General features: G+C 37.5%; 3 protein-coding genes across 6 annotated transcripts; 2 read left to right on the top strand and 1 right to left on the bottom strand.

The window, feature by feature from the left end:
* The first annotated feature begins 43,697 nt into the window (after positions 1-43,697).
* On the top strand, positions 43,698-60,280 carry LOC126814955 (uncharacterized). 4 transcript variants are annotated; one of them, XM_050540426.2, is made up of 11 exons: positions 43,698-43,803; positions 45,435-45,731; positions 46,660-46,974; positions 47,930-48,083; positions 48,941-49,095; positions 49,435-49,596; positions 54,635-54,704; positions 55,143-55,405; positions 56,682-56,857; positions 58,634-58,760; positions 59,617-60,280. In XM_050540426.2, exons 2-11 carry the CDS (start codon positions 45,449-45,451, stop codon positions 59,853-59,855), a joined length of 1,944 nt encoding a protein of 647 aa, XP_050396383.2. In that variant the 5' UTR covers positions 43,698-43,803; positions 45,435-45,448; the 3' UTR covers positions 59,856-60,280. The 4 variants fall into 4 exon arrangements, with proteins under 4 accessions (XP_050396383.2, XP_050396386.2, XP_050396382.2 ...); XM_050540429.2 differs by having other exon boundaries at positions 43,771-43,836; positions 48,941-49,092; XM_050540425.2 differs by having other exon boundaries at positions 43,779-43,836.
* A 10,422-nt stretch (positions 60,281-70,702) lies between these two features.
* Positions 70,703-80,612, top strand: LOC126816786 (DNA topoisomerase 1). The gene is made up of 7 exons (XM_050543499.2): positions 70,703-70,830; positions 71,100-71,133; positions 75,890-76,764; positions 77,106-77,179; positions 77,805-78,002; positions 79,800-79,915; positions 80,350-80,612. Exons 1-7 carry the CDS (start codon positions 70,789-70,791, stop codon positions 80,610-80,612), a joined length of 1,602 nt encoding a protein of 533 aa, XP_050399456.2. The 5' UTR covers positions 70,703-70,788.
* Positions 80,613-97,464: 16,852 nt separating this feature from the next.
* On the bottom strand, positions 97,465-100,959 carry LOC126816787 (vacuolar-sorting protein SNF8-like). The gene has a single exon (XM_050543500.2). The coding sequence runs from the start codon at positions 100,820-100,822 to the stop codon at positions 100,085-100,087; it is 738 nt and encodes a 245-aa protein (XP_050399457.1). The 5' UTR covers positions 100,823-100,959; the 3' UTR covers positions 97,465-100,084.
* Between the last annotated feature and the right edge of the window lie 2,006 nt (positions 100,960-102,965).

Raw genomic sequence — 102,965 nt, 5'->3', positions numbered from 1 at the left:
CGTTGAGTGTCCATTTTGTCCGGCAGTTTCGGTCCGATTTGTACGAAATTCGAATTCAACCATTAATATGATGTAGCAGTTATATATTTGAACGGCTTTTAAAATCGGATAAAAAATGGTGATCTATAGAGGGGCCACATGCCAAAAGGCGATTTTTCGTGCAATCAGGGGCCATTATCCAGGAAAGTAACAGTGCGATATGCGCGAATATGGAAAGGACAGATAATATAGTTGCTCCACATTTTGTCATGTTATATCCCCGACACCCCGCCTTTGAAACTATAAGTGATCCAATTACTAACACATATTTGACTGAAATCACAAAAAATCGCAACAATTCCCCTAGAGGCTAGAGCACTAGCAATGGAATTAGTAGACTCTGAATTAGTAGACTCAAAATATATACAGAAGGATCGGAAGATTATACAAAGGTGGCAACTGGTTATGGCATATTCATACCCACACAAAAGCTGAACAGTGAACATCAGAAAAGGGCTACCAGAACATTGTTCTGTGTACACTGCAGAACTGATGGCTATTAAAAATGCATTATAATGGCTAGCTACGCAGACACACACAAAAAACCGTATTCCTGCCCGACTCCCTAAGTGTATCAAATCTATTGAATCGGGCTCCTCCAAAAGCGGGCAGACGACAGATAATTGGCCTCTCAGCTTATCTGAGATTGCATTGAGAAAATAGGTATGACAAAACGTGTAAATTTAAAGTGTGTATCATTTTAACTATTAAGTTGCATAAAGGACATATTTTCATTTATAAATACATGTATATTTATTTACGTATAATATAAGTTTTTCTTGTTACATGTGTTTGGTGTCATATAGCCCGGTTAAAGCTGCTGTGCCATACAACTCCATTTGCATTCAAGGGGGTTGGGTGGCCGAATGGTTAGCACGTGCGCTCTGTATCACAAGGCCTGTCATTGAGTCAACTGGCGTGGTATTGTACGTGACAAGGAGTAGGGTAGCCTGTCCAACCTCGTGGGTTTACTCCGGACCCTCCGGTTTCCTCACACTCCTAAAAACCCCTCCGCGCAAGCGAATTATTAAAATAAAATTAAACCATATGTTAGTGCCGAAATGACCTAGTTTGTGTCGAGTGGACGTTAAACCCCTTTCTGTCGCTCTCCCATGTGCATTTTCATTTTAAAAAATACATTTCAGCTTGACTAACGTCCCAATGAATGAACATGTCTGTATATTGGAACTGCATTTGATATTGTCATTTGCAACATCTAATATACTATTCAAAAAAAGTGGGGGATATTTGATTTTGGGGGCATAATACTAAAATATGCAAATGACTACGAAAAAAGTCACTATAGAACCTAACAGAAGAAACATTTCCAGTTACATGTGACGCCCAAACGCACCAATAGCTACCGCATGAAATGCAGGTGATGCTTGGGATCATCATGGGGGTCCAACCCAAGATTTGCACGACTCTGACTTTGAATGTCACAGTCATTGTGGCATTGAATTCCAGGGTGGAAACATCAGTTTAATTGTTTTAGTGACCAGAAAACAAATTTTGATATGCGTCGGCTTACCCAAAATGAAAGGTTACGTGCCCTTGGCATGCTACAGATAGGCACAACACAGGCGGTTGTGGCGCGGACGATGAATGTTTCTCAGTCTGTCATAAGCAGGCTATGGTCCAGATACCGTGATACACAATCTGTACAGGACAGACCACGCTCAGGTCGACCAAGGGCGACAACTCAAGCCCAGGATCGATTTATCCGTACCTTGGCCTTGAGAAATCGTGTCATCACAGCAAATCAGATCAGCGTTCGTCTTCAAACAGACACTGGTGTGAGAGTGAGTGGCCAGACGATTCGGAATCGACTGCATAGGGGTCACCTTCACGCCCGACGCCCTCGCGTGATCCCTAGTTTGAGAGATCATCACATTCAGGCAAGACTTCGTTGGTGTAGGGATCGTCAACACTGGGATAATCGACGCTGGAGCAATGTGATGTTTTCAGATGAGTCAAGGTTCACTGTTGATTTTTTGGACAGACGTAGGAGGGTGTGGCGTCGTCGAAACGAGCGCTTCCAAGACGTTAACGTCATCAGACATGATCGATTTGGGGGTGGTTCTGTTATGGTGTGGGGAGGCATCACTGTTGCTGGAAGAACGGCTTTACATGTTGTTGCAGGGCGTGTTACAGGCCAGTACTACCGGGACAACATCTTGGCAGTCCATGTTGTGCCGTTCGCACGACGTCATGGCCGCCGTTTCATCTTCCAGGATGACAACGCAAGATGTCACAGGGCCAGGATCGTTACAGGTTACCTCCAACAACAGAACATCACCACATTACCTTGGCCAGCACTGAGTCCCGACCTCTCCCCCATCGAGCATGTCTGGGACATGCTTGGACAAAGGTTACGTCAACGTCAACAACGTCCTGCCAATGTCCAAGAACTGGCTGCTGCGTTGCAACAGGAATGGGACAATCTGGACCAAAATGACCTTAGACGTCTCATTAGGATTATGCCACGTCGGATCAATGCTTGTTTGGCAAACAGAGGAGGATTTCCCCGTTACTGACTTGGTTGTGATGCTGTGGTAACTTTGCTGTTTGACCCCGGGTATCATTTTACCCTTATAATGGTCAGTCTGTGCCTTACTTGGTCTAACGATCATTTGGAATAAATCGATGAATGTGAACTTCATTTCATTTTGTCATTTGTTTCTTCGTCAGTTTCATTAGGTGACTTTAATAACACTTAAAAATCAAATATCCCCTACTTTTTTTGAATAGTATACATTATAAGCATCTATGGTTAAGTTGACATTATTGAAATGGCTTGTACACACAACGTATTTTTCTCAAAAAGCAGTTACCAAATCGTCACCTGAAACCGCGATCTATTATCAAATGTAAATAAATCAGTTGATAGAATCCTATGTATACTTAAATTTACTAAAAAACATAAAAAAAACAATGAATAAAACCATGATCTTTGAAAAAGCCAAAGAATAATATGATCGTATGCACGGTTAACATGAACCAGAAAACAACCCTAACTGTAAAACAGGGGAGGTATTGGAAAATGAAGACTAAAAATACAAGATTTGTGTCGATTATTTTCTGACTTAAAATTTTACTTTTACAAAAACGTAACTTAAACTCTAAGATGACAACTAAATATATTATGAAGACAGTTTTTAATTAGTTGTTCTGCAACCGGAACCGGTGTGTTTGATCCTCAAGACTTAGTAACATTACTAGACTCATATGTATACTACTTGCATTAGTGAGTACTAGTTTTGTAATATACTTATCCACATTAAGTAGTTCCTTTAATCTGCTCCAGTTTGGAAAATGTATTTGATGCTTTATATCTTAATTAGAATAATGTTGGTAAGAGTAATTGTCTACAGTTATTGCATATTAATTTGAACCAATTAGCCTCCAACTTATACACTACATTGAGCTCATTACAGGTGATGCTTCCTTCATCCTGTTTTCCTTTTAAGGCTTGAAATTATATAAAATTAACTACAATACACATCATACATGCTTTACATTTCACTTTCTTAGAAGGTTAACGGAATGATGGTTAACATGTTTGATACAAAATTAGTTAGTGCCATAGTAGTTATGAGCTATTCTGTTAGTCAAGTATATATATATTGGTTACTATACTATAATATGTACATTAGGTACATGCATATATTTCTTTATTGATAAAGTACATTCATATTTATTTATCACTGTTTGATTAAAATACATGACACTTGATGCATTCCTATATAAGTTGATCAGGAACATACATATTTGATATATTTATTATGCTATTATATTGATATGCTATTATATTGATAAAGTACATACATGTTTTTATATTTCTATACATACACATTTAAATGTTTCTATAGTGATAAAGTTCATACATATTAAAATATTATTATAATGATAAAATACATACATATTGGAAGGTACATACATATAAGCTATAAGGAGAATGAAAATGTATGTAAATAAGCAGTTCGGATAAAAATTCAAGCGAGGGTAACTGGCGAGTAACATGGTGAGTGGGTCCTAGCTAGCTAAGCCAAAAGAATGGGCACAGCAGCTTGTGGTGTCTTGCTATTACTATTAGTGTGAGGGAGCTCTGCAGAAGGAGTATTTAAGTAGATTCTTGAAAATGCAGCTTTCAAACTTACTTGAAATTTTTAGGTCCTAGCTTGCTAAGCCAAAGCATGGACACAGCCGATTGAGGGTCTTGCTATTGGTTTTAGGGACCTCTTCAGAAGGAAATGAAAAATAGAGTCTTGAGAAATTCAGCTTTCAGACTTACTTGAAATATTTGAGACAATCACATATACTATTCAAAAAAAGTAGGGGATATTTGATTTTGGGGGCATAATACTAAAATATGCAAATGACTACGAAAAAAGTCACTATAGAACCTAACAGAAGAAACATTTCCAGTTACATGTGACGCCCAAACGCACCAATGGCTACCGCATGGAATGCAGGTGATGCATGGGATCATCATGGGGGTCCAACCCAAGATTTGCACGACTCTGACTTTGAATGTTACAGTCATTGTGGCATTGAATTCCAGGGTGGAAACATCAGTTTAATTGTTTTAGTGACCAGAAAACAAATTTTGATATGCGTCGGCTTACCCAAAATGAAAGGTTACGTGCCCTTGGCATGCTACAGATCGGCACAACACAGGCGGTTGTGGCGCGGACGATGAATGTTTCTCAGTCTGTCATAAGCAGGCTATGGTCCAGATACCGTGATACACAATCTGTACAGGACAGACCACGCTCAGGTCGACCAAGGGCGACAACTCAAGCCCAGGATCGATTTATCCGTACCTTGGCCTTGAGAAATCGTGTCATCACAGCAAATCAGATCAGCGCTCGTCTTCAAACAGACACTGGTGTGAGAGTGAGTGGCCAGACGATTCGGAATCGACTGCATAGGGGTCACCTTCGCGCCCGACGTCCTCGCGTGATCCCTTGTTTTAGAGATCATCACATTCAGGCAAGACGTCGTTGGTGTAGGGATCGTCAACACTGGGATAATCGACGCTGGAGCAATGTGATGTTTTCAGATGAGTCAAGGTTCACTGTTGATTTTTTGGACAGACGTAGGAGGGTGTGGCGTCGTCGAAACGGGCGCTTCCAAGACGTTAACGTCATCAGACATGATCGATTTGGGGGTGGTTCTGTTATGGTGTGGGGAGGCATCACTGTTGCTGGAAGAACGGCTTTACATGTTGTTGCAGGGCGTTTTACAGGCCAGTACTACCGGGACAACATCTTGGCAGTCCATGTTGTGCCGTTCGCACGACGTCATGGCCGCCGTTTCATCTTCCAGGATGACAACGCAAGATGTCACAGGGCCAGGATCGTTACAGGTTACCTCCAACAACAGAACATCACCACATTACCTTGGCCAGCACTGAGTCCCGACCTCTCCCCCATCGAACATGTCTGGGACATGCTTGGACAGAGGTTACGTCAACGTCAACAACGTCCTGCCAATGTCCAAGAACTTGCTGCTGCGTTGCAACAGGAATGGGACAATCTGGACCAAAATGACCTTAGACGTCTCATTAGGAGTATGCCACGTCGGATCAATGCTTGTTTGGCAAACAGAGGAGGATTTACCCGTTACTGACTTGGTTGTGATGCTGTGGTAACTTTGCTGTTTGACCCCGGGTATCATTTTACCCTTATAATGGTCAGTCTGTGCCTTACTTAGTCTAACGATCATTTGGAATAAATCGATGAATGTGAACTTCATTTCATTTTGTCATTTGTTTCTTCGTCAGTTTCATTAGGTGACTTTAATAACACTTAAAAATCAAATATCCCCTACTTTTTTTGAATAGTATATAATACATTTAGTGATTGGCTGTTTATAGGTTTTCAGTGTTTTGTACAGACATGGCTCTGATAGAGTATGACAGTTAACAGTAGATCTTGTATGAGTTAGATATTTGATCAGTAACAGCCTTTCCAATCAATCAGGTTATAAATTTTTTACCAATTTGAAGACCATGCTTATGCAAGGTGTTATATGGTGGCAATTAATTTATGATACTGGTTAATTTCCCTTAAGGGGAGGAAAAACAAATCCCAGATTAATTCGTATAGATGGTATCAAACATACTCTCAGTGCAGGCTTTCAATTATCAAATTGTTTTAGTATCATGTCATTTGCTCATGCATATATATATATATATATATACTGAACGCCATGGAAAACGCATCACTTAGTTTTTCGTATAACAAAATGATCCTGTAAACATATCTTATTTATTTTGCTTCTTATTGTGCAATATTCAAATGGGAACACCTCAATAACAACACATTTGTACACTTATGGGTGTTTAATCTGTAATCAAGGGTACAAAATCAGAGGGGTCAAAACCAAAAGTACGACACAGTGGTCAGTTGCGCGTGTGTCCTCCGCGGGCCATCATCACGGTAGGCTACAGCATTAACGCGACCCCTGCAAATGTGTAGGGCCGTCCGGTGATGAAATATGAAGCCTCCCCACACCATTACACTTCCCCCACCCATCGATTCGTTTCGAAGACGGAGCAGTCTGCAAGACGTTCCCCAAGACGTCTCCACACACGTTGACGGCCATCAGCGTGATAAAGATGAAAGCGACTCTCATCACTGAAGAGCACACTTTGCCAGTCTACTCTTCTCCATGTCTGGTGTCCTTGAGCCCATATCAAACGCTGCTGACGGTGATGATCCCTGAGGATACCTCCAACATAAGGTCGTCGTGCACGGAGTCCTACTTCTCTTAGACGACGTCTTACGGTGTTGGCACTTACTGGTCCTTGTCTTCCGACGACTGCTGCACCTGTTCGAGTCGCTGGGCGGAATCTGTCACGCAGATGAGTGACCCGGATGTAGCGGTCTTGAGCCTGGGTTGTAACGCGTTGTGGACCAGGACGTTGACGGTCACGTGTTGATCCAGTAACTCGAACACGTTCCACCAACCTTACAATAGTGGACTGATAACAATTGAAGTGTCTGGCAATAGCAAGTGTAGACATGCCAGCCCGGGACATTCCCATGGCTTCATTCCGTTGATTTTCAGTAAGTCTCGGCATCTCTAGCTCGATTCCTTCACACGTCCAACAACAAATTACGACAGATTGAAGTTTCACAGTTCATGCTGCACGTGAATATTGGGTTTTTCATGTGCATCTCGTGCAATTTTTTTTTGTGCACGCGGGCCGATATTTTTTGCGTTTGGGAGCATTGTGTGAAACAATAGTTCATAGTATTGCATAATATTATACATACAAAACCACCTAGTAATAAAATATTTGGGAAAAAAAGTGATGAGTTTTCCATGGCGCTCAGTATATATATATATATATATATATATATATATATATATAAATATAAATAACAAACTGAAGATTGGTCTTCATATAAATATATATATCCAAAATTATTAGCACAACCGCAAAGCTGCACTACTTTGTTTCACGGTAAATTATGAAAAGATAAAAAAGGTATACCTGTGGAAGGGTCAGCAAGATTTGTAGCGCCAGAGTTCATGGTATTGTTTATGTGCTACAAGGTTATGATACTGGATAATAGACCTTAACAGTACCTACTCATGATTATATAGATATGCTTATATGCTACCGTTATTAGCATCTTGGTTTTATTTTGATTTATAGTATTAATAACGTATTTTATTAAAGGATACAATGGTTACTGGTGAGTAATTAGCTGGTAATGCCAAGTTCATACTCTCGAAGTTCACATGCTGTCGGTACATATCGAGGTAAGTCTATTAATCTTCTTAGGAGCAATATCTTGTCTTGGTCTTCTACATTAGCTGGGAATAGGCAGATGAAATGTTTACCATCAATAGTCCAGCATCCCTTAATATGTTTATCGTTGAAGGATTTCTTTTAAACATATATGCTCTGTGTTTTGTTAGGTCTTCATTTATGTAAATGTTTCCTGGAGCTTGTTTACCACCTTTTTGTTCATCATAATTTATTTTTGTTTTTGTAGGAGCTTAGCCTTACTATAATCTGGCGGGAAAAAATTGATGACATGGGACCTACTCTGTTACAGTTTTCAATATTGACAGATGTTATATCTGGAATGACATTTTCACCAGGTTTTTCTATTATCCCTCCAATCCTTATGCAATTTCTTCTTCCACAGTTCATCGCGTGCATTTTGCATACCGATAGTTCATTGGCCAATCACGCTATTTTACCGACATTTCGCCTAATAGTTTGGATGCAGCTATGGCGGGTGTGGCGCCAGGCAGGGTAAGCTTACTCTTCCGGACACCTGTTACCACTGTTTGTCGTGTAATTTGTACACGAGGAGCAATCCATTTGCTGATTACACTATTTTGCTTGAATAAACTATTTTGCCTATAACGTTTTTTAGGAATTCTGTCTTATGGTTTAGATTGTTCGTACTTGGTTTTATTTTATTGTTCCAAATCATCACATTTTTCTTTTATGTCATAGTGAAGCTGAAGTGTTGTGGCTGCAAGATCATCCTTTAGTTTGTTGATTTCATTTTTCAGGGGATCAACAATTATTGTTAGCTGTTGGCACAGAATGTCCTGTATAATAGCAGACAACATATTTTGAATTTGGGGAAGGGTAAAAGCCTGTACAATTTTGTCTGACAGCCCAGATATTGATTTTTCAAGACAATCGCTGATGATATTTTCATCGAATTCTGAGGCTGATTTCTTTGAGTCATGTCAGTATTGAAGGGCTCTGGCGGCGTGTGAGTACAGGGGAGGGTATCTATACTCTCTTCGTTATTGTGTTTGGGTGATGATTGTTTGCTGAAGAATGAGGAAAGGTCAACTTGCTTTGTCTTTTTAAGTAATTCTCATGTAGTTGTTTCAGTTGACATATATTCCTTTTGGAGGTGTAAAGGAGACTGACTATTCATTCTCCTGTTCCTGACTTTCTGGACAGCCGCTTGGGGTGATGGTGGATTTGTGTAAGGGATGTGGTCGGTCATTGTTGTTGACAGTATTGTAAAGAGTGATTATAAAAATATTCTTTTGTTTCTTACCAGAATGATTTAAGAAATCAGGCTGCAGTATAAACAGTATTTCCACTGCTCTCGTTGTTGACATAATTTCCGTTGAAGAGTGAAACTAGCCCAGTTCAAAATAAAATGAGGTCACAGCAATGATCTTGCAGACGTGAGCTAGTTCCCCTTGTGCCAGAATGGACTAGCCCGTCTGTGACGTTTAGTCATTTTCTGCACGTGCGTGGTAGTTTTTTATATAAAGGCCTGCGTTTGGTCCCTACCCCCTTTACTTCTACTTGGATTTTAAACGTGAATATCCGAGAGGATTACTCGGATTACTTAATTATTTAAATCGTTGACATAGTAGATTCGAAAGCGCGGGAAAGTACTAGCCGTCAACTTGGTAACGCATGGATTTTGAGTGCTTGGGGTTAGCTCTAGCTACATCGGTAGTGTAGTGCCCGAGGGAATATATATATATAATATATGTACCAAGTCCCACTTGGAGTTCTAAGGCGTCCGCATAAACAATAATCAAAGTTTTCCTTTTAAACATCTGTAGCTCAACTACCAGCGGGTAGTCTCGGTTATCCAGGCGGTCAACCGGAACCGGCAAAACCACAACACTCGTCCCCCTGTGAAAAATGAAGGGCACTACCTGTGCCAATGTTACACCATAATTTTTGACAAAAATATGCGATATTATATACATATTTACAGAAACGCCAATATTACAACCTTTCACTCACACATGCATACAGATAGCGGTATATTTTTTACACCGTAAGCATGCACACCCTTCCATACTAAAGACATGGCGGTTTAAACCGTTAAAGCAAGCTGACCTCTATCTCCCTCTCCCAGTCGCTCGCTGGGTCCCAATTTTCCCCAGTTTCCTCCCCGGGAAGGGGTATATCCCTCGCCACCAGATAGGCTGTAAAGGCACCCTGTTGCGTAGGGGTTAAATGATTTAGCATGAGGGCTAAACACCTCCAATAGGTGAGTGCTGCGGGCGAATTAAGAGGTAAGAGGGTAAAATTATGTCTTCTCGGTACCACCCAGCCCGATTGCTCGCATATTATCACCAAGGCAGGGAGGTGGCATCTTCTTACACGACAGCCATCAGGAAGCCACGCTTCTCTATTGATTTTGACCATCATACTATGGGGCGTCTCCCCTAACATACGACATAGGGTTTTAAGGGCTTCAATCGACTCCCCGCAACATCAGGGGTGCAATCCCACTCCTGGCTAAAGTATGGTGGCAAATGGTAGGCGAAAACGTGAAATTTTATTTTGCGATTCTTAATTGGGCAAACTATAATTGGGCAATTCTGATTTCGTCCTTGCAGCCTTGTCGTTCGGCGCATAGCCTGCGTCTCAGGAAAAAATGACCGTGCCCGCGGCAACCAACTTCGGGAGTGTTGTGTTAGTTGTATTTAAAGTCGTTGACCTCGGCGTCGGGATTGGCATCATTTCCTGTGGCATCAATTCCTGTGTTTGACGGATTGTAGGTTGTGACAAAGATTGTTGAGGCCCTGTCGGTCTGATGATATAGGCCACTGGTACCGGCGACTGCGGTTCAATAACCCCCAAATCCCCCAATGGAACCTGGTACAACTGTCGGACAACCCCCCGAGTCCCCTGGCCTGCTCTGCCCGTTAGTCCGGGGAAATAATTTCTGGAAGTCCGAGTGGAACGGATGGTCCAGTGTGTTACCGAAAATATTCTCCATCATTTACGCTAAAAAATAAAAAAGACAACGCAGTGCCTCCACCGTAAAAAAGCGGTAAAGACAGTAACTAATATTACTCCAATCACCCCCCCCCCCCTTTTGCTCCGCATCAGAACCGGAACGAAATATAACATTACCTAAACCCACCCCCTGTGCTCCGCATCAGAACCGGAACGAAATAATCATTTAGAACAATTGGGACAAATATATTCTTTATCCTCCCAATCGGAATCTAAGGCTATATTAACGCAATGATAATGAAACCAGTCGATACATTGGTCGCAGCAAATCATTGGTGTGCCATTATCCGGTTCCCTACAAATGCAATAAACTTCTGCATTTCCCGTAACAGTCGGTAGTGAAGCGTCGGAATCCGATCTGCGACGGAAATTAATAATCCAGTTTGACAAAGCTTAATACGGTCATGATTTAAAACCGACTCATTTTTACGGGTTTTAACTCTAATAAGGTATGGGGTGATAACTTGCGTAATAATCCCGGGCCCTTTCCAAGATGGAGACAGCTTCTTACTTTTACCCTTTTAGTAGCGGTATCTAGAATATAAACGACATCAGCTACTTCATATTTTCTAACATTTGAACGAAGATCGTAATCTCTCTTCATTCGTTCTTGGTTCGTTTTTAATCTTTCTCGCCCTAATCTATGCGTTTCAACCATAGCTTTTTCTAATTTTTCGACAAAGGAGTCTACATCACCGTCGTTTTCAACGGGTGAACGGAACATTAAGTCTGCAGGGTGATTTACTTCGCGACCTAGCATTAGTTTATTTGCCGTGAACCCAGTTTGTCGGTTCACACTTGACCTTAAGGCGCTTGTGAGTTGCGGTAGATATACGTTCCAGTCACTCTGACAACCATCAATATAATATTTCACTGCTTCAATTAACGTACGATTATAACGCTCAGCTTGTCCGTTAGATGTCGGGTGATAGGATGTCGTGCGAGTCTTATATATTCCTAACACCTCACACAGAGCAGTAAATAGTTTGCTCTCAAAATTCCTCCCCTGATCGGTAAAAACCTGAAATGGACAACCAAAACGCGAGACAAACTCGTTAACCGCAGATCGGGCGGTGATTTCAGCGGTTTGCGACGGCAGAGGAATACATTCAACCCATTTAGTAAATTGGTCAACCATCATTAAAATGTATTCATTTCCCTCTGGCGTAATGGGCAACGGACCTAAGGAATCCAAATGTACCCTTTCCATGGGTGACCCGGCATGGTGACGGATTAATTTAGCACGAGGTTTCGCCTGGGTATTCTTGTTAATGTTGCATATGGCACAAGAGGTGAATACCCTGGTGACCCGACAGCGGTATGTCATGACATAATCGACAAATATCAACTTTTAATTCCTCCGGAACCAACAGCTGTGTCTCTGATAAATTACTCGGTCTTTTAATTCGTATAATTCCCTTATCTAGAACAAGCAGATTTCGATTAATCCAGTAATGTTTTACAGCGGGACTCTGTAACATTAGTTGAGCCTGTTCTGGTTCAACCCCAGAGGTTAACCAAATCATAATTATCTCTAAATCCTCATCATTTGCCTGCGCAGTTTTAATGAGTTCGGGGGAATAACTACTTAATGAAATACCATCACCGTCTACGTCATCATTTTCAATCTCGTAAGCAGTCACAACATTTACCCGCGGTTCATTTGGATACCCTGTAACAGCCATGCTAACGGGTTCAAAAACAGACTCTTTTTCTAACAATAAATTACGCCCAATACCGGATTTAAACGGTAATGGTATGACGTCATCCACATTTGTAGCAAACTCTATCCAATTTTTATGGGCTCTTTCACAGTATCGACAGCCACCGCACGGTAAATCAGTCAACTGTACATCTATATTAAAATCATCGCACGGTTTATCCGGCAATTTCATTCAACTTAAGGCATCGGCATTTACGTGCAAACGGGCTTTCCGATGAACTACTGTCATATAATATTGCCCCAATTCCTCCAACCAACGTGCTAATTGTCCGTCGGATGCTTAAACCTTAACAACCAAGTGAAACTAGCGTGATCAGTTCTCGCTATAAAAGGTTTTCCAAGCAAATAATGTCTAAATTGTCGCGTGAAACGTATAATTGCTAAAAGTTCTTGTCGCGTCGTATAATAGCGACGTTGTTCTGGTGTCAAATAAAAACTACTATATGCAATGACCCGTTCTTTGCCGTCTTGTATTTGTGACAATTCCGCAGAAACAGCGTTCATGCTAGCATCACAATCGAGAATAAATGTACCATGTTCCATAGGCAAAGCCAGTACAGGAGTTGTCACAAGCAAATGTTTAAGTTTATCAAAAGCAAATTGTTGTTTCTCACCCCACATAAATTGTTTTTTTACCGGTAATAGAATATCTTGGTGAAGCTATTTCGGCAAATTGTTTTATAAACGTCCTATGACAGTTAGCAAAGCCTAGAAAAGATTTGACGTCCTCTGTGCAATTCGGAACCGTCCATTTTTCTACGGTTTTAGTTAGATTGTTACCCGCTTTGAGACACGTTCTGACTAACCATTCTACCTAAAAATTCAACCTCGTGCTGAAATATACTATTCAAAAAAAGTAGGGGATATTTGATTTTTAAGTGTTATTAAAGTCACCTAATGAAACTGACGACGAAACAAATGACGAAATGAAATGAAGTTCACATTCATCGATTTATTCCAAATGATCGTTAGACTAAGTAAGGCACAGACTGACCATTATAAGGGTAAAATGATACCCGGGGTCAAACAGCAAAGTTACCACAGCATCACAACCAAGTCAGTAACGGGTAAATCCTCCTCTGTTTGCCAAACAAGCATTGATCCGACGTGGGATACTCCTAATGAGACGTCTAAGGTCATTTTGGTCCAGATTGTCCCTTTCCTGTTGCAACGCAGCAGCAAGTTCTTGGACATTGGCAGGACGTTGTTGACGTTGACGTAACCTCTGTCCAAGCATGTCCCAGACATGCTCGATGGGGGAGAGGTCGGGACTCAGTGCTGGCCAAGGTGATGTTCTGTTGTTGGAGGTAACCTGTAACGATCCTGGCCCTGTGACATCTTGCGTTGTCATCCTGGAAGATGAAACGGCGGCCATGACGTCGTGCGAACGGCACAACATGGACTGCCAAGATGTTGTCCCGGTAGTACTGGCCTGTAACACGCCCTGCAACAACATGTAAAGCCGTTCTTCCAGCAACAGTGATGCCTCCCCACACCATAACAGAACCACCCCCAAATCGATCATGTCTGATGACGTTAACGTCTTGGAAGCGCCCGTTTCGACGACGCCACACCCTCCTACGTCTGTCCAAAAAATCAACAGTGAACCTTGATTCATCTGAAAACATCACATTGCTCCAGCGTCGATTATCCCAGTGTTGACGATCCCTACACCAACGACGTCTTGCCTGAATGTGATGATCTCTCAAACAAGGGATCACGCGAGGACGTCGGGCGCGAAGGTGACCCCTATGCAGTCGATTCCGAATCGTCTGGCCACTCACTCTCACACCAGTGTCTGTTTGAAGACGAGCGCTGATCTGATTTGCTGTGATGACACGATTTCTCAAGGCCAAGGTACGGATAAATCGATCCTGGGCTTGAGTTGTCGCCCTTGGTCGACCTGAGCGTGGTCTGTCCTGTACAGATTGTGTATCACGGTATCTGGACCATAGCCTGCTTATGACAGACTGAGAAACATTCATCGTCCGCGCCACAACCGCCTGTGTTGTGCCGATCTGTAGCATGCCAAGGGCACGTAACCTTTCATTTTGGGTAAGCCGACGCATATCAAAATTTGTTTTCTGGTCACTAAAACAATTAAACTGATGTTTCCACCCTGGAATTCAATGCCACAATGACTAACATTCAAAGTCAGAGTCGTGCAAATCTTGGGTTGGACCCCCATGATGATCCCAAGCATCACCTGCATTCCATGCGGTAGCTATTGGTGCGTCACATGTAACTGGAAATGTTTCTTCTGTTAGGTTCTATAGTGACTTTTTTCGTAGTCATTTGCATATTTTAGTATTATGCCCCCAAAATCAAATATCCCCTACTTTTTTTGAATAGTATAGTACACATTTCTTAGGTTTTAATTTCATACCATACTCTAGCTAATACCAATTTTAGATTGCCCAAATGGTCATCTACATTTTTGCCCATGACCATCGTATCGTCCAAAAAAGCTAATGCTATATCCCAGCTAAGCCCATTAAGTACTAATCCAATGCTCCTGGAATACCCGGAGACAGCTGCTCCCGTTAAGCCGAATGGTAGTTTAGTGAATTCAAATGTAATAAAGGTGGTTTTTTCCTATCCTCCTGTCTAAGGGGGATTTGCCAATAGGCAGAATTTGCATCAGGTTTTGAGAACCATTTATTGCCAGATAGAGCGTCCATACATTCATCCACCAAGGGTAAGGGGAATGCATCTTTAGTGGTAACCGCATTAAGTTTCCGGTAGTCTATGCACCATCGAACCGTACCATCTTTTTTACGTATTAATACCGGTGGTGAAGTCCAATCAGAATTTGACAGCTGAATGACTTTAGCTTCTAACATTTTTGTTAAATGTTCCTCTTCCTCCTTCGCAAAACAAATAGGGGTACGTCTTAAGCTCTGTTTAATTGGTGGGGCGTCATTTGTTTCAATTACATATTCCATAGCCGTAAAATTCCTTCTTGACTTCTTGATAATCGATTAATAACCGCATAAGTTTTAATTGCTCTGGTTCCGTTAATAATTTCTTAGAACGCTCAAATAAATCAACTAAATTCTCAAAACTTGCACAATCTGTCTCAGAGCCATCGTCTTGCAACGGATTAATAATATCTTGTTCCCTAAACTCAATAGCCTTAGCTATTTGTTCGTTCGTGTCAAGTATTACCCTTTCTTCAGACGGGTTTATTAAACAAATACGAGGAAATTCTGTCTCAATATGTGCTTGTATTGATCGGGCAATCAACAACTTCGGGTGTTTTAACGGTTCTATCAGATAATGGGATAAATTTTTATTTAAATTACACCGTACCCTAGCTACTGATAATGGTGGAATAACTATCCGTTTATCTACGGAAATATTGGCAATATCGGAGTACCCATCAATATCGCCATAAAATAAATTGAATACATCGTCGCCTATTTTCATTCTATCGTTTAACATATCGATATGCGCGCATAAAATCAAGTCCTAATAACATGTCATCTTCTATTGGAGCGACATACAACTGACTAAGTTTTATCTCGAAAGAACCGATTTTTAAGTTAGCCGGTCCTACAATAAACCCTGGAAAGTCTAATTGACGACCTGCCGTATGTAGGCGTACATCCCTAATTTTAGGTGGCTTTTCTGATAACTCATCGTATCGACGATCACAAAGTATGGTGACCTGACTACCGGTATCTAAAACGGTCAAAGTTGTCATGTTTTGAACTTTCACGTTAAGCTTATACATCGAATCGGAAGATACCCTACGGATAGACGACGAAGCCAATACGCACGTTTCCTCAATTTGCGCGGAATCGATTGAGTCGATTCTTGGAATGACACCGGTTGCAACGGTATCCAGGAACTTTTGATCACCCCCCCCCCCCCCGGGGTGGTAATATATTGCTCATCACCGACGGTAACGGTGGATTTAGAACCGGTCGAACGATTAACGGTTCCACTTTCGCTTACGCCCGTAGCTTCGCTCGACGTCTCGCTTTCAGAAAATAATATTGGCGATGGTAAATCATAACGGATCAAACGCTCGCCTACTCGCTCGATCCCTTGTAGTTTAAACACTGATTATCATCGCTGACAAAACTCACATGTTTCTGCTCTGCAGTAGTGGGATTTAGAGGCGTACTCTGTCTTGGAGTTAACAAACTTGGGCACTCTCGCTTGAAATGACCCAATTTACCACACTGAAAACACGAGGATTGTTCACGTAATGGCGACCTATTTGGCGACCTTGAGCGCGGTCTAAATCGTGACACACTCAAATTAAGTTTAGAGACATTATCTGTAAGTTCCGCCATTGTTTTTAAAACCGTCTCCATTGTACGGTCGGATTTGACGACCCTATCTTCCAAACTCTGAAGCCGGGAATCTATATTCACAGGCTTGGCTGAATTAATTTCTTTTGCAGTGGCATTGACAGACCTTACCCTCTGAGGTTCATATCCCCTAACTGGGCTGCGCGTATCTCTACGAGAATTTCGTCCGTAAATTGCAATATTATTATGATTGAACCACTTAATAGATTGGATTGCTGCATCCAAGGTTCTTGGGCGCATATTACAGGCGTACTGTCCCGCTTCTTTATCAATACAACCTTGACAAAATCTCAAGATAACTTGACTAGTGACATGTTCGTCGGAACATTCTCTAAAGGCCCGCGAAGCAACCGATAGAACACGGTCTGCCCAATCATTTATATTTTCCCCATTATTCTGACGTAAATTATAAAACTGAGCCATCGCAGATTCAGCTAATTCCTGATTGCCAAATCGTTTTTCCAATTTGCTTAAAAGTTCAAAAAATGACAATTCATTATACCTTTCTGCCATTACACAGTAATAGTCACTGGCCTTTCCTTCAAGACAAAAGCATAATTGATCCTTGCTTTCGGAATCGCCCCATTCCTGTAGCAAAGCGTAACGCGTAAACTTGTTAGAAAATGCCTGCCAACTTGTCATACCATCATAGGATAATGACTTGGGTGGGAATGAAACCCGTCGACGACGGTCATCTAAAGATGAATTTGTATAACTCCGGCCAGACCGGTTAAATTCAGAACGGTTTCCATGCGACGATATAGACTGGCGACGTTGATCGGTTCCCCCCATACCCGTAGGAAATCGGGTCGAAGTAGTATTATTACTACTCACCCCCCCCCCCCCTTCGGATGTTTACCGTCCGCCTCCTCCGTGCACAATGGTAAGAACACAGAGGCAGATAAGCTTAGTACCTCAGGAATCTGTTCCAATTCTTCCCTATCTATATTGCCCATAGCCTCTCGAGTGGCACATATTTTTTCAGCAGCTATCGGACTGACTCCGCTTTCACACAATTGTTCAAATGAACAATTATTTACATTAATTTTATAAGACATATTGTCCCTTTAAATACCTCTAAATCAATTAAATAGAAACTATTAAATAAAACTAATAATTACTATGTAATAACTTGCTTATTGTCTGGGAATAATCAATTGACGAAATTTCACTCAATATACCACGTGTAATAAGTCGGGTATAGACCGGCTATAGCTGCACGTGCGTTATGTAAACAAATTTACGAGAAGGTGTTAATGAGTTGTGTTTGGACCTGCGAGACACGCTCACAAACACAACCCTTCACACTTAGGTTCACAAAACAATAATAAAATAAACAATCTTTTATTTTAACCTATAATTATAAATAAAAATAATTTTAATATTACTTTCCTCTCCCGTTTTCTAACGAAAAAGATTAATTTTTATCCGGTACTACCATTTGTAGTGTCCAAGGGAATATATATATATAATATATGTACCAAGTCCCACTTGGAGTTCTAAGGCGTCCGCATAAACAATAATCAAAGTTTTCCTTTTAAACATCTGTAGCTCAACTGTACCCGCTGGTCGGCGAACCCGTGCTTATAACCAGCGGGTAGTCTCGGTTATCCAGGCGGTCAACCGGAACCGGAAAAACCACAACAGTAGTATTAGCCATATAGGAAACTCAACAAATAATTTAGATTACCTCACTTTGGATTAAGATATTTCACTCACTTTTATTAATAATCTGCAGGGATATTAAATATAATTAACTCAGGAATTTCCCGATACGCATTTCGCCGGAAGTAAACAAACAAAATGGCCGACTTTTGAGAAAATAGTCAAACTTTTAGGGAAGTTTTTACACAAAGTTTAATTCTTGACTTGATTAAGTTGAATTATTTTCTTAGATTACTTTTATAGTTAAGCCCCTATATCTTAGGTTAACCGAGAGTTATTTGTTAATTTTATGTTGGAAATAAACTTAGGTTACGTAAATCAACAATAATAATATTGTGGCAGAAAAATTAGAGTTTGGTACCGATTTTAAATGGCCTGTTAAATCAGAACCCTTTGATTATAGGGTAGCTTTTCTTGAGGAGGCAGAGGTATTTTTAGAGGATCCACGGTCATGTATGCAACCCCCTTTGTACCCGAGTCAGGATGTGTGAAGTAGGTAATCCCACCCTTACCCCAATACATTTGAAAGGGAGAGGAGGTTTGTAAGACCTGATAATAGATATCAACCAAGGGAAGATTCCTTTAACCCGTCAACTATTCCTCGCTCCTTAGTTTATAACGGGAAATCAGATGGATGTTGGGATACTTTTAGTGATAAGTTTATCCGTTTTGCCCTGTCCCAACCCTGGGAGTCTCATAGCTCTCGGTGTAAGGATTATCTATGTTATTGTTTAACGGATAAGGCAGCGGAATACTTTACAAGTATAACTCGGAGATTTCCTCGCATGAATTTTAAATCAACTTTAGAAATGATGCAAAAAGGCTTCGGAGGTCAAACTATTCCGGAGGCTGCTCAAGTTGAGTTTCAGACCGCAACTCAAGGTGTCAATGAGTCGATAAGTGATTGGAGTGATCGTGTACAACAGTTAGCATTACGAGCTTACTATGGTTTGTCGTCGGATGATTTTATAGCTAGGCAATCTGTTTTGAAATTGGTTTCGGGATGTAATAATCCAGAAGCGGGCAGATTTGTCGCTAACTTAAGATTAATTGATATTGAGGAAGCGTTTGAACGGTTGCAGTGGTTCACTCATGTCAACAGCGTAATTCCGTTAAAATCTAATTCAGATAGGAATAGGGGTAGTGGTTATCCCGGGGGAGATAGAGAGGTAGAATCCCTTAATGTGCCTGAGATTGGAAATTTTCCTCGAACAGATAGACATGATGACTATGATTCGGCTAAGTTTAACTCTCGTCAATCTCGATCCTCTTTCCCTCGACGATTATATAGAGACCCAAGATCCCCTCGGGTTAGTCGTACTTATTACTACCCTGAGTCACGATCACCCAGTCCCTCTCAAGTAGGATTTAGGGAGTTGCCTTAAGCAGATATGCAAACAGCAGTGGAATATAGTCCGGTATATCCCCATGGACGTAGAACTCGTGCTTCGCCGGTGCGCAATCAAGTTAAACCTCCCAGTTTAAATGTTAAGGCCACCCCTGAAAAACCTAAAGGGGAGTCTGAAATAGGTCAGATGAAGACGGAAATAATTCAACTTAAAGATATGATAGCCACTTTAATTTTGACTTTAAATAGGAGAAGGTCCTCCTCTTCATCTAATAGGACAAGTGTGACATGTTTCGGATGTGGACAGGTGGGACATTATAAGAGTGAATGTCAGTTGCGACCTCCCGATTCGCCATTACCTCCCTCAGCAATGAAACACTTAAGCTTTAAAGACAGTGATAATTTAAACGATCAAGGGACGAGGCAGTAGGCCTTTCCTCGATCCCTGTTGAACAAGGCCCAAACCTGGAACAAGCACCCCTACCTGAACCTGTAGACAAATGTCATGTTGACATTGCCCCTATATCCAAGGTTGGGAGGAGTGATAGTGTTTCTAATCCCGATGATGAAATTTCTGTTGCTAGATTACCCTCTGTTATTGCATATAGAGTCCCCTTAACAATAGAAAATTTAGTTACTGAGTCATGATCGACTGCAATTCTGAATGAGAAATCTTGGAACTTTGCATATTTATTCCTTCTATTATTAGTCAAAACAAACCCATCACCACAGCTAACTTTCGGGCAATATGTCTTTTCGGGCAGACGGGTAAAGTGAAAAACAAAATTATTATTTCATCTAGTTGTTAAAATAAAGTGCCCGAAGTCTAATAAAACACTAATTTTACTGATACCATGGAGTCACTTTACTTTGTGCAACATTTTTCGTTCATCGATTATTAATTTTGAATGCAGCTGAAGCAGTCTGTTTAGATGGTTGGAATTCAGATCAGAATCTAGTGGGATTTCGGTTACAAAACCGTTTGACAACTTTGGAGTTGCTTAACTCGTGGGCTAGAGAAGCAGAAAAACGCATTTCCGGAGGCTAATTTTTCAAAATTTTCTTCGGGAGGACGAAGCCCCATGGCCCGAGACGATTGAATGGTTGTTGTAATTCAGGTCAGCCACCAATGCTCTCCATGATTTTGTGTAACTCAAGCTGCACGTGCTGTTCACCAGGACAGGCCTATAAAAGGCACCCCCATACCTGTTTGAATCATTCAAACTACAACGTCAGCAACATGCCACGACTCACGACCGCTCAGATGAACCGGGCGCTTGGAAGACTCATGCTGGCCACACTGCCCAAGCCGTTGCCAATCACTTACAGGTCAATGTTCGGACCATCTACAGACTTCAGCAACGCTTTCGGGCCACCAACACCACGGATGATCACCCCCAAACTGGTAGACAAGACCGCCATGTTGTGCGATAGCACGTGCAGACTCTCTTCACACAGGCATCTGAGAAAGCACGTTAGACAGTGGGAACACACGGAAGATTCATCAGTACCGATACAGCGCGCCGACGTCTCACCATGGAGAACACCCAGTGCCATAGACCTTACCGTGAACCGATCCTCACACCTCGCCATCGATGTGAAAGTCCACAATTTGCCCAACAATACCAGAACTAGTAACACAGGCAATGGAGAACTGTTCTGTTCACAGATGAGAGTCGGTAGGCTATTTAATTGCGTATCAACTGCAAATGGCAGGACCAGAATATGGCGTCGACGTGTCCAGCGCTATTCTGACCAATTTGTCATGGAACGAGGCTCGTGGGGAGGTCCAAGCATAATGGTTTGGGGGTGGTATCGGCCTGAATAAGAGAGTGGGTCCTGTGGTGTTCCAAAATCTTGGTCCAGGGAGAGGAGGCGGCATCACAGCAGTGCGCTACATCGATCAATCTCTCAGATCCCCACGTCATACCATATTTGGCATGTCATCGAAACAACGTTTTCCAACATGACAACTCGATTGAATATCTTTGAGAGTATGGTTCCAGGTGCTGCCAATGCCGTTCAACAATCGTCTGGTCCACTCCATGTACAGACGCTGCGTTGTTATTGACACTCGCGGTGGACACACCAGATACTGATGTATAGACTGTGTACAGACTCTAAGCCTTCTCGTAATGTTTTGGAATTAATCACTAATGTGTCAACATACTGTTCACAAAAAATTACTTTGATCCATTTAGTAAGTCGTTTTCTAGAATGATTTGATTAAAGTGCCTCTCTGATTTGAAATCGTACTGATGTTTTTTTTTACTTTTTAGTTTAGAACATGAATGTTAGCATTCTTAACAGTGCTAGTTATACAGGAACATATTGGATTTCACCGGTCTGTGGGTAGCATTAAGGGTGATGTGCTTTCAAGTTTCATTTAGTTCCTTACAATTACTTTAAATGCAACCATTCTGAAGTTTTTCTGCTTATATACTGGCATTTCATCTCAGACTTTCCACGAAATAGACAATTATTGGCATTTTGGCCCCGATGTTAAATACGGCGGATAGTAGCATGTTTTAGTTTGTGTATCTCAAAATTTCATTGGTCAACCTAACACACAATCAGAAGCAAAGACATGATCAGCTGTTGTGTTGAATTCTATAGACTTGTTTAGAGATGTACAATGATTGGAATTAATGTTTTACTACTCTTCATTTTATTATCGCAATTTACACAAAATTCTGCTCTAGGAAAATTAAATTTCATGAATTCTGCTACCTGATGGCGAAACCCCCCTTGAGCCACCGGATTATTGTCAGTTGTCATGTTGCCTTCCCCACCCCATCCACTCAGAAGCTACTAATGAGTCTATTTAAGGGGGCTTGCTTGCCTCATGCGAAAGTTCGATCAGCTATCTACAGTTAGCGTCGTTTAAGATGAGTCACGAAGCTAATTCACCAATATTAATCAAGTACTTCAGTCGAACACAATAAGACCACTTTGAGAATTTTTGAAGTAATTCTTCTGCTCGCATATGTTTATTTGGTCTCTGCTTGCATGGATGATGCAAAAGAGATTAGGACCACATTACAAAATGGTATACTAATTTTAAATATGTCGGCAATTCAGGCATATATCTATTCTAGAAGTAAATAGTTTTTGTGTGCAGAATGGATTTGCCTATTGAAAGACCGACATTATGAAAAATATTGAGACCCGGGCCACCAATGAGAATCCGCACTACCAAGACGTAGGGTTGTCGTGTCGATTGCCATTCTCCCCCGTCAACCCTTACAAGTTACAAAATACTAATACCTTATTTTATGGGAACTAAACATCTGATGCCCCCCCCACTCCCCCAACACACACACCACCCCCATCTATCGCTAAATATAATAAAACACGATACAGGAATATAATGGGGTTTAAAAGTGTCATCAATATACAATTCTCCAGTTTATGCGGTAACTCTTTCTATGGTTAAGGGTCGAATGACTCTATTCTTTAGAATCTTAAAATAGTCGAGAATGGATATACAATCACACATTAATGTTATTTAAATGTATATAGTCATTTATATGAAATAGACGAGAATGGGGATACAAGCACATATTAATGGAATTTAAATGTATATAGTCATTTATATTAAATTTTTCGTCTGCGGTTTTGGGGAGAATGTTTCAGATTATTTGTCAAACTGCACCATCGACAATAACGTGTCCCTTCTTTGAGCGGCATTTAGCAATTGACATTTAGTAATTGTGTTCCATATTATGTTTTTGTAATAACGTGTCCGTTGGGATTTTATAGTGAATATAATAACAGGTAGTAATGTAATGACTTATTTAATATTTATAACTTATATTGTGTTTTTTAATGTGCTCAATCGTTAAATGTCACTCAAGGATAATATATTCAGAATTTTTCTCTCAATCGGGATTTACAATCATCCATTTATAAAAAGTGCGGATTTTTCATTGGCCCATTACATCTAATTCCGGACAAAATACCATGCTATTATATAAAAATATATCGTATTTGTACAACGCTTTGGTATGTGGGGGTGTTACTGTACATTGGGAGTGTTCTATTAATATGGGCGTCAACTAAAAGGATTCTACTTCAGGCGTTTCGGATATATCATGGCCTTTCCATACTGTTAGTGAACCATATCTGCCATTGCTAGACAACATCTTGTACACTCAAGTGCGTTTCTACCTTGATAACTCATTCTAGGTCCACTAAGGGGGGTCATCCTATAATGTGAATTGAGTATATGATGTCGATGGAGGTTCATCCTTGTCTTTAACATACTTATAGTTTTTCCAATGTACCGTCTATTACAGCCTGAACAAACAATCACATGTAATTATGACATAACTGGTTTTAAAGTTCACGGATTGCTTAATATGAAAGAGTGTGTTATCGGTGATTTGAATTGAGGAGCCCTTAATTATTATTTTACAGGTCTTGCAATTTATTTCCACATTCACTTACCACCGGTGTATCTGCACTACATTCAAATTTTGAAGATGTTAATAATTTAGCTAGATTTCGTGGCTGTTTAAGACTGTTAATAATCTTAGTTTTAGACCAAATTTTTGACATAACCTCACTATTCTTAAGGATGTTTAAATTATTATTTATCAAAGACTTTCCATATTCTTGTTAGTGGTTAAATGTTGTGACTAAAGCAACATTTAGATTTTCGCATGCTGGATGTGTTCTTGGTAGTCATAATTTTGTCTGGTCTAATCTTAAGGCCCGAATCGTTGCATCTTCTATTAGACCTAGAATATATTGTTGTTTCAATAAGAATGGTTTTCAATTCCTCTAGTCGCTTAACTTTGACAACCGGGTTCGAAACAATGGTACATACTCTTCTAGCTAAATTATATGGAATGTTCCGTTTGGTATGAGAAGGATGACAAGAGTGAAAGTTTAGATATTGGTGGGTATCTGTTTGTTTGTAATACAAATCTGTTTCAATCACCCCCTTTGGTAACAGATTAATTGTTACATCCAAAAAGTTTAATGATGTTGGGCTAAAATCTATAGTGAATGTGATATTGGTGTCCAACTCATTCAATAATTTATGTAATTTGGAGATAACTGTCATATCTGCTTTAAGTATTGTAACGCAGTCTTCCAGGATGAGAAACCACAGTGTTTTTATCATGTAACTGAATTCTCTGTCAAACTCAATAGCAACCCTCTCATACCAAATCTCTTCTAAATATCCTAAAGTTAAAGTTGCATAGGTGGGGCCAACTTTAGTAACAATAGCCCCCGGATCCATTCACGCTTTTTGAATTGTTTGTTTGCTTGTAGTTTCTGAGTATGATGTCTTGTCCATATATTTGTTTTTGTGTAAATTATGTATGGTGCAGTCACCCTGCACTTACTATTTAATCTGTGAATGATAATTATTGTCGAAATAAAAAATATTATTAGACACAACTAAGTCCAAAGCTTTCAGGATGAATGATTTGGTGAATAGTAAACTCAGGATACGTATCAATCCAATATCCAATCGCTTTCAATCCTAGATTTCTATCTGTGTTGTTGTAGATAAGTTATAAAGCCTCTTTCACATCTGTTTGATCCCCGTCTTGGTGAGCTAGTTCCTCGGGATCTCCCGAACTGCTTTCCCTTTGTTAGTTGTTGGGAACGGCTGATCGGTCTGTTGTTGTGAACGGCCGATCGGTCTGTAGTTGTGAACGGCTGATCGGTCTGTAGTTGTGAACGGCTGATCGGTCTGTCAAGGGATCTCCCGGCCTGCTTTCCCTTTGTTAGTAGTTGTGAACGGCCGATCGGTCTGTCAAGGGATCTCCCGGCCTGCTTTCCCTTTGTTAGTAGTTGTGAACGGCCGATCGGTCTGTCAAGGGATCTCCCGGCCTGCTTTCCCTTTGTTAGTTGTTGTGAACGGCCGATCGGTCTGTCAAGGGATCTCCCGGCCTGCTTTCCCTTTGTTAGTAGTTGTGAACGGCCGATCGGTCTGTCAAGGGATCTCCCGGCCTGCTTTCCCTTTGTTAGTAGTTGGGAACGGCTGATCGGTCTGTCAAGGGAAAGGAGTAAGCTTTAACATCCTACTTTTCTACACCAAACGGGCTACACCATGCAGTGTGTTATAAGGGACTGACTACACCATGCAGTGTGTTATAAGGGACTGACTACACCATGCAGTGTGTTATAAGGGACTGACTACACCATGCAGTGTGCTATAAGGGACTGACTACACCATGCAGTGTGTTATAAGGGACTGACTACACCATGCAGTGTGTTATAAGGGACTGACTACACCATGCAGTGTGTTATAAGGGACTGACTACACCATGCAGTGTGTTATAAGGGACTGACTACACCATGCAGTGTGTTATAAGGGACTGACTACACCATGCAGTGTGTTATAAGGGACTGACTACACCATGCAGTGTGTTATAAGGGACTGACAATGAATGGTGTGTAGTCGTTTGGATGGCATGACAAACCCTGTGTATTCGGTTGAATACGATTACCTTCTGGGGTGGGTCAAATTTGGTGAAATCCTTACTTTACAGTCTAAATTATTAGTTTTCTAGTGACTTCTCCGAGAAAAAAGAACTGTGACAAATTCCACTAAAAAGTGCAATTTACTGGGTTTTTTTACATATTTGTAGGGGTAATTATAAATTCTCCAAAATGGCAAAATAGGGAATGTAAGAAGAGAAAACCATGTTCATTATATGATAAAGGATGAGGATTGTACAACCTTGGGGTGTTTAATATTCTGGTAACTTGTACATATTGTGATGAGTTATTATGAAAGACAATTTAACTTGATATTTACCTTTTTATGTATATCTCACCAGACAATCAGATTAAGTAAAATATGTGTTTCTTCAAAATTATCAACCCACGTCCCTAGTCTATTTGGGTTCTTAGTTAAAATTCCTGTATACCCCAAAAATACAGTCTGAAAAGGTGCAGTAGAACCCAAACCCTTAAATGCGGATACATAAATGATGAATAGGGATAATGTAATTGTTTACATAATTGGCAAGTAAATTTGTGAAGACATAATGCATATAACCAAAGTTATGTTATGAATTGAAAATATACTGTAATGAATTGAAAACAATTAGGAAATGTTAATTGCCTAATAAAGTGTTACTTTAATATTTGTAACGATTAATATATTATGAGCTTGAATTGCCGGATATATATATACATAAATATGAAGTAGATTTAAGTAGCTATAATATGATTGACAATGGACATGTAATTCACGATTATAGATTTGTCTAATGGAATCGCTGTGTACCATTTATGAAAGTCACAATACTAGATTCATCCAATGGATCTCTGTCAAACTGACCCGCCCAAAATATCGCAATGGTTATATTTTGAAAATATAGATTGCATTTTGACAGTTTAGCCAAATTTACAGTTTCGTTATGGAGGAGTTAATTGCAATTACTATCATCAATTTATTGGTATTGGCTGTAAAAATCGGTAAGAAAACATCTATGTAATAATATAAATGATTTATGTATAGATCAATGAATTATACTAATATCTATAATGATTTAAATGTTATATGTATGGATTAATTAATTAATTATACTAGAAAACTTAATCATCTGTAACAAGTTTTATAAACTTTAATATTTTAAATAATATGTTTAATTGATAATCACGGATAAGTACTATCCTATCTGCTTTGATTGGCTTTTAGTAATTGAACATATTAACACAAGGTACAATTTTATGGATACACAGTTACTGAGTTTAATACTAAGCAACGTTTGGATGAGGATACTCTCGTCTTTATGAAGCAAATGATACAGAAATCATGACAGATTAAAACCTGTTATTAGACTATAAACCTTGACGAGGGAAACCGTAATTATATTCATTCAGTAAACTGAAAATCGAGCATTGTGAAATATATCTCCGGACTGTAAATAGATAAGTACTGAAAGTCAAGATATGTAAAATGTATAATTAGACTGTGAAACCCGGATAAGGACTGAACTAGAAATACAGTATTAGAATCAATGTATAAGTTGGTCATAAGCCCTTGGTATAAATAGTCCCCAAACACGGTTTACTTGGGCTTGATGCGTTTTATATTGATAGCCTCAAGCATTTTCCTGGTTTTCTTCAGGAGATGATTTACTGTAGGGGTTCTTGTTTGGTCCAACATGAAGATTGTATGATGTCCTTTGTTAATAATATCCCCTGCTACGGCTGAGGGATTGGTGGGAGCTAGCGACTTGTGCTCTTTTATTCGTACATCGAGTGGACCCTTCGTTTCACCTTCATACTTTTCGTTGCACGAGCAACTTATTTCGTAAATGCATCCTTTGTGCTGTGTGTGTGTGTGTGGGGGGGGGGGGGGGTACCAATAGCTTGCAGTAAATTCTGTATGCTTCTGCCACTTGAGAAGGTGACGTCTATGCCCACTTCTTGTTTCATCAATCTTCTGATCTGGTAAAAGAGTTTGCCTTGAAACAGGATGGTTATTCTGATGCCGGAGTGATCAGTATTTGGCGTTCCTGACTTGTGTTGGTTCTCTATGGTTGGGTGGGGTAACTGTTTATGTAAACGGTCTTTGAATGCTCTAATTCCGCTGATAAGGGACAAAAAAAATAATATAATTTGTTTTTTATAATTTTCACCCAAGACAATTTTAATTTTCACCCAAATCAAATTTAATATAATTTGTTTTTTATAATTTTCACCCAAGTCAATTTTAATATAATTCGTTTTTTATAATTTTCACCCAAGTCAATTTTAATTTCCACCCAAGTCAATTTTAATATAATTTGTTTTTTTATAATTTTCACCCAAGTCAATTTTAATATAATTTTTTTTTATATAATTTTCACCCAAGTCAATTTTAATATAATTTGATTTTTATAATTTTCACCCAAGTCAATTTTAATTTCCACCCAAGTCAATTTTAATTACCACCCAAGTCAATTTTAATATAATTTGTTTTTTATAATTTCCATCCAAGTCAATTTTAATTTTCACCCAAGTCATTTGTAATATAATTTCAATTCTGTTGAATTTCCACCCAGCGCGTGACGTCATCTCAATTAGCCTTGTTTCCAATGTAATGTATTATGTTTTATCTTATATGGTTCTCATACTGTAATTAGCATATTGCAATGTATTATGTTTTATCTTATATCAAATAGATATTTTTATACGCCCACATTTTCATATGGACGTATATTGTCGTCACCCCTGTCCGTCCGGACGTCCATCCATAATTTGTTTGTGGACACTATACAGGTCCCAAGTCTTATCCGATTTTGACGAGACTTGAAATATAGGTTTACCTCCAAAAGATCTAGGTTCCTTTCGATATTGGAATGTATCGGATTGAAACTTCATGAATTATGGTCCCTGATTGTACGAAAAGTCACTTGTTTTAGCGTGTGGACACTCTAGAGGTCACAATTATCATCTGTCTTCTTTCAATATTAGCGCTTATCGGATCTTAACTTTCTGAATTACGACCCTTATTTGTACGAAAAATCTCGTTTTTAGCTTGTGGTCCCTCTAGAGGTCACAATTTGTATCCTATTTAAAAAAAACGTTTGAATATATCACCGTTACGCCCTAATGATGATTGGGTTCGAATTTTCTGAAAATCTGATCGAAACTGCCGGACAAAATGGTCCCCCCTCGTACGCAAACTTTGAGAGAGAGAGACAGAGAGAGAGAGTTTAACGTCCACTCGACACAAACTAGGTCATTTCGGGACTAACATATGATTTAATTTTATTTCAAAAATTCGCTTGCGCATAGGTGTCTTTAGCAGTGGATGGAAACCGGAGAACCCGGAGAAACCCCACGAGGTTGGAGGCAAACATTGATGAAACTTAAAATATATATCCCAAATATCTCAGTCCATGTCGACATTCGCGCATTTCAGACCATAACTTCATGGATTATGGCCCCCGATTGTATGGAAAATAGCTTTTTTATTGCTTGTTCTCAATCCACCTCTTGCAAAATATGTGCGTATCTTGCCTGGCAACCGCTGGTTCTCATACTGTAATTAGCAGATTGCAATGTATTATGTTTTACCTTATATTAAAGAGATATTTTTCTCATTCTGTAATTACATGTATCAGATTGGCTTTTTTGCTCGATTTTAAGGCTCTTTTTCAACGATTTCCGAACGTTTACTTAGACGAAAATATCAGCCAAATAGCTCTTGGAATGGCTACAGATGCAAGGAAATGACGGATAATTTTCTTGGGGACCCCCCCCCCCTCGCAGCGGCGTGCCCCGTCTCCGAGGTCAGTGCCCTCATTTTGCGGCCCCCCTCTTTCAAAATTCCTAGATCCGCCCCTGATATCAAATATTTATTTTTCTCATATTTTTATTATCAGTTCTTGTTTAAATTATATATGACACCAGAAAAGCCATTACTAGTGTAATGAAGATTTTTGATATTATAACATGATGACTTTTTTTGGTGAACACAAGCAGGACTGTCAACGTATCAGAGCCAGAAATGAGGCCTGTAATTACATTTGATTTATACTTTATGGACTGAAATTATCACAAGATCTCTAAATTAAAGGGACGAAATCTTGGCTTTCATTAAATGTTCAGAATTAAAAAGGGGGGGGGGGGCGAATAGTTAACGTGTGTGCATTGCATCATAATTCAAGTGGCGTGGTTTCGATTTCCCGCTCGTACGTGGCAAGGAGTAGGGTTGTTCGTCCAGTTCTCAAGTTTCCTTTCATTACTACACACAAACTGACTATTGAAATGAATGAGTTATAGTCCTGAATTTGTGTCGAGTGGATGTTACGCACCAAAATATCGATTCAAGTATCTTGCGAGAACCTCCCTGGGGAAATAGGCCTATATTGGAAAGTGTAATAAACGTTTTGTTTGAAAATATCCAAAAATTAAACTGAAAGGAAACACCAAATCCAGTTGAAGTGCCCCAAGTCCAAGAAAAGAGACCCTCTGTGTCCTGTAAGAAAAGAGGCCCTTTGACTTCATGGCAAAGCTATCTGTGTTTGTGTCCCGTAAGAAAAGAGGCCCTTTGACATGGCAAAGCTCTCTGTGTTTGTTTCCAGTAGTAAGGTCAAGAGCCACGCGTGTTACCCATCATTCATTAGTGCACATAGGCCAAGTTGTTTATTGTTATCTCTTTCCAACAAACTGCGCTAAATTCTATGTCTGGATGTTCGGTAGTGTTGTCTATGATGGGTGCCTGCTTATATCAGTACCCAGGCCCCTAGTACATTGGCGAGCATGTAAAATAACTCTTGGCAGTTGAAATTTCATGTCGTGCCGCTGACAGAGGAAAATTTCCCTTCTGGCATACTGTATTCAGTAACCCAGTCGGAGTAGGACGTTAAACCCCTATTTCATTTTATTTCAATACGTATCACTGTCAAATCCCGACTAAGATTGTGTCCACCCCTGCGCGTTTATTTTCCCAATGGCGGGCGAAAATTAGTGTTTTGGAAACGAGGCTAACTGAGATGACATCACGCGCAGGGTGAAAATTCAACAGAATTGAAATTATATTACAAATGACTTGGGTGAAAATTAAAATTGACTTGGTTGGAAATTAAAATTGACTTGAGTGAAAATTATAAAAAACAAATTAAATTACAAATGACTTGGGTGAAAATTATAAAAAAACAAATTATATTATTTTTCATGTCCCTTATCAGCCACCATAGGTTAGAGTAGTGATGATGGATTTCTTAATTTGATGCGAATGATTTGATTTATAGTGAATATATATGTCAGTGTGAGTTGGTTTCCTATAAACAGTAGTGGAGAATTTGTTGTCAGATTTAGTCACTAAGAAATGGGAGACTGTCATTTGTTTCGATTTCCATTGTGAATTTTATCTTCTTTTGTCGACTGTTGAGATGTTGGGGTAGCGTATCTGTGTTGTCATTATGATTGCGGACCACAAATGCATCATCAACCTGGCAATACCAACAAAGGGGTTTGATGGGGGGAAGTCTGTAATGCACCAGTTTCAAAACTGGTCACGAATACTTCCGACAGTAGTGGCGATAGTAGGTTGCCTATAGGCAGGCCATGTAATCGTTGATAATATTCATCACCACATACAGTGACGTAACAATGATATTGTCAGTGGTTAGGTTGGTGTCCAGTGGGGTCTCGTAAGTCATTGATTTTCTCTTTAAGTATTTGGAGTGTCTGAGCTATGGGGATATTGGTGAGCAAGTCTACTACATCCTAGGAAATGAAATGAAGTTTTATTTCACGTCAGCTCCTTCCGGGCTATATTGCGCCATCATATGGTGAATTTAACAATTTAAAAGAATATCACAGACATTTATATATGTAAATAAAAACAAATAACACAGAAAATATAATTAAAAACAACTATTAAATCTTCTACATGTATAAATATTTAAAACTTAAAGCATAATAAAATATATACAATTAAAATTTATTATAAAAATTTATCATTTAGCTCCGGTTGAGCAAATAGCTGATGTACTGACTGGCAACGGTATATAGTTCTAATATACTTGAGATGATTGCACTCAATCAAGATGTGTTTTACTGTCAAAGGAACATGGCAGTGAACACATTCTGGTTGAGGCTCTCGCTTCAAAATGAATATGTGAGTTAAGGAATTATGACCAATGCGAGAGCTACACAAAACAACTTCATCCCTCCTTCTGGTTGTATAGGAGTTGGGCCAGTCTCCTAAGAAAGTCTTGATGTAATCACGTTTATTTGTGTCTGCAAGATTCCAAGACCGTTGCCAGCGGTCATATATAAAAAAGTTAATGGAATATTTAAAATCTGTGAATGTGTTACTCTCCCCTCAAATTAGCTGTGAATTTGATTACATGGGTTAGAGTTCTTTAAGATTTCAGGTCATTTGCATGTAGGGGTTCAGAACCTATAAAGACAATACAAAATAGATATATTTTAGTTTTTATTAATATTTAATCAACTGTAGCACTAAACCACTCAAAATGAACAGAGTGATAATTAGCCACAATGTAATTGATGAAGCGTAAAACAAAGACCTTGACATTAACTAAGATGGCAATTGGAGAAATCATTACAGTTGCATGATTAGCGAATATTAATACAGTTTCTGGATTCAATAATTAAATTAGTAGACACTGATAATTTTTTGAAGGGTCTTAAATAATACTCCTAATAGAATATTAGAGGCGGCTACAAATGGTAAACGATATTGCGATATGGGAAGAATTAAAGCAGACTTTGGAGCTAAGTCTGTACATCGCAGGAAAGAATGGAGCCGGATGATGGGACTGTGGCCAGTTTATGGCAAAAATCGCTGGAGTCGGCAAACGGGTTAAAAAAATTTGCTGTATTGTAATATACTGAATTTCGGGAACAAACCAATAAGTTCATTCATACATACATATATACATACATACATACATACATACACACTTCTCTTTATAATAATGTTTATCTGTAGATCAGGTTAATTGGTTTCCCATTAATAGTGTTAATACATTGATCTTTATAAACAATAAGATCCACCGCCCCCTTTTTTTTAAAAACCCTATAAGAGTTTCGGCTGTGTTCAGGGGCGTACATAAAGATTTTTTTTGGGGGGGCGGGGGGTGTTTAGCAAAACTGCAACCGAATGATACGAGTGACGCAGTCAGGAGCCGAGCACCACAGGTGCGGGTTTTGTAGTGGATCTAGAAACTGAGAATAGTGGGTGGGGATGGGGGAGGGGTGCAGGACCGCGCCTCAGGTCTCTTACTTGGTCTCTGAAATGCCATTTACTGGACTTTTGGGAAAGATTTTGCAGAATTCTGATGGTCAAAAAATACTTACAACTTGAATGAAATACGTATTTTTCTACTGAGATTAAATATGCAACAAGTAAAAATTCTTAAGTTCAATAGATCGCCTTAACAATTCATAATTTTCTACAAGTTTCTGAAACAAACTATGCTTCCGATAACCTGTTACCAACTGTTCGACTAGTATTATTCGTATGACAATCAAGAATGTAATTTGAAGTATCAGAATTTTCTGTGGCGCTTTCTTTTTCTGTTTTTGGCCACGAAATGGTGCAACGGTTTGGTAGTGTAGGGTATTCCGCTACAAATGTTGCTCAGGGCCTACAACCCGGTAATTTCTCTGCCACCAGTGATCTATTGACTGATCACAAGCCGTTAAAAGTAGAGCTCTTCAGAGGACAGCGAAAAAGTAGTTGTGCTATGTTCGACTCTCTCTCTTCAAACAAACGGAACAAAACTGTATAAAACTATGAAGTTTTATTATACATTATTGCATACATGTATATACAGGTAAGTTTTAATGGACTGTGAAAACTCTTTTACACTATTCATAAAGAGGCGAACTGTCCCAGTTCAAACCGTTCTGTAATGTATTCTGTTTCTGTGTAATAGCTTAAAGCTATAATGTTAATTAACTGCAAGTCTGTGTATGTTCATTAGATGCAAGCACCTAAAGGCTGTGCGCTGCAAATATGTATAAAATATTTTGAGTACAGAAAAACTAAAAAAAAAATGTTAAATCTTTAAAAAAAAAATGTTAAATCTCTAAAAAAAAAAAAATCGAATTTTGGCGAGAAATTGTGATTTTACTGCAAATTTCTCAATTTTCAGTTTTTATTTCATTTCTAACAGTAAGAAAAATATTTTAATGTCCAATTTTGGATTATTCAGCCTCAGAAAGCACAGACAAAGTGAACAGTATTGTAATTTCACCTGTCATAACCACTATTTTGACTTCATTTTTTCAGGAAATTGATGTAAAGGTCCAGACATCTTGCTTCAGCACAAGGATTGCAATAAAAATTTGTATGATGCCTCTGAGCTTTGAGATGTTGGAAACATTGAAATATTCCCAAATTTGTGAAAAATGTGTATTCTGTGACCCTTTTGTTAGAGAGGAGTGATCATAGACTAAATATTGCATTTTTTTTAATCATCAAGGCCTATTTTAAACCATAATTCATATTTATTGCATCTATTTTAGTTTCTTTGATTCCTTTGATAATGTTAGTTCTGCAACAGATTAGATTGATTCAATCTGTGGCATGTTCAGGGGGTAGGGATACATGTTTCAGTATAAATCTCTAATATTACAATCAATTAACTGATTTTCAATTTTTCTATTTGCATATTGTCCCCAGATTCTAAAAATATATTTCTTGCCAGTCTGGATATTTAAAAAAGTGGAAAATTATTGGTATTTTAAAAGATGCTACATGTAAATTTTGTACATTTTTCATGACAGTGGCAGTAAAAAGTTATTTTTTTGAAAAAAAATCCAAATTATGAGTGTTTTCTGTGTAGTTTGTTTGCAACTTGTCTAATTTTTTCACAGAACTCAAATACTGCCTCTAATAAGAAAGATTTTTAAATTTTAGCACAAAAGGCCCATGGACTGGAGATGCACCACTGTACATGAAGCAGCATGTATACTTAAAGGGCCATCATTTTTGCAGTTATTCTTTGATTTTGATTTCCTTTGACTGGCATGTTTTCAGAACACATGGGAAGCAAATAAAAAGGGCCTTTGGTGATACCTGAAGTTTCACCCCTTGTCTGTGTATAACAAGGCTGTGACTGCCATGCCTTAGTTTTTAAAATATGAATACTAAATTATCAGCAAATATGTATAAAATATTTTGAGTACAGAAAAACTAAAAAAAAAATGTTAAATCTTAAAAAAAAATATCGAATTTTGGCGAAAAATTGTGATTTTACTGCAAATTTCTCAATTTTCAGTTTTTATTTAATTTCTAACAGTAAGAAAAATATTTCATGACTACTCAAATGAGTCAAAATGTCTAAAAAAAAGCCCTTATTTTCATTGCAAATATAACTTAGATGGGATCTATAAGTTTGCCATGTTTAGAAATAGCTCCAGCTTTCCTACAGAAAATTGAAATTTGGTCACACTCAGTTAATAATGTACAAAATGTTCAAAACAGGGGTTGGCTCAATTTTGCCACAATTTTACCCAGAATAAGCCTTTTTTTCTTCTTAGAAACATTAAATTCTTGCATTTCCTTCATGTAGGGAGCAATATCCCAGTCTTTCTAGACATTTTTCACTCCAACATTCTGTTTAGAGAGGCTATAAATGCCCCACCCCACCCTTTTTTATTAATGTGTTTTGAGAGATTTAATTGCACCTGTGTGGACAATTAAATGATAGTAATTGGAATTTGTGGTTGAATTACAGCTAGGAATGTTATTTTGCACCAAGAAATGACTATTTTGTTCATTTCAAGGATTTCTAACCTTTTTTATTTAAAGTCAAACTTAGAACCATAAGACATGTCAGGCCAATGAGACCACACCCTGGTAAAAAAAACTGTTGTAGATCTGTAAATGTCAGCTTAATGTTCAATATTGTTTATCAAAATCTAGGATTTGTGGTGTTTTTTGCATTTATGTTGCTTGTAGAAGAATAAAATGTGGACGTATATTGCCGTCGCCCCTGTCTGTGTGTGTATTCCTTATACCCTAAGGATGATCCCTATTGTTTTTGGTGCATGCCCGACCCCCAGGGGCAGAGCCACGCCCTTTTTTTGTTTTTCTTTGTTTGTCATCTACAGGCCGCATTTCTTAACGTATCATATTGAAACTTATTCTTTGTACCCTAAGGAAAATCCCTATTGTTTGGGTTGCATGCCCAACCCCCAGGGGCAGAGCCAGGCCCATTTTCTTTTTGTGTGTCTGTGTGTCGCCTACAGGCCACAATTCTTAAGTTATCATCTTGAATCTTTACATACTTATTCCTTATACCCTAAAGATGATGCCTATTGTTTTTGGTGCATGCCCGATCCCCAGGGGCAGAGCAACGCCCATTTCTTGTATTTGTTTGTTTGTCGTCTACAGGCCGCATTTCTTAACGCATCATCTCGAAACTTTGCATACTTATTCTTTGTACCCTAAGGAACATCCCTATCGTTTGGGGTGCATGCCCAGCCCCCAGGTGCAGAGTCACGCCCATTTTCTTTTTGTGTGTCTGTGTGTCGCCTACAGGCCACAATTCTTAATCGATCGTCTTGAAAAATTTCATATGTATTCCTTATACCCCAAGGATGATCCCTATTGTTTTTTGGTGCATGCCCGATCCCAGGGGCAGAGCGACGCCCATTTCTTGTATTTGTTTGTTTGTCGTCTACAGGCCGCATTTCTTAACGCATCATCTCGAAACTTTGCATACTTATTCTTTGTACCCTAAAGAACATCCCTATCGTTTTGGGTGCATGCCCAACTCCCAGAGGCAGAGCCACGCCCATTTTCTTTTTGTGTGTCTGTGTGTCGCCTACAGGCCACAATTCTTAATCGATCATATGTATTCCTTATACCCTAAGGATGATCCCTATTGTTTTTGGTGCATGCCCGACCCCCGGTGGCAGAGCCACGCCCATTTCTTTTATTCATTGTTGTCATCTACAGACCGTATAAACTTAACATTGTCTTTTCGCAAAAGGACTACATCGACAAAATGCTGCCATACCAATAGTCTGTCTCTTCGGAAAGCTAAAATAAGAAAGAACAAGGCAGCATATATGATCAAAATGAATTGAAATGAAATGGAGTTTAACGCCCTACTTTTATGTTCCGAGCGGGGGAATGAAGACGGGAGTGCACCATACAGTGTTTCGTAAGGGAAGTTTTGGCTGACCAACAGCACTACGGCCTACTCTTATATCGGATTCCAAGTACCAGCGGATGTTTTACGTGCACTCCAATTTGTACACGGGACCCAGGTATTTCGTTCCACTCGAAAGAATATAAGATGTCCCTTGTCAGGCCCTCCGTCCTGAACCACTGACAAGAGGGTGGCACGCCGGAAAATCTGGATGAAATTTCTCGGCCAATGTAGGGATCAAACACCCGACTTGCAAGTTAGCGAGCCGATGTCTTATCCACCTAGTCACCGTGGCTCCCGAATGTCTTATCCGCCTAGTCACCGTGGCTCCCGAATATATGTAATCTATCCGTATTATAAAATTACAATACTGTAGATCATTATATTTCCATTCAATTTTGTAGACGTATAAAACAACATATCATTCGGGACAAAAAAAATCAAAACAAAACAATAATTCATATTTGGACAAAGAAAAAAGACAACCGAAAGTTGGGTTTAGTTCATACTCCTCGCAGTGTTTCGTTTGATTAAACCTAATCCCACTTAACACTGCTGCAATGGAAGCAAATTTCTGTTACAAATTATGACTGATCAATAGTCCAATTAACAACCAATAGTTAACTGCATGTTTATATCATTCGGCTTTAAACAGAGTTTCAAATATGTTTACATAACATTACGTCATGACTCACGAAATTCACAACGTCCAATTAACCGGTGACAAACCAGGCTATCAAAAGACTACAATGTAAACACTACTTTCGCCGTTTTAATACCTTAAATCACTGTCCAAAGTTTTCGGGAAGACCCCAGATTAAACGAAGGGCTGTCATGTTGCTGTACTTGGGATAGATTTGATTGAACCGCAAGAATAGACACACTCCCTCAAAAGCTCAAGTATCAGAAGCCAACCCAGCAATGGCCAGAGAGAGATTTCTTCCGACATTGCTTCAGGAATATGAGGGTAGTTATAATCCAAATAACTTGAAATTCAAATAAAAAATTGGCGTTTACAATGTCAGTTTGATGTCATATTTTCTAACTTCGTGGACAAAGGAAAAAAGTGTATTTCATCGGCCTGCAGAAAACTTAACTTAGTCTATTTTGAACTTGTATCAATTTTTTTCAAGAACAAACACATATTTCCGGTTGACGTATAAGTTCTTAATTTCAATACAATTCGACAGTAAACAAATGTAGGGTACACCTTCAATTTCAGAGTCATACGAATTATAGATTCTGTAAATTGAAAAATCGATCAGACCTACTTTAATTCGTATATAAAGATGACGCAATTGTCCTCGATCATTACATCACAAGTTATTTATTAGTTCTCTATTTACACGTGCACTGCGAAGTTCATAATTACGCCTGGATGAACGTCTTTCAAATTGCTCGATTATTAATTTCAGAGTGCCAAAGGATATTCTCCGATTAAAGACTACCACGCGAATACGGGCAGCACAAAAACACTTACATTGCAAGCCAAAGTATGTTGCTATAACATACAGTTTCCATGCTTTTATCAAAATGTTTTAACATTATCAACACACATCTTTCGGATTTATATCAGACAGGTATGAAACTATTAGCATGCATTTTCTTCTCAACCAGTTACAGAGAGTTACAGAGAGTTACACTGGTGCGGTTAAAACCTATCGCCCTATAAACATAAAATACCTGTTATGTGTTTGTCGTGTTCATTTTCAGCTATTAATTTGAATTAACATTAAAAACCGGTAAAATTAATTCCTTGGCGAAATAGACTACTCTTAATGGTAAACTTTTTTTCTACAATCGCGTAAAAACTCCTTATTATACAGGTAACATTGATGTTCTTTGTATATCTAACCCTGTTTATGATCTTATTATAGGCAATACACCTGATGTAAGACAGCCTTTCCATCCAGATCAAAATTGGGAAAGTGTTAAAACCATTAGCACAGGTTGTAGAAACTAGAGCCCAGGTACTATCTAAAAATAAAAAGTTTAAATCTCTTTAAGTGCCTTCAGCGTTAGAGGAGGTAACTGTTGATGAAATTAAGAATGAATAAATTAAAGATGAAACGTTGAAATCTATAAGAGATAAAGTGACTAATGGTGAAAAATTTGAAAGTGGTTCTAGAATATCTTGGTTTATATTAATCACGGGTTTAATTTACAGGTGTTTTATGTCCTCAGATGATGAACATGGAGAAACTTTGAAACAACTTGTCGTACCTACGTTTTACAGGTGTCAGGTTCTATATTTGGTGCTCATGGAGATGTTTCAAGATTTTGTAAATTTGTGAACGCACGTGCCCAAAAGGTAAAGTACTACATGTCTTTACTACATTATATTACCGGCGTTCTGGTTAAAGTGAGGGATTAGCCAATGAAACGGTCTGTTAGCGTGCGATGCACGGAACTGTGTCTAAACCACTAAGTAAGAATTTATTTTTAATGAAGACGGGCATACGCCATACAGTGTGCTATGAGGGAAATTTTGCCCGGACAGCGGCACTACGGTCTACTCTTATATCGAATTCCAACTGTCAAGGGATCTTTTACGTGCACGCCAATGTGTACACGGGACCTCGGTTTTTCGTCCCATCCGAACGACTAGACAGCTGTCCTTGTCAGGCCCTCCGTCCTGCATCACTGACAAGGCGGAACCACGCCGGAAAATCTGGATGAACTTTCTCGGCCAATGCAGGGATCGAACACCCGACCTCCAGGCTAGCGAGCCAGCGTCTTACCCACTTAGCCAAGTGATCCCCGAAAAGAATTTAATCACCCCAGAGAATCACAAGAAGAACAAGTATGAACACGGGATAAAATGCAGGATCCAGAGGCACAATCTTACCCTAACCCAAAATGACAGATTTGGAGACAGGCGTCAATAATGGACGGCCAGAAAGCCAGGAAAAAATCAGCAAAGATGTCCACAGCCAAGAGGGAAGAAGAAGAAGTGGGAGAATTAGATGCGCCTATCACTTTCGACCCATCATACAGCACAGCACACCCCGAAGAGGACCTTCGTAAGCCTGTCGTTAACACTGATTCAGACAGCCACTTTCAACATCCCAAAAATAATGGAAGACGTCAAGGGCCAGCCTATGAGACAAAAACTGAAAGGTGTGGACAACCAAGTCAGGTTTTTCAAAGACAAAGAAAGACTGTCCTATCCACAGTTTGTATACATCTACCACTGGTTGGAAGATGGCAGTGGAAAGGCTACAGGTAATTATCACGTACTTACCTTCATTTTACTAATATTAACGTTCAATTCCCATATTCTTGCCTTACCCGAAACCTCCAACTCTTGAAGAAATGAAATGAAATGGGGGTTAACGTCCAACTGCTCTGCTCTGTTCCGACTGATTTCAACAGACGTCAACTAAAGAGGCGATGCGGAACTCGATGATTGCAGGATAATACATCGGTCATTAAAAGGTACTACTTTATTATCTGTGTAGCTTACAAGAGACTCAGAGGAAAATTATCTTTCCATATAAATGGTGTCCATATGTGGAATAAGCTACCAAGAACAATCAGAGAAAGTTCAACTTTTGTTTAATTAAAATCGGAGTTAAAAACACATTTTTGTTTAAATATTATTACAAACTGTGATGTGACATTTGTTAAGCGCTCAGAAATATCACCGGATAAAATGAAGCGCTATAGAAGAAGAATGATAATAATAGTAAACCATCGTTTTTTGTTTAATTTATTTTTTTCAAGAATATAAAATAATACCTGAAATCGCCTAACTCTTCTCCTATCCTAGGTTAATAAAGACGGTCATACGCCATACGGGCATCCGGAAATTTTGTCCGAGCAGCGGCACAATGGCCTAGTCTTATGTCGAATTCCATCTGCTTAGCGATCAGTTTAAGTGCACTCCAATGTATACACGGGACCTGGGTTTTTCATACCATCCGAACGACTAAAAAGCTGTCTTGTCAGGCCTTCCGTCCTGCACCATTGACAAGGGGAAACCACACCGGGAAATTTTTCTTATGGAAAGCACGTCAGTTGACTCAATGACAGACCTTATGATACGGCGCGCACGTGCTAACCATTCGGCGACTCAACTCCCCTATTGTTATAAGGATGTCTGCTTATTGACATTATGGTTAATAAATACACGGGCATATTTAGAAATTTAAGGGAATTAGCACAATATCTGGGTTAGGGTTAGGGTTTTGATAGGTTTTGGTAGAGAAATGGGGTTTAATGCATTCAATCAATTAATACGTTTCAATTTCATTTTAATAATTCACTTGCCCGTCTGTGAGGGGAAACTGGTTGCATACTCCCTTCTTAAAGGGACTATTCCAATTTGAACCGAGCCTACAAAATAAAAGTCGGAGTACGTATGAAATTTAATACGCCAAGATATAGAGGAATGTTGTATTTACCTTGTCTCAAAATTTCAGCTCAAAATATTGAGTCGTTTGGGCGTGAACGTCAAAACTGCTTATCCGGACACGTAAACCTTTTGCGATTTCGGGTCAATTTTTCGACGGGTGACCTGATAATCGATTCCCATTCCTTTAGAGGTCTATACAATGAATGACCATGTGCTATACTTGATAACGAAAGGTGAATTTCACCGACACATTATTTTTATAAAATAAAAGTCTTGGTTTTATCCAGACACCGCATAATACAGCTTGGGACGCTGATTTCCATTTCCAGATGAAGATTGACGGGTTTAAGTTGTTCGAAAACGTATCACATATATTGGGTTAGGGGCTTTTATGGGTTTTTAACAAACAATTAAGCAGTTTTATTCTCCAAAATATTATCGGGATTGGCCCTTTAAAAGACAATTTGCGGTATGTCGGTTATTGAGCTGGGTGTACCCCATACTATAGTGAGTTAATATGGTAGGAGGTTTGTGTAATTATCATTCGAATACCAACATACAGGTATACACATAATATACTATACCTATCCCTCCTAGATTCAGGTATTTTTATGTTTAACACTATAATAGCCCCGGCATATAGTTGCAGATAATCTGCTCTTCTAGCTTCTATATTCAAACAGTTTCTAGATCTGTTTCACTCAAAGTTTCTTTATTTATACCAGGTGCTAGCTTGGCCAATTTCTTGGGGGGGGGGGGGGGTGATGTGAACCCTTTTCTCAAAACGCCTTCAAAAATTCTTTGCAAATGTTTACTTTACCGTGCCACCTTATTCGCGACATTTTAACAGATCGTGCAATTGACCTGCCGTCTCTAGCGTTTCGGACTAAGTGACGTAAGAGTGCAGTGTATGTCCTCGACACAGTCTGGCGGATTTCAGACTAAGACGAGGATTTTCAGGAATAATCTATGCCACACGAATGGGGAAATAAGCTCTCTCTTTCAGTCCTTGTCTGTCATGAAGAAAAAAATAGAAGCGGAGGTTTGATGAACCGGCGGGGGGGGGGGGGTATAAGCGAACTTTTGGTAATAAACAATTTCCTAAAAAAAAAGTGCGAGGGGGGGGGGGGGCGGGAGTGCTGCTTTTCGAGGGAGGAGTTTCAGACTGTGTCGAGGACCTTTTTAACATGTCAATTATTAAGTGGCTCATGAAATATAAAGTAAAACTACGGACCTTTGGTAAATGAAAATCGATAGAAAAGCAAGATCGGTATATTCCGGTGTTTTGCGGTTTATACCGGTAATTATTTCACCCTCTTTTATGGTATATTCCAATGACTTTCGGGTATCACCTGTAGTGCCACACAAATGGGGGATAGGCACTATTTCATTTCATGTTAAATAGAGTACTTTTTTATTCGGCTAAACATTGTGTTTTGTTAACCTCCGCTTTCCATGATGAGGGTCAAGGTCATAAAACGTACGCTGAGAGTAACGTTGGCAATCTGTTTCACAGAGAATTACGAGTCTCGTATAATATCTCTGTCATAGATGACTGCCTTAACACGTGCTGTCACAGCACGCGGTGTGAATCAATGGCTGAATGGCGCGTGCATTGTTCACATAAGACATAACTGCTTCGGAGAGAATGCTGCATTTTAGTCATTTTAATACCCATTTACACTAAATCGGAAATAATTTTTAACTACAAATACGTCAAACGCCTTTATTTATTTTTCCAATATATACAAAAAATGTTTTGGAATTTAATTTGTCGCAGGAAAAAAATTAATATTTCTAGCTCATTAAGCCGCATCAATGTCATCCTTATCAGTGATTGTCGCGGCCAAGCAAATATTCACTGCGGATCAGTGTGTAACGTTGGCTCAGTTCAGCTCAACATTGCTGCTTCTCTCTCCGCATGACATATTGTCTTGTTTACGATCTCTCCGCATGACGTAGTGTCTTGTTTGCGGTAGGTAACCTATTCACATATGTCCATAACTGTGTACGTATGGGTATTTTGTATCAGTTTAGAAAGCATAACGTATGCATGTAGTCGAGAGGGATAACGTGTCTGTATTGATACCTACAGTCTATATGCATAACGTCGTGTGTATAGTTTACACAGTAAGTGGCCTAATTTTAATACTGTGTGAAATAACTAGTCGAAAGATACTGTCCTGGACTATAAATAGATTGTTATTTATGTTCTCATACGAATATTTAGCTTTATTTAATCATATTATAACGTTGGCTTGCACAATAAATTGTGTGTATGTAAGTTACACGAAATAAGACTATATACACGGTATGGTGATTAAATCAATAAAGCCCGGGTAGATCTCCATATACAACTGTACATCCGGGCTGTCAGAACAAGAAAGTGTTGCCTATTAAATAACCGACATTCTGTCCGCGGTGTCGGTCAATCTACCCACCAGTGCAGATCATGACACCAGTGTTGCAAATTTGCGACGTTCCCTAATCTACTGGCAATGGAAATAAAACGAAATTAAATGTGGTTTAACGTCCTACTGTTCTGCTCCTATACTGGGCTAATGAAAACGGGCATACGCCATAATGTGTGCTATGAGGGAAATTTTGCCCCGGGCAGCGGCACTATCGCGTACTCTTATATCGAATTCCAACTGCCAAAGGGATCTTTTACGTGCATTCCCATGTATACACGGGACCTCGGTTTTTCGTCTCATCAGAAGGACTAGACAGTTGTCCTTGTCAGGCCCTCCGTTCTGCACCACTGACAAGGGGAAACCACGGCGGAAAATCTGGATGAACTTTCTCGGCCAATGCAGGGATCGAACATCCGACCTCCAGACTAGCGAGCCAGCGCCTTACCCACTTATCCACCGTGGCTCCTACTAGCAATGGATTGTGATTGGCATGTTCTACTACAACCGTTCCTAGTCAAACGTCTGTATTGAAGCAGTTCTCGACAGTGGTATATGGAGAAAGTCGTGGGTCCGGTATCAAACACGTGGTAGAACAAAAGACACAATTCACATAGTAAATATTCACAGCTTACAATACAAAATATTCCTCGTCACATCGAAAATGGTCGAAAATGAGCATCTCTGTAGTACGGTTATTGAAAAATGAATTGAGCATTATGGAAGATTAGGAAAGATTTTACAAGAGGTGCATCATCGGGTGTCGTTATCTATATAGGTTTGGTGTTGCCTGCAGGGACTAAGTCGTTGATTTGGATGCCACCACTACCTAGTGATGAGAAATGTGAATAGATCAGTTTATAAACTATAGGGTAAACAGTGATAATTTCAAATTAAACTAAAAACTTATAAAGTCCCACTGTACTATATTATTTCCCGCTGTATTATTTTGTATGGTATGGTGTTGTGATAAAGTCCCACTGCAATATTTTGATGTTTTGTATAGTTGACCCGTAGAGTCCCGCTGCAGTATTTTGATGTTTTGTATAGCTGACCTATAGAGTCCCGCTGCAATATTTTGATGTTTTGTATAGCTGACCTATAGAGTCCTACTGCAATATTTTGATGGTTTGATGTAGAGTCCCGCTGCATTATCTTGTATAGTGGTGTCTAGTATCTGCTGTTTATATTTCAGACCGTTCCATAGCCATGTTAGCCGTACATTCCCATGTTTCCTCCCCAAAAATTGGGAAATCTGATCTAATCCAAACCATCATGGAACCGAAGAACGAGGACAGGGTAACTACTGAGAAGGTCGACGAATCAGCACAATGGGCTGAAGGAAATAAACGCGGAGATGCTACTGGGCCAAACCCTTTGGCAGAAGAAAATGAAAAACTGAAAAAAGAAATTGAAAAACTAAAACAAGAAAATGAAATGCTAAAAAAAGTAAAGAGTAGAACAAACGAAGTTAAACCAGGTTCACTACCCGGTAAGATTGCTAATCATTACGTACTGGGACTTAAAGAGAGAGAAATGGGGTTTAACATCCACTCGACACAAACTAGGTCATTTCGGTACTAACATATGGTTTAATTTTATTTCAATAATTCGCTTGCGCGTAGGTGTTTTTAGCAGTGGGAGGAAACCGGAGGACACGGAGAAAACCCACGAGGTTGGACAGGCGACCCTACTCCTTGTCACATACAACCGGGGATTCGAAACCACGCCAATTGACCCAATGACAGGCCTTATGATACAGCGCGCACGTGCTAACCATTCGGCCATCCAACCCTCCTCTGAGACTTAAAACTATCGTTTTTGTTTTTAACAAACAAGTATACTGTCTTAAAAATAGCAGGAAAATAAAGTTTTGCAAACTGTTTCAAGGAATATCAGCGCATCCTAATGTTGGCGCTATGTGCTGCCACTTCAGAAACATGGGAATGGTAATTTTAAACATGGAATAGTTGCTTTAAAAAAACAAAAATATTCTGAATATTGACTTATTAACTGACCAACATTTTAAGACAAAACGTGTCGTGACGTGCGCCAGAATGTTTCAACATCTATAGTCAACCCAAATACTATTTAATTAACAATTAAATTAAAAACACTTATATGGATATACTACTTCTAAATTTAGTATATTCAAAAGTAGTATATCCATCCATTTAAGTGTTTTTAATTTGTGAAATCTACCTCTATATGTCTTACAAGGATTAAATTAACAAGTAGTATATAATCAATTTTTAAAAAATGATTGTGTTTCCTTACTTATAAACATCGGCGTACATTTTGAGCGTGGATCAAATCGTGGAAAATTTACTATTTTCAGGAAAACGAGACTTTTAATTCTTGTTCGATTTTCTCAGCAATATTGTTGAGAAATAGTATCGCTATTTTATTGTATGTTACAGGTATAATACCATTAACAAAGCGATGTGGTAGGATGGCCAAAGAAGACCGAAGGAAGTTTATTGACCACATGTCGTTTCTTATTGAAGAATTACACCCAAAAGATCTAATTGCCATGATGTTTTCAAAGTTTCTTATTAACGAAGACGAAGAAGAAATACTTAACATAATACTGGAGAATCAGGGCAGAAAAAGGTGTGCCGAAAAAATGCTAGTCATGTTATTGAGGTGTGGCAGATATGCGTACACAATTTTCCTGAAATGTTTAGAACTAACGGGTTATAGAAATGTTATCAAGAAACTAGAACCCAACTGTGGTGAGTATAGTATTCGCTTGTCTTTACATCGCACTTGTATTATCACAATAATACATGTATTCAGAAACCTCACCAGTGCATCCATGGAAGACCAAACGACTCTTTGTTCACTGTTCTAAATTATTAATTATTAATTCATCGTCCTTAATTCTTATGTCTTTATTTGTAGTGTATTTCTACATTTATACACTTAAATTACCAGTATATGAACAGATATCATGAAATTCTCGTTGAGATCCGAATTTTGACTTTAAAGGAGCTAAATCGCTAATATTTGGGACCTAGAAATTGACCCAAATGGGTCGCAACGCATATAATAATGTAATCTGATTGTATATAAACTGATTTACATTCAATTGTTTCCGTTTTGACTCTTAATCTCAAATCAGTTATGTCCAGCGAAATACGGCATGAGTCTCAACCGAATGTCAATTTCTAGCGTCTGGTTATTCCAGTCTATCGCGCATGCTCTCCAGATTATGGCGTCGCCGTTTGACATGAGTTGTGGAATATATCAAGCCTCGTTCTTTCTGGTCACTTGTTACAAATGACGCTGAAACGCCCTCCAATGGTAAAATGTTTATTTTGTCATAAATATTGGATATCAGAAGCCTACCTTTTCCCGGTAAGATCACAACATCAATGTTGAATTGAAGTGACAAATAATTCGTGTTTTCAACGTGAAACACTTTGGATGATATTGTGTTAGAGACTTAGCTCCTTTAAATACCAAGTGAAAATGTCAAATTGCGAAACCTCTCTTATAATTGTCCCTGGTTACCGAACCCAGGATGACGTGACATAGCTTATAATTATGTTGATTTCTCTATTCAGCCCCGCCCCCTCAGCCCCGCCCACTTACCACACCTAGGCTAATACCTTGCCTATTAAACATCTGGCATCTGTTACCTGGTCATAATGTACACATGCTGCACTTGTTGTCTTTATTTTGTAGAAATATTTGAGGGCAACATTAAATACCCTGGTCAACAGTATCATGAATTGATCACAAACGATCATCCAAATCGTGAAGCGTTTATCAGAAAGATAGAAGGGGAATTAGAAGAAATATACGATGAAACAGAATTAGTAGTTATTACAACATTGACGTAAGTAGTCATTTGTTATTTCTGGAAAATAAGATTACAGTATTCAGTTGATTTATTGTGACGCCTTACAATGACAATATGCGGACGTCCAATTGTCCGTTCTGAATGTCCGATTGAGACGGAATCAAATCCGTCACAGCTATGCAGGTCACGATAATGTGGTGCCAACAGTACAATGAACTAATCGCCACCTTCCCCTTCAGACCCTACTAAACAATGACAAGAACCGCCAAGAATATTGTTCGTCAGTAGTAAAGCAACAATGACAAGAACCGCCAAGAGCATTCTTCGTCAGTGGAAAAGCAACAATGACAAGAACCGCCAAGAACATTCTTCGTCCGTGGTATAGCAACAATGACAAGAACCGCCAAGAACATTCTTCGTCCGTGGTATAGCAACAATGACAAGAACCGCCAAGAACATTCTTCGTCCGTGGTATAGCAACAATGACAAGAACCGCCAAGAACATTCTTCGTCAGTGGTATAGCAACAATGACAAGAACCGCCAAGAACATTCTTCGTCCGTGGTATAGCATTCAATGATGTCATAAGACAGGGACAAAATTATAGATAATACAAATTGACGGTTCCTGTCGGTGACTGGTAAGATATTAAATAATGTATAATAGAAATTGACGGTTCCTGTCGGTGACTGTTAAGATATTAAATTGACAAAATTACGGGTAATTGAAACTTCAACAAAGCTACTTATTTCCATCAGGTTACTTCAAAAACTGTATGATATGAATTCAGTTTCGAAATAGAAGCTTCATACCTCTTAATTCCTTATCCATTATCTCGTTGAGCATACAGCGCTTCCATATCAGTTTGTTGAAATAGTTATTTATTTTTTACAGTAAGGGCTGTGTTCAGGTCACGTTCCATCTGATATCACTGGGTTCAAAGAGTGAAAATGAACTTCGTGAAATTCTAGAACAAAAGGTGAAGTCTGGATATATTGGTGAAAATAAAGTATCAACAGAGGGATTTTCATTTAAGAAAATTGAAGGTGGTATGTGTAAAATAACTAATGTTTTTGTTTCATATATTTGCAAATTACCCAAATTGGTTTCTAGTCATAGTCTTGTACTTTAAAGTTATTTATTGTTTATTGATAGCTTCATATTGTCATTGTTATTTAATTCTATCTATATTCCTTTAAAAAAATTCAACTGAAAACACATTTATTTAATCAGGCTTTTAACTGACTCTGTATACAATCATCTCCATAATCTTGTTTGTTAATTAATGATTACATTGTCACTTTATAAAGTGCCCCTGAACATGTCATATGAAAGGGCGCACTATAAATATGTTGTAATAATAATAATAATAATAATTTACATCAAAGGGAATGGCGAGGAAACGGTTACTGACAGAAGTGTGGTTCAAGATTCGCAACTCGTAACCCAGGAAAACTTTAATAAACTAAAAGAAAAGATTGATGAATTGGAGGGGTTTAATATGAGATTGCTACAACACATTGCTGAATTAGAAACAGAACTTGAAGAAGGTAGGTTAGAACAGAACAAAATATTACTGAAACAATTTTTGACTTTAGAAAACCTGTTATAGGTCAGAAGTTGAGGGGCGAGATATTTTACCCCACTAATTAACATACAAATGCCCCATGGCGATCCATCTTGAATATTTAAATTTACCCAGGAGTGCCAGGGTGGCATCATCCGGATTCTGAATCAACATATATTGAAGATACATAATCCATAACATAAACATTAGGCTGACTATATTTCCAGGTTTGTCGACCTATTATGGTCCATGATTATACGGAAAATAGCGTTTTGAGCTTCTGGACCCTGTAGAGGTCATAATTCTTTTTTATTTGAAAACCCGTTCAAATATATCACAGCTGCACCATATTTATGGTTGAGTCCGAATTTCGTGAAAATGACCACTGTCCATTACGCAACTACTGGAAATCATGTAATACCAAGCTTTATGACCAACGAGGGGGGGGGGGGGCAAATGTTATCTGATACTGATGAAACTTTTGGCAAGTACTTTGGGTCCTTAACACATATTTTATGTGTAATTGAACAAATAGTGTCGTCTCTGACAGGACCGGATATACCAGTATCGAACTCATCAAAGATATTTGATTCTTAACATATGGATCCAGCGGTGTTTGATGAGTTGTTGCGACGAGTGGGTCCCAAAATCAGCAAGGTGGTCCATCCTGAAATTGATGATAGTCTTCACATTCCTAGCCACTAGTGACTAGTATCCAACGCTGCAATATCAGTTCCTTGTGACCTACAAGGATTGCCGTCTATGTGTGCCCCACGACAGTCAAGTAGTTGATAAATTACATGGCAGACTGTCGGATATTAAAAGAATTAAAACTGAAGCATTCTCTTGAAGATGGCAGAATTGGTCTTCTTGATCCACATTATCTTGCATTAAGTTTGACGAGTGACCGGCGAAAATTTAATCATATAATTCATTCTGGTTGATTATATGGCTTTATGTGCCCTTTCGGTGGGCACTACGTGTGTGGCGTGTAATGCTGGATACATATTGATGTGTTAGACTCCGTCAGATAAGACTGCGTCATGTTAAACTTAACTTCCATTATATACTGAGCGCCATGGAAAACGCATCACTTAGTTTTTCGTATAACAAAATGATCCTGTAAACATATCTTATTTATTTTGCTTCTTATTGTGAACAATATTCAAATGGGAACACATCAATAACAACACATTTGTACACTTATGGATGTTTAATCTGTAATCAAGGGTACAAAGTCAGAGGGGTCAAAACCAAAAGTACGACACAGATGTCAGTAGCGCGTGTGTCCTCCACGGGCCATTATCACGGTAGGCTACAGCATTAACGCGACCCCTGCAAATGTGTAGGGCGGTTCGGTGATGAAATGTGAAGCCTCCCCACACCATTACACTTCCCCCACCCCATCGATTCGTTTCGAAGACGCAGCAGTCTGCAAGACGTTCCCCAAGACGTCACCACACACGTTGACGGCCATCAGCGTGATAAAGATGAAAACGACTCTCATCACTGAAGAGCACACTTTGCAGGCTACTCTTCTCCATGTCTGGTGTCCTTGAGCCCACGGAGTCCTACTTCTCTTAGACGACATCTTACGGTGTTGGCACTTACTGGTCCTTGTCTTCCGACGACTGCTGCACCTGTTCAAGTCGCTGGGCCGAATCTGTCACGCAGATGATTGACCCGGATGTAGCGGTATTGAGCCTGGGTTGTAACGCGTTGTGGACCAGGACGTTGAAGGTCACGTGTTGATCTAGTAACTCGAACACGTTCCACCAACCTTACAATAGTGGACTGATGACAATTGAATTGTCTGGCAATAGCACGTGTAGACATGCCAGCCCTGAACATTCCCATGGCTTCATTCCGTTGATTTTCAGTAAGTCTCGGCATCTCTAGCTCGATTCCTTCACACGTCCAACAACAAATTACGACAGATTGACGTTTCACAGTTCATGTACTGCACATTAATGGCGTTTTTGTGAGTCGATTAGATTAGGTTTTGATTTGCTAGTACGATTTGGTATGATTTCGATTTGATTAGCTATGGTCCACAAATGTGAAATTTGATAATTACGATTTGGTAAGATGGCTGCCATCACGGACACCGATCAGAAAAAAAAATTGTCTCTGCTAATTATTGATGACTTGTTAAAGACAAATGAAGGTTATCTACGCAAAAAAGGAAAATGGTTGCCTGAAGTGACAAACTGAAGTGACAAAACAGGTAAAAAGTGTCCTGAGAAAACCTAGGATCGAGGAATATATTGAAAAAACTGTAAATGAATAAAATTGCTTAGAGGTGATCTAACATTATTGTGGACTATAAGGTTAACATTAAACACGTCAAACGCGTTTTAAAAAAAACATTTTTTATGGAGAAAAACAACAATAAGCATTAAAAATTACTTACGACGTCGAACATTCCGCCATTTTGAAAAAGTCAAATCTAATCGCCTAAACACCTCCTGGGACGATTAGGTTGATTTGCCTAATCAGTTGAGTTAAATCGTCTCACAAATGTAACGATTAGCATAATCAACTTGGTTCACAAATGCGTATAATAGCTAATCGGTCTAATCTAATCGGTTCACAAAAACGCCTTAAGTTGAAAATATGCTTTTAAAGGGCTCACACACAATGCTGCACGTGAATATTGGGGTTTTCATGTGCATCTCGTGCAATTTTTTTTTTTTTGCACACGGGCCGATATTTTTTGCGTTTGGGAGCATTGTGTGAACCAATAGTTCATAGTATTGCATGGTATTATACATACAAAACCACCTAGTAATAAAATATTTGGGGAAAAAAAGTGATGCGTTTTCCATGGCGCTCAGTATAATTGCGTGTGTGGCGTGTAAAGTTGGACACACATTAGGCCTACTGGCTTTTGTATTAGACTGTCGTCATGTTAGACTTCCCTTTTAATTGGATCATCTTGGCATATTTATTCTTTATACCGTAAGGACGGCAACTATTGAGTTGGTGCATGCCCAAACCTAAGGGCGGTGACACGTCCACTTTTTTAAAAAATTAATATTTCGTCTGTAAATTTGGTCGAGTCGTACTACATTTTCATCCTGATGCAAATTAGACATATCATTTGATTATTTTTCAAAGACAGAGAGTTATATCGCGGGAAATGTACTTCAAATGCGATACCGATGTCTGGCTGTTCCATTTGCCTCCCAAGGCAACCCAAAACAAGCCAATACTACCAAATACTCATCAAATGCTACCCAGTATGATCAAATAACAACCTAGCTGTCAAATAACAGCACATTTGTATAATAACTACAACGAATATTCGATATTTTACAGAAAATTGAAATGTTTATACAGTTATCTCCCTTTACAACCGATAAATAGATTTTAGATTGATACTCTGTTTAATCATCTTCTTTGGATTTGCATTTAGTTTCCAAGACGACAAACTTAAAATAAGAAAAACAAGTATAACGGTATACTATATTTTATTCCCAAATCTGTCTCTTACCACGTGATAGTGACAAGGCGTGGGGTCGTCTGTCAAACAAGTTGGGTTTTCTCTGATCCCCCGGTTTCATTTCATTGTTAAACACCCCGTCGCGAACTATATGTTAGTCTCGAAATTACCTAGTTAGTGTCGATTATTCATTTAGGTGGTAATGACATCGCCGCAACATCGTTACCTGTGGATATACAACGAAGAATAATTAGAATTTGTTCAATATCGACAGCATTCGAAGAATTGGTGAAATTTTGACGAGAGGTTTTTTTTTTTAAAAAAAAGGCGCCTGGTTTGGAACCGGAATCATTTAAAAGACAAAGAAGACGCGTTAATAAGTCATTAAAAGACAGATATAAAGATAAATTCGTGGGCTTTCCTGACATATTATACCCAAATGATTTTTTACAGGACCGCGTGCACTCGTAGACAACGTGTTATACTAAAATCACCAGGATGAAAAATATAGAATAAGAAGACTGTTGAGAAGGCCACGAGTTCGTTAAATGAACATTTTAAAATCAACCTCTAAATTACTCTTTTATTTGGATGTTTGGCTGTTTATTTTATAAACTGATTTTATTCTTTTTTTATACTTTTATACTTCTTTTAAAACTCTTTTTATGTTATGTTATTCAGGTATATTGGTATGCTTTTAACGTGTAATATTCTATGAATACACATTCTTCATAGTAGTAGTGTTGCTCATTTCCAACGCTTTCATGAATTGAAATTTAAATTAAAACTATAACTTGAAATATAAAAGTATTAAAGTTTAACTGTAAATAATTGATGGTTTCTGTTAGAGTGTAACTGTAAATATAGAGTAAGTTATGTGTATTATGTTTATCATATGAAATACTGAGATATATAATTCAGTACAATTATTGGAAATATTATCACCTTTTCTCAGGAAAGTTCCCACTTGAGATAACCTGAAGGACAAAAACCTTCTGTCCAGGAAAGTTCTTGCTAGAGATCAATATTATACTACCATGAAACCCTTATAAAACGCGGCGTTTCCTCTTGAAATATTCAGTACAAATCCTATAAATATGATATAGTCTTCTATTACTGTGTACGATCAAAGGCTTATGACGCACATTGATGCACAGTGTTCAAAATCGAGGGGAAACATGACATGTGTCGAATATTTTAGAAAACTGCCGAGTTAACTGTTGAGGTAACTGCCGAGTTAACTGTTGTGGTAACTGTTTGGCTAACTGTGTATACATTATAGCTGTTTTAGTAACTGTGTATAAATATGCATTATAATTTCACCTATAACATATTTGGATTTGAATAGAAATCCAGATTTTAAAAAAAAATGTGCAATGATATCGAAGATTGAATATAATATAAAGTGGGTACTAACTGAAGTATGTAGACTACTTTGACTTTGAAATTAACAAAAATTAAAACACCGCATCAAAAATAAAATCACTGCATCCGTAGCCCCCACATCTTCCACCTGATGAATTAGTATATAATATGATCGTATTAATACAATATTTGATGGTGTTTTATATTTTAGGTGATGCTGTAGATGTCCAACCTGGCATACCTAATTATGATAAAACAGATGCTACAGGTTATAGCAGCAGGTATGAATGGATATTACCCTACAGGCTTATTGTTTTGTTAAATAGTTTCTTATTTCATAAATTGTCTCCTCAAAGAAGGTTATGAAACCATAGCACCGAAACTTCTATACGGGTTTATACACGTGTGGTGGTACGTGCAAGAGAGTCGCATTTCACACACAACAAAACCCACAAGACAAACTGGTGGACAAAACAAGTCACCCAGAGATGACAAGAAATAAACAACAAATAGCACATCAAGTGGGGTGGGGGGAGGGGGGCAGCAGCCGTTAGTGTTAGTGTCAACTACTACAATACTAAGTGCAATAGAATTTCACCACAAAGACGAACCGCGAGAAATAAACAACAAGGCTTAATTCAAGTAGACATCGTATTCCATTAGAACCATTCTCATAAAATAGATTTAATCATTTTATAATTTCCAATTTCTATAAATAGGCTAAGTGAAGCTACAGCTGCACCTGTACATGAGGAACCAATGATGTCGGTAGAAAACTTTGATACTGAAGAATATGATATGAATCATGTAAAGCGTGGAATGGCTATTATAATTAATAATAGATATTTTGAACACATGGTTGAACGAACAGGAACAGATAAAGATGTCAAATCATTGACTCGGATCTTTCAAAAACTTGGTTTTTATGTGGAATGTTTTCAAGATTTACCAAGGGCTCGAATGAAGAGTGTTTTAACAAGAGGTACGAACCTGACAATCTGATCCATAGTCGAGTGAGAGAGAGAGAGAGAGAGAGAGAGAGAGAGAGAGAGAGAGAGAGAGAGAGAGAGTGTGTTTAACGTCCACTCGACACAAACTAGGTCAAATTTTTTATTTCAATAATTCGCTTGTGTGTAGGAGTCTTTAGCAGTAGGAGGAAACCGAAGGACCCAGAGAAAACCCACTACGTTTGACAGGCGACCCTACTCCTTGTTACGTACAACCGGGGATTCGAAACCACGCCAGTTGACTCAACGACAGGCCTTATGATACAGTGCGCACGTGCTAACCCCCCTCGAGAGTATAGTTGGACTCACACGAGAAGGGGGGTTGGATGGCTGAATGGTTAGCGTGCGCGCGCTGTATCATAAATTCTGTCATTGAGTCGACTGGCGTGGTTTCGAATCCCCGGTTGTACGTGGCAAGGAGTAGGGTCGCCTGTCCAACCTCGTGGGTTTTCTCCAGGTCCTCCCGTTTCCTCCCACTGCTAAAGACCTCTACGCGCAAGCGAATTATTGAAATAAAATTAAACCATATGTTAGTCCCGAAATGACCTAGTTTGTGTCGAGTGGACGTTAAACCCCATTTCTCTCTCTCTCTCTCACACGAGAATGATATAATATACTGTCGTAAAAGTAAGGGGGTTGAACAGAATATCCATCCTACTGGCATCAGTTGAATCTAATAGAACTATAAAGAAATTGCTAGCTTCAAATAGAATTGATTAAACCTCTACTTATTAAAACTAGTACATGTACCACAAGGTCTTAAAAGGCTAACAGCTTTTATAATGAACACTGCAGTCATTTTGATGGTCACTGCTATAGGCAATCCTAATTCCAAATGTTCACGGACACTTCTAATGAGAATACTAAAACAACTAACCACATATCAAGATCCATTATGTAAGATTTAGATAAAGACCTGACCGTTCCTTGCTATAATAGTTCCCAAACAGATAATAAATATATTAACACTTTCATCCAAATTACATGTACTTTATTCTGAGTGAACTTATCACTGTTTGAGGATATACCATAGATTGTTCATTATCGTAGAAACGGTACTTGATAACCGAGTCGCAGTCTTGTTTTTCTAATGTATTACCATTTTTTTCAAATCTAGCGGATGTTTAATTCTATTTAAATCTCGACCAGCCGTTGATCTATAGAGAAGATTATAACCTTATTATGTTTATAAATGTCTAAATAATAATTTATTGGTGTATAAAGATTTATATGTCCATATTTTTCATATAGCTGCATCAGAAGACCATAGCGATTCAGATTGTTTCGTGTGTGCTATATTATCACATGGTGAAGAAGAAAGTGTATTTGGTATAGATGGCCCAATAGAAATAAAAGAATTGTTAGCTCCATTTAAAGGTGATAATTGTAGAAGTTTGACTGGTAAACCTAAAATATTCTTCATTGAGGTACTTTTTTTTTATATTTTATAGTTTTTGACGCCCACTTGAAAATGTGGTCGTATGTTGCCGTACGTATAATGTTTTCATATTTTGCCGCCGCCTCCGACGGCCATCCGTACGTCCGTCTGTATGTCCTCCCGCCGTCTACAATTTCTTGTGAACACTTTACAGACTACATTTATCATCTGATTGTTTTTAAATTGATATTATGTTGTTTATGTCAGTGAGAAGCCTATTTAATTTCAATAATTTCGTTTCGTTTTATTTCTTTTGGAGGTGACACTTGTTTCACTTTATTGCTCCTTGTGAACGCTCTAATGACCAAATATATCATCTGATTTGTATGAAATTTATATGCATCATTTATATTAGTGAAGCGCAGAATCCTATTGAATTTCGGCAATTTCCGTTAATTTCTTATGGAGTTGTAGTCTATCTTTGACTTTGTTGCACGTTGTAACCGCTGTAACGACGAAAGGTATCATCCCATCTGTATGAAATTTATACGCATCATTCAAATTAGTGACACGAGGAATCCTATTGAATTTCAGCAATTTCCCATAATTACTTCTAGAGTTATCAGCCTTGTTTAACCTTGTGAACCCTCGAATGATGAACGTTATCATCTGATCTGTACGAAATTTATATACATTATTTAAATTATTAAATCAAAAAAAAGAAAAATAGTCTAATTTCAACAATTTTTGTAAATTTTTTCCAGAGTTGGGGCCCATGTGTACCCCCAAACGAAAATTATTATCTGATCTGTATGAAATTATCTTCTAAATGGCCCATATTTCTTTCAAATAATTGCGACAACCGTTAAAGACCACCCGGACGATTTAGCTGCCTTGGGCGTATATTGCGTTGCTTGGTAACCTATCTTTTTTTTATTAACAATATTATGGCAAGTGCTCAGGTTAAATAAGAAACTTTAGATTTATCTCAATATAATCAGTGGATGAAACTGTTAGATTCTTTATGTAGAATCAATTATTCTTGTCCCAAGCCAAGATTCTAAATTGTTTAGATTTGTTTTGAAAGACATACTGATTTCCTGGTGTCAAGAGAAGTTGTAGATAAACGTGTTGAATCGCAATGTTTTACCATGATGAACTTGTCTGTGACCCAGACTTGTGTGCAGTGACCAATTCGCGTCTTGTTGTAATCCTCTACTATTTGCTGTGTTTAAATTACCCCTAAGCATCATCAAATACTTGCATTATTCAAGTCACTTTATGAAAAATTTGACAGCGGCACTCTAAAAGAGTCACGTAACCCTGATAAGATGTTTCGAACTGAAACCTTTAGACAAGGTATTTAGACCGTTGTTTTTGGTAAGTGGGTATCTGTATATGTTTAAACTTCCGGGCTTACTGATGGAGCCAATATTTAAATATAACTGAATTTGTCCTCAATAAATAAAAAGTTAAATTGGTGAACCAACCAACCTTCTTTATTATTTTGAAATAACAAATTCGAATGAACTATACACCCGGGCATGCAAATGAATAGTTATGACATCATAATACTTTTACCTGAGACAGTTACTGTCTTCGTGTGGACCCACAGTGTACGCCGTTGATGAATGAGGGAGGAGTGACAATTCAAAGTTAAGTGTCCACAAGAACAACAACAACAAAGTGAGTGAGGTGTAGATACCGGTATAGTCTCGGTGTAAAAAATATAATCATATATAGTACACAAGATTAGTTCACAATAGTTTCAGCTGCTCCATTAACATTACTTCAATTTGTAATTTAATATGATATTATTATTCAGGCTGGTTTTGGTTTTAAGTTAGATGATGGTGCAATAAGAAAAGATGGCGGTGTAGAAGTTCAAGATAAAAACACACAGATAATTCCTACTGAAGCTGACTTTTTAATTGTTAATGCTGCTGTACCAGGTCTGTTTCTTTCTAGTTTCTAGTTATTGATGTATTTGTTAGCTTTGTTGACTGTTAAATATTGAAAGATTAAACCCTGCATTTTTATAACACTGGTAGTTATTATAACCGAATAGACGTGATTAGATTTTAGAAGATAGAATTGCCAGGTAACATCAGGAAACTCACAGGGGCCTGTAAAATAGAATCTCTCTTTCAAAAATAATATTACGCTTAGACTTAGTATTAAGCCTAAATTCAGATTATTAAATGTAATGCAAATGAAATGAGCTGGGGTTTAACGTCCTACTGTTCTACACCGACTGGGCTAATGAAGACGGGCATACGCCATACAGTGTGCTATGAGGGAAATTTTGCCCGGACAGCGGCGCAGCAGCCTACTCTTATATCACATTCCAACTGCCATGGGATCTTTTACTTGCACGCCAATGTGTACCGGTGACCTCGGTTTTCCGTCCCTTCCGAACAACTAAACAGCTGTCCTTGTCAGTCCCACTCACAAGGGGAAACCACGCCGAAAAATCCTGATTAACTTACTTAGATTATCAAATTCAGGGGCAGATAACTCGTCCGATAAAAACTAAAGGCGGTATCCAGCATTTTACAAATTATGTCACTGTTTCTTTAATTATCTCCAATATCTTCTGAGTTTACCTGTACTCATTGCACTTTTAACTTGATCGAATTCCACCAGGTAAATCCGACAATTATTCCATGGTTAATTGGGGGAAAATCAAATTACCATCACATATGGACTCTCCCTATTTTGATAATGACGATGCTTTTATTATACCGTTAACAACATTTACAATATCAATATATTACTTATGTTATTATCATACATCTGTCTTTACAGGATTTTTGTCATGGAGAAATATTGGTACCGGTTCTTGGTTTGTACAAGCTTTATGTGAAGTCTTTCAAAAATATGGCACAAAGCTTGAACTTCTGTCTATGATGACGATGGTTAATAAAATGGTAGGTTACCATTTTGAATCGAAGATCAGGCAGGAGAATATTCCAAGAATAATACAAATGCCTTATATTGTATCAATGTTAACAAAAAATGTTTATTTTAGACCTAAAGCCCGTTAATATGTATGTACATTTCATTTTCCACTTTCACCTAATACGATATTCAAAATAATTACAGTCTAGCCTAATTACTGCTATAACCGAACTACTTTTCTTAAAACTGGATGGTTGCGATAGTAACCACCTACATGTAATATCTAGATTTTCAAGAAATACTGATTGAAGTTTTTTGTGGAACATATTTTTACTGTGATTTTTAGAGGGTTCTGCCTTCATCTGTGATATATTCTTTCAAATGTAATGGGCTCAATTTAATATTGCATGCATGTTGTATGAATAGTTGTTATTAGTAATTTTGTTGTAAATTTAAAATAATTAATCGATTTATTTCTGAAATAACACCAAGAAAGAACATAATTACTAATTATATCCAGTTATTTCTGTTTTATTTTTGTTTATTAAGAAAATTAAAATTTAATATCCTATGGACGTGGCTATTCGTGGATTGCTTTCAACAGTTTTATGGTTAGATTGAAGTACTGCGAATGGCTCAAGTATATCCGCCCTGAGCGGAAGTAAATAATCAACTATACCGAAGTCCAAAAGAAAGTATACACACTAAAAATATGACTAAGTTTTGTTTAAATCAAAAAAATGTGATAAAACTACACTGAACACGTCTCGTGCGTCCAAACTCAATATTTCTAAGCAAATAAACGGCAAACCAAATGAACATCGTACCCAAATACCGCATACAATGGAACACGACTTTGTTTGAAACAGGACGAAATGAACAGTGTATACTTTCTTTTGGACTTCAGTATACATCATACATAACAATGTCGGCCAGTGTCAACTGTAAACAGAAAATAAGACAAAATATATTATTCTACACGATTTACCCAATACTACCCAATACCACCCAACATTACTTAAATACCACCACATACTACCTAATTATGGTGAAACACTATCATAATACTTTAATTATATATAAAAAAATCGAATTTATTCGCCGAATTGGAAAAATTATGATAAACTGTATTATCAGTATCGGGTAGGTCAAGCGTCTAAAGTCAAACCAAATATGACCAAATATTTCCCAAGTCTATCCTAGGGCTGTACTATATTGCAAAAAAGGGACGATATCGATATTGGCATTTTTTTTCAACGATATAGTTAAATATCGCGATATTTAATAATATGTCACTTTGCTATTAAATAAATTAAATATATATGCATTAAAGCTGACTACAGTGTGAGTAAGAATTGTGGGTAAGAATTGCTTTATTCATACACTTTAAACTTTGCTTTTTTTTATAATATAGATTTATTAAAATATACAAAACAACATCCTTTTTTGATAAAAACGTTTCAATGCTTTTTGTACTGCTAGTACTAGCTAAGTTTTCCATAATTAAATTAAATACAACCGCTGATGTTTAAAAAGCGTCTGCTTGTGACCATGTGTAAGAAAATTCTCAAATATATCACGTGCAGCGGAAGTAAGTAGATGCAGTCTTCAAGTCTTGTATTGTAAGTTCAAACAGTTTACTATTATTATTGTATACAATGTTTTGTAATACTCTTCATATTTGGAGGATCAATAAAGATATATATATAAAATCATGACTTTAATCTGTTAGTGGCAAATATTATCATTAATAAAAGTTATTTGTTGCTTAGTCAGTGGTTACTGGTTAAAAGTTTGGGCTTGGTAACTTTGTTCCCCTAGTCATCTACAGGAGGTGGTGAACTATCCATAATTAATCGAACGGAGCTGCCTGTGCTGGTTTCTTCTCTAATTAGTCTGTTTTTATAAGGTTTTTCTATTTGATAGATAATTGGGCTATTAGATCATTTGGTTTTAACGTCTTGTCGTTCACTCTGTCTGGTATTCTTCTCTCTTCTTTCTCTATCTAATCGTTCTTTAACTTTAAAATAAGAACAACAATAATTAGGAGTAACAACAAAACACATACTTATGGAAAACAGCTACTAGTGTATTTAAGGCGACGTTTCGTAGAGTATTCTCTCAACGTTATCATACCTGCCTCATACCTGTTTTACTGTATTAGCTTGATAACGTTGAGAGAATACTCTACGAAACGTCGCCTTAAATACACTAGTAGCTGTTTTCCATAAGTATGTGTTTTGTTGTTACTCTATCCAGTTACTAAATGCCATTTAAAGAAAATAATAAGGAGATGAACTCTGAGGGGACTCACCATGGTGCATTTGGAGCCCTTAAACCATTAGATTGGTTGAGCGGCACTCAAACTCATTCGACGTTAATTTTAGAACATTCGAACAGAAATCAGAGCTTTTTTATATACTTTTTAAATAATTACTAACTCTAAAAATGATTAAATTCGAAATAAATTGAGTATTGTGTTTGAAAAACGTCCAAATACGCTTGTAATCGTGTAGATATTTATGTTTTGCGTCATTTTGAGGTGTGATTTCTACCTCACCAACAAACGCATCTGGTTGATACTGATTTTATATAGTCACGTGGTTGATACCGATTTTATAAACTCACGTGGGTGATACTGATTCTATAACTCACGTGATTGATACTGATTCTATAAACTCACGTGGGTGATACTGATTCTATAACTCACGTGATTGATATATAAGAAATGAAATGAAAATTTGTTAATCTTGGTTAATGCCCTGTTTCATCTTTTAATTGTACAATAAGCCAACTCTAATATATACGATTATGCACCTTTGTTACATCAATAGCTTGTTATAACTAATCATGCTCACTCACCTTGCATTCCATTGGATAGTTCGCACTGATGTTTGTATTTATATTCATATCTTTCTCATTTTTTATCTATTTGTATATATGCTTGATAACGACTTGTGAAACCTTGTTGAAACGTCGCAGTGAAATAAACCATAGTAATTGTTATCCATAAAAGTGTGTTTTTGATTTTGAAAATGAAATGGGGTTTAACGTCCTACTGTTTTGCTCCGAACTGGGATAATGAAGACGGGCATACGCCATACAGTGTGCTATGAGGGTAATTTTGCCCGGACAGCGGCACTACGGCCTACTCTTATATCGAATTCCAACTGTCAAGGGATCTTTTACGTGCACGCCAATGTGTACACGGGACCTCGGTTTTTCGTCTCATCCGAATGACTAGACAGCTGTCCTTGTCAGGCCCTCCTTCCTGCATCACTGACAAAGAGGAACCACGGGGATACTTCTCGTGATTATCAACAGTTTAAGGAATATAATCAATTGAACTTACGGTAATATCGTCGAACAATGTTTATAACTTCCTTTAATATATCTAGATCAGGATGAGATTCTTTGTTTTCTTTCTTACCATCGAATTTTGTCAACATGTTTTGTAGTGCTTGTATCTTTTTATTCAGGTCGTCTACATCGACATATGGTCGTTTAGTGATGTAAACATATTGTTTCTTGTTCTGGCCATCGCCTCCACCGTTAATATGGTCAACATAGCCACCGTTATTATGGTCAACATAGCCACCGTTATTATGGTCAACATAGCCACCATTATTATGGTCATCATAGCCACCATTATTATGGTCCACGTAGCCACCGTTATTATGGTCGTCGCCTCCATCGTTATGGTTGTTATCGTATCGACGGTTATTATGGTCAACATATTTTCCGTCATTATCGCTAGCTCGTCGGTTATAACGATAAATATAATCGTCTCTAGTTTGACCGTGGTCATATCCTCCTTGAAGTTCACGAGTATCAACTGCCAGTGGTCTTGCTGAATCCACCGTATGGTTAACGTATTGTCCTTTAATATGGTTAGCGTATTGCCCTTCAATATGGTTAGCATATTGTCCTTTAACACGGCTGTCGAATTGTCCTCGGTCGTGGTCATCGTACACTTCTTTGTTTTGTTTATATCGGAGAGTACCTGTAACCACTGCTTTGGCTAATATCACCAGATAGACAAAACGAATAGCAAGTCGCATTTTAAACAACTGTCTGGGAGAATTGAAAAGAATAAAATGACAGAGATATTGATATTTATCCTATCGTACAATAAAAAAAGGGTTTTATTTGATAAGTAAAACAACAACAGATGTTGATCATCAAAGCCTAATTTTAATATGATAATTTAATAATACTTGATTTGTTTTTATTAACATTAAAAGATACATCTTCACCAAAGTATTTATCGGGTGTTTATTTTCAATAAACGTATGGCAAATGTGGTATATATGAAAAATACAGACGCCCATTCATACTAGAAAAATACTGGATTACCCGAAAAACTCCGATGGGGCAAGCACGGGCGAAAAATGTTAGGATATCACTAACTGGCAACACTGGCAGCCCGACGGCTTATTGTATGCTAGCTTGACTGGGGGGGGGGGGGCATTTGTTATTTTTTGATCGAATGGTTGGGCGGTTTTGGGACCATTGAGGGTTGTAAACGTATAACATACTCTGCAAGTAAACGGCGGAAAAGAAGTTGGTAGAAAATAATTCACGAATTGTCTTAGGTCTCAGTATGTATGGTAAATGGACAGTAAGTAATGACAAGTAAACATTCTGAAAAATGGAGCCTCTCTCAATCAAGGTAGGTAACAAACATGGCTTCTAAAAACAGATTTCTTTTATAGCTTGGGGAATCTCCTAGCGAATACAAAGTTTTGTAAGGGATTTGAAGCAAGGGTTGATTGAATTTGTACCTATCAATCCGTATATAGCTGCAATATGAAAATAACGTTCTTTCCCACCTCTAGTCTAAAGCTATTTTAGAACCCTTACCGACTATTATACCTTTGTGTCAGATATGGCGAGAAACGATTCCTTTTGGCGAAAAAGAAAAACCTACAGTGAAAAATAGAAGGTAAGGATTCCATAATAGCCTTTGAACAGAGGTGGGGGGGGGTGGGTGGGGGGGTATGTTCATATTGCAGCTATATAGAGAAGGACAGGAACGGTCAGCGGGCAGGATCCGATCAAACGGTCTTAAAGTAACTACTCTAACCGTTCTTTTGTTGGTTTCTAACCTGTGACAGCTCGGCTAAATACCTTTACAGTGAAGTTGTACTAGCTTGACCACGCAACTGCAGCTGGTAGTCCAATGCCATCAGATCTATGTCACATCTAGGCTGTACAAAAAATACTTGAAAACTTTCGTATACATTTTTATAATTGAATGATGATCTAAATTATGTATATTTTGTTTATTTCTTGTCAATGTGTCGTTTATGTGAAAACGCTTTTTGCCAATTGTTTGTTAAAGGGACACAACTCCATATATGCGATGACGTGGTGCGGTGTCGTCAGATCATTTAACCAGGTGCACTTCGTTGTATTAGCTATAAACATTATATGGGTACAGATCTTTTGTGTTATTAAAATAATAACTAATGATAATAAACGCCTAAAATAACTAATGACAATACAACATCGAAAAAAAAAACCAAATCAAAAGAGAGAGAGAGAGAGAGAGAGAGAGAGAGAGAGAAATGGTGTTTAACGTCCACTCGACACAAACTTGGTCATTTCGGGACTAACATATGGTTTAATTTTATTTCATTAATTCGCTTGCGCGTAGGGGTCTTTAGCAGTGGGAGGAAACCGGACAACCCGGAGAAAACCCACGAGGCTGGACAGGCGACCCTGCTCGTTGTCACGTGCAACCGGGGAATCGAAACCACGCTAGTTGACTTAATGACAGACTTTATGATACAGCGCGCGCACGCCATCCAACCCCCCTCAAATCAAAAGAAGAAGAATGAGAAAAAAAACAACAAAAAAAGGACAATATGTCGCAAGAGCTAAATCTGCCTATTGCAGGTCTTTCTTAAGGCCTGAAATGTTATCTCAATTATTAATTAAACGTTAATTAACTTATCCAGACCATGATCAACTCTCGATGTCATCGGTAGCCTCTGGTGTTTACTGGATTAGGATCCGATTTGCTGCTCAACTTTTATTCATGATTGAATCATGAATTGGATAATCGGGACTGTTTTTATCGAACCGACTTTAGTAATGATGATCGAGGCTAGGCCGAAAATTCAATCGCTAAATTCTCGGTTCAGAGTGGATTAATTTGACTGAAATTTTCAGCAAATTCCTTTTACATTATCTAGTTGTTAACTTTTATAGTGAGAACTGCCAGCCAGCTCTTTATCTAATCCCCCATAATGTTTCTTTAATACCCAAGGTTCCCATGTGGTCACCCATCACACTACTGATCGGATTCGACGTTGATTAGACGATAACTGGTGATAGGCTGATAGCCCGGTTCTTACCTGGATATTTCTAAAAATAAATAAATAAAGGTGATATTAAACCTGAGAAAAAAAGTTGCTCAAAAACACGACAGGCCATTCACTTTTACCACCAAAATCTCACCAAAACAATTGCGGTTACCGATGTCACCTTTACACATTAGCCTTGCCGTAAAGGAATATCCGATCGTTAGAGAAAACGCCGCTTGTCCGCTGTCAAGGCAAAATTACTGACACTTTTAAAATACCTCTCAACAAAAGCGTTTTATATCTGAGGCGCTGGAGGCGCTGGAGGCGCGAGCCTCCTCGCGAAAAAAATCAAAGAAGTTGAAAAAATAGAACGGGAGAAAAATGCTAAAACCGATGAGAAAAATGAAAATGTACCCTAGTTAGGGAGGGCCCTAAAGGCAGACAAAAGCGCCCCTCTGGCCAAGGCCCCCGAGTCCGAGTCAATCGTTTTCTATACACTGTTACTGTCGAATCCACTACTGAATGGGAATGCAGTAATTGCATTGGCATGAAAATCATCAATCAAGAAATCACCTTTTCTGAAAACCTAAGCTATTCAGGAAAGAGATGGTTAGGCCGCCCAGTGTGGCCTGGCTTGGCGGAGCGATAATGCGTATCGTGTAACTGGAAGATGTAACGTCCTTGAACTTTCTTCAAATATTATTTGAAATCCACCACATTCCATTAATTATTATTTGATTGACCTCCCGATACGAACAAGTGATTTGTTTCGCATTCAGGCTTCAGACGAGAATCGAATTAGGCCCCGACCCTCATATTAAACCGGCCTGGAGGATGTGTCAGAATGCACCAAAATGTGGACGTTAAACCCCATTTCTCTCTCTCTCTCTCTCTCTCTTGACTATGGGATGGCGCAAATGTAAACGAATTAATATACGAACGCCATTTAATGATTTAATTTAAAAATGGAGAAGCAAGGCTGAGTCTCGATTAACAAGTAACAATGCTACGATAATAAGACAATCTATTTCAAAACTTCAAACTTGAATGTCATGAAATTTTAACTTAATATATTTTACTTAATTAATATGCCGAAGTTTTAACTCAACGTATATAACTTAATGCGACATTAGGTAAGATTAGATAAAGAGCTGACAGTTCTCACTATAATAGTTTAAAAATAGATAATGTAAAGGGAATATGTTGAAAATTTCAGTCAAATTACTGCACTCTGATTATCTATTTTTACCGTAAATGCACCAATCGCAAAATGTATGTAAATCTACTTTATATCGGAGGCATCTAGAGTTGGTAAGTTAATTAATCTCTAATTAATATTTAGGGCCTGTAATAAGCAGATTTATCTCTTTTATAATGCCTGGTTAATACGCTGAGATTCTAACTTAATATCAGTATGATGAAATTTTAACTTAAGGTATTTTGCTTAATACGTTGATGCAGGACGGAGGGGCTGACAAGGAAAGCTGTCTAGTCGTTCGGATGGGACGAAAAACCGAGGTCCCGTGTACACATTGGCGTGCACGTAAAAGATCCCTTGGCAGTTGGAATTCGATATAAGAGTAGGCCGTAGTGCCGCTGTCCGGGCAAAATTTCCCTCATAGCACACTGTATGGCGTATGCCCGTCTTCATTAGACCAGGTTAGGAGCAGAACAGTAGGACGTTAAACCCCATTTCATTTCATTTCTTAATAAGTTGAAATGTTTACAGCATATCTTGAAATATAAAATTAATAACTATGAAATCCAGAGACGAATGGAACAAGTCACCCCTCTCTGTCAACAACTGGCCCATTTTAAAAATGGACTAAAATGTTTTGGATAAGATAAAGTTTTGCCGCGCTGTCTCTCGAGTAGGTTGACCGGTATCATTGTCTTCGTAAAACTATCCTACCTTGTATTGTCTAGTGGCAACCATAGTGGAGCCATGATGGCTCAGTGGGTAGGACGTTGACTCGCTAACCTGGATGTTCGGGATTTCACGGCATGGTTCCTCCTGGGCCTAGCAAGGGACAGCGTAGAGTCGTTTGGATGATACGAAAAACCGAGGTCCTCTATACACATTGGTCTCTTGGCAGTTGGAATTCGATATAAGAGTAGGCCTTGGCGACACTTTCCGGGCACTTTTCGCTCATAGCACAGTGTATGGCGTACGCTCGTCTGCATTAACCCAGTCGGGGCTGAACAGTAGGATGTTAAACCCCATTTCTTTTCATCTCGTATTACCATAGAAATTATATAACAATTTCATGTTTTCTGGATACGGCATTTGCACTGAGAGGAGAATATTTGAAATAAATGTAATGATTTAAATATATTAACAAATTAAAATTATTTATATTATGAATTTTAAAGCTTATATAATCTTAATCAAAATTATATTGTAGTATTGTGAATATTTTTTTGATAGTTGAATTTACAAATGGATTTACCATGATTAGATTTCAAAGTGCGTTAATGACAATTATTTATTTGTGTAAATATATACGTATTTTATACTTTGTATCTATGGATCATTCGACCTAGTTACTGATTATTTAATTATGAAAGATAAACAGATGGCAGTTGTTACGATACTAAAATAAGTCTCGATTATCCACTTTTACGGTTAATCATCATGGGCCGTTGAAGCGGGGATAAGATTCAAATCTGTGGAAAATCGGTGCAATCCAACACAGGAATCTGACCTTCTATCCGTATATATATGCATACACCATGTTTTTTATATATTGTCTGGTACGACATGGTGTATGCATATATATACGGATAGAAGGTCAGATTCCTGTGAATCCAATGGCATCGAGAGTTGATTATGGTCTTGTCATGTTAATAAATGTCTAATTAATTTATATAACATGCCTAAAGAAAGATCTGCAATAGGCAGAAGAATTCATAATTAATACTACGTGTATACGGCACATTAAATTAGCCAAATATTTATAACTGTAGTGATGGTATTCGAGTTTAAACGCCGAAGAATATCCCGGCGCCAAAGACCACCACAACAGGCGCGAGCCCCCTCTTGTCCAGGCTCAATTTAGGCGGTCCGAAATGGTCGCAAATTGTATCTACAGCGTCTTATTATTTTTTTCAATTTTTAGGGTGAGGCCACCCACACCCTCTGTCGCAGGCTTAATACCTTCGACTTCGGCGAATCGTGACTACGGTACTTTAATTTTAAGATATGAGATATCGTGATACCCCCCTGCTGACATAGGCATAGGGGGCCAATCTCAATTTTTTTTTGATGTGGGGGGGGGGGGGCTGAGGCTATTTGTCACCCGAATTTTCAGAATGAATCAAACATGAACTACATGTAAAACAAATTTTCCACAAAGTTAAGTTGTGATGGTAGCTTTTTTTAATTAATTACACAGCAATGTAAATTTACAATATGCGTTAAGCCCAAAATAACTTAATGTTCCCCATTCTTTGATGTTTGTGCCCTAAAAATGGACGGTTTCCAGATATCCTGCTATCAGAGATTTGTCACGAAAAAGTATACATTTCAACAACTTAAATCTGTAACTATGGGTCTGGTTGATTTGTTTTAAGCCCATATATATATCCTGTCAATCCCCTTATCTCATCAATTGGCGGTTTTTGGGTGGTTTTTTTCAGAAACGACTTGGAATAATTAGAAAGTTTGTTATATAGGTAGGTGGCTGTTTTTCCATGGGTATGTGTTATAGTTTATTGCCCTATCCAGTTACTAAATGCCTTTTAAGGATTATTTCAAAACATTGTTCGATAATTGATAAAAATCATTTTTTGAAAAATTTTCACAAGTTGTTTTCCTTTATTTTGTTAATGTAGAATGGTAATGAACTACTCTTTTCATTTTCTTTGTTTTCTTTGTTTCGTTTGAATTTGATTTATCTGTTTAGTTTTTGATTGTTTAATTTTTGTTAATGAAGTTGATTCTTTTAAACTTCGTTTTTTATTTTTGAACTCTACTTGGTGTAGGTGTTCATCAGGTAATACCTCGACTGAGTTCAATATAGAGATTAGCCGGTTGATTTATTGGATATAAACCTTTGAATAATAGCGCCTAACAGGCAGCTGTGTTTAATTGTGTTTAATTGTGTTTAATTATGTTCTCCTGATTTTGATTGTTTCTGTGTGTTTGAAGTAAATGTTTGTGATATGTGCTTAGAAACACTTCATGTGTAATGAAGCGCTATATAAATCGAACAATAATAATAATAATAATATAAGAAATGGTCCATGCTGAAGGTGTGTGTGTGTGGGGGGGGGGGATTTTTTTTCAATAATGATCGAAATCGATTAATCTTAACACTAGAAATACAAAAAAAAAAAAAAAAAAAAAAAAAAAAAATGTATATATATATATACCCCTTTTTCTTTACGAGGTGAATATGCTTCTAAAAAAAAATGAAAAACTAAAAAAAGAACTTTAATTGCACCCGGCTTAAATATTTCAATGTTGATATCTATGTCTATCTTTGAAGAAAACCAAATTCACAGGCTATACCAGCTATTAAATGTGTCGATCTTAAGATGAAGTAGATTGTTGGGTTGAATGTGGGCCAGAAGCTAACTATATTTGACATTGTTTCAAATTGTTTATTGTTTACATGCTTCGTTTACAAGTTGATCACACGAGTTCAATGGATGTGTTGTAATTTGACGCATGCGCAGAGGGACAAAGTGGGACTTAGACGCACACGGCGATAGTTCTTCACTCCGCCATTTCTAGTCGGAATTTCATTTCAGAATAATTTCTCAAATGGAAGGACAAAACAGCGATCGCTCTGGTTCACCCGCAAAGGTTGGTAAAAATTATCTTTAGAAACTTTTGACGCCTTTAGTTTGGGCCTGCCGTGCCCATATCTATCTCCTCAGAGATGAAAATTGTACACCAGACAAAGCCCTCTCTGGCGACTAAGTCAAGATGGCCGCAAAAATTTTCTAAGTCGAACGCGAAATTGCTGAACACAGCATTTTTGGATTCGTTTTTCTTCGCCCTGGCTGAATTTAAACTATTGTTACCACAAGTACTGAATACCTGTGTTATATGGTTTTTATTTTTGATTTTAGATTGCGGATGAAGGCATTGGATCGGGAGATACCGGTAAGTAAAATCGAGCCGAGAGAGCATTTCAAATCGTGGACTTGTAAAAAAATATGGATGTGAAATTTTTTGAGTAGGATTGTACATTTTGTGTATGTTATGGTCCATATACGCCCGTTCGTTGTTGTTCATTTTGGGATCTAGCTAGGGTATATGTTATTTGTTTTTTTAATCGATAAACTTGTACTTGAAAAGTGTTATTTGTGGTTCTATGTGAAAAATAAGCTTGTTGTTTCTTCTCTGTGTATCTAGCGATTGGCCGCATGGTGGCGCTACTGGGAATATGTAACCCTTAATAAAGGACGTTTGGTTGTTAAATTCCCACGTGTTTTTCACGTTAACACCGTAATTTAAACGTCGAATTGAATGGAAATTAATAAACCTTTAAGCTGTCTTCATTCGAACCGATTCTAAGTTTTTTTATGTCCCATTTTTAGCAATAACATTTGAGTAGTTTGTCTGTATAAAGCTGGAATTCTTATCGGTGTATCGTCATGTTAAAGCGCGCACATTTGTACTTGGGTATTTGACCTCGAATGATTTGCATATTTAAATTCATAGGTCGATGACATGACGATAGAGTTTATTCCTCTGTATGGCATTGCAATCATAATTTTTAACGGATGAAGGGCTATTAAAATCAGTGTTATTTTTGATACAATGAATTAAACTTTGAATTGATTTTTTTAAATAAATTTATTGATGTAACTATCAAATAGTATCTAATGATTAAAATAGAATCAGGGTAGGCCATATCATACATTTTAGTACATATTATATATAGGCTATCCGGCCTTCAGAATAACTGAATGAGTGAAAAGGGAATTTCAGAATGAAGTAGGAATTTAATTTTTTATTTTTGAGTGGTGATCCCTTTACCACTGTGCATGTAACTTCGACAAGGGGTTCTGTTAAGGTGTCCGAATGTGCGTGTGATCTGCTTCGTGTGATCTGCGCTTTACATCAAAAGGTCTGTCACTGATTGAGTCAAGTGCCATGATTTTGATCTCACACTGGTACAGTGACTAACTTTGTGTGTATTTTCTTCGGGTCTTCGATCAGCTTTCTCATCCCTAAGCACAATTATATTATTGATAGAATAGTACTGTATAATAATCCTTATGACATGTAGAAATAGATTTCACAAATTATAACACTTATATGGGTATACTACTTCTGAATTTATCAACATGCTTCGTTTTGATACACGTACAGCTTCCCTTAAGGCCTACTCTTTTATAGAATTCCCACTGCCATGGAATAATTTACGTACACCCCAATGTGTTTACAGAACCTTGGTTTTTTGTACGATCCGAATGACCATGCTGTCCCCTTGTCAGGCATATACGTCCCGCACCACCAACAACTGGGAACCGCACCGAAAAATCTTTGTCCAACACAAAAAATCTGTTGAGTACCTGGCACCGAGTTGTCTTTTTTTTCTGTAATTTTATTGATAACATTACTACATGTTTCAAGACATGTTTCAGGTAGTACTTCAATGGTGGTGTGAACATTGACAGATGGAATTCGAAATAAGAATAGCACCGCTGTCCAGGCAAAATTTCCCTCATAGCACACTGCCCAGTCAGAGCAGAAAAGTAGGACGTTAAACCCTTTTCATTTCATTTATGTATACCATAACCAATGGTTCTGTCTATAAGTATATTTATTGTTTGGTATATTAAAACAATAAGGTAACAATATCATGAATAATCAATGAATAGACTTTTGTATTATAAAGAAAAAACATCTGTTTCAAATGATTTCAAGAGTCCATGCTTTTTTCCCCTGACTTGAATATTTTATTTTTCACCATGTGTGACAAATTAGTGAAGGCTAGATCAACCAGTACTAGGTCACCCTACTAAAATCTTAAAATTTAATATTAAATATAAGGTATGGTATCCATTACAGTCATTTATTTAAATTTGTTTTCGCTATTTAAAATGTTTCGAGTATAAACTCAGTTAAATGTACACATTATTTTAAATTGTAAATTGATTTAGATTTCATTTCGTATTCAGAAAATATGTTTTTATATGCAAACATTGAAATACTGTTGAATATATTGTTGGTCCGTCGTCCACACTTTCAGATGTATGTACGTTCTAGGTAGTTAAGCATGTTTTTTTCAAAATTTCCCTCGCAAAATCATTATTCATGAATTGGGGGGGGGGGGGGCGAGGAATTCATCCTTTGTCTCAAAATGTGCAATTATTAAAGATGAATTTTGTGAGATTTAGATACACAGCTTGCTATAATAGTTCAAAAACAGACAAAGAAAAAATTAATGTATTAAAAATTTCATTGATATTACTTTATTCCGAACGATGTTACATGCATGGGTGTTGAAAGAAGTAGTGCTGGGCCCTGTTTTACGAAATTGTAACCAAGATAAAATCCAAATTTTAGTAATTTTATTGGATAATATTGGGTTGATTAACCCAACCCTAACCCAAAATTGAAGTATCTACTAAAATTTGGATTTTATCTTTAGTTAAGATTTCATGAAACCGAGCCCAGATTGTTTGTTATTGTGTCAACAGAACCGGTAGTAGAAGTCGTAGTAGATCAATTTCAAGTTGCGTAAAAATACAGACATTTGCCCCCTACATCTGTGTGACTTCGAGCCTCTCAAAATACTCAATAGAAGGAAGTAAAAATGGTTTTTGAACAACCGTATTTTAAGCATTCTTCTGTTATTGATACTGTATTGTCTAATGAAGACTGGAAGTTGACGGCAGTCATTTCAATCTTTCACTTCGACAGGAAATAAAGAGAAAACTATCACTACGACAGCCAATATTTGATTGGCTGAATAGTTTATCGTTTTCTAGCCAATCCAAAGTCTTGTATAAAATGTGCTTTATTGCTTCCAGTAGGGTAAAATAGGGGGTGTCTCTGAATACCTACGTATAGAAGGCTTACTGCCATGAACTTAAAGATTATGAATGAAATAAGAGGAAATAAAAAAATGCCACGTGAAGCACATAATTGATGACATAGTGTAGGCTACAAACTATGACAGAATAATCAAAGTATCCTGACATCGGGTAAATTACGCAGCATCCGTCAATATTTGCGTTTATTTTGAAAAAAATTAAAACACAGATTTCTGCGTGACTGCAAATCTCTACTCGGTAGTCTCGTATTTCCAGTTTATTGTTGAATTTTTATATGTTACAGGGGTCCTAATTTATTTAAATATCTGCCATAGAATGGTATAGAGAGTTGGTTATTAGCTTGTCATGTTAATAAATGTATAATAATACAGTAAATTTCGCATAAGTTGGATCTAAATGGACTGACCAATTTTATCCGAGTTAATTAAGCGAAGATCCGAGTTTATTTCTAATCTTAGCTCGATTAGAAATAAACTGCAAGAGCCGGACATAGGCGTAGGAGCTCAAAGTAATTCAGGGGGGCATAAGAGAAAATTGCCCGAAATCAATACCGTTTTTTCAGGCATACATATCATAAGAGAGCTTCGGGCATATTTTCGGGCATGTAGTGGACAAGAAAAAGACGAGAAAATACTTTTCGGGCAGTGTGGATCTCATAGAAATAAATTAGTTATATTTTTTCTCTAAACGTTAATAGAAAAAAAGGGTCGTCGAATTTTTCATTGCTCGAAAATAAATTTTTGGGGGGCATCTGCCCCCCCCCCCCCCGGCTCCTACGCCTATGGAGCCGGATAATAATTGATTCAATGCACATTTCAAGCTTTTGTTCGTAGATAACTTCCGTTTTGTTGCCATCTTTGAAAAATGTCCTAAATTTTCCCGGAAAGTGTCTCGTACAGCAGACAGCGAGTTTTGAATTTTCCGGGAAAATTCTATTATTGCGTCGCGTCAAATAGTCTGATTTGAGTCAAAATGATAGGAGAAAGTATTTTGGGGCTCTGTGCAGGGAATAGCTAACTATGTTTTAGACCATCGAGATGAAACTGACTTGGTCAAATTCTGAACATACTGCCGATCCGACTTAGGTGAAGGAAAAAAGTCTGAATTAGATCAAATTTATCGGAGTTGACCGAAGATCCGACTTATGCAACGTTTACTGTAGTTTATATAACATGCCTAAAGAAAGATCTGCAATAGACAGATTTAGCTCTTACATAATGCTTCTTCAATATTTCACATTGAGGTGGCAGAAATCAGCCTCGATGTTGGCTTATTGTTAATCCATGTGTTTACATCGCTCCAGATTGTCAGTTCGTTTCGATGTTGATACTCAAATAAAAACATAAAATGTAAATCATATGAAGAGTCCAGGGGAAAACGATCCAAGTCACATGTTTGTCTTTTCGCATAAAAGGCAAAACAGACTTTTGGACGAGAATCCTTGACGCGAACAGAACAAAGTGTGGGTTTAATTACAACTTCGAAATAATGTTTAATACGAATCATAATTACCAGTACAATAACTGGCTTCCACTTTTCAGCCAAATTAAGGTCAAATAAAGGGTACGATGGACGTATTTGTCCGGGAGGCCATTTCAAAAGGGCCTTGGTTCGATGTGACTGCGAGCGTTTTTACCTGAAATTGATTGTTCCACAGAAAGCTTATACAATTTGCTACCAGATGGCACCATTAACTGGGGTCCGTTGAAAAAGTGACTTAGATCGTTCTTCCACAGGGCTCTTCATATCTAATTATTTTAAATTTGATTGAATATTTCCTAAATCGAGTTAACATAGATCTACGTACATGGTAACAAATGTTTGTATTTTATGATAATTACTGATTTCAGGGGATCTCAAGTCAAAAATTCAAGAAAATAAGTTAACGAACGGTTCAAATAAACCAGCCAATGGCGTGGCTAATCATGTAGAGGGCTCATCGTCACGTCGGGACAAGGAGAATAACTCCAGTTCTAAACATTCTTCATCCTCCAGCTCAAAACATAAAGATGGTAGTTCTCATAAACCTCGTGATGGTCACAGTAGCAGTAGTAAAGATGGCCACCGTTCCTCTAGCTCAAAACACAGTTCTTCAAGTTCCAAACACAGAGACAGCAGTAGTCATTCCAAGGATAAACACAGCTCTAGTGATAAGCACAGCTCTAGCGATAAACACAGCTCTAGCAATAAACACAGCTCTAGTTCTTCAAGTCATAAACACAGCTCATCAAGTTCCAGCGACAAACACAAACATAGTTCGTCTAGTGACAGACACAAGGACAGGTCGAAAGACGGCAGCAGTAAAAGCTCTGATAAACATAAAGACAAATCCTCCTCATCCTCATCTAAAGACAAACATCGTGACGATAAACATCGTAGCGATAAGGATAAAGACCGCCACAAGGAAAGCTCAAGTAAAGATAAATCGCGTTCAGATAGCGACCGGGAGAAAAATAAAATAAAAGAAGAAAAGAAAGATGGAACGCCCATTAAGATAAAGGAAGAAAGACGTGATCATTCACCCATGAAAGTCAAAGAAGAGAAACGTGATCATTCACCCGTGAAGATCAAAGAAGAAAAGCGTGATAAATCCCCCACTAAATTATCCTCTCCTAAAATAGCATCCCCCTTGTCCTCACCTAGAATGACGTCCCCTAAATCTGATTCGGAGAGACCAAAAAAGGTGAAACGTGAAATGTCTGATGATGAAGATGATGTACCACTGGTAAGATTCACAATTCTCAAATATTTTTCCTGATTTGGTAAATAAGCAGCCCCCATAGTTTCAGAATTCAGTGTGAATGAATTACAATTTGTTATTTATATAACGTATAGTTCTGTTTGTAAGTTTGGTCAGAGATAAGTCGACGGATTATAGGGGTTGTTCGATGGACGATTTGTTTAAGGTATGTACATTAGGTCTGTCATTGAGTCATCAGGTAACATGGTTTAATTACCTGATTATACCTGACAAGGTGTTGGGTGGGTTCTTTGTTTACCTCCCAGTATTTATTAAAATAAATATGAAGCATGTGTTTGTTTGTAATGATCTGTATTTTATTCCAGTCATCCAGGGTGAAAACAGAAACACCAAAACGTAAACTAGAAGAATCAAGTGATGATGAACCTCTGTCAGCCAGGTAAAATTCATACATTATCCCCCCCTCCACATCTATGCTGTCAGGCAGGTAAAATTGATATGCTTCCCCCACCTTTGACATGTCGTTTGCCCGTCAGAGGTGCAGGTTGGAGAATCTGAAAAACCGAGGTAACATGCTTGTAAAGACTCCATGGCAGTTGGAATTTGATTAAAAGTAGGCTGTAGTGTTGCAGTCTAAAAAAAATTTCACTCATAGCACAGGTACATGGCACACAGTCCAGAAAAAAATTCAGTCATAGCGTGGGGGGTTGGATGGCTGAATGGTTAGCGTGCGCGCGCTGTATCATAAAATCTGTCATTGAGTCGACTGGCGTGGTTTCGAATCCCCGCTTGTACGTGACAAGGAGTAGGGTCACCTGTCCAACCTCGTGGGTTTCCTCCGGGTCCTCCGGTTTCCTCCCACTGCTAAAGACCCCTACGCGCAAGCGAATTGTTGAAATAAAATTAAACCATATGTTAGTCCCGAAATGACATAGTTTGTGTCGAGTGGACGTTAAACCCCATTTCTCTCTCTCAGTCATAGCGTACTATGGGGTATGTCTGTTGTTATTTATTCTATATCCATCAACTGATTATATTTTTATTTTTATTTTTATTTTTTTTAGAATGGATAAAGTGAAGAAAGTTAAGAAAGAAGATAAACCTAGTAAAAAAAGGAAAACTGATGACGATGATTTTAAACCTGATAAAGTTAAAAAATCAAAAAAAGATAAGAAAGCTAACAGGACAAACACCACCACCACCACGCAATCTCCTAAAAAGAAAGCTAAAAAAGAAGTGGAAGAACAGGCCGTTTGGAAATGGTGAGTACGATAGAATGTGAGCCACGGTGGCTCAGTCAGTAATTGCTAATCTGAAGGTCTTGTGTTCGATCTTCCTTGTCAGTGGTGCAGGACGGAGGGCCTGACAAGGATAGGACAAAAAAAAAACCAAGGTCCTGTGTACACATTGACTTGCACATAAAAGATTCCTTGGTAGTTGGAATTTGATATAAGAGTTAAGGTTGTAACGATACGGAAAAAAAGTATCGCGATATATCATGATATTGTTAAAATAAATTATCGCAATATCATGGATTATCGTCTGGGGTAAATGATAATGGTTCAAAAATTCATTATCGTGTTAATTACTGATGTAAAATTGGATTAATGTATCTTAGTATGTTTGCTATTTAGAAATGTATGTGAGTTGTATTGATAAAGTGAGAGATATATCCTAGAGTAAGAATATTCATGCATTTATCGTGACTGCAATTCATTCTAATTCTATTCTAATCAGCTGGATTAGTACGCAAATGATAACAATAATACCATATGAAATGATGAGTTTGACGTATTTCCGCCAGTTGTTTTAATTTCTTTCTAACACACTTTACTCTTGGTCACGTCCTTGTCATTTGTTTTATTCCAAACCAAAATGTTCCAACACCACAGAAGATGTGTTCTTTTTCGTTGTCAGCAGTTGCAGTGTTGAACTATCACCGGGAACATTGGCATTTTCTATCTCGAATGCATCAGAAGCCATTTTATTTAAAGAATAAAGGAAATATTATCCAGGTGGCTTTTCTATGTACATTATCAATGTAATTTTCAACGGACTGGGTAATCAATGATAAACCACCACTTCGTTGCTATGGCGATGTATATTGTCGCGTGGGGGGTATATGGGACCAGCTATATCAAGCCGTAGCCTACACATGTATAATTATGATTAATACTTAATTATTATTCAGTGAAATATAGCCGACTTGAAACATGAGGCGGCCTATTGTCAGTCAGTGACAGTCTGTTGTGCAAAATGGACAAGATCTCGTTCGTATATATCGGCGCTTGTTGAAATTTGATTTCTTCTCCATTTTTCGAGTATTTTGAACTGATTTTACGTGAATTATGATATAAAATTAAAAAATTTATTTTAAAAAATTATCGCGATATTTTAAAAAATTATCGCAATATTTTAAAAAATTATCGCGATATTTTTTAAAATTATCGCGATATATCCTGATAAGGCAACATTTCTGATCTAATTATCGTGATATATCGCCATCCCCGGGGTATCACTGCAACCTTAATAAGAGTAGGCCGTAGCGCAGATATACAGGAAAAATTTTCCCTTATAGCACACTGTATGGCGTATGCTTGTCTTCATTAGCCCAGGAACTGAACAATAGGACGTTAAACCCCATTTCATTTGAGAAATAAAATACAGTCTCGAGAGTCGTGAGTTTTATTTACAGGAACTCGATAGGAAAAGTCCAGTTCTCTGGTCCCAGAAAAAGTTGTATTTTAGTTGCGGATAGTCATTTACATTATTTCGGACAGTATCAAATTTTGTGGGCAATAAAATAAAAGTTGAATTGATGAAAGGGATATCAGATCGTAAAATGGTTATATACTGGTTAGTATTGATATCATAAACATCTGTTATATTGTTTATAATCTTCTAGGTTTAGACCCTTTTATTACTCCCATTTAATCAAAACCAGGGGATTATCTATATTTTATATTTTAGTTTTATTTCATTGATTGAGTGTGAGAAGATTTTGGCTAGGATTAAAAATTTAAATCTTGTCCGTAAAATTGAAATGTTGATATTTTTAGGTGGGAAGAGGAGAAGAAAGATGATGGAGTTAAATGGAAAACTTTACAACATCAAGGTCCGGTTTTTGCCCCAGATTACGAACCTCTTCCATCGAGCGTCAAGTTTTATTATGATGGTATGTAAGGATTATATTCTGTGAAAGCTCTTCAACACAACTATGGTTATATTGAGACTAACATGTGGTTATATTGAGACTAACATGTGGTTATATAGAGACTAACATGTGGTTATATAGAGACTAACATGTGGTTATATAGAGACTAACATGTGGTTATATAGAGACTAACATGTGGTTATATTGAGACTAACATGTGGTTATATGGAGACTAACATGTGGTTATATGGAGACTAACATGTGGTTATATGGAGACTGACATGTGGTTATATGGAGACTGACATGTGGTTATATTGAGACTGACATGTGGTTATATTGAGACTGACATGTGGTTATATTGAGACTAACATGTGGTTATATTGAGACTAACATGTGGTTATATTGAGACTAACATGTGGTTATATTGAGACTAACATGTGGTTATTGTATTGTAGGTAAAGTGATGAAATTAACGCAAGACACAGAAGAAGTTGCAACGTTTTATGGTAAAATGTTAGATCACGATTATACATCAAAAGAAGTTTTTAATACAAACTTCTTCCGAGACTGGAGAAAGGTTATGACGAAAGAGGAACGAGAGAAGATAACAGATTTAAAAAAATGTAATTTTAATGAAATAAACGATTATTTTAAAGTGAAAACAGAAGAAAGAAAAGCAATGACCAAAGAACAAAAATTGGTGAGTTTAAATTTATAATTTGATGACCACTATATTTTACACAGGCTGGGCTAATGAAGACGGACATACACCATACAATGTGCTATTGGGGAAATGTTTCCCGGACAGCGGCGCTTCATCCTACTCTTTTATCGAATTCCAAGGGTTATTTTACATGAACTCCAACTTGATTATCCTAGCCAGGGCAGAACAGTAGGGTATTAAACCCTCCATTCATTTCATTTCATTTTTACTTGTCCAACCTTATAGGTCTCTATGTACATTCAAATTATTGAAATAAAATTCACCATATGTTATTCCCGAAATGATTTTGATAAACTCCATTTCTCTATCTGTCTCTTTCAGGAAAATAAACTTGCCAATGAAAAGATAACGAAGGAATATGGATTCTGTATGATTGACGGACATAAAGAAAAGATTGGTAATTTCCGTATTGAACCTCCAGGTTTATTCCGTGGACGGGGAGAACATCCTAAACAAGGCATGTTAAAGAGAAGAGTTTTATCCGAAGATATTATTATTAATTGTGGAAAGTAAGTTTGAGAATTATATGATTGAAATGGATGATATGGATTATTGTCTTTTTTTTATTAAGACAGAACATCAAATAATCACCGTGTAAATTAACGACTTGAGATAGACTTTATTATTGGTAATTATCAATCAATTAAAACCATTAATCAAAGGCATTACTAATTGATTAATTGTTTAAATCCAAGGTAATGGTCAATATGGGATAAATACTTTTAGAATTTTAACATTTTTTTCTGCTACTTCTCAGATTGCAACTTGCTCAACTGAGCATCTCCTTTAAAGCAGAAATTGCAAATTTTCTAAGAAAGTCAAAACGTAATTATTTCTATGTATTTTGCTCAATAGGTTGTCAACTCACTATTATACGATCATAGGTGTCATTCTCACACTTACAACTCATTTACACAGGAAATAATAACACAATTACCTCCCAATTACTTCACTTGTTTTCTATTCTCCACCATGGAGTAGCTTTTTTCAAACGTTTGAAAATGAAGAGGAAAATGATATTTTTGCCAACTTCTCAGCTGGTAATAGTGAATTATAGAATTAATAGGATTATTCTTTAACAAGGTAGGACTGTTTATGGATACCATCTATTTTCAGGCTTTATTTTAATAAATTTTAAAAATAAAACTTAAAAATTTGCAATTTCCGCTTTAAATGAAATTTTACATTTGGATGTCAACCAGCAAACGGCAATGTGTCTTTATTTAAGGAAACGAGATCGAATAGGTCTACTACTATTCAATCTCACGTCTTCTACCAAGGCTGGCTTAAGACTACTGTGTGACTTCTCTGGTTTATGCCTGTCTTCATTTGGTGCAACAAGTTAGGTAGTTAAACCCTGTTTCATTTCTTAATACTTTTATTCATTTGATTTCCAGAGATTCTGCTATTCCAGTTCCACCTCCAGGTCACAAGTGGAAGGAAGTCCGACACGATAATCAGGTTAGTCTTGACAAGTGTCCATGACAACAATTTCATTCTAATTGTCCATGACAACAGTTTTTATTAGAATTGTCCACGACAACCACTTCCTTGAATATTACTTGTTGTGAGAATTTTTTCTGTGTTTTTATTTTAGGTAACATGGTTAGCTAGCTGGAATGAAAATATCCAGGGACAAACCAAGTATATCATGTTAAACGCTGCCTCCAAGTTAAAGGTAAGAATTACAATATAGATTAGTAACTAATACACCAGTTGAAAAAAGATTTTACTCAAAATTTAAAGTAACTAAATCTCTAACTCAGTATCATCCCAAATCTTCGACATTGAAAACACAAATTATTTGTCAATCAACATTGATGTTGTGATCTTACCGAGAAAAGATTGCCTTCTGATATCCAATATTTAAGACAAAATAAACATTTTACAATTGGTACACGAATCATGTACCATTATGCTTTTCAGCGCTATTTGTAATAAGGTACTTGAAAAACTAGGCTAGGTATATTCCACAAGTCATGTCAAACGGTGACGCTATATACTTATCTGGAGAGCCTGCGCAATAAATACTATAGGCGTAGACTGGAATAACCAGACGCTAGAGATCGCCATTCAATTGAGACTTCTGGCGTATTTCGCCGAACCTAAATCATTTAAAATTACAGTAAAAACAGAAACGATTGAATGTAAATCGGTTTATATACATTCATATTACATTATTATATGCGTTGCGATCAATTTGTGTCAATTTCTAGGTCCCAAATATTGGCGATTTAGATCCTTTAAACCAGTTAAATGTTGTAAAAAATATTGCATTGACTACAATACTAGTTGTAATACCTAGACCTATACGGTGTAATAAGCCATCAAATATTTTATTTGCTATGTCGGTTGGGCGGCTCAAATGGTCAAAGATGTGGACTGTACATACATCATAAGGTCTGTCGATTCCAGGTTTCCTCACACGGCCAATTCAAGTTACTATCTCGAGTGTTTGGATTTTAAAAAACTAATTGTATTATTATTTCAGGGGGAGAAAGATTGGGCGAAATACGAAGTAGCCAGAAAACTCCATAAAACTGTGGATAAAATTCGTGCTAATTATCATGAGGATTTTAAATCTAAGGAGATGAGAATTCGACAAAGATCTGTGGCCTTGTATTTTATTGATAAGGTTAGTGATGTTTAACGATCGTGAACAGGTGTGGGATAGGATCATCCTGAACTGGTGAACGGTCATCTAGTACCGGTGAACAGGTGGAGGTGGGGGGGGGGGAATAGAATCATCTTCAACTGGAGGTGGGGGGGGGGGGGAATAGAATCATCTTCAACTGGTGAACAGGGGTGGGATAGGATCAACTTCAACTGGTGAACAGGGGTGGGATAGGATCATCTTCAACTGGTGAACATCTACAATCTTTCTGACAGCCTGGAACTTATGCTACCTCTGTGTTAAAACAAATAACTATTCCGTATCCAATTTTAGCAGTTTTCATAGCAAATAACCCTTGTCCATCATTATCTACACAAGTCCTTAATACCCAAAATATTCTGGGTTTACCGATTGTATTGATTTCCTGGCTTTTTAATATTCAATAGGTGAGTTTCACCAAACAAAAAAAAGTGGACTTACATGGTGATACAAGTCAAAAAAAAAATATGACATTATGTCACAGTAAATTCAGCTGAGGTTTTGGGTGTATTATTACAGGATAAAGACAGTGAACTTAACTAAAATTAATGAAAATGGCGATGTCATACTCTGGGAGTTATATCAAACATGTATTCCCATAAACAATTCAGTTGACAACGTCAAGGGTTAATATTCTGATATATGAATTCATTATACATTGGAAATAATATCCTATTGATTTTTTGCCTACCATTTTTTGCCTACTGCCGGGGGACACGGTGGCTAAGTGTGTAAGACGCTGGCTAGCTAGCCGGAAGGTCGGGTGTTCGATCCCTGCATTGGCCGAGAAAGTGCATCCCGATTTTCCGATGTGCTTCCCCCATGTCATTGATGCAGGACGGAGGGCCTGGCAAGGACAGCAGCCTAGTCGTTTGGATGGAACAAAAAAACGAGGTCCCGTGTACACATTGGCGTGCACGTAAAAGATCCCTTGATCGTTGGAATTCGATATAAGAGAAGGCCGTAGTGCCACTTTCCTGGCAAAATTTCTCTCATAGCACACTGTAGAGCGTATGCCCGTCTTCATTAGCCCAGTTGGACTTTAAACCCCATTTCATTTAGGACTTCCTCAGAACAGGTCCACAATTATTTCACCTTTATTTTGATCCAGGCTTTTAAACCCCAAAATAAGTCGGTGTTCACAGACAAATCTAGTTTCCATTATAATCGTTATCTTGAACAATTTAATTTCTAATGATAAATATTTGTATTGTAGTTGGCATTGAGAGCAGGTAACGAGAAGGAAGAAGGAGAAACAGCCGACACTGTGGGTTGCTGCTCGCTACGGGTAGAACATATCAAACTTTACGAAGAGAAGGACGGAAAACCATATGTTGTAGAATTTGATTTCCTGGGTAAAGATTCCATTCGTTATACGAACGCTGTACCGGTGGAGAAAAGAGTTTTTAAGAACTTGGAATTATTTACTCAGAATAAACAACCATCTGATGATCTGTTTGATCGACTCAATGTAAGTTAAAATCCATGTATATTCAACTTTTTGTCTACATTTTCTATCAGGAGACACTAACTATGGGGTTGTGGGTTTTATCCCAGTGTTGGGAGTCATTTCTCCTTTTAAAGGTTAAAGTGTGTGGGATCTGCCAAGTTTTTAGTCCTTTGGATGACACAGAAAATACGAGAGGTTCCGTGAACGCATGGGCGTACATGTAAAGCAACCATTGACACTTGTAATTCAATAAACAGCAATCAGAAGCGCTACTGTTTACTATTGATGGCAAAATATATCGTTGAATTGATGTAAGGCGATTCACCCTATCATGAATATGATTCACGTTTTGAATCCTCAGACACTGAATCAATCTATTGCAATGCTTTTTTGCTGTCTAGTCCTTTGGATGATACAAAAAAAACGAGGTCCCGTGTATACATTGGAATGCACGTAAAAGATCCCTTGGCAGTTGGAATTCGATATAAGAGTAGGCGATAGTGCCGCTGCCCGGGCAAAATTTCCCTCATAGCACACTGTATGGCATATGCCCGTCTTCATTAGCCCAGTATAGGAGCAGAACAGTAGGATGTTAAACCCCATTTCATTTCATATTTTTTTGTTGCTTCTGTAAGTAACCTGTCACTGTTAATTATCCATGTCACACATTATCCATAGGTACACAAACACCCTTAAATTGTTTTGGTGCTTATTTTGATCCACATCAGTATCGTGATATAAAACAGTTTTATTTCTTCGACATCAACACGAGGACTAAAAATATCATTTATTCATTTATCCTGTTGTTTTCTTGGTATATATTGACCTGGTTATGAATTGTGATATAAATCATATTGTAGCACCTGAATCACAATACGTATCGTAACGTGACTGTAGTGAAAATACTCAGCACTACTGTCAGACCATCTTGTCTCTCCCATGATCAACTAGCAAAATAAAAGTATTTTTGTCCCCCGCCTTTCGAAGAAAGCAGGGGACTATTAAAATGGGTTCGTCCGTCTGTCTGTCTGTCTGTCTGTCTGTCTGTCTGTCTGTCTGTCTGTCTGTCTGTCTGTCTGTCTGTCTGTCTGTCTGTCTGTCTGTCTGTCTGTCTGTCTGTCTGTCTGTCCGTCCGTCTGTCCGTCTGTCTGTCCGTCACACTTTTTGGGACACAATAACTCTCTTCCTAATTGAGCTAGAATGTTCAAACTTGGTGTATGTGTTTATTAGGTCAATGCCTTGATGGAGTTCGAAAATGAGCATTTTCCGCTTAGGGTAAGCAGAGATAAGCAATTTGATTGGTTGATGCTTTGGGACACGATAACTCTCTTCCTAATTGGGCTAGAATGTTCAAACTTGGTGTATGTGTTGATTAGGTCAATGCCTTGATGGAGTTCGAAGATGAGCATTTTCCGCTTAGGGTAAGCAGAGATAAGCAATTTGATTGGTTGATGCTTTGGGACACGATAACTTTTAATTGAGCTAGAATGTTCAAACTTGGTGTATGTGTTTATTAGGTCAATGCCTTGATGGAGTTCGAAGATGAGCATTTTCCGCTTAGGGTAAGCAGAGATAAGCAATTTGATTGGTTGATACTTTGGGGCACGATAACTCTCTTGCTAATTGAGCTAGAATGTTCAAACTTGGTGTATGTGTTGATTAGGTCAATGCCTTGATGGAGTTCGAAGATGAGCATTTTCCGCTTAGGGTAAGCAGAGATAAGCAATTTGATTGGTTGATGCTTTGGGACACGATAACTTTAGTTCTAATTAAGTGAGATTGATGAAACTTGGTGTATAGTTTCATTACAGTAATACCTTGACTAAGTTTAATAATGAGCATTTTCTGCTCAGGGTAAGCAGAGCGATACGCAATTTGATTTTTATATGTGTCCTCTAATTATTTTCCTATTTCGGCGGGGGACATCAGCCTCACTGTTGGCTTGTGTGATTTCTTATAGGTTGAATTTAACCGCTTCTATCGCCATGAAATTTTCGATCTATCTCTGTGGGAAAGGGTAGAATGGACCAGTCATGTTTCGTGGGTAGAGAATGTTATGTTAATTGTCTATAAAATGAAAATTGATTTATTTCAGACAGCCATTTTAAATAAACATCTCCATGATTTAATGGAAGGTTTAACAGCTAAAGTTTTCAGGACGTACAACGCCTCTCGTACGTTACAGGAACAATTAAATCTGCTCACTGATCGTAAGTTATTCTTATATTTACCTGAGAAAGGTTTTGATTAGATAAGGCCATCGTTTTTACTCCAGGTATTTCTCCGTGATCCTACGTAATTATTAACATGTTTTATTAGTGAGGCAGTCATTCCCAAAAGTAACAATACAATCATGTTCCTGAAGCAATATCTATATTTTGCTAGACTGATCTACAATTCCTGAACCTTATAGTTGCGTTATCTTTCTTTAACACAGGCGCATGAACAGGTAGTGTCCAATCAGAGGTTGTGACACAAACACACTCAAATCAAACATAGCGACCTCCAAGGTAACCTTGACATTTAACGAACCTTGAACTTTGCAACTCGATTATATCAAAGGTAGTCATTTTAGGTAGAAAGTGCGAGATTGAAATTAAGGACGAAATATGAAGGCCTTGATAAGTTGTAGGGAGTTAAAACGATATCAAACCAGATGAAGTCTTCTATTGAAGATAATGATTTATTATTCATGGTACAATGTACGAACAACATCACTATTAATATCTCCTTGTGAAAATAAACTATAAATAATCACACGTACTATCTTGAAGTAAAAAGAAAAGAAGCAGACTATTGATTTAGTTTTGTAGATGTCCATTTATCGTCCCATCCGAATGACTATATGTTGCTCCTTGCCAGGGCAACCACTTCGGAAATCATGATGAACTTTCTAGGCCAACGCAGGGATCGAATACGGAACCTATATTTTAACTGAACCACTGTGGTTGCCGATATATGTCCGTATGTTTAGATAAGATGTTTTCTATTTACAGCTGATGATACTGTTGCCTCTAAGATATTATCGTATAATCGTGCCAATAGAGCTGTAGCTGTACTATGTAACCATCAACGTGCTGTTCCTAAAACATTCGCTAAATCCATGCAAAACATGATGACAAAGGTAAGAATTTAAAATTCTGATTAAAACACCGATCCTATTTCGTTTCGTTTATTTATCATTCAAAATTTGGTTGGAAGAGTTGTTATATAACCCATGTTCTCATTGAGGTGATGGACAAGTTCTTGGCGTGTGATGCATGGAACTGTGGGTATCCCACTAGAAGTATGAATTCTGAAGCAACCTTCCACAACAACTGGTCAGATTAGCCAATGAAACGGCCTGTTACAGCAAGTTCTTGTCATGTGATTAATGGAACTGTAGTGGAGGCCAACATAAGTATAAAAAAAAACCAAAAAATATTTCGATTTGTATTTTAATAACCAGTCTGCCGACGATATGACAGTAATCTTGTAATCTTCGCAAACATCATTTGTTAGACTTCTTTTTAGTATGGCTGAATCGAAACCAGGAGATTATCTACCTGATTTTAGATTCAGGTGTTAACATGGAAACTCACTCTTTTACCTGTTAATCCTCGTGTTACCTGAGAAAATTTCTTGAGATTTACCTGTTAATCCAGGTGTTACCTGAGAAAATGTCTTGAGTTTAACCTGTTAATCCAGGTGTTACCTGAGAAAATGTCTTGATATTTTTCATGATTGTCATTGATGTTAAGATGAAACAAAAAGCCCTGTTTCTGTGTACATGTTTGTATTTTATTCTGTATTGTGTATTTTAGATTGAAGATAAGAAGAAGACGATACAGGAAGCTAAACGTGGATTGAAGGAAGCCAAATCAGATTATAAACAAGTTAAATCGGATAAAAACCGAAAGTAGGTTTTTATTATATTCATCTCTCTTTGGTATTTGGCGTTACACTCTCGATCAATGGAGGTTAAATAAAACCCATGAAGTCTGTGTAACAGTTTGTTTGCTCATCACAATGTTATAGCCCTTTCATTATACAGCATCAGGGTTCCCGCGGTCCTTGAAAATCCTTGAATATCCTTAAATTTAAAATTTCATTTTCAAGTTTTGAATATCCTTGAATTTCGCGGAAATAGGAGAATATCCTTGAATTTCAGTTGAGATCCTTAATTTTGTTTCAAATGTCTTCAATTCCTTTTAAATATGAGATTATAACGATAGTTGGTAATGTTTTGGTTATTTTTAAGATGAAAAAGTGTAACTTTAGGCTAAAAATTGTCCTTGAAAATCCTTGAATTTGACGTATATTTATCCTTGAATATCCCTGAAAAAATGTTTGACGAAGCTGCGGGAACCCTGAGCATTTTGCGGGGTTGGATGGCTGAATGGTTAGCGTTCGCGCAGTGTATCATAAAGTCTGTCATTGAGTCGACTGGCGTGGTTTCGAATCACCCGGTTGTATGTGACAAGGAGTAGGGTCGCCTGTCCGACCTCATGGGTTTTCTCTGGGTCCTCCGGTTTCCTCCCACTGCTAAAGACCCCTATGCGCAAGCGAATTATTGAAATAAAATTAAGCAATATGTTAGTCCCGAATGACCTAGTTTGTGTCGAGTGGACGTTAAACACCATTTCTCTCTCTCTCTCTCCCTCTAAGTAATTTGACGGTCGTAAATACGCTTGTAGCTAAGGTCATGTAAAAATAATAGTCTGTTTCAGAGATAATCCTGTGTTACTTAGAACCAGCTGCATGATCTGTTTATATTTCTATAAAAAAAAAATCAATTTGCTTAATTACCACACATAATGTATTACCCTGGTTACAGGAAATAATATAAATAAATCCAGAAATGTAGCATAATCCTACATTCCTATAAACAACATGAGATAAATGATACTGGATAATCCTACATTCCTATAAACAACATGAGATAAATGATACTGGATAATCCTACATTCCTATATACAACATGAGATAAATGATACTGGATAATCATACATTCCTATATACATCATGAGATAAATAATACTGGATAATCATACATTACTATATACAACATGAGATAAATGATACTGGATAATCATACATTACTATATACATCATGATGGGATAAATGTAGTACCTTGAAATGTGATATCTAGCCCAGTAGTGATCCCTTGACAAAATAAAAATACAAAATAAAAACCACCTGCCATATCAGAGTTTTCAGACTGGTCTACAGACAGTGTGCTATGAGGAAAATTTTGTCCGGACAGCAGCAAACTCAGATTTTTTTTTTAGCTTTTTCGCTATCCATCTCTTGCAAATTGTGGGCGTATCTTGCCTGGCAACCAGCCACTGGTTATAAAATTTAAATAAGAAAATCAGTTCGCATTTACTGAAGTATGAATGAAGAATTTAAAAAATAATTTTTATTGGTTTCAGTAATTTAGACAGAAAGAAGAAATTACTCCAGAGGTTAGAGGAACAATTACAAAAACTAGAAGTATCAGCCACAGATAGGGTAAGTTATAACTCGTTATAGAGGTTGGGGGAACAAATAGTTGACGTGTGCACTGTAGATCTAAAGGTCTGTCATTGAGTCAACTGGTGTGATTTAGAGGGGGGAGGGGGGGCATACAGTTGAAAGCATGCAGATTAGAGCAGAAAGTCTGTCATTGAGTCAACTAGCCTGGTTGTGATTCCCAGCTTGTACATGACCAGGAGTAGGGTCGCCTGTCTGGCCTTGTGTGTTTTTTCTGGGTACTTTGGTTTTCTACCATATGTTAGTCCTGACATGACGTTGTCTGTGTCATGTGGATGTTAAACCCGGTATTACTCGTTGATAGATATAGAGTTGGTAGAAGATGGCTACATGTTTAAATACAAGTATTTTATGTTATGGTTTAACCGTGAGCCAGACATGAAATGATATTTTGCTACTGCATGACAACATTCGTACCAGTATTTTGATTTATCACCCAATAATACATTCTACAGTAGATATCGCTTGTGTGATATATTTCATAGTCTACTGGGATATATCCTTAGGAGATATTGCTTTACATGAATTTGATTGGTCAGTTGAAAAAGAACTACTTTTTTTTATTTTCAAAGAACAATTCATTTCTTATTAAAAGTAACATTTTTTTTTTTATTAAAAATGAACTATTGTTATTCAATTGACCTTGATGGAAACACTGGGTCAATATCAAGGACTTTCCAATGGTTAATGATTGCTGTCAAAAATTGATGTATCACTACGCTGTAATGTTCAGTAAAAGTGAAATCTACAGCAAAGAATTATACTTATCTATTTGTGCATGTAAGACGGGATTGGGTGATAAATAAAATCTCCTACTCGTCTTTTTTGATATCAAAAAAGACTGGTAGGAGATTCTCTATATATTACGTAATATCTTGATCGAGATCATTAAACAACTTTAAATACTGGCACTATTTCACGCGAGTCAAATGTTTCATTTAGTAAAAATAATATATAATTGTTACTATGCCCAAACCATTATTTGAAATAATGGTATGCTAACATCTTGTCCAACCTGGTGGGTTTCCTCCTACTGGTAAAGACCCCTACGCGTAAGCGAATTATTGAAATAAAATTAAACCATATGTTAGTCCCAAAATGACCTAGTTTGTGTCGAGTGGACGTTAAACCCCATTTCTCTCTCTCTCTCTCTGCTTACATGAAAGGATGAGGTGACGTCTGTATTTTATGAATTATTTTTGTAGGATGAAAATAAAGATATAGCTCTGGGTACGTCCAAATTGAATTATTTGGATCCAAGAATTTCAGTAGCATGGTAAGTAATTAGCAACATTAATTGTTCCCTTTTTTTCAACACCAAGGGTTTTTTTGCGTGCTCACCAATGTGTACACAGGACTGGAGTTTTTCTTACAAAGACATTGTAGGCAATAAATGAAATGGCATATAACGTCCATGTGTTCCGCTCCGACTGGTCTACAGACAGTGTGCTATGAGGACTGATAGGAAAGCAAACATGGATAAACCAGCACACGGCAGTTTTCATCAACCCTTCCTTGAAGTGTCAAATTTGACAATGAACCCCTCCAACGTGCATGGCGCTATTGATTCGATAAGTTCTTCATCTGTAAACATACTCTCAAAACATGTCAAGTGTCTATGACTTTACATCATATCACAACCTGCATAGGTATTTGCATTTCAATATCCCCTACTTTTTTTGAAGAGTATATATCTTCAATCTTCATCCATAAAAAGGCTGGCTCAATAGACCTTGTCTTTCGCTGACCTGAAACAGACACTATGAAGAACAGGACGGACATCTTGTTGATTGTCGACTTTTTAATGCTTTTACTTGTTAGACCAAACCAATTTCTGGGATCGATGTCCGAATGGTTTGAGTCATGTGGTGTGGTTTTGATTTCCCCCTTGTACGTTACAAAGGAGTTGGTTGTCTGTCCAACCTCGTGGGTTTTCTCCGAGACCTCCGCTTTCCTCCCACTGCAAAGGACCCTTATGCTCAAGCGAATTATTGAAATAAAATTGAATCATGTGTTAGTCCCGAAATGACCTAGCGATAAAAGTCACATGAATCACTAATTGAGACTAACATCTTTTGAACAGCACAATCGAGTGCTTTTGATTTTTTAAAATTACCAGTGGTCTTCCCTCCCCCCAAAAAATAGAACAAATTTTGGCCGATATTCCCGAAGAGCGATAGCCTTAATTCTAAACCTTATTTTATTATTTTATCTGCAGGTGTAAAAAATTTGACGTACCAGTTGAAAAGATCTACAACAAAACACAGCGTGAAAAGTTCCGATGGGCTCTTGACATGGCTACAGCCGATTTCACCTTTTGATGACACGGAAACGGATAGAAAACCTGTATTTTGATGGACACCAATGAAATTATTTAAGTGCTAAAATAAATTAGTGGTCACTCATTGCATTTCATTATTCCTCCATTTTATCTTGTAGAAATTAACACCTGTCATATTTATTTGTTCTCATCGATTCATTTTAACGTCTGCGGACACGTGCCATTTTTACCAGCACCCTGGAATCATCTTTATCGCAAATCATCTCAAAGAATATCGTATTTTGTTTAACATTAATATTGATACTTCATATATACAAAGTATTTTTTTGTCTGTCTCAGTGCCGAGTCTGTATGATACATTACATGTGATTTTTCATGCATTTTTGTTAATTGTTAAATGATTTGAAATAACAGTCATTATTTTTTTGAATCCCAGCATTTTTAAACCTGCAAATAAACCTAACTTAATAATAAATAATATCTTCCTAGAATTATAGATGTATGTATAAAAATAGGCATTAGTTTACTTAGAAACTTTTAAATAATTTATTGTTTCAATCATCAAGTTAAATTGTAGATGTAAGTCCGTCTCTTCTACCTGGATGTAAATAAATCTCCACCCGGGGGAACGGCACAAACTTATTGTATCGTGTCTTGTTGTCCCAATAGGTAAGAAAAATATATCAATGCAAAATTAATAATAAAATCTTGAGATTCTGCCGAAAAATTTAATATATCTAAGTGTGTCGTTAAATGAGATTTTATTATTCACCTATTGTCATATTATCAGGAATATTATGTGAATTGGTTTTATGACAGGGTAACCATGGTAACAGTGTGTATAATATTATTAGCAATATTTATTGGGGGTTTGTCCTGTTCACATTGTTGTAGCAGTAAAAAATAAACTTGATTCTTTCTAAATAGATTGAATGTCCAGCTTATAAAATAAATATCACCTTTTTATAAGTAAAACGTTATCAAAGTTCCTATTGCTAGCTACAGTAATATCTCGAGGAAAATTAGTTGTTTCAGCAGAATAATAATGTTGATAAAGTCCTGAGAGACCAATAAAAACCCTTTTTAAACTTGTTCTAGATAAGGAACTAGTCAGTATTGTTGCCTCCGATATTGCCAATGCCTTATAAGTATGGAAGAAACTGGCCGTAAACTTCATAGATAAGACCAATTGTGGATATACGACTCCAAGAGTCGATTGTTTTTAAAAGCTTAATACAATATGTTAGTATTTTTTATGAACAGCATTTTTCCTGAAAGAATTTGAATCGTGTATTCAGATTTTGTGTTTGTTTTATCATTCCAGTCTGCTTCGGAAATCAAATTCGAACTTGTAATGTATTAAAATGAAAATTGTATTTTCTTTTTTTTTTTCATTGTAAATAGAATTTTATGTTATTTTTGTGTGTATTATATGATATTTGTTTATATTATTATTGAATGATATTTGGTTCTGTAATTAATTTTAATTGAAAGTAATTGACAAGAAACTGGACGATTGACTAAGGGTAGTGGTCAGGAATAATGATGAAATTGATTTTTTTAAAGGGGTACAGCCGTACAGTGTCACTTAAAACCGAAAAGTTCGCATAAGAACGAAACCAGTAGGTTTGTAAGAGAAATCTCGGACGGCTACTCGCCACTTTTTCCAATTATATTTTATTTTTGACATTCAGAGCTTACAAAGTTCATGTAGTTCATTGTTTTATGGCTACTGAATTTTACATAAGGGAGTTAACTTGTAGCATTTAACAAGCATTTAACGTCAACTGTTGTGCTAAACAAATAGCAGTTTCAATGTCAATTATTTGGAAACAAATAGGGAATTAAATTGATACTGATGCAGACTTGTGTCGTAAAAAAACCTTTTTAAGTAATAAATTAATGATGGAATCATTCCTGGTTCATCTGTCCAGTTTTATCAAGGGCTACATTTGATGGTCTTTGTTTCTAGGAAAACGGGGTCCATATTTTACTGATTTTTATGAGAAAAAAAAAATTAAGATTTCCACAAGATGGTTTTAGGGGCCCACAATACTCTAGTGGACAGGACCTACATGTATATTAGGGACCCAGCTGGTTGGACAGGACCTACATGTATATTAGGGACCCAGCTGGTTGGATAGGACCTACATGTATATTAGGGACCCAGCTGGTTGGATAGGACCTTTGTATGTATTGTTGGGACCCGATTACAGACCAGGTATCCTTCATAAACGCCCCCCCTTGATAAAATCATATCAATTTTAATTGTTTTAATTGAATCTGCCATGTCTAATTGATTGTTGATAAATGATGTTAAAATTGTTGATAAATCTGTGAAATAAACATTATTCATTGTTCCTTATTGTTTTTGGAAGCCACCCTGGCTAGTCTGGCGATCACAGGTTCGCTCTCTGAATTGGCTGAGAAAGTTCAATGTGGTTTTCCGGCGTGATTTCCCCTTGTCAGTGGAGAGGGCCCGAGAAGGACAGCTGTCCAGTCATTCAATGGACGAAAAATCTAGGTCCTGTGTACACATTGGCGTGCACATAAAAGATCCCTTGGCAGTTGGAATTCCATATAAGAGTAAGCCGTGGTGCCACTGTATGGTGTATGCCTGTCTTCATTAGCCCAGTGAGAACAGAACAGTAGGACGTTAAACCCCATTTTATTGTTTTAAGACTACGGGCATGGGCAGCATGGGGTTCGGGATGCCACCTCATCAAGTGATAGAGAAATGGGGTTTATCATTAACAAAGAGTTTTACCCTGTAGAAAACCAACTCAAGTGATAGAGAAATGGGGTTTATCATTAACAACCTGTAGAAAACCAACTCATCAAGTGATAGAGAAATGGGGTTTATCATTAACAACCTGTAGAAAACCAACTCATCAAGTGATAGAGAAATGGGGTTTATCATTAACAACCTGTAGAAAACCAACTCATCAAGTGATAGAGAAATGGGGTTTATCATTAACAACCTGTAGAAAACCAACTCATCAAGTGATAGAGAAATGGGGTTTATCATTAACAACCTGTAGAAAACCAACTCATCAAGTGATAGAGAAATGGGGTTTATCATTAACAACCTGTAGATAACCAACTCATCAAGTGATAGAGAAATGGAGTTTATCATTAACAAAGAGTTTAAACCTGTAGAAAACCAACTCCACTCTGCAATTGTTTTTTTTTGATGTACCTTCTCTCTTTCATCAAATACACATGGCGTGTAAAACAGTGTTACCATTGTGTCGGGCGCCATCCAAATCGGGTGGGTGGGTCAAGAGACTTAATGGTCTAACGCATGCGCTTTAGAGAGAGAGAGAAATGGGGTTTAACATCCACTCGACACAAACTAGGTCATTTCGGGACTAACACATGGTTTAATTTTTTATTTCAATAATTCGCTTGCGCTTAGGGGTCTTTAGCAGTGGGAGGAAATGGGGGACCCAGAGAAAACCCACGAGGTTGGACAGACGAATGCGCTTTAGATCACAGGGTCTGTCATTGAGTCAAGTGGCATGGTTTTGATTCCCAGCTTGCACGTGACGAGAAGTTTTGTCTGTCAGTCCCTTTGTGTTTTTTCGGGTTTACTCCCACTGCTCAGGATCCCAACACGCAAGCGAATTTTACAATGTCAAGGGGTAGTTTTAAAGCGAGAATTTCATATTTTCTAAGAAAGTCAAAACCTAATTATTTCTATGTCTTTTGCTCAATAGGTTGTCAACTCACTATTATACCATCATAGATATCATTCTCCCACTTATAATTCCTTGACCCCGGAAATAATAACAATTACCTCCCTTGTTATTCTATTCCCCCCCCCTCCCCCATGGAATAGCTATCTTCAAACGTTTGAATTTGAAGTTGAAAATGATATTTTTGCCAATTTCTCAACTAGCAATAGTGAATTATAGGATTAATAGGATTATTCTTTAACAAGGTAGGACTGTTTATAGATACCATCTATTTTAAGACTTTATTTTAATACATTTTAAAAATATAACTTAAAAATATGAAATTGCAACTTTAACGAAGGGGTTGTTTAAAATATTAAACATACATTATGCAAGAGCTAAATCTGATTATTGCAAGTCTTTATTTAGGCTTCAGATGTCACAAAATCAACTCTGTAGACCCACTGTAACGTTGACTGTCATACTCCCGGAAATTTTAGATCGAGGCTAAATGAAATGAAAGAGTGTACGAAGCGAGGCCGCTGTTGAGCGAGGCCGCATGTCAGTCAATTTGATTGAAAGTTCGATATATACGGCCTTGATATTATGTTTAGTTGTGGTTAAAATGAGAGTTTGCATGTCGGTATTATACACTCTTTTGTCACTTGCATTTACAGAAAAATTATGGAAATTGATAAACATCGCAGCTAACATCACCCCAGTTGAATTGCAGCCCCATTGGATCACCGTTTCCTATTTCATTTGTCTGCTTCGGGAGTTACGTAGGCCGACCAGTTACAGTAAAAGAGTACACGCAGGCTAACAAGAAGTCGGCTATAATTATGCCTCATCGATTTGGTCCATACCTTTCAAACTTTCGCTTCTTATCTATATATTAAAAGTCTTATTTTTAATTTGTAGTAAAAATAAATCTGATACAAATTGAATTGCAACCTCGTCTCAAACAGATAGGCTAACGGTACCACAGCCATTGAAAACGTTACTTGATAATCGAGATTATGTAGGTGGAGTTAACGCCTGTCAATCAAACGATCGGCCATTCTCGGAGACTGTAAAGAGAGAGTTGACTCCTATTTCTAGTCAAAAATTACAATGGTGATAACTTTGTTCAGAATAAAGTAATTTGACTGAAATTTTCAATTTATTCTTCTTTGGTCATCTATTTTTGAACTGTTATAGTAAGAATGGCCAACTCTCTATTAAAATCTCCCATAATGTATCTTTAAATAAAAGATTAAATATCAACACATCTCTCCAATTATTTATTTATGATTTTAATATTTCAACAAATATATTTAAATCAATTAGAACCCAATTATCTGTATCCTCGGACCCATTCAAGAAAACTTAAATAAAAATATAAGAATGCAGTCTTTTCACTGGCTAGGAGATAATCTTTGAACCAATGACCTTAGTGTTCAGCCAATGAACTGCCAGTATTTCAGTGATCAGCCAATGAACTGTCAATATTTCAGTGATCAGCCAATGAACTGTCAGTATTTTAGTTCAAATGAAATGGGGTTTAACATCCTACTAGGCTAATGAAGACAGGAATATGCCATACGGTGTGCTATGAGGAAAATTTTACCCAGCCCACTCTTTTATTGGATTCCAATTGCCAAGGTTTCTTTTAGTTTTACATGCACGTCAATGTGTACACAGGACCTTGGTTTTCCATCCCATACTTGTCCGACCCTTAGTTTTAATAAATAAGACCCCTGTTGATAAATTATAATAACAACTCCCTATAGTTATCAGAAGCTAAATACTGATTTAAACATATAATTATTAAAATCATATTTAATAAGGGTCGTTTTTCGGCAGCAACCAACTAATTAGGCTATATAGTAATCCAGGTTTATTACATACATCGTTTTACTGATTTAAGTTTTTCCGGTTTCATTTTCTGGGAAATTTCCTGGTTGAGATGTGATAATCATAATCTTAACTCTAGAATATCATTCAAAGCTTTTAACACTCAATATGGTGGAAATATTTCAACCCAATTCCAATGTAAATAATCGTGTATTTTACAACCATAAAATAACTTGTACCAGTGAACAAACGGAGACCTTCACGTTTATAAAATTGTACAGGAGCCATAAAAAGGAACCAAGATCTTTTAAACTGCGTAAAAATTTCAAAATGAACCAAGATCTGTGGAAGATCAACCTATACTTCAAGTTTTGTCAAAATCGCATAAAAATTGCAGCCTGTACAGTGTCCACCCAAAAAATTGTGGATGGACAGATGGAGTCCTCACTCCCTATGTTCATTTCTAAACCAAAAAAATGTGCCCCAAATGCTCCAGGTCAGATTGGGTTTGAATATATTAGGATAATATTTGTGTAGACAATGGATGGCTTAAGTTCACAGTAATAAATAGGCTTAAAGCAATGGTTTGTAGCAAGTCAAAATAAACAAAAAAAATCATTATTAAAATAATAAATATATGAATATACAGTGCTGACGAAATATAAAAAATAACATTAAGAAACTAAAAATGTCCTACAACATGTAACTATTTATTATTTTATAAAACAGACGAGAAAGAGGCTATTTCAACAATTCCTACTGATTGGTACAAAAATGATCTTCAACTAAATCAGAGATATGCAAACACTGTAACCAAGGTATCATTTAATCTTGTACAGTAGAATCTGTATGAGCAGCCACTCCTATTCAGCGACATCTTCTTGTAAGCGGTCACAATAAATTCCCCCCATACAAAAATCTGTTGTTTCATCTCTTTATTCAACGGTCACTCCTTTAACGCTGCCACTAATAAATTCAACAAAACATCGCCCATTCAACGGCCATTGTTGAATGATACCATCTTGTCATTCTTTGTAACACCCTCGCTAATCCCGTGAGTAGTAGTTAATTAACTGGACCCCAACTGATCAGGTAAAAAGAAATATAGAAAACAATCAACCCGGGATTATCTGTTAATTAATCTTTTGTTTTATTAAACGACTAGCCTGATCATTGTTTTCACCCGTAACGACACATTATTTGATACTGATTGAATAAAATAAAAGTACCGAGTTTTGTCACGATCATCTATATAGTATCTCTTTTCCATTGCCACTTTGTTGTTAAACAGACGTTTTAGCGCCTCCTATAATATTATACACAGAGTTACACCCCCTGTAAATAGGTGATAAAATCAGCGATGGTTTTTTGTTCATGTGCTTTTTTGATAAAATAAAATTAATTCATCGATTTTCTTTACAAAAATGGCTAAATATTATCGAATGCATCACAATGGTAGACAGTAGTATCGAAGGTTGGTACAAAATGACAAGTTTACACTATTTGCTGTTACTAATGATGACCAATCAACCGATGTTTTGAAGAGCCGACTGTCACCTCAAAATTAACAATCTACCACATTTTATAGACAAATTTACTAAAAAAAAATTATTTAAATTCGCAATAATTTCATGTCGCAATAATTTTTTCCCCACTATAGAAATTCGCAATAATTTCATGTCGCAATTATGTTTCACCACCCCAACTCGCAATAATTTCATGTCGCAATAATTTCATGTTTTACAGTAGTCAGCTTTAAACTGGACACAAGTACAAATTAGATGATTTTTGGATATTTTAAACGATTTTTACAAATTTTTAAACAAGGATTTGATATTGAATAAATGTGAAAAATATTAGTGCTAGATACACAAGATTAAATGATACTCAGGTTACAGTGAAATTAATTGTTTAATCTAAATTTACAATTAAATTTGTAGGGTTCAGTAATATGTTGCTCAAAGTAAGCATTTGCGATAACAATTTTGAAGTTATATTTATTTTCTTCATGAAAGTCGCAATGGCCCTTTAAATCGTCCTGTTGTTAGATTGGTTTATCGGCCGATATTTGTACACAAACTTGGAAACCAATATTTACGTCCGTTGCTATCTTGATCATCAACCCATGCTAAACCTTGTTTAACCATAAACTCTAACGCTCGACATGCACGTTCAACTTCCCACTTAAAATTCTGTGTCAAGTCAACTTGAGAAATGAAACCATTTTTCTGAGCTTGCTGTAAAATTTTGGTATGATCCATACTCAACTCTCCTGGAACCGACTGAACAAGTGCCGACGATCCCATACTTATCACCGTGAATCCACTACCCAGAATTTTCAGTTTTCTAATGGCGCGATATAAATCGTCTATACTAATATTCTGAGAGTTACGTCCACGGGCATGTTCAACTCTTTCCCTCAACTCTTCAATATTAATCAACCCACCATTTTTAGGACTAGTCGCAATACAGACTTCTACAATCTGAATCGCTAACTCGTAATAAAAATCTCCGACGCCCAACATCTCGGCCCAGAATCCTTTACTGGATGCAAGAGGATCTACACCAATGGATGCACACATCTCTTGGAACTGGAGACGGAATTCTGGATCTTTTTTTATATCGTCCTTATGTTTACGTGCGAAATCTTCCAGATTGGTTTTAAATGTATCCATCTGCTGAGTCATCTGGGCGAATTTATCTTCAGCTATCTCTGTTCCCTTATCTTTATATTTCGCCTGGGCCAAGTTTTTATTCTTGATGGCCCCAAGTCCAGCTCCGCGACGATGCATTTTTTTAAAGTGTAACTGTTATTTATTTTAAATAAAAATATTTAAATGTCACTACAAACTCTGTTTTTTCACAAAGTTTAAATATCACTTGACTTTATGTCTAATCTTGTTGCATCATTGATGTCACAATGTTCTCAAAATTCCTGAAAGTTGAAAATTAAAATGAAATGATATTTAAGTCATTTTTAAACAATGAATATTTTGTATGTTTACAATAATTGTAATGATGGCAGGTATAATATGGGGGTGATGGTTTTCTGACATTTGAAACAGTATTTACAAACTTAAACAGAATATCGCGGAAAGACCATTTTAGTTTTACACAAAATCTATAAAACATTTACTGGTTATGTTATATTTTCTTAAATCCACCCCCCCCCAAACAATTAAATCCACCCCCCCCCCCCCAAACAATTAAATCCACCCCCCCACCCCCAAACAATTAAATCCACCCCCCCAAACAATTAAATCCACCCCCCACCCCAAACAATTAAATCCACCCCACCCCCCAAAACAATTAAATCTTGATAAGTAAGTAATTTCAATATCAGAATTACATTAAAATTCTGATTGCCTTATTCGGCTTCAAATCAGGCCAAACAGTTGCAAAAAGATAATATTACATAAAACGCAAAGTTCTATTTCAGGAAACAGGAGAGATTGGAATTCACAAAGTTTAATATGGATTTCTGTATTTTGGGAAGTGGAAAATCATCAGCCTGTGTATATAATCATACTAGCGGTTGACCCAGCGTAGTATGGGTATAACCATGAACCAGTAGTACTATAATCAGCGGTTGACCCGGTATAGACATGAACTAAAGGTACCATAACTCTGAAACCGGAAGTGGCAGCCCATCGCCACCAGGTCTATGGCAATACCTAGCACTAATAAATTGTGTTATATATGATAAATGTTCGTACCTGGATGTGATATTTTCACCTGGTGTATAAAATGGATTACACAACATATCTACATAAGCATTGTGAAGCTTCTTGAACATCTGAAACAGAAAATAAACCATAGAATACACTTCAAAACATTGTCAACACCAACACCAGTCAAGGTTTCAATTCAAAACAATGTCAACACCAACACCAGTCAAGGTTTCAATTCAAAACAATGTCAACACCAACACCAGTCAAGGTTTCACTTCAAGACCTCTAGTTTACAGGCATGTCAAAACCAACACTAGTCAAGGCTTCACCCTATATCTCTAAATATGATCACGTGTGCTGGATATAAAGAACTTGACTAAAAAATGTTCACGTGGTAACTTTTCATACCAGGAATGTTTTTTTTTTAAAGTGATTTTCTATTCAGGTTTACTTTCCTTTCCTACACCAACCATCCTATTGAAGAAAGGCCTTACAGTATATTATTTTGTCCCATGGGGCATTCCATGTCAAGTGTACACAAAATTTGGGCGATTTTGACATGACCTTCACAGATTTTGATGATTTTTGGTGTGCAAGTTAATCATGACGACAGAATGTGATGTGCACAATTTTAGCGCTGGGGGTCCCATGGGGCCCTGGGACTTTTCGGCTGACCTTCAAACTTTGAAAATCCATAACTTCGCCCCTAGTAATCCTACTTATGAAATTGGTATCAAAGTGATCTTTCTAATGACCGGAAGCACAAACTCGACAGAACAAAATCCAGGCAGATCGTGTTTGACTCTGACCTTTGAACCCACACCCCCGAAAAGGGGCAGATTCGATTTGGCCAATTTTTCATGTGAACATTGCCCCACCTATAAATTACGAACACACAAAAAATCAAAGTGGGATCGCCATGGAAACAGATTTGATGGACATCTGGTCTATTTGAGGTGAACACTGGGATTGAACTTGGGACCTCCACGTTAGAAAACCAGCTTTTTACTCACGGAGAACACCTGCTCGTATATTGTAGATATATTATAGATATATAAAATATACTCAACTGTTCTGATGTCATTATCCCGTAAAGTTGTATTGGTTGATTCTAAAACTAAAACAAACTTGACTTTCGTGTTGGTTACGTAACCATATCTATGTACTGGTTAATCAAATATAAAATACAGATCTTTTCTTCTCTTTATTTCCAGTACCGTACAAAATATTTAATTTTTAACTCTTCAGTATTGATAAATAAGCA

The sequence above is a fragment of the Patella vulgata genome, chromosome 3, assembly GCF_932274485.2.
Source record: "Patella vulgata chromosome 3, xgPatVulg1.2, whole genome shotgun sequence".
Taxonomy (NCBI): domain Eukaryota; kingdom Metazoa; phylum Mollusca; class Gastropoda; family Patellidae; genus Patella; species Patella vulgata.
This window is presented reverse-complemented; position numbering and strand designations above follow the sequence as displayed.

What these genes read in the sequence shown, in the direction of transcription:
- LOC126814955 (XM_050540426.2), top strand. Translation starts at nt 45,449, where the DNA reads ATGTTAGCCGTACATTCCCATGTTTCCTCCCCAAAAATTGGGAAATCT. An exon ending in GAAGAGTGTTTTAACAAGAG is followed by an intron (nt 55,406 to 56,681) that starts GTACGAACCTGA and finishes TTTTTCATATAG; the next exon opens with CTGCATCAGAAGACCATAGC. An exon ending in TGTTAATGCTGCTGTACCAG is followed by an intron (nt 58,761 to 59,616) that starts GTCTGTTTCTTT and finishes CTGTCTTTACAG; the next exon opens with GATTTTTGTCATGGAGAAAT.
- LOC126816786 (XM_050543499.2), top strand. Translation starts at nt 70,789, where the DNA reads ATGGAAGGACAAAACAGCGATCGCTCTGGTTCACCCGCAAAG. An exon ending in CATTGGATCGGGAGATACCG is followed by an intron (nt 71,134 to 75,889) that starts GTAAGTAAAATC and finishes TACTGATTTCAG; the next exon opens with GGGATCTCAAGTCAAAAATT. An exon ending in CGTCAAGTTTTATTATGATG is followed by an intron (nt 79,916 to 80,349) that starts GTATGTAAGGAT and finishes ATTGTATTGTAG; the next exon opens with GTAAAGTGATGAAATTAACG.
- LOC126816787 (XM_050543500.2), bottom strand. Translation starts at nt 100,822, where the DNA reads ATGCATCGTCGCGGAGCTGGACTTGGGGCCATCAAGAATAAAAACTTG.